The sequence below is a fragment of the Thunnus thynnus genome, chromosome 21, assembly GCF_963924715.1.
Source record: "Thunnus thynnus chromosome 21, fThuThy2.1, whole genome shotgun sequence".
Taxonomy (NCBI): Eukaryota; Metazoa; Chordata; class Actinopteri; order Scombriformes; family Scombridae; genus Thunnus; species Thunnus thynnus.
The window spans coordinates 16,368,097-16,511,883 of NC_089537.1; the positions used below are offsets into that span (position 1 = coordinate 16,368,097).

The window sequence follows — 143,787 nt, forward strand, 5'->3', positions numbered from 1 at the left end:
CTTGTACTTACAGCAGTTGTTTTTCTTTGTCTTAAATGAGACATTAAATTTTGCAATTAATCCACAGTTCACATGGGTGCCGAACCGTGTGGGGCCATCGTACGGATCACGGATCAACTACGATCCGTTACACCACTAGTTAACATTATTCTAGTTACTTTACTCAATACTCAATATACGACTCAGCTTAAAAACGAACTGATAAAAATTGTCTCAACAAGGAGCCAGACCTCTTGCACACTCATTCACGAATCACACAACACCAACAGGTGACTGAACAACCACTCAATTAAAAACTGGATCAATTCCAAATGAATGAGTGAGTCCAGACAGCTCACTGTAACTTCAACAAGCAAACTACCCACAACACATTATATATATACATATACATATATATATATATATATATATATATATATATATATATATATATATATATATATACTGCATTCTTGTTAAGGAGATAAATTCACACAATTCGCCACAGAGACATTTAGCCATCAGAGATGAAATTAGCGACCAAAGGGACACACAGAGAGAAGCTGTATCTGACTCACGTAATCTGACGTCTTCTTCTTTCTGTCATGGAGATTAAGTAACCATGTCATAACGTCCATTTGTAGCTGTTGGTCATCTTGTTTGTTAGTTAACAGAACTTTATGGCTGCTGCTTAACCAGTCTGATATCATTAGCAACAACGACAAACAAGCTAACTCTCCTGGTTGTTTCTCCGGTTGTTTCTCTCTCCAGCCTCCCAGGCGACGTCCTCCCGCTGCTGCGCTGCACAGTCCAAATCCATCCTATTGTTAGCTTAACAACAGTCCTTAACAGTCCTTCCATGGATGTATGAAGAGTCCTTCAGGCTGCTACAACAAACTAACTGTTGTATTGACTAACACAAGGTGCTATCTACTGCTGTTATCTTCTGCTGCTACTCTACCTTACAGTGGAGAGAATTGAAGATGAAATCTGGAAACTATCATTGGACTAACGCGATGTCAATATTACAATCTGGTTGGTGATTGGTTAGGAGTATCTTGGCCAATCATAGATTAGCATGAAAAAAATGAAGTACATTAAATCCATGTAAGAGATCCCGCCCTGCGGAGGACAGCAGGAGCCCATCCTCCTCTGTCCCCCACTCCCACAAACTCCCCCCCTCCACCACTTCACACACACTGCCCTTCCTCCTCCTGCCCTGCAGGTGTCGCTGTTGAAGCAGTTTAAACAGAATTTCAATAATGGATTTTTTCCAAAGAAGAGAGAAAAAATATTTTATAAATAATACTGAGATTTGGTAATGGTTTATTTCAATCAAATATTCTTTTTTATATTTTGATCTCCCTGTTGCCTCTCAAAAAATAGAGGAGGAGCAACCCCCTCTGCCTCTATGGACCAGCCTCCACTGGTTGTCATAATAAGTATATGACATTTACACTTATAAGTCAGCCAATGCACTTGTGCAGAGTATATAATACAATTCTATGTAATAAAGCAATATTTTTATTGTCAGTTCGTTAACTGTCATGTAACAGATTTCAAATCTGCTTCTGAAAATAGAGTACATTTCACTGAACAAAAGACTGATGACTGATCGGGTAGTTATTTGTGATCAATTAGGCCTTAGTCTTAATCCCACACTGTGAGGGAGCATTGGTCACACTCCTGTAGCCACTCCACTTGCTCATGCCACATTCCTTTGGTCTTACATACTCCCTCATGTGATTTAGATTAAGATATGGTTTCTAATTAGATGATTTCTCTTTATCTTTGTTCCACAAAATAAATACTCAAAAGTGCCAAATTAGTACAAAAAAGTCCATGTGGTGCAGTCCATTGCATTCTTCATACTGTTTACCATTCATTAATGAGGCATCCATCTATTAGACCAGTGAATAAAACCTAACATTGCTTTGCATACATAACACAAGTCTCCAAACTCTTTTTTTCTTTTCTTTTCTTTTCTTTTCTTTTTTTTACTTTTGTCACTTTAATGAATTGATCATATGGAGCAAGTCACATTACAATTCAGTCATTTGTTTGGGTGGTACTGGCTAAGACTTTAAGACCCCTATTCTCTAAATATTAATACACTAAGCTTACCTAATCTCTTCACCCTCAAAGGTGAAATGCATCCCATAATCACATGTTACTGCTTCTGGAAATGTCAACCCAAGAACATGGAAAATGGTAACATCACATAAATATACTCAGAATCCACATACTGTATATAGTAACTCTTAAAAGTAACAAAAAAAGCAGAACTTTGCTGTATGATTGATTGTTTACACTATGTACAAATTGTAGACAGTATACAGTGGTGGAAAGTAACTACGTACATTTACTCAAGTACTGTACGTAAGTACATTTTTGAGGTACTTGCAATTTACTAGAGTATTTTCATTTTATGCTGCTTCATATTTCCACACCACTACATTTCAGAGGGAAATACTGTACTCTCTACTCCACTACATTTATCTGACAGCTTCAGTTACTTTTCAAATGAAGATTTGACACAATGGATAATATAACAAGCATTTAAAATACAACACATTGATAAAGATTAAACCCGTGGTTTCCAACCTTTTTGGCATCATCAAACTGTCGTTTTTCCCTCTAAACTTCTCACATGGTTTCATTTAAATAAATATTCAAATGATCCAATATTTCACCAAAATCAAAGATTAGAGAAAAAGTCCAAAAACTGAAAACAGATTTGTGTATCAGAACTTTGTTTTTTCTTCTTTCCTCTCCCATTAATCATCTCATAACCCCTAAGATTTATCTGGTGACCCTTTGGAGGGACCCGACCTCTATGTTAGGAACCACTGGACTAAACTAGCGAACTGTATATAAAGTAGTTCAAACTAGATCTACCTCCAGCAGCTACAACAGTAACATGCTGCTTACAAACTGATACTTCAGTATTAATAACCTCATGATGTCATATGTAATAATATATCAGTCAGAGAGACCAAACCACTACTTTTACTTTAATACTTTAACTATATTTTGCTGCTAATACATATGTACTTTTACTTAAGTGGGATTTTTCTTGCAGGTCTTTTACTTGTAATGGAGTATTTTGACGTTGCTGTGTTGGTACTTTTACCTAAGTAAAGGATCTGAGTACTTCTTCCACCACTGTATATAGAAGATATGTCACATTAACATATTCAGCTGTGCTGAAAACTCCAACATGCTGACACATATCACCTCAATACAGCCACATCATAGAGAATGTTGTTAGTCTGAAGCTTCCTCAGCTGAAACTGCATATTGCATAACACAAAACTGTCCAACAAAAGCACATTAATTCATTCATTTTTAGTAATCAATAAATCTACATTAAGATTTTCTAAGTGCTATTCTAAAAGCAGAAATGTACTCACTTCCTATTACATGTCTCAATTGTCATCACAATACTGCACGTGTGCCATATTGTACAGTATTTCATTCAGTTATTTCTTTGATAAAGTAATTTTGGAGACAGTTTGAAGCCACACTGTTCTCTTCAATGTCAAAAACTATCCCACTGTCACACTTGAGCTAAACTGACTGCAGACATAAAGTGAGCCTATCAAGCTAACATCTTTAAAAGATAGACAATATCTGCACTCAAGATACAAAACCAACTAAACTAAGAATGCCCACTTCAGATAGTGAAAGTCAGTAAAAATACAGTTCAAAATTGTTTAAACATTTTTCAAATTCTGCAAAAAATACTGCCAGTGAATTCTAACAGTTTGTCATGTGGGTCAAAAATCTTTTGGACTATTCTGTACTTAAAGACATAAAATACTGTGCATCCTTTCCACAACAGTAACAGTAACATTAATGTCTCTATAAAAGTGCTTAACAGTGCTGTTTGAATGATGATGTGTATACATACAGTAGCATACAATATGCTTCCCTGTACAGTTCATTTGCAGCTATTCACTGCCAGGTGATGCCAAGCATGTTGCAGCTGATGTCCCACAGTTTCTGAGCCAAATCATCATCAGAAGCAGTTCTTGAGCAGCTTGCGGGAGCACAGTCACTGAACACACATAAGGACAGAGAATGGCCATTACTCACTGTGTGCTCCATTGTGTTTGTTAAATAAGAATAAAATTGTTAACTCTCAACTACATACAGTACAGTGTGACCTTTTGTTTGTCAGCAGGTAGAAATACTAAGCAGCATGAAGCCAGCACACTTAAAGCACTTGTATAACCAATTGTCGGTTAGCTGAAATTCACTTTGTACCTGAAGTACCCTCCACTCTGACTCTCCAGGCCTGGCTGTACGGCACAGTAGATGGTGGTCTGCGCTCCCTCCACTGTTGTCTTGGTGAAAACCCTGAAGATCTTCACTGCCACCTGGATACACTGGTGCTGGTGCCTCCACAGGTCAGACTGCACCACACCCGGGTGCAGAGAGAACACGCTCACCCCTGTACCTGCAACACGCATACAAGTTAAGTATGTGCATAACCACCTACACACATATTCATGTCAACACATGCAAACAAGTTTTAGTTCACATCTGCATATTCTCCTATAATTTTACATACAATTTACACATATTTCTGTGCAAAACATGCCTCTTGTTGAAACAGTAGCTGTTTCAGTGACTGAGCATACACCATTATATTTGTAAATTAAAATAGAATAGCCATATTAACCTTTTTACATTTTACCTTTAATGTCTTCTTCATCTGTTTGTTTCTGAGTTAAAATCATAATGGACTCAGTTTTGGAAATTCCAGGTCTAGAGAATGAACTGACTCACTGCTGAGTTGTCATATTAAAGCAATTTCTTTCATTTCTTGGCCATTAAGCTAAAATAACAAAACAAAAGAACAATGGATTGAACAAAATGGCTCAGTCGTTTCCAGTGAAAATCAGATTCATATGTAATTGTTGTGCAACCTCAGAACAAGAAAAAAAAAACGATTTAACATGCACAAACACTTATGTGTGTTTGTGTGTTAAGTCGTTTATGCCTACATTGTGGCTAGAAGACAAATTAGTGAATCATACTTAAAACAAAAATCTGTAGTTAATTATTTACTTCTTTGTGACATGTACATAAGCGATTATTCCTTGAAAACTTCTCACCTTGCAATTGTTTCGCTAGTGAGCGTGCAAAAAGGACGTTCGCCAGCTTGCTCTGTCCGTAGGCCTTCATGGTATCGTAACTCCTATCACTGTTGATGTCGTCCAGGTGAAGCCCAGTCCAGGTGTGTGCCACCGATGCCACAACAACAATACGGGCCGGGGCTGACCGCTTTATGAGGTCCAGCAGCAGGTAAGTCAACAGGAAGTGACCTTAGGAAAGTCAGGAGATATTTTAAGGTTGTTGTCTCACACTACCCAAACAACTATCACACCAAATACAGTGAGGTGACTACACCACCCTGTGATCAATTTATACACCACAGGAGGTGTGATAATCCAATCTGGAGTATATCTGGAGTACAAAAACATAAACAGATATGACTGGGTGATTCACCCACTGAACACAAAATAATTTGATACATTTCCTGTACTGAGAAGTCGTGCAAAGAGGAAAAGAAGGAGGCTTTTAGTAGTTGATACTTTCACAACCAAATACATCCTCTGTTGGCATTTTTTCCTATTCAAATGTGAGAGGAGACATACACTAGTGTGTCCTACTACCAGCCAATCACCAGAAACTGAAAAAAACACACCACATCATGTAATTTTTCATCAAAAAGACAAAATTACAGAGAGCTCCTATAAAGTGCACATTATGCACAGCTTTAATTTGCTTCTTACAGTTGTTTTGATTGTTATACTGTAGTTGTGTAGCTATTCCTGAAACATGCAGGGTCAAAGTTGTCTGATCTCTCTGTAACAGTTTTTGTAGTGGTCTCCTCTGATCTCTCGCCACGACCAGCGTTCTCACTCTCTATGCAGGGTTAAAGGTATACATCATGATAATATTGCTGTATCTTTAGTTTGTGGTGTACTTTTGACTCCATGTGATTCTATGATGCTGATAAGATGGTCATAATGACCACACACGCACAGTTGGAGTTGGCAAGCTGACTGAAAACAACTATTTGAAATCTAACATAGAGAACATGTCATTCTTATCTTGATGTCCCGCATGTACAATTGGTGCAACTGCTTAATCTCTTTGCCTACTGTTTCTCACAAAACAATTCTCCTGTTTGCCAAACATTCAGCCTCATTATGAGCTCTATGGGTGGAAATTGCCACCCATAGAGCTGGCTAGAATTGTCATCAACAACTCACTCTATCTAACAATTTATTCCTACTGATAGGATAAGTACAGTATCACAGTATGTTATTTCATACACCGACTAACTTGAGATAAAATGAAGCAATGGAAAATATTTGCAAAGACTGACTTTGTGTAGGATTCACAGTGCCACAACCGTCACATACGGAGGGACACTTTAGGGTTTGGTTTAAGTGTTTTTGCTCTCCCCACTATTGTTCTCTGTTTCCTGTTTTACTGTTGACTTAAGCCGAGTTTATCCTCATTGAAGGTACATATATACACGTAAAGGAAGTTCGTGGCTGTACACATATGTATGTGTATGTGTATGTATTTGTGTGTGTGTGTGTGCGCATATGTGTGTGGGTGACCATGCTCAAGCACAGCGTGTTCTTGTCTCTGTCAGCCTGTGACAAAAATACCACCGAGGAAAAGATCATTTGGAAGAATGCCATGGTCCAATACATGGGAAATACTGACAGCTTGAAGAAAACAGTAACTCTGGTTCATTTTCCTAGCTGATATGTTGGTCAGCTTGGTTGTACATGTTCTGTGCAGCTTGTTAATACCACAAAATATGTCAAATAAAAATCATTTTAGCTTCTTTAATGGGACAATCTATTATTATCAAAACACTCAAAGATAGACTGTAAAATAATTTAACTTCCAAAATGACTTACCCAAATGATTGACTCCTAACTGCATTTCAAACCCATCAGCAGTCTTGGAGTAGGGACACATCATGATGCCTGCATTGTTTATCAGGATATTCACTTGTTTCTCCTCTAAAAAGAACATTGCAATATAGTGAAGAGTTAGTCAAAATATTTCCCAGAAACATCAATGTATGTGCAGTACAGTAATGACCATACAAGAGCTGATATCCTTCCTCTCTGAATCTGCCCCGCATGAGTCTAAAAAATACTTTTTGAGTTGTGAAGCAAGCAAATCTGCCAACCAAATACATTAATCATCAAAAAAATAATGATATCAATGGTCTGTTAGCTACCTTTGTTGATGATTTCAGCAAAGGCTCTAATAGACCTGGTGTCAGACAGATCCAGTTTCCTGATAACCACGTTCTCATTTCCTGTGTCTTCCAAAATGTCCGACCTGGCCTCCTCTGCCCTCTCCAGGTCCCTGCACGCCATGATGATACGTGCACCTGAGAAACAAGGGAGAATGGTTGAGATAATATATTTCAAGTTGCATCCATAGTACAGTGCTAGTTGCAAGTGTCCATAATAGACTGGGCATATAAGAATCACTAAGAATAAGCAAGTATACAGAAGATGGACAGCTGGACATGTGAGCTCTGTTATTGTTTTAGTTGAGGCTTTAAATTTGTGCTGCAATTCAATCATGACAAATCACAGTACAAAGATAACAGATATTTTTACAGCTTTTCCGTTATACCATTCATATGAACTCATATATTAAGGTAAATATTCTTTTAATCCTTCACAGCTTATTACCTCAAAAGTACTAAAGCTTTCCTCATTTGCAGGCATCCAGAGCTACACATGTTAATTAAAGTGGAAGTACCTAAATCTCTCAGTGTACTTCTGATCATCCTCTAATGTTTTCTGAACTCACTCAGCATCTCATTTAGCCAACCGCTCCGCTCACATGAGCACAAGTCCCTCTCAACTCTCCCATTCTCATTCGCCTCTGACGCAAATTACGATGCATTCTCCTTAATGAGCCCAGAAAGGGGCCTTTGAGGAGACACACACACACACTCACTCCCTCTCTCACCCACAGACACACAAAAACACGCATGCATACCCACACAAACTCACAAATAGACAGACAACTCCCCCCCCCACCCCACCCCCACCCCCACCACCTCAACACCACACACTCACACACACACACACATACAAAATAGCAGCAGTGCACAGCAATTATGGAGGAGGAGAGCCATTAATCAGTTGGAGCATAGCGTCTGTATCCCATCACAGTGTCTTTGTTTCTCTCCTGCTGTTCCCATGTGGGAAAACCCAATTGTTCCCACATTTCTGCGGTAGCCAAGTTCACTCAGTCAAATAAAACAGTAAACAAACTGCGAGAACGGAGGGTTACACTGAGTCAAGTTAAAGATCATCCATCAGATGATTACACAGTGTCATGCATGTATAAATAATGTCAATATGCAAATAGGGGCAACATGCATATAATGACATGAGTCATGCCTGCACATATTGTGAAAATTCAAACATTTATTAATATGTAATTATGATAGCACCCCCTCATTTCAATAATCAAACATCAACTTTTTTCATGGATGAGTAATATGCATATTTCATTTTCAGTAATATGCATATTTCACTTGGTCAACATGGTAAATGCACCTAAAAAACAAAGGTTGAGATTCAGTTTGATATCCCTGGTAGGATGCTGTGCCCGAGGGCAACCAACTTTTCTCACAAATCTCTAAGCAAATCTAATTATGTTGTCATCAGTGTATTACATAATCCCATTTACTGAAAGGTGATGCCGTAATTTGACAGAGAATTCTCCAGAAACAAGAACCACAGTGTTATTACTTTCCTCTGGCAGTGATCATTCTTTCTGTCATATCTTTGTTTTTTTTTTGTTTTTTTTTTACTTTTCATATCTCTCATGTTGTTCTGTATCAATATTAATTTTATTTCATGTTTTATTTGTTGGTCACATATGACAAAACATGATCCCTGCTTGCCCTCAAAGCAAATTTTTGAACATGTATGTAAAAAAAACACACACACACACACACACACACACACAAATGCATGGTGGTTGTTTTCCAAAAGAGGAGGTAGATGCCATGCTGAGCCTCTCGAGTGCAGCCGAATGAACAAACTGAATCATGTATGCAGAACCAGTTTTCATATCACACACGCTGCATGTGTGTGTGTGTGTGTGTGTGCGTGTGTGCACTGCTGGGTGCACCCTCCCATCTCTCTTTTGTTGCCTGTCTGGCTCGGGAGGGGAGCAGACCCTCACAATGCTCCCTCTGTCCCCTTGATGCCTCGTCTGTCTTCCCTCACTGCTATTTGTCTTTCACTCAGTTGGTGAAGTGTTAAGCAACACGCTGCTCATGCTTTTGGTCAACACAAATTCCTATCTGCCTCTGGTATTAGTTGTGGGATGGATGCATTCTTGAAAATTAATAAAATATATGTAAAAGGTTAAATTAGCTATAATGAAGTAATAAAATCGCTTGACGATAGAGAATAAACAAGAAGACTCATATAGGTTAAGTTAGAAACAGCTTGATTTTCCCACTAAAAGCTGCATATATAATCACATTGAATAAGTGCACAAGTAAGCAGGATTCTATGGTGGAGGTCTGAGGACAGAGGGCCCAGTTAAAGATCATGCTTTATAGCTTTAAACCACTCAAGCATTAGGAGCTCTTAATTCCATGGAAAGGAGTGGAATGTGTAAGTCAGAGTTAGAAAGTTTGTGAAAAAGGAAGAAAAAAAAAGTGGGGAAAAAAAACCCAACAAAGACACAAGAACAAGTCAATAAGACTGAGCCAGAAATAGAGTGAGACAGATGGGAGACAGATAGCCAATTAAACACACAGCTGGACAGACAAGTGTGTGCAGTACCTCTTCCTGCCAGGTCTCTGGCTGTCTCTTTGCCAATACCAGTATTGGCTCCGGTGATGATGACTGTTTTCCCATCTAACCTGTCCTCAGATGACCAGCGGTTACAACAACACACACTCCTGGAAAAACACACACAACTAGTCAAACATCAGAAAATAAAATCCCCCACGTTGTACAGAAAAACACATATTCATAACTGTATCATTTTTGTCCATGTTTCTAATCATTACTGGCACTGCTGCTCATGATTTACTTGCATAAAACGTGTCACAGCACTGTTTTGATCTTTAGTGAGATTTTCCACAAAAGTGAAGAAATTTTTGGAACCACTGTGACAAAAGCATGCTGAAAATTCATCCATAGTTACAGTGACTGTTTCACAAAAACTACTGAAGGAATTCAAAATACATTTTGTGTTTGATTAAAGCACGTATTAGTGTTTGCTATTTCCTGTACATACAATATTCATGTTGCCTGATTATGAACTGGGTGCGTTAAATACCTGGATATTTTCCTGCAAGAATATAAGGATCAATCACACATGCAGTAGAGTGGTTACAGCTTTTTAATTAGTTCGCATAACAATGTTTTATCAGCACAGAAAAAAAAAACCTGGTTCGACTAATAGTAAGATTTTTACACACATCTAATCTAGTGCCAAATCTGGTGGCACGGTGTGGTGTAATCTACTTAAAATTCCTGTTATTAATAGAGCAAACCACCCAACCTTTGCTTTTTGTTACCGCTCCTATTTTTTTTTCCTTTTCCTACCTGCAGTACATCCTTCCTCAAAGAGCAACAACAAATTTCCACCTCAGGACCAGTGAGACACTTCAGCAGAGAGAAATGCACAATGTGGCTCTTTCAGTCTTCACAACAGTTCATCAATTGGTGTCGTGCTTGTCATCTCTCTCCCCCGCCCCGCCGCGTTTGTCATTACAATATCGTTGCTGAGCCAATCAGAAGCGAGCTGCAACTTCCAGGCTGGGGAAACAGGAGGCTCTCCTGCTGCCTCCTGCTGTCGGAGAAACACAAGTTATGAGCTGAGCTGCCCCAAGAGAGTAGTACAAAATCTCAAGCATGCCAAACATATCTGCATGTTTGGAAAGTATAGATATAAAAACATTACAAAAACCATAAGATGATATAAATAAATGCTTAATTTACTATTACTAGAAGAATATATCGAAATCCAGCAACAGTAGTAGCAGTTGACTATGGTGTATTGCAATATTGCTTTATGGCCACTTGAGGTCCTCCCAGGTCAGATGGACCATGCTACTAAATGCCTAATCCAGTCATGAGGATTTCCAAAATTAGCTGTGCTGTAAAAATAAATAAATAAATAAATGAAAAATAATTATAATATGTTGCAAATATACCGAATGACTCATTTAGACATCTGACAGACATCTGAGTTAAAGAATAAAACATGAGAATAATCATCAGTTTGGGATATCAGTGGTATTTTTTTATTATTAGAATCAGCATTCATTTCCATTACTCATCTATTAGCATCTCAGCCTTTTCCGACTTTTACCGTTTCAGCTCCAAATAAGGTCTGTTTTTGATATTCTGTGTGCCTGCTTACACAGTTCATGTCCATCACATACATAACATTCTCAGCATTGAGTAAAACTTAGAAGCATGCGTTTTATAATTTGTAGTATTAAGGGTATCACTGTACACACACATGCACATGCATATATTGCTTCATAACATGCAGAGGAGCGTATTTAAGTCTGTGAGTTCATCTCCAGCGGATGCCGAGCAGGTGGCAGCTCACAGCCCACAGTTTTAAGGCAGTGCCGTCATCCTGAGCTGCCCTGGAGCTTTCTGTAATGGCACAGTCCCTGAAAGGAAAAAGGAAAGGAAAGGAAAGATTGAGTCATTACCTCATATGCATGGTATAAATTTGAGTTTAAAGTGCTTCTCTTTATCTAATCCTTCTCCATTGTGATTGGTACAGAATAAATAAGGGAGATCAATGATGAAGAATCCTACTAAGTGCCAACAAAACACTTTTTGCATCTGACATCTTTTCAAGAAGGCTATTATTGTCATTACTTAAAGTACACTGGCATTATTGTTCCAATGTGTGTTGCGATGCTGCTTCTTCTGTTTTCACATCCTAAGTGGCTTTGGGCAGCTGATTTGACTCATCTGAGAATTTGCTGCTTGTGTAATAACACCACAGACTCACTTGTAGTATCCTCCTGTGAGCAGCTGGTTCTCAGGAGTTACGGTGCAGTAGATGATGCTGTAGGCTCCCTCTGCCGAAGTCTTTAGCAGAAAACCGAAGGTTTTGAATATGTCGACAAGGGGCTGCCTTATGTGCCTTGTTATTTCAGTGTTCACCATGCCAGGGTCCACCGAGTAAGCCATCACACCTACAACTGGAAGCAATGGGATGAACTGAGCACAGAGCTGAGACCACGAACTGAATTTCTTTCAGATGGGTCGATGTGGACGCCAACTTCTCAGAACCTTGAATGCTTTTCTATCTTATTATATTGTTAATATTGTTTTGTTCAAAAGAAAACCCCAGACAACAACCTAACAATTATCAAACACTGATTACATAATGCAGCAAATTTAAACAACAAAATGATTTAGCTTATTATCAGAACCCCTGATACAATAATTACATATGAATAAAATCCACACGTTGGTAAGTTGATGATAACAAATGACAATAAAACAAAATAATTTACTCGTACTGTTATTACCTCTGTGGAAATTGATAGTAAGATTAATAGTGAGACACACAGACAAGGTGTGATAAGTAGAGCAATAATTATTTCTTTAAAGACTGTTTTTTTTTTCTATAAACATGTTGTTCCTTGCTCTGTTTCTTGCTCACAGCGGTTGTGGTTGAGGCATGAGACTCTCACACGGGCTTAAGATGCAGATCCATTTTTTTATGTACAGCGAGAGAGACAGAGAGGCATAGAAAGAGACATAAAGACAAGCATACATAGTGCATAATCTCACTCTCTCTCTCTCTCACACACACACACACCCTATGTACCCTCAGTCCTTTTGGCCAGCTCTCTGGTAAACAGTACGTTGGCCAGCTTGCTCTGTGCATAGGCCCTGACAGGGTGGTAGTCCTTCTCACCGCTCAGGTCATCGAACTGGATCTTGCCCATGAAGTGAGCTGATGACGACACGTTGATGACCCGGGATGGGGCAGAGTGCTTGAGCAAGTCAAGTAGCAGGAAAGTCAGGAAGAAATGACCTGGAGAGGGTGAGAGTGTGTGAGAAGATTAGAAAAATATGATCATTTGTTCTAGTGCTGCAGGGTAAAAAGTAATGAGGGCAGTTGGCAGAGACCCAAAAAAACTCTGTAGTTATTTTAATCAAAAACAGGCCCCAAATTTCCTTGCCAAACCTGCTGTATTTCTTCAACATTTTCATCTCGTACCCAAGTGATTGACTCCAAACTGCATCTCATATCCATCCACTGTCATGGCGTGAGGACAAATCGCCACTCCTGCATTGTTAATCAGGTAGTGAAGAGCCTTCTCAGCTGGAAAACAAAATCCATGTTTTTTAATCTTTAAAAGATGGATTACAATCATGTATTTGTGTGTGTGTGTGTGTGTGTGTGTGTGTGTGTGCATGTGCCACCCACTGTTGTAAATATTCTCAGCAAACAGGCAGATCGATTTGGTGTCAGACAGATCCAGTTGCCTGGCGACAACCTTGGCTCCCTTCACCTCCCTCATGATGTCTCGAGCCGCTTGCTCTCCTTTTGCCATGTCTCTGCATGCCAAAATCACCCGTGCCCCTAGAGAGATTATTACCTCTTAATAGGGGAAGTGTGTGTTTGCATGTACATGCATGCTGAAATTTGAACTAGGTAAGGTGGTGATCTTACTTTTTAAACATTTATCTTCATCTCAGTGTTTATAAGTGGCGGTATTCTCTGGTCTCATATGTATTTAACTATCTTTTATTAAAACCAGCAATGGTTATGCTTCTGAACATTATTCATTTCAATACATTCAACAGTTTATTGCTTAAGCCACTTCATCATATGTGTTATCCTTGCAGGAATTAGGCTTAAAATATTTCCACACAGGTAATCTGAGTCACACTGAAAGAAGAATTTGTCAGAAATAATAAGAGCCTCAGCATTCATTTTTTTCTGTCTTTCTTGCCTCTGCTAGCCAGGTCTTTAGCTGTTTCTTTGCCTATTCCTGTGTTGGCACCCGTTACTATAGCTGTCTTCCCCTCCAGATGCACATCTGAAGACCACTTGGGGATAATCAGAGACCTGAGGGGTTAGAAGCGATTAGAAGAGAGTTAAGGGGAATGTTGACACCAAACACAATGTTGAAACCCAATTTTACCTACTAAAAAAGTAAGTAAGCATCACTGTTTATGCAACATGTTGGTATAAACATACAGCAACGAAATTACAAGGTGGGTGAGGTTTACCACATAATACAAAACTGTGAATGTCAGAATCCACAGTCATCATATTATAAGACCTTAAAGGTCATAGGTTTTGAATTGACTTGGCAACTTAAGTTATATTTCAGTTTCTGTCTGAACTGACTTGAAGTAGCAATTTCCTTCAGCTAGTACTCAAAGCGGCATGAATAAAAGGCTTTTGCTTGTTTGTTTTTCCAGATTCTTTTTGGTTTATATGTGGCATTTAGTTCTAAAACAACATTGTATTCCTAAAACACTTCAACAAATCTTTAAAATTCAAAGTTCTGTTAGAGGTAGAATGTTACTAATTATCTTCTTTATTTCTGGTGGTGATGTCTTAAATGAGAAGACTCTTACCTGACTGCTTGCATTTCGGTAGTTGATGACACAAAATGATCCTCCACAAATTTGTGAGGCCTCTTATTTCCTAAATGTTGCTTCAAGACCAAGGTCTGGAGATGTGGCAGAGAGGAAGACACAGAAATCAAAGAGAGAAGAACGACAGCCTCACTGTATTGGACCTTATAATGGTTATATGTCAGGAAGTCAGTATTAGACACAAATCCTCCTCTGTTAAAAGTCTGTAATTGTAACTAATCAGTTAAGGCAGAATTTCAAAAAGGGCTCTTAGTAAATAACAGAGAACTATTCATGTTTTTACTGCCAACTTTTTGAAGCTGACTCTGACTGAGTAGAATAATTGTTATGCAAAAGATTCATGTGATTGCATGTATCGTTGTCTCTCATCTGTATTCTGCCTCAAAAGTTGCAAGTTTCCATGGTGTCTGCAAGTGGCAAAGGTATGTGTATATGAGGTATATAACAGGTTTTGCTCATTCTAATAATTTCTCCTGTTCATACTGACCATTACAAGACCCCCTCCAAATGTGCTTACAATGGAAGTGATGGGGGGACAAGACATCCTCATTTTGAGCAAAACTGTGTTGACAATATGAGGCTTTATCCATCTGAGTTAGTCAAATAAAGTGGATATTTTCCACAGTAACAGTCTTTTCAGTATAAAAATCCCCTCTTTGTTTTCTGCTCAGTTGCAGTTGACTAATTTGGACGGCTGAAGCCTCATTTTAGCTTCAAATAAACTTTTAAATGCATGTTTGCACAGAATGAGAACTGCAGATTTTGTCCGCCATCACTCACATTGAAAGCACATTATGAAAGGCTCTCCTCATGGTCAGTATGAACAGGAGGAATGATTACAGCAAAAACAAAATCATGTGTCAATGGTCATTTGGCCACCGGACTATTGTTTTAGGACAGACTTGACTGTCCTTTAACCTATAAACAGTATTATAAGATTGCAACTGCTGATCAAGGTGTTGCTAAGTCAAATTACTTCATATACCTTTTTGTAGCTTGATCTAAAGCAATTAATCAGATTTATTAACTCATCATATATCTTACTTGCAAGATTTGCAGAAGGAGGAATCACCGTTAGTGAAAACTACCTAATCATATTTAACCGTCTGTGTAGGCGAAATTCAAAACCCGGATCCACAGGTGAGACGACTGTAATTTCAGAATTTCGCCATCGTGGATTTTCTGGTGCTTTCCACAGGAGGGTTTAAGTGATCGCATAGCTATGTTGTGAGACTAATTGGTGATTGGGATGACACTGGCAGTTTATTTGATCCTGTAAAGTGCTGCAATAGAAAAGCTGAACTTGGATCATTACTCAAGAGTGGGGTTCCCCTTCTTTGAGGATCTTTATTCCTTTTATTTGTATAATTTATTTGTGTAATTATGATTCGTTTTTGCATGTGTATGTTTTAAAGAGACCATAAACTAAATTTGGTCAACTTAGGATAGAAAACGTGACCAGCAGTGCCTCACCTGGTCTTGCACTCGTTTTTAAAGAATTTTCCACTTGAAATGTTTCTTATCCTAACATGCAGTTACCACTAGGGTGGACTGTAGCACCACACTGTGGTTTAGGACTTTCTACATGTCTACCGTCAAATGAGAAAATGTTTTCTCACATGAGGAGGCTGAAATCATTTCAATCTACAGTAAGGTCCTGTGTTGGCCAGCTCGCCAGGTCTCATGTAAACCATGTGAAAGCCAGTCATAACTTCCTGTTTTCACAAACAACTTACACACCAATGCGCACACATACACACATTTATAAACATACTGCTGCTGACCCAAACCAGGCCTAAATGAGTGCTGCCAGCTCCTCTCATGTGGTCTCTCTGTGACGCTAGCTCGTCTGACTGCTAGATTCGTTTCTCCTCACAGCTGCTCGCCATCCCTAAGCCTGATGAAAGGCTGCCTGTCTGTCAACGCTGGGACAAAGACAGAGAGGGCTGGCCACATGTGTAATTAGCTCGGCTTCACAAAGATTATAGATCATCTTGAGAAGATAAACGGCTCTTTCATTGTAATTTGTCGATCCCAGAATAGCAAAGTTGACAAGAGAGAAACCACAGAATGCACAATGGCGACCATCTTTGAAAGGATTAGATGCAAAACATTTTTAATTTCAATCAAAATATTCTTTCAGTCATTCATCGCGATAGATTTGATTGATATGTACATAATCATTGTAAGGCTGCATACATTTGGTGAGGTTGTAAATGAACAGTCCCTTTAAACTCCTACAGTGTGCATTTTGCCTGCTGTCAATGGCTCCATTTAACATATCCACACCTCAAATCAAATGAAAGGAAGCACAAAAGGAATATTCATTCTCGCTTCACAAATACATTATGCTTTCTTGTCTTTTGAAATATACTGTATACAAACATTGATCACATATGCAAATTCTGAAATAATACATAAAAAATCTACTATGTAAAATTATTTAAAACAAATTATTATAAACAGTCGGACATTTTACTTTTCTTCATTAAGGCTTGCATGTTAAAACATACTGAAATAAGATCAAACCAGTAACAAAATAGCTTATCAAATGCATAGCATTTTTCTTAGACACAAACTGCACACATGGTGCAGTAGGAAGAGAATTTTTAAAAAGTCTACATACACATAAGCATCGTACCAAAACTGGATGTGTCACTTTGTTGTAACAAAGCTTTCTTTAGACCCTGCACACCAAAAAAAAAGGGAAAATTCACTCAGAGAAATGCCAGATATTCATCATTATTTTTGAATAAACTTTGATTCTGCCTCACAAGATTAGCTAGATTAGATAGATTACATTTTCTACCATAAAAATATTTACTTTAATGATATGATTTTTGTGAGGGGAAGCACATTATTTCCACATGGTGGATATTTAGTTTTGTGAGGAAACTCTTCAAATCATCCAAATGTCAAACTCAGAAAGGCAAAAAAAACTGGTTGGCCGGGTGTTTTCATACAGGGGAGTGTACAAGTTTTAACCTATCCTATTTAATGATAAAATGTGGGAATGAAAAATGTAGTAACTTCTTTGTATGAGAACCCAGCTGCAATTTCCATGCAAACAGTAAAAACATGACGTTCCTCCAGTCTGAACTCTAGTTCCACATCCAGCTCCCAACAAAATTCCCCATCATTGTCTGGAAAGGAGGGAGTTTCCATTAAAAAATGCCTGCAGCTTTCCACTGGAAAATGAAAAAAGGCACATAGAGATGCTAGAGGCAAGGATCAGTGACTTATGTGGGAAATGGGATGTCTTTGAAGATAAATCAATAATTTCATAAAGAGCTACCAGGTACAGTATAGGGCAACAGAAATCATCAAAGGCCAGTTTTTCAGTGTCTAACTGATGGTTGGGGACTATGGAGATGATCGCTGTACTGACATAAAACACAGCCACTGGTTTCACTTTCCATGTGGCCGTTCCTCCATCACTTCTCGGACCAGCAGTGTCTCTTCTTGCAAGGTTCTGTGGGTAATGGAGTCCCCTGGTGACCTCAGGCTACTCTCGAAAAACTGAGCTGTCTCACTGGCTTCTTCCTGGACAGGGCTGCCAAAGGCATCGTCCAGCTCTGCCCCATCGCTGCCGAAAGATGTCTGGCTGACATAGACAACGATAACATCGCTGCTGAAGTTCATCACCTGGCCACTGGAGATGAAGGTGGTGTTGTGGTTCCCAGACACCTGACCTGAACAGAAAGATGTGGGAGGGAGAATGAGAAGAAGATCGTGAGAAATAGGAGAGAAAAAAAAAACAAGATGGAGGCACAAGTGAAGCAGCAAGATTTATGGACAATGTGCGATAAATGTGGTAGCGTGACAAAACCATTGGTTTGTAGGGGTAATTTATGACAAATTAATGAATATTTCCCTTTGTAGATGCTGTAAGAAATGGCAGTGCAATGACACCTTATTGGGTAATGTATAGAAATATGTATGTATATATATGTATATAGTATGGTTGTGTAAGACACCTTCACATACATAGGCAGATAGAGCTTCCCCTATTCATGACGCAAGTGAAGAAGGGGCTAAATCTTGGCTAACCTCGGATGACAAATGGACAGTGGGTGTAATGACCATGCAGGATGACCACAGAGAGGCCATGGCGACATGGACCGCCATATCATATCCTTTTTGCCCTTGTTTCAGAGTGCCTAGCACTTTTTAGCGTGAGAAAATCAAGACTTCTGAAAACAAGCCATTTGTTAAAGGTTCAGGGTTTACACACATGGCAGAATAAATGCAGACAAAGTGCTGTTCAACTCTTTATAACTCTGTCCAACAACATGTTTATCCAAAGAGAATTTTCCATGACTTATTTCAACTTCATTTATACCTCTACATTGTGAACCTGCATTCAAAAAACATTTGTATTGATTGACTCATTGTTTTCTTACTGTTCACATAAGGATCAAAGCGAACCAGGTGAGTTAGGAAATCAGTTGTGTGTATCTGTTTATAACCCATCTTTCACCATATTAAGCCTCTGGTTCCTTTTTTATCCAGCCTCCTGTCTGACTTTCCAGCCTACAGAATGAGCAGACCCTCCGTGACTCACAGCTCATGCCTCATCTGTTCACACATACATGCGCACACAAACACACACAGCAGTGAAATGTAAGTAAACACACTCTAGCAGACACTTTTACACATGCACACACACACACACACACACTAACATAGCCCCATAAAGCTGCAGAAACAGACTCACACATTCACACACTCAGAGAGTGTGTCTCTGTGTTCCCCATCTGAGAGCCTTTCCCGGAATACCAGTCTGAGAGGTCTGGCTTGAAAATATGTCATTTCACCACAACTTTGAAAACAAAGCTCTATGGAATCTGCTTGGGTTCCTCTGTTTATCCTTTCTTAATACCAAGCTGATTTTTCTGGATGCCCAACAACAGCAGCAATATCATCTACTGACAGGGGTTTTAAACCAAGGACTAAAATTGAACTCTTGTGGAACATCTCTCCTGTTTAATCTCAAAGACAAACCACACATTTATACAGATCTGCCTAAAATCTTGCTTATTTTATCTGGATGACTGCCAGAACTTGAATACCAGAATAGGTCTGGGTAATTAGCACTCTTTAGGTGCCCCTGACCAAAGGCAGTTAACCCTAAAAACTGCTCTAGCGAGTGACCAACAGGTAAGACTTATGTTTTATCATGTTTTAATTTCCAGGTGGAAAGGAAGCGTTTAAAAACTATGTACACAGGTGAGACCTCTGACCTTTAAATATCATGTGTGGGAAATCCATTTAATCATCTGTCATTACTGCATGATGGGAAATGGTGTTCATTTCATGCCAGCAAGCGTGTAATTAAAGTACCCAGTCATCAGTGAGAGTCCAAAAAAGTCTTCACAAGTTTGTGTGTGTGTGTGTTTTTGTTGGGTGGGCAGGGTTATAAAAGTATTACTCAAGCTGCACACATCTTGCTTCAATTAAAGCTGTGGTCACTTTGCGCAACCCTATGGAACTCTGGGTAAACAGGAGCATTGTACATGGCATAGTTCACACTGACACACACACAACAGTGTATGTTAGAGTGTGGTTCTAGTGGTTCACTAACTCATCAAACACACACATATCCTATTCCTGCTCTCTGTGTGGTCCCACCCAAATTTGGGGTCCAACTATCAATACTGGCGTTCATAAAACATATTTCTTGGTACACTGGCGTTGATAAAACATATTTCCTGGAAACAATCACACAAACCTCTTATTCTTATGCTGAAACCAATCCTCTTGTCTTGTCTTCAGTATGTTCACCTAATAATACCCCAGACTGAGCTAACCACTGTCCTGCGCAGACTGCTCTAATAATACAGCTTTTAAACTAACCATAACCACTCGGTGTTTGAGGCACAATGCATAAATATGTTTCTCTGAGATTTTTCTCTTTGGCAGCATTGTAAAGGCCTCAGTGAGAACAATACAAGTTCAACCATGTGACAGTAAAACTTTCCATTAAAACCGACTAAAATTTCATTCTGTTATTCTTGGTGGATTGTTCCACTTATTCTGCGGGAGCAGAACACTGCTAGTGTATCAAATCATGTATGGGTATGATTCTGTGGCAATAAAGTGGTGACTGCCTACTCAAACACAGAATAAAGAATCCACCTGGCAAACACAACTGTGGTCTCACAGTCTTTGTAATGAGCTATTATCCCCAAAGCACACAACCACTGTGCATACAGTTTTCATTGACAATAAAATGAGTAGTCATAGCAAAAATATCCAGCTCCATAGCATCTTTGTACTGCCCCAGGAGAGCTAAAAATAGCTTGTGTTTCTGGGAAGCTACGAGATGTATGGAAGCCCATTTCTGCCATGGAAAAAATGGATAAGAAGTTTGGTAATAATAAAAGTAAAAACATGAATGGTAATAGTCAGTGAAAATGAGATACAAAGTCAGAATAACAAGGTTGACTATCCAATTCAAAAATATGTATTTATAAGTAAAACTTGATTTTTAAGTGAAAATAATTAAATAGTAAGTCATTTAGACTTTGTAAGTCACAATTACTAACTTAGAATTATTAGAAAATAAATAAAAACGGACTTTTAAGTCCAAATTATGACATATGAAGTCATGATTTTGAGATGGTAAGTAAGAATTATAAGATACTAAGTTAAAAGTATTACTTACTAAAATTATAAGAAAGTAAGTCATAATTGTTAGATTACAAGTCAAGTATTAACTCACTTATTTTGACCCGCTAACTCAGAATTTTGACTTACTCTAATAATTCTAGTGAAAGATTTTTACAAAGAATCTCTGTCTTTTGATGTAACAAGTCATAATTTTAAATTAGTATATATAATTTTGACTTGAGTAATCACGAGTATTTCTATTTTTGTCATTCCTAATATATCATTAATATTTGTCCTTTTTTGGCAGAAATGGGCTTCCATACTGGGCTACATGGGTTTTGAAGTTTTTACATTTTCACCTACCTGAGGTAAGAGGTGGTTCTGCCAGCTGGCTCTGGAGGCTCTCAGGTGAGCACTCCAGCTCTGAGTCCCCTGATGAGAGCTTGTTTCCTCTGCTGTCTCCCAAGGAAAGTCCCTGGCCTTGCTCCTGGCTGGAGGCCTCAGGGGGCTTGTCCAGGTAGAGATCTCCGACAGATGAGGATGTCATCAAAGGGCTAACTGAGGTCATCGCGGAGGCTGCACTGGGGCTGCTATTCTCTGTGGAGGTGGAGTCTGTGCTTGCCAGTCTATATAATTCCTCCTGTTTTACCAGTGACCTGTCTTTCGGGTGAGGTTTGAACTCTGGCCTCGCCTGAGCTTGGGACAACGGCAGGCAGAGTTCAGGATGTGGGCTGGCTGGTGGGATTACAGAGGTGGTGTGGAGGAAAGGAGGAGACAGAGAGACCAGAGATGCAGCGCTTGTCTCACTCTTGAACAGAATAACCTTTTCTTGGTCCCTGCCACGCGTTTTTCCACTGTTGTCTGCCCTTTCACTCTCACTTTTTTCCTCTTTCCCCCTCTCATCTCCATCCAGCCCTCCACAGAAGCAGATTCTGGGAGTCCCATGGCTGACAGCCTGACTACAGTCCTCATTCTCTCCTACTTCCAGTGGCTCACGTACCGGAATGACACACAGACAAGAACCTGCCAACAGCGGAGACACACTCACAACTTCCTCTTCTTCAGACACCTCCTCAGGTTCCCCAGACCCTTCGCTCTGTTCCTCCATCACTGTCTTTCCTTTTGTCCCTTCTTCTTTCACTGTTAGGGGCAGTGACACCTTCACATCGGTAACAGTGGTGGGGTAGGTGCATGGGGGCTCATCAGCAGGGTTTTGGGGGGCTTGACAGATGAGTTTGGTTGTCTCACATGGTGTGCATTTGGTATTTCCTGGGCCTCCTCCTATTCCTCCTGCCACTCCGCTGTGGTAAAGAGGGGCCAAGGTCTCCTAAAGCATTAAAAAAGCATTGTAAGCAGGTGTTACTTGCATGAATGCATGAATAGTAAAAAATATATGATTATTACAATCCATGTAGTAAGAGACACAAGTGCTTTATTTGTTTCTAATTCTTCCATTTGGTCATATATTTCATAAACAATCTAATATGTAGGTGAGATTATGTGCAATATTTCTGAGTGTGTCCATGGCTTTTCAACTGAAATTTCATCTTACCTGCTGTATCCTTGTCCTCTTCAGATTCTGAACACAGGAGCGCAGATTTACTGGACAAAAAAACAACATTTTGTACCTTAATACTGGTTAAAATGCAGGAGCAGCAATCTTAATCAGAACAATAATGAAAGCTAAGGGAGAACTTTAAGATTAGTACAGGGCTGTAACCTACCAGAGAGTAACTTCAGTTTATCCTTGTAGCAGAAGAGGAGCAGGATGAGGAGGCAGAGAACAGTGATGACTGACAGCAATGAAACTAGAACCCAGGAGGGTGCTGCACCTGAAAGACAGACAAGTTCAGAGCTTGCTTTTCTATTCTGCATCTACTGTCAGTCATAAAAGTCTGCCAAAGATATACTACATCTGTCAGGTATTCTCATGTAGTTGTTATATACAGTATGCATTAAATTGGCATGATCATGATATTCTGTAATAAATGCATCCATGTCTTACCAGAGACAGGTGGTCCACACACTGCATCAGCCTGAGCGCTGCCTGGCTGTGTCTCACTCCTGCCCTCAGCCTTACAACTGGGAGAGAAGATGAAATACACACAAAATTAGGTAATCCTAATTAATATAAAAAGAAAGAATTTACAATATGCTACAGGTTTAAATTTCAAATAGAAAAGAATGAAATGAGATGTACAAAATATTAACCAGGAGTAGAACAGTATATGCAGTGTGCAATAATAATAATAATAATAATAATAATAATAATAATAATAATAATAATAATAATAATAATAATAATAATAATAATAATAATAATAATAATAATACAAGTTGCATTAATGTAACGTGCCATATTAGATCAGAGGTTAGAGATGTGAAAGTATAAGATTATGGGGTTTTTACATCAACATAACATGTAATGTCAATGGGTGGGATAGAGTCTGTGTCAGTGGGGGTCCCGGGCCTTGTTGATGACGCTGGCTGCAGATGGGAAGAAACTGTTCTCTTGGCATAAGGTTTTGGTCTTGACAGACCTCAGCTTCTTGTTTGTTTGATTGTTTCAACAAGTTTATGTCCAGGGTGGGAGGGGTCGGCCATGATCTTTCCTGCTTGCCTCCATGTCCTGGAGGCGTGCAGGTCTTGGAGGGATGGCAGATTGCAACTGATCACCTTTTCGGCTGAGCGAATGATATACTGCAGTCTACCCTTGTCCTTGGCAGTTGCAGCAGCGTACCAGATGGTGATGGAGGAGGTGAGGATGGACTCAATGAAGGTGGTGTAGAAGTGCACCATCATTGACTTTAGCAGGTTGAACTTTTTCAGCTGCCGCAGGAAGTTCATCAACCACTGAGTCTTCTTGGTGAGGCCGCTGATGTTCTGCTCCCACTTTAGGTCCTGGCTGATGATGGTTCCCAGGAAGCGGAAGGACTCCATGGTGTCAACTGGGGAGTCACACAGGGTGATGGAGGGCGGGTGGGGCTGTGGTCCTTCTGATATTCACAACCACCTCCACTGTCTTTAGAGTGTTGAGTTCCAAGTTTTGTCCGCAACAAGTCACCGGATGGTCAGTTTCCCACCTGAAGGCGGTTTCATCACCACCAGAGATGAGCCCAATGAGGCCAGTAAAGAGGAATACTTGTACATGTGGGTTTTTTTTCCCTCTATATTTTACCAGCCAGTGTACCAGCCTTTACAGCTGGCCACATGTGTGGTAATGGTGGAGAGAAAGAGAAGGACAGATGGGGAAGAAAACAAAATCCTCCCTCTGTCTCTCCACCGTCATTCGTCATTACAGACCCAGCCAGCAGTGAAAGCTGGTGTCTGGTCCAGGGTTCCAGGGAAGTGGTGTGCACATTACTCATAACAGCTGGCAGGTGGTGAGTACACCTACCCCACTGCATTTTCCCCTCACAATGTCAAAATATTCCAGGCGAAAAAGTGTGTGTATGAGCATGTGTGTGCACTTACTTAGTCCACTGTTTGCATTGTTCAGCACTGCTGTCAGCAGAGAAGAAGCCTTTCTTACATGGAACACAAATCTTCCTTCCGTTAGTTGACTCTGGAATTAAAAAGATAGATTGTGTCATGTCTCTGTAATTGCTTGATTTATGTCTGTTATTAGAGATACAGATTAATGTCTTACCAGGGTCCAACTCAAGTCCAAATCCAGCACTGCAGGAGGGTATCTCCTCACAGTACTCGCAGTTGATGGGATGGCACTGTAAGGTAGTTTTGCAGCGACATGGCTCCTCTGCCTCAAGGTTTTCAGGCCTTGGCATGAAGCCCTTACCTGGAGGGCAAATAAGGTAGTATTTTAGTGAAAATTATGACAGGCTTCTTTTTTGGCTGTACTGGCCACAGACCAGCCCCATAACCCCCACCAGCCCTAGCCTGTCACTGACTGACTCATTGAGTGATGAGGTTACACCATTGGTCGGCCGGCCCAGTGTTGAAAATGAATTGGCACAAACAGTTTTAATTACATCCTCAGGGGCCATTTACAGTGGAGCCCCAACCGCAACCCAGAAATAAGTTTTAAAAACACACATTTACTGACCAAAGTGTTACAGTACAGCCCCATTGTACGTGACACATCCACGACACATACAGAGGCTCCGACACTGACAGGAGCACCAATCCACTGATATCAATTTTACCAATCTGCACGGCGGCTAGCAGCTAGTTAGCATGGCTAGCATTGTTAACATAGCCATGTCGTGCTGTGTGTAGCCCATAGACTGTATATTAATAAGGTGTTTCTGATTTAATAGCTGTGCTCAGATATAAAGTCACAAAGCTGACTGATAACCTAGCATGCTAATGCATATGGATGAGACCATATGTTTACATGCATCCACAGATAGAAACAGATGAAAGAGCATGGGGAGTTAACAGATAATTAGAATAGTTATAATTAAATAAGCTCTCTTTCAAATCAAACATCCCGGGATATGAGTGGAAAGTATTGTTATTGCAACTGCATTCATAACCTTTTTTTTGTCAATGTCAGCCATTCATAACATTGCTTAACCATGTCATGTGATATGCTACTTCAGTACACTTTAACAACAAATATTACTGGGACCACTACAAAAAATTACAGATGAACATTTAATATCCAGGATTTCGCATTATAGACACTACCAATGACTATCCCCATGACAAACTGGCCACAATTTTGCACATTGACCATACACAGTCCAGCCATATACAAGGTTTTGACCAAGTCTTGTATTATGTCACAGTTTGTGGGATTGACTTTGTTACAAGGATTTAGAGATAACTGATAATAACACACATTGATGCAATTTCACTTTCACAAGTCCATTCAGAGGACACTTTCCTAGGTAAAAATTGATTTTGAGCTCACCTCATCAAAATCATTTACAGAAACAACTGCATTTTTCCTGCAGATCAATACAAAAAGTGAACATTATAGCCATTTCTGAGGTTGTAGTTTATTGCTGTACTGGTATTTAATGGGTGTACTGGGACATTTGTATAGTAAAGGCATATGTAGCAAAGCCCTTTAATGGTCTTTCAAGATTTTGACATCCTTGTGCCAGCTGCAGATACTAACCTGGATCACAGAACTTCTGCTGAAGACAGCGCATCTCTTGAGTCCAGCCAGGCTGGTATTCACCAGGGAGACATTTAATACACCGAGTGTGGTTGGAACCATTGCAGTCAGAATACACACGGAAGCCTAAGAAAAAAACAAAAAAAGACACAGAGGGAGGGTAGAGAATAAAGATGGATTTAACAACCCGTATATCACAGTAGCCACTAAAAACCTAACTGAAGAAGAGAAAAGAGGAAGGAAATAGAGGCTTTTTACTCTTTCAAAGTGGTGGCTCATTCTAGTGGGTCAAATGTTACTGCAGATTGTGTGTGCAGAAAATGTTCCATTTATGAACATCCTTCCTCTTTTAATTAAGGATCTTTGTGAATGGAAATCTATTTCTATGCTATGCTGAATCCATATTGAGTAAACTAGACATTCAATATTCTCACACTACTTTCTTGTGTCATATTTAAATTCCTGTGTATGTATGTGTGTGTGTTATTACCTGGTTTACACCTATTGCAGCATCTGGAGCCTTTTAAGTACTGTTTCTCGTCACATTGGACAGATCTGGAGACTCCGTTCTAAAAGATATTAAGACACAACATTAGTTAAGCTTTGTATATGACAGGGAAACAGGAAGAATTTTTTTCTTATATCCTTATACAACATATATACAACATATATATATATATATATAACAACATATATTTAAAGAAAATATGAGTTAAAAAACAAGATCTGTCATATTTTCTAAAGTTGATGAAATCATCATGATTTGCTTAATCAGAAACATCAATTTTCCTGTCAGTGCTTCATGGTTTCCTCAGTGTAGGCCATACTTTACGGTGCCCATCTTTCTCCTTCTTCAGATCATCTTTTAAATCTACACATGATATTTTGAGATGGTGGTGAGTAATGAGAGGAAGAGGATGGTTAAAACATTTCCAAGACATGCCCAGGAATTCTTTCCACACTCTCAGAAGCACCTGACCACAGCGCTGTGCACCCTCCAAACCAGCAAACCAAACTCTAATAGTATCCAGTTACATAAGGAGAACCAACTGGAATTAAATGCAATCAAATCCAGTTGGCTTCGACTTAACAAACACGTCTTGGCTGCAAATGGTCTCCTGATCCCCACTCTTGTGCCATTTAAAGATAATTACTAGCTTTTGGAAAGATGACCTGTTGGTTAACCTGCCCATTAAACTAAGTGATGAGAAAAAAAGTCCTGTGGCAGCCGTTAAGCTAAATAGTAATGTTATTCTTAAAAGGTCAGGCTTAACTATATGTTTCCTATTGTCATTCAACAGTGTGTGCTATTGCATTAGCAGGGAGGGAGCTCTTGTTACAAGAGACAGGGAAGTGAACAGTGTTAGATCAATCCACGTTTTAAACAATAAATGGAAATTCAAGAAAGGGGCCACAAAGGTAAAACATGTGGACAGACACATACTGTACACACCCTCCAGCCACCCTAACTTAGGGGCTTGCCACATTGCTGAATTAGAGAATCTGGCTGTTATGACAAAAACGATGCCAAAGCCACAGCATCTATATATAAATGTAAAAAAATACAACCTATAGGCCTGACTGCACTCTGACCTTGGACCAACCTCCTTCTTTTACTTCTTCAGCCCTTCTGCAAGCTTCTTCTTCCAATGAGTTTACACACTTAATCACTCATATCCTATAATTTGTATTGTATAGAAATACTGGCTCTGGAGAGTTCTAGTCCTGTACAAAGCCAGTCAAGTGAAGACTGACAAATCCATCCTCCTGCCTTGCCCACAGGCAACAGTAAGAAATAAATTCTGTATAGAGTTCAGAGCTTCCAAATTGAGTACAGTCTCTTCATCTTGCAGTTCAATATCATTTACTTTGGGCATTATACCCATGCAGTCCATTGTTGTAAATATGATATGTTACATAATTGATTCCTCATTTAAAGACTTATGTATCCCCAGGTTTTCCTGCCACTGAATGGGCTTCACTGTCATATAAAGCTGCCAACCCTGTTAAAACAATTGCTTCTTGATCACAGCTGAGCAAACTGTGCTTTGGAAGACCGTGAGATACCACTGAAAGCACTGGAACAAGCTTGTGTTCATCAAATTCCATTCTTACCATAGTTGAAGTTTTAGTTTAGTTAAAACCTCGATACATAATTGCTTCCAGGAGGCACTTGTTTTTCATAGCACCAAATTGAACATTTAAAAATACACCAATATTATCAATTTCGATCAAAAATAATGGTGGTAAAGAACATTGGCTTTACATAACAACATCTCCTCCTCTCCCTCTTGTTATTTCTCTACCTCTCTTTCTTATACCTCCGCTTTAAACTCTGTTTAGTCTCAGTGTCTGTCCCGCCTCAGGCAACAACAGCACAACATGAACACTGGCGTGTTTAATTACCTCGACTCAACTTCTCACACATCAGCCAGTCTTTGTTTTATAATCTAACCGAAGGGATAATGATGCACAGTGCTCATAGCTCGCACCGCAGCACTAATGAGGACCATGTGCTGCAGGAGACAGAAGTGACAGAAGTAGGAAAGGTTCCCATGCTAAGAGGCCCGTGTCTTTAGATAGATAGATAGATAGATACATACATACATACATACATACATACATACATACAGATGTGGAGGCACAGCTATAAGAGTGGTGGTCAATCTCCACAAGTAGGACAGAGGGCACAGGAAGCCAAAAGAATGCTGGGAATTGTATTTTTGTTACCGCCACATCTAAACATTGGCTTTGAGTTATGCGAGGTAGTACGTTTTGACTCACTAAATATATATGTAAGACGAAAAGAGCTGATCCACCCTATATGATTATAGGTTATCATAAAGTTCAAGATAGAACATCCAACCTCAAAGCTAACTAAGCTAAGTTATGTATATGAATATGTGTGTGTGTATGTGGGTGTGTCATTTTGTGGGGACTCTCCTCCCTTATGGGGACAAAAAGTAAGTCCCCTTAACGTAAATCATTAATTTTAGGGTGAAGACTTGGTTTGAAGTTAATGTAGGTTTAGGGTTATGTTAAGGTTAGGGTTAGGGTTAGGCATGCGGCGGTCATGGTTAAGGTTAGGGTTAGGGTTAGGTTTAGTCTCCAGGAAATGAATGTGAGTCAACGTAACATCCTCTGAAGTGATGGAAACAACTCTGTGTGTGTGTGTGTGTGTGTGTGTGTGTGTGTATGTGTGTGTGTGTGTGTATGTGTGTGTGTGTGTGTATGTGTGTGTGTGTGTGTGTGTGTGTGTGTATGTGTGCCCAACAGAAACTGTAAAAATATATTTTGGCTCTTTTGTTTATCTTTTTAAAAACCTTTAGCAGTTATGTGATCCTATCAAACAGGAGTGAGACGCAGTGCATTCCATCTACTGTCAGGGTACCAGAGAATTTGCATAACGGTAATTGGCTCCAAGCCAAGAGAAGCACAGTGTGGCTTTTTGGCCTCTAGGGGTTTCAGGGATCCATGATAAGGTGCTGTAAAAGCATATTGCACAACAATTGAATCTTTGTATAATGTTTGCACCTGTGATTGTTTTTTTTTTGAAAGCCATAAAAACAAATCCTTTGAAGTGCTACCTGCACAAATCATGGTTTTTACTTGTGTTAAATGATTTTTTTTTTCCCATAATCTCATACCCCTGATAAATAATTTCAGAACCTTTGAACAATATGAGCCTCAAAAACACTGCTTTTGTTTGCAGTTTCTTACAAACTGGCTGTAATTCCTTGCTACCTTGTTAATAAAAATGAGTATCAAGTAACTGTTACTGTAGTTTTTCCTGGGAAAAATCCTCTGGTGCACAAGAACTAGAATATTTCGTAATTGCATTAGGAAGGTGACTTCCTTGGAATATAAAAAAAGAGCTGGACAGTTACACAGAACAATGATACTGACCAGGAGAGATCACACACTCTGAATAAAAAGTTCAAGTCAACCATAATCAGTGTTAATAGTCTCAATGGAACTAGACAGAGCTTAATCTGATGATGTTAGAGGCATATTAAAAGTATTAAGGCAATTATAAATTATCCTCCTTTCCGAACACAAAGCTCTATTGTCATTACAAGGGATGCAACATCTATCAAGTGAATGTCTGTTGTCTGCACCATTAAATCAAGTTTGGATCTGCAGGCCTGAGGCAATACAGTGTTATTGCTCAAGCTGAGTTAGACATAACACTGATTACCGATGCTGTGGTGGGTGGATGGACTGACGGATGGATGGAGCTACAGGAGGAAGAGCATGAAGAAGATGATGGATGTGAAGGAGGCTAATTGGTTCAGATGAATAGTCGGGAAAGAGGTAGTATGCTTTATAGTTGAATGAGTGTGTACATACGGGGATGAATACATGGATGGATAAAGAAGCTGGTTGATAAAAACAGGAGGCACATGGATAAGCAAGTAAATTAATCCAACAAAGCTCAGCTCACACATGATATATTGACTTTTAAATCTCTCAACATCTTGAAGTAATCTTGTGTTGCTCAATTTCAAACAGACAGTTTGAAATAAATTTCGAATGATTTGGACGAAGTGGTTGAAAACCAAGAAAATGAAGGGGAATTCTTCAGGGATACTGTGAGTCAGTAATGGCAAGAGCATGGTGAGAACAAACCAAAGCCAAAGGTTTGCAGTGTCACCTTAAAACGTAGATGAAAAATATCTCTTCATCTCCACACACTGACTAGTTTTCCGGGCATCGTTTCTTTGTTTGCTCACTCTTGTTGCCACTATTTGGAAAAAAAAGTAACTTGTTGGACAGCATGGGCAAGATGCAGTGCCCTCCCAAGCATTATCTCTTGCAACACTATTTTGGTGAAGCAGAGAAAGAAAAACAAAGAGAGCGTCTGTTCCAGTCAAGTCATAACGATGCTGTCTTACAGTAATGCAGGCAAACAGGCAGTGATAGATCACTGGTGCCCAGAAGTCCCACCACTACAACCACATCTTATAAACTACTCCACCTGGACAGAGTTAGCTCCTTGGACTAAACAACAACATGGACAACAACATATCATGGGCCATTCACTTATTTCTCCCTCAAATTTAACTGTGGCAGAGGATCAGCTGAGACATTACATAGAATCAGGACTAAATGGGAACCCTAAAAATCACAAGCATAACAAAATCACAGAGCTATAACATTAAAAAAAAAAAAAAAAATTAAATGATAGAGCTCTGTATGCTACATACAACATGATTAATACACCCATACAATCAAATACCTGCAGCATTTAAAGGTATAAAACCTTTACACCCTGCCCCCTTTCTTTTTAGTGGCCCCTGCACTTCATTTTGAAAACCTCTCCTCTGGCAGAGTTAATGAGGTTCCTGATGAGCCATTTGGCCCGCGCCGATCCCCTCTGGACCGGGAGAGAATGTTTGGTGGAGGGAGAAGAACATCCAGCCGCCAGCGGCGTTTTTGCGGTCAGAACAGGAGAGGTGGACTTGATCCAAACACAACTGTTTCCAGTCAGTGTCCGTGCGTAAAAATCCAACCCCTCCTCCCCCCCGCTTCTCACTCTATCCAGTTTATACAAATAATCAGATCTGATGACACATATTCTGGTTTGTTGTTACATATCTCCTTGCCCATCATCTCAAGAAAAACAAATCGTCATCTGTATTTTTGCGTTGCCTCTCTCATTCTAACTAAATATGACAGCGTTGTAAAAGTAGCGCAGAGGAGACAGAGCATACAATAAAGTAATTATCAATTCTTTTGGTTGTTATATACACTCAATAATTGTGTTATTAGTGCAAAACTCTTAACTTTAACAGCAGAAACATCTTTTTTTACCTGTGCGTAAAAGGTGACAAGGACGCATGTTATCCAGCCTCGGAATATCCAACTCGTGGAAAAGTTCAGTCTCATCTTTGCTGATTAATGAAGACCACCTCTTCGACAAAGTTTTCTTTCACGGTCAAAAAAGCAAATATCCGATTTCCCAGATTCCACTTGAAACGTCCTCACAGTGAATCACTTCTTTTTCTTGTGTGCGTAAATGTGGCCGAGCCTCCACATCGATTCACAGGGCATTCTTGCGCCTTTATACCCGGTAAGGCAGCTGCGGTTTCCACCTCTCCTCTCCTCTCCTCTCTTCCTTCTGCTGTCCCCCACGCTTTGTGGAAGGTGCTGCGTGCAACAGCTTGTAAAAACTGACTGACTGGCTTAAGGGAGGGAGGGAACTCCTCCCACATTGTCATATGTAAAGACAAAAGTTCATCCCTTTCTCTCCCTCCTGGTTCTATGCACTAATCTGCTATGATGCACAGTAAGATTATACCGGTAATATGAGCTATATACACTGGAATTATAAATGTGCTGTCATTACATGTTTCTGTGATAGTCTGCTCAAAACACAGATGTGCCTGCACATCCATTCTGATTTCAGTTTGCCAACAAGATATGTGACCTCATACTCAATTTATAATAAAATTCAGGTATTACCCTATAAACTGTATGCAAAACATGTGGTCACTTTCATAGATTTCACTTCCTACATTTGCCATTCATCATGGGAGTGAGTAGGCCAGTTCCAGCATAGTTCCTGGAGCGTGGGTTCTGCTGGAACAGCCATGACCATATCTACAGTCTACAGAAGTCATTTATCTAAAAGCATTAGTGACTGCCTCCAGGAAATAGTTGTTCTCTGCTCTTAGGGAAGGGTGTGAGAAAAAAAAAACAAAACACTGGTTATATGTCCCTCTGAATTTGCATGAAAGATTGGGCCCAGCCTACTCTGGCGAGCCAAGAGAGGGAAGGTTTGACAGAGTGGAGAATATGTTCTCTTCAAGGTGACAGTTATGCAAATATTAAATTGCATGGGAATGGATAAGGCTAAGGGGTGTTTCGGCACAAGAGAGGCGAAGAGGGAAAAAAAGATGCAAAGAAATTTGATCCTTGAAAAGAGATAAACACATCTACTTTAAAACAATTATTCAGATATTTGTTTTAGTGGTGAGCACACATTGTTACAGTTTCTGAAGTAATGACATTCCAGATGTTTTCAGAAACATGAGCATACAAATTATCCTGCAAATGCATAACAATGTATGACCGAGATTCAACTCATCCTCTGATCATCACCACAATGAATGGAAGTGGATAAATACAAGACTCTTAATAAGCTGTTTAACAGAGGGGAAAGAGGAAGTAAAACAAGGATTTTAAGCTGAGCCAGTGAAGGTAATGGGTTTTGTCCTCCCTCTCCCCTTCTTCCCGTAAAAACATGCTGAGAGAAGCTGTTTTGTGGTGGGGCCTCTGCTGCTTGCACAGTAGCAATTAAAGAGTCAGATTGGACTCTTTTACTGTAGCAATCAGAAACCTCAGCTTGACTCTGAATATTCACACCAAGGTCACTCCCTAACAACCAAACTAAAGTGCACACATAAAGACATCCCTGTTAGACCCCCACTTCAAACACAGAAGTTATGATGCAGCTTGTTTTGATGTATAAAAATGTAAATCTACTGCAGGCGGACACCACGCTGGTTTACAAGCATCACACTTCAAATAACCTGGTTCCGAGCAAAGACCGCGTACCTCTGTAATCATGTGGGTCGTGCTGCTTAGCATCACTTACAAGTCAAAGTTCACGAAGGAAGAATACTCCAAACAGCTCATATACACAAAAATGCACACATACACAGGATATAGGCCTGCTGAATGGTTCCCATTAATGTAAGACACACTCATTCCACAGAAGAAAACAGCCACAGTCTGTTGTGGTACTATAATTTTGGAAGGAAGCTTCGAGGGTTAGGCACCGTCTCTCTTGAACACACTGAAAAAGACACAGGGTAGAAAAACATGCACTTGGCCCTCGCATACACGCAGAACGGAGTGGAATAATAACATTAAATCTTAGCCACCATGTTCCGGTGGTTTTAGGATTGGATCTGCATTGCTTCTGCTTTCTTTGGAAACAGATGTGATCTGTGAGTCACCCAAGTCCCTCTTGTGAGTAAGAGCTGCCGGCTGACGCCATTTCTACACTAATAAAAAGCCAAACGAGCGTTCTCGAACACACACATGCAAATAAACACACAGAAAATACTGGATCACACATGCAGATGTGCATGCAGGTACACATATTTGCATGGCCACACACAGGCTTGGATAGCAGAGGGCTGTTTGGACACAAAGAACGAGTATCCACTACGTACGAGGCATGTGGCTCTGCACACATATCTACACACACACGGACCCACGCAGGCACACCCACAAAGAAACAAGACACAAACACACACACACAATGCTGCCATGCCACCCAGTTACGCCCCTGCTGCGTATCAATTGTTTGTCCACCTGCAGAGTTATCAGTGATGATGGTTGAATATTAGCCTGAATATGCAAATTATGTTCTTTATCAAGGGTGTTAGTTAACTCATGTAATGTTCAACCATAAAATGAGCATGACTCCATAGGCCTGCTTAACCTATTTCTATTTTAAACACAAATCAATGTACTAGATTCCACTACAGGTCAATCAGAACTGTGCAAAATGTGATAATACTGAAGTTTTAACCACATTTTCTGTTTATTTACTTGCTTTTTCTTGTCACTAAAAGATAGATTGTGCTGTTAAAATCTAACTTCTTTGGCAGAGAATCCTTGTCTCGTTTTGATGATTTAAATCGATTGAGAGACAGTGTAATGTTGATGACACATCTGAGCTTTTATTTCTAGATTTATTTGGGGTAAGTTGTTGGGAATGTCCCATACCATGGACTTTGGTTTGTTGTGTTAAGCAGACAATAGCTCACATCAAAGACTTGGACGTGAGGGGCAGGGACAGCAGAGGCATGTGTTTGTCTGTGAAATGACTTTGTTTTACTACCTTCAACACCTGTCGACACTTAACCATAATCAGAACACTGGATGCTTTCCATTCATCGCATACACATACACCAAGAAACGTTCAATGAGGCGTCCAGAGAAGTACATTTAATTACACAACTGATCTCCATCTTTTATTACACCATGACACCAAATTCAAATATACATAATGAGTACCATCCTCTTCAGTTCAGTGTATGATACAGTTATTTACTGTTTGTCTTAGAGCATATCCAAAAAAAACAAAAAAAACAAAACGAGAACCAAATACCCACTTTAGAAATTAAAAAAACAGTACAATTATCAGAGACACTGCAACACAGAGAGACAAGATGCAACGGACAAGAGAGGGAATAATTATGATCAGTGTTCTCTTCAACTTCACATTGCCAAAATGAATAAACAAAAAAGAAATTCATAAACAGTAGTGATAATGTTCAATGTGTATAAGACTGAATTAAAACAAAAACAAACAAATAGTAAAGTGAAGTGCAAATTTCTTTGGAAGTTGGAATAAAGTATGTTTCTTCTTCATTAAGACATAAATAAGTTATAAAATAGAAGCTATCAAAACAGAAACCAGACAGACCTTGAAGAAATAAAGGCAAGACATTTTTTTTTTTTATAGCTTCAAGTAGGCGATACTTCTGAGCCATACAGACACACTGTACAGAGGCATTCTGAGAGCTGTTTTGTGGTTCAAACCTTCAGTATAATTTCACTCAGACATGCAAGTTAATGCAAACTTTCCTAGAACCCTTTGCTCCAAAATGACGCCCATTAAAAATCCTAAATGAAATCCAGCAGGCCGTGCTCAGAGTTTTCTTTCCAAGACACGAGTGAAGCTCTTCTCTCAAACGTGTTTTGCACTTAAAATTAAATGAAATTCGGTGAAACTTTGAAGTCCAGAAATGTCCAGGAAACGCGTCCCTTTTAAATCACTTTGGGTGAATCTCAATACTGTTCGGTTTCTTCCTCTTGCTCTCTCTCCTCTTTCTGAAATGAAACGTTAACGACACTGATTCATAAAAGCAAATCCCTAGTCCTCGACGAGGCTTTCGTCACGATTAAGAATTAAGGAGAGGATATGAGCAGAGTGGAAAACCTCAGCTTTCACTGCAAAAAACATTGCTGCTCTTTAAATAGCAGGTGGTCCCGCTGTATTGGATGTTTGATATCAAGTCATGACAAAACTGTCAGCAAACCTTCATCTCTTTAACATGAATTAACAATACACTCGATTTTCATCTATGTTAAGCTGAATCAATGCTTTTTCCAGTAAAAATGAAATGCTCCCAAAGGCGGCGCGGGGTCGTCAGTTACTGTAGATGTACAGCGGTCGATCAAGTCAGTGTGTTGCAGCATCACTTCTTTCTCTGGAAGACGTTGGCCAGCATGGCGCCCGAGGTGGTTAGCTGACCCATCTTGCTCAGGAACTTGGTCTTGGCATCCTCACCCACCAAACTGGATGCAATGGACATGGATCTATAGAAAAAAAAAAAACACGACAAAAACAGGCTGAATTTAAAGAAGCAACAAGGTTAACATCTACGGAGTGAAGGACAGCCATAAATAAAAGCACCATAGTATGAAAAAAGATCCTAAATAAGGGGGAATATATTAAGATTTAGGTTATTTTAGCCAACAATCTCTCTGTCGCCCACTTCTTATCACCCATTATCTGTTGACAAGCTTCAGACAGCCTTTACTCCACTTCAGAAGGGAAATGCTGTTTGCCCTCCTGATTTTTACAGTCTAACGGCTCCATCAGTTCCTCTTTTGAGATAGCGAGGAGTCAGACTGAGACAACGGAGCCGTTACTGCCTTCTGCCAAGCTGCTGTATTGCTCAACAGAAGGACAAACAACATGTCTCAGCGCAGGCGGCAATCTAAAATCAATGAATTTTCGGGAGTTCAGACTCCGTGTGCATGATCACATGTCTCCTAGATCATTTCTAGCGTGCGAGAGCCGCTGAGGAATTTGTTAGAAGAATGTTTAATGGCACGAAGGAGACGGAAGGGAGGGAGGAAACCGTTCTGAAGAGATGTGAATGAGCATTAAAAAGTGAGATTTAAAAGACTGGAGCACAAGTTATGTGACGCAAGTTCAAAAGGTCGTTAAGTTGATGTTGAGCAAAAAATATCAGGGTTTGGGTAATATTTCATTAACCAATTAAATGAGGCTTGAAACTTTGGGGGGAAAAAAAATCTACATTCCTCAAGGTCAAAACTTCTTAAAAGATACACGCTATAAAAATAAAGATCCAACTCATCCATTATAGTGAGAGAAGCTGAGGAAAGACTTGACAGACCAAAATGAAAGAGGAACAAAAAAATCTCTCGGCACAAACACAGAGATTTTAACCTCGAGAGTTTAATGGAGGGTTTTGGGGAACACACCCACAATCTGAGCTTATGTGCACACACAAATGCGGAAACACACACACACACACACATACACACACACACTTACATCTCTTTTTTAATGAACCCCAAACACATGTTAACAAGATGAGAGAAACATCTTCTAAAAAGACACCCACAGTGTGGCTGGTGTTCCAGCTCTCTTAGCTTTACCAAAACAACTCCTCTCATTTTTCTGCTCTCTCTTTTTCTGTGAAGATACCCACATAATGAGCGCGGTTACAATACTCCTACATTCTCCTCTCCTCCGGGGAATAAAGCCACAATATAGGCCCACTCCCAGTACTGTTAAAATGACCCCTCTCCTCACAGTAGGACAACTTCTTCCCCCCATCTTGATTCTTTTTTTCTTCTTAACTACCACTTTCAAGCCATCACTTGTTCCTGTCACTGCCTCCCATGCAATAAAAAAAAACAACAAAAAACAATGCTTTGCAAATCATTTCAGAAGCTGTGATGGTGGGAATGGGACCGTGTGTTTGTTCTCACCCTTGTGCATCTGCGATTCCTCTGTTTTCCACCTTGATCTCGCACTCTTTGATCATAGAACTCAGAATCACCTGCAGAGGGAAAGAAAGAGACAGATTTAGCTGAAACATTAGCCTCACAAAGCACAAAATTCAATGCTGTTTGTATGACACTTATATGACTGTCTTTAACTACAGGATTGGTACAAAGCACGTGAGGTTAGCCTAGCTCAGTCCCGACATGACAAAATAAGGGCAGTATTTGTATGTGTTAATGCATGTCAACTCCTGAATGAGACGGTTCACTCAGTTTGGAAAAAGAATTCTCGTATTTGAATGAAGTATGTTGACTTAACAGACAGAATGGATTTGCAGAGAGGAAAACAGTCAGCTGATCGTTAGTCACCTCGGGAAACTGCTCACATGAAATAGATTCTGAGACGCAAATAAATCAAGTAGAGGTGTGTGTATGAGTGTGTCTGAGAATGAGGTAAAGAGTCAGACTGTCTGTCTTTGCTATTACTATGTGAGATCCCCTAGGAGTTAGAGACGCAAAAAAGGAGACAGTCTGGCCGAAGAACGCTGGTGAGATACTGTACTATGTGAGTGAGTGAGTGAGTGAGTGAGTTTGCCCGTCTGTTGATATCATCAGCGTCTGAATATATGCATGAAATTCCCCCTGTGTACGCGTCGAGCGTGGACGCATGTCTGCGTCTGCTGACCTCATGCTCCGGTGAGAGTTGCTCCATGTCGGCCCGGAGACACCTGAGGCCAGGTAGGAAGTGGTTGACCATCACCTCCTCGGAAATGACTGTGCAGGAAGTCAAGGTTGGATGAAAACCTCTCGAACTAAAGCACCTTGCAGCATCACAAATGAACACATTACTGAATGCACGCAGCGAGAAAAGACGTTTACTCGTCACCATCCAGGCTAGCATGCAGGTTTCAGAAAGTGAAATGTGGAGTTAATTTTAAAAACTTATTTTATGATTCCTGACATGTATTCATTTTCATTTTAAAATCATTAAAGTCCCTGTATTGCTATATGGCAAACTCCACCATAGGAGGTTGACACAAACTTTCCAGCTCAACGCTCTTCCTTCAACTAGGACTGCATGTGTTCTGCCACCTGTCACAGCCAGTGAAGCTGTACGGGACACAGAGCGAACGCATCTATATTTTTAGATATGGGAATGTACAATTTCAGAGCTTGTCGCACTGATTACAAGAGAAAAGAGTGCACTGGGAGGTAAAGCCTCTGAGGTTAGGGCTATACCTCCTGGATACTGCTGCACTGTGAAATCACAGCCTGACAAAGATCCACAGAAATGAACCTCAGACCAGCTGTCCTCCGTGTGTGTGTGTGTGTGTGTGTGTGTGCGTGTGTGTGTGTTGGAAGTGGGTGGGGTAGCAGATGAGAGATGGAGTAGAGAGAGGAAAAAGTGTGAGAAAGGAGAAATAGTAAGAGGAGAAAGAAGGCAGAGGTAATGTAAACGTGAGATCCATCCTGGGAACTGTAACCAAGGATTGACGTTGATGTTCAGTTCCTTTCCTCCGCTCTCTCTCTTTCTTTCTCATCCTTTCCTTTGCTTAACCAACCCTGTAATTACTTCTAGCCCCGAAATGGAGGCAGCTTATTTTCCCTTTCTCCTCCTGCCAAATGACAGACAAACTCTGCCAACACACACACTGAACCACACACACTCAGGCACCGGGGCCACGCTGATACACACCATACAGATACACAGGCATGATCAGGAGCACATCTGACCCGTGCAGCTAGCGTCTGAACAGTTATTTTAACAGCCTTCCCTTTGACTCACAGTTATGACAGCTAACCATGAACCCTAGCCAACCCTTGATGTTGATTTCTGGTAAATCATTTGGAAATACATGCAGCAGATACAAAAAGCATGAGTGAGCTGACCTCTCCATAAGGTCAAACTGCTACCAGTATATGGACAACAAATAACAGTCCTCCCATTAAAAGGAAATCCAGGCTGATTAATATCCTGTATGCTAATTCCTATGGACCTTATTAATCATAACCTATAGAAGGATACAGCAGCAGGAGAGGGCGCTGTAGGCCTCGAACAGCTGGGTGGCGATATCAATCCTCTTACTCTCCGTCGCCTGGCTGTTGTTAGCCAGAGCCAGCTTGTGAAGATGTGGCAGCACGACTGGAGAAAAAATTAAAGAGTTTAGACATGGTTTTATTGCGGAGATTAAAAAAAAAATAAATGTCTGTCTTCTACATACACTCATCTCTAAAGCGGGGCTCAGCATTAGGTCCGACCCTTCCAAACGTCCTGATGATCTCCATGTGTAAGGAGTGCTGATCTTGATACTGAGGGTCTTCCAGGAAGGATGCCAGCTGCATTTTGACACGCTCCAGCAGCTACACACACACACATGCACAGACATTTGACAGTAGTTAAAAACGTATTTTTAGATTATTTGATTAAAACACATGAGTCATGTGAACGGTCTGACATGTAGTTTCCTACCTCTTTTTGTGTGACAGTCTCCATGATGGTACCGAAGGCAGGAATAGTGGATATCCTCACAGAGCTAAAAACAGCAGGAAAGCAAGATAATGGTTTCACCATTCATAGCCACTGTGTCTTTTTTTGTTGTTTTTTTTACTAGTTTCTCCATGAGTGCGTCTTTGGCAAAGAATCCGAATGAGTCAAATATTCTCTGTAAAAATTTATCAGGTTCATTTCTACATGTTTGAATCACCAGATGGCCTCATGTTAAGACATCGTTAGGGAGGTACTCATCAGGTTTTCTGATATCATTTTCAGATGTTTTTTTTTTAATAATGCTGGTAACTGTTTTAAATATTGATTGAAGCTATGCATTTTACGCAAACTCTCGATTATAATGGCACATCAAGTTCCCAGTAAGCAGTTATACCGAAACCGCAATGAAATAGGTCTACTTAGGTTAACACATTGTTCAAGGTTTTGTCCAAACAGTGATTACATAGTGATGACATGGCAGTAACCACAGTAATGACTGAAACACGTGTATTGTGCTGCCAAGTTTAAGCTCTGACTTGCTTAAATTATTCCATAAATTTACAATACAAAGAGAGCACCTACACACTGCAGACACAGCTCCTTTTGATTTTATTAAAGACATTTCGACCAACTACAGGTCTTGGTCAGGCCAAACTAACATTATTACATGACCAGAGGCTGTGAAATTCAAAGAAAATATAGATGCCAGCTGCATAAAATGACAAGTTCAATTATATTTGCCAACAGCCGCAAGTTGGGAAGACTGTGAGAGTTGACTTTGCTTTTTAACTGGTAGGCTCGGTATTTATTGTCCTAGTATCTGATTCCATGATGACAAGCAAAAATAGCAAAAATTTGCAATAGATATTTGACCAAGATATATATCTGTCTGCCTTTTTTTCTACTTTATAACTTCATTAACAGTTGAGTACTGTATAACTCTTGACAATCCCCCAAAATAAAAGAGATTACTTACTCTTCAAAGGGATCATTTACTTTTCAAATTCATGATCGTCAAGGCACAGCAAATCAAAAAATAATGCAAAACACGATGATGCGTATTAGAAATATCTGACTGGTATGAACTGCGGTAAGCAAGGTTAATGGGTGATGTTAGATAATCATTCCACTGTCAGTAGGAGCAGGAAAGATCGAAAGATACACATGGGCCATCTTGGAATTTGGAGATTAAAAATCAATTTCTCATTCTAACTCTAAGCATTCATTCTTACTCCACAGATTGTGGTCCTCATGCTAAAATTAATCAAGGCAACCCCCCCCCCCCCCTCCTCTTCCCCCCAGAACACATGTTAAGATTTAAAAATCAATATAAGTTGAGTCTACAAGTGTGTGCCCATTAGCATGTGTATTTCAATACAGAGACTGATGAGGTGAAAAGGGCTGCATTCCAACAGTGTTGCTGCTACTTTCATCATCTTGTCTTACAACAGACATGAGGGCTGGATATACACTAGCAGATCAAAGAGGTTTTCTCTGAATAACTGTCAAAGCATGGCTACAAGTCTGTCCCCTGTTCACACTGCAATGAAAAGCATAAAATGTGTGACACGAGGAAAGATTTAAGTACTCATCCAATTTCAAATGTTTAGCCAATCATTATGGCTCACTAGCTCCAGATGAGTGGATATTGAAGACAGGATACAGGAAGAGACACGAATGACTACAGGCTCTTACTTCCCCTTCCACTGGATTTTTGTGGTTGTTGAGGAAGCTGCCACATCAGCTAGATATTCACACAGGATTTTTTTAATACCCATTCTAGCTCAGTGAGGTAGATTTTTAAAAAGACGCTGCTGGACACTGTAAGGATGCAGCCCACAAAATGACAATGTTCACAGAAAAGGTTTTCTTGTGTTGATTGACTCACAATTCAGGCCCACTGCACAGAGTTATAAGGGCCGGAGCCGCCCGGCGATCTACTAATGCTTCACTCATGCCTCGGAGAACCAACTGCAAACCCACCACACAGCAGGATGAGAGAGAGGGAGAGGCAGGGTGGGAGGAGGTATAGACAGACAAGAGACAGGAGGAGAGCGGGAAAGAGAGAGGAGAAAGATCGAGGAAAAGACAGAAAGATAGAGAGAGGGGGGGATGATGTAGAAGAGAGAGAGAGAGAGGAAAAAAATAGAGTGACAGGAAAAACGGAGAAAGTCGGGGTGAAAACCAACCGCTGGTTGACGGGTTGGTGAGGAGGAGGAGGAGGAGGAGGAGGGGCCCTGCTTCAACGGAGTGGGGTGGGGAGGAAGAGGAGGAGGGGGACGGGTTACGGATGAGCATGCTGGGGGTTGTGTTATTGCCGCATGCAGGCAATGTGCACGCACAGATTTGGCAGAAGACGCAACATGAGTGAATAACGGTTAGTGTTGCAGACTGATGATGAGGCGACGAGAGCTGGCATGAATTATTGTTGCAGATTGATGATGCAGACATGCATATTGTTAGTGTTAACAGTGGTTACGCTGATGAACCACCTCACGGCCAAGCCAGATCCTATACAGGAGCAACTTCCACACAACCACTGACGACTAAGCCTTTTGGTTATGACTGTAATAAAGGCAGAGAACAAAATGAAGCATAAAGCAATCTTAGAAATTTAGCCGGAGAACCTGAAGAACATAAAATTGTAAAATTAAATCATTATCACGATATTATTATACATTATTTTAGAGTTACGTTGAATTTGCTCCTGGCAGTCACAGACTTGTTCCAGTGTGATAGTTCTCAGGCGGCAAAGAGAAGGGGGGAGAGAGACGCGGCGCAGTTTATTGTTGGTGTTCCACTTACATTTCGGGGTCGGAAGACAGTGTGATGAGAGCCGGCACCACTCTCTGAGCTACCAGCGTCTCATTCACCCCCTTCACCAGCAGCTGATCGGATTGGACAGAGCCAGCCGTGATGTCACAGAGGTGGGCGGGGCATTGGGACAAGAGCGAGCAACACCGCCAATAGATAGAGAGAAAAGAAAGAAAGAAAGAAAGAAAGGAAAAAAAAAAAAAGCAAAACAGAAAGGGGAGGGAAAAAGAAAAAAAACAAACACAAAAAAAGATAGGAAGAAAGTGATATACAATGACAAGAACTATAGCTGCAAGGCACGGAACGGCACTGCATGTATCAAGCGTGTGTACACACACATTCACGCACACACATAACACACATACACACACACACGCACACACACACACACACATGCACACGCAGGTATGCAGAAGAAATGGCAAAGCCAACAATGCTAAAAACTGCACAAATACCGTTACAGTAAGGTGAGCATAAAGCTGTGGGCTCTTTCCACAGACTCCAGGTCAGATTATGATTTCATCCACTTTAAAAATCAATAAAATAACTGATAGTATGCTAATCTGATCTGGGAACTGTGGTAGAAGACCACATTTAAACCCACAGTTTTGACAATGGTGGACAGCTAAACACTATGGAATGGTGACAGTGAGGTGTGTGGGGAAAGTACTTCACAGTAAAGGAACAGGGGGGAAACATGGATACAGCCTACCACTCCTCCTCCCCCAAAGTTTAGGTCATTCATAGGCCTGGTTCCACTGTTACACATATATTCTCATCTCAACGTTTGACTTGAACGTGTTCACAGATCTCAAAGGACAGGGAGGTGTGATTTATTGTGGTTGTTTCCCATGGCTTAGGCCAGGAATTTTACCTTGGGAAACTGGTTTAAAAGGGGATGCAATCAGTGGAACAAAATAGGGAGAAAACAGGGAAATGGCAGTCTCCCTTTAAAAACACTGTTAGTATTATATTTCCACAAGACCTGAAAAACTGAAAAAACGAAAAAAAAAACGTTCATGAGAAAACATTTCTGATTCAATTACACTTTCCAACAACACTGAAAAGGATCAGACCTTGAACTCTTTTGACTACACTTTCAGGTTGCTGACTTTGGCCTTTCTCTGACATGCTGCAGATATTTATGTAGTCGGTTTTGAGACCAGCGCACAGTGAAATGTCTGGTGTAAACACTAGGAGGGTCTAGTCGTACAGTTGGAACCAGGGCGCTGATTAGTGCTACAGGGGTTCTAGGAGTCTTTACTCACACTTGTAGAACAGAGCAGCTAAACATTAAATGCATGTTAAACAGCAGCAATAGCAAGCAGAGCTGGCACATGTACAGCAAAAAGGTTAATATGATGAATCTATAATATACTGCAAAATTATGTATGATTGCACAAGACAAGTTTAACTCATAATAAGGCCATGATTAAATAATTACAAATAATCAAAATATAGAAAAAATTAATTACTATTTCATCTATATTTGTGCAGCCATGTTATATTCTACTGGTAAACAATTTGCAGTAAAGTAACATTTCTTTTTGTCATTTATTCTTATGTCTTAACACAATTTTTAAAAAGAACAATTTTGTCAACAATGGCACATTTTAGGTAGCATTAATGTAAATTATGTCTGATCAAAAAATCTAAGAATCTGTGATTAGGTCAACACAGTGTCTGAGTGAGTGTGTGTGTGTGTGTGTTTTTTTTGTACCTCAAACATCCTTGCTGCAGTACACCGCACCAGCGCAGAGGTATGAACTACACCGTACCACAGAACAGTCAGCAACAATTCGTGGTACACTGGGTTGGCACTGAAAAGAGAGAGAGGAAAAAAAAAAAAAAAAAAGTCAAAAAAAAAAAAAAGTCTGCATTTTGGGGACTGATAGCTGATTTTCTAATCGTGATTCAATTTTGTGATCGACAAACCTGTCAACATACAGTGAGTCATATTTTTAAAAGAGGTGATTTTTTTGTGTCACAAGCCATAAGGGGGTCAATTTGTGTGTGTGTGTGTGTGTGTGTGTGTGTCTCACCCGAGCTCCACAAAGGAGGCCTTTAGGCTGTCCAAAGGTGCATGAGACAGGGACAGCGTTGTCATAACATCCTCCAGGAAACCCACTAACAACTTTCGATCCTCCTCCTGCAACAGACGGATGTGTACATCAGTAACATCATGCGGACATGAATATATAGTGAAAAGGTTAAAAATTAAATCTGGCATTTGAATATGTAAACATGTGTGTTATTTTCTACAAATCAGTCGGGCTGCAGTTGAAACAAGTGAGTAATCAGGCTGTCCTAAATATCTTATATTGACATTTTGCGTTGAAGGTTAACACAGCGCTCCTGCGCTCCACTTTGTTTTGCAAGTGTCACATCATTTTGTGAACCTACATTAAAAACAAAAACATGTGGCTGCTTGGTGTGTTTTGTGTTTCACACTTGACTAAACTCTGTAACCACTGACTTCACAGTTTATCTCATGATCTTGCTTTCAATTTGACAAGCATACATTAGCTGAATGTGTCGCATTGTATTTTCTATTATGTGTCCTTTGTGGGTTTTTTTTTTTGCTTTGTACTGTTTGTTATTGTGCTGTTATATGTTTTAATTGTGACCTGCTGAGCTATAAGCTAACTCTGGTACAGTACATCAAATGGTAACATTTATGTTTAACACTGTTCATGGTTCCAATAAGTAAATAAATAAATACTATAACACAAGAGAGAACAAGGGTAATTTCTAAGTATATAAAAAAAACAATCAACTATACAGAGGAAATAACTTAAATGACTTATCGATATAGATCTTATCATACAAGGCACTTGACTAGTTACCTGGTTATAACATGTCAGCACTCCAGTCGCATAGATGGGGACTGTGGCTTTGGTGAGAATACCGTTCCCTGCTGAGGCATCTGACACGGATGAAAACAACACCAAGTAGGTCAAAAGAAATGTTACATCGAAAATCCAGCTGCAAACATTAACATGTTGCTGTGTCAAGCCATGACCTTTCTTTCTTGCGGTTGCATTGTATTATAGTCTTTCGATGCTGCTGATTAATTGCAGCAACACATATTGTCATCTTCACCTTTTCTGAGATTGACATTTTCCTCTATGCACAACTATGAGTCAAGATGCTACACTCACACTCTTCTCACTCTGTGTTTATCCTATTAATATCATGTGAATTATCATCAGTTTTCATCAATAATTAAAATATGACAAGATACAATAGAACATAACAGGATACAGTTTATCAAACTGTGCTCAGCATTTGATAACATGACTCTGTCTGCAACAATGTGTCAACCGCATTCATTAAATCATTGCGGTTTTACAAAAACCTACTGGATAGGACGATTGCATTGTAAGGTCACAATGACCTAAACACAGACTGGACCTCAACACTAAACACATTTCATAAATGACCACAATACCAAAGCTAAATCACTTGGCAGCCAGCTGAGACCAAGCATGTCCTATAACTACAGAAACATGTCCGGAATGAAAAGAAAAAAGAGGGGAACACCCATAACTGACTCCAAATAACTTGTTTACATCAACAGCGTCTTTGTCTGAATTCCACCTTCCAACACTCTCTTCAGAGAGCTGAGAAAATCTTGCAACACATGCACATATTTGTGTAGTTTTGATCTGCACTCACCAACATTCTCTTCAGATAGTCTGAGAATCTCTTGGAACTGTGGTTTAACCTGAAAGGTCAAGAGGATAAACAAAATTATTTATAAATGCCTTTGACATTCACTGTAAGGTGCTATTTTAAGCATCTAATACTTCAGATGGGTTTTTGATGAGAGCCTTAACAAGGTCACAGAGAGAAAATGTGGTTACAACCACTGCTCTTGGACTCAACAATTAACGCCTGATAAACACAAAGTCCACTCTGTGTTCTACTGTTGAGAATAAAGTAGCAACAGCTGTGTGGGGGCGTAGTATCGCAAAACTTAATTTACATATTTGTCATCTCAGGAGCAAAAGGTCGAGCAATGCTTTGTGAGACTTTTGGTGATATTTTTTGTTCTATTGTGGGACTTTTTCAGGGCACTACATAATGTATACATTTAACATAAATTTCAAAGGCTGAAATTGGAGCAAAAGGAATATGGTGCACTTGTAAACAGGGATTAAATGTTTGGATATTCGGGTGGAGGGGTGGGGCTGAGATTAACTGAAGTGAGAGAGACTACTCCAACTCTAAGAACACATGTCTATCTAAGAACCAAAGTTGCTGGTTTTGGCTTTACCTTAGTGTTGGTGAAGATCTTGCCAAAGGTGCGACAGAACCTCCAGAAGAAGCGAGAGAACTCATGGACGCAGGTTGATGATGTCACGTTGATGCGACCTACGATCTCTATGAGCTGCGGAAGCCTGGAGACAGATTATACATGTCGAAATCAGCTTATGTGCATGTTTGTTTACATTTTTTTTACTATGTACAAAGCTTTTTGTTTGAATTGTGTATACATGTGTGCATCTTTTTCCATGCATATTGTAACTGTTTATTTATGGGTGTGTGTTTTCTCACAGTTGGTTGACAACCCATAACAGGCTCTCCCAGCCGGTGGTTCCTTCATGCTCTAGCTGGTGGTCGTAGAGTAGCAGGAGGGCACTCAGCATCTCCCTGCTGCCTATGATGGTCGCCACATCCTGGAGGGGAGAAGCTGGCCTGGGGAACCGGGTCACTGCGGGGACAAAGACACATCATCAGAATGAGTGAATCTCTTCTAATGGTGACTTTTGTGTGTATGTACTTGTCCTACCTTCTATTGCCGGTATGTCTCCATGGAGTTTGGCTCTGCTGGTGAAGGGTGCGTTCTGCAGCACCACAGCAAATAGAGGAGGGATGAGAGACTGCAGGGCTGACAGGAACACGTGAAGCTTGTGTTCATCCAGACCATGTTCTCCTTGCTACAAAAAGGTAGGAACAGAGGAGAAAGCGATGATGACAGCGGAAGTGAAGTACTCCAAGATACGGGCCCGGAAATGACGGGCATGCGCACGTACATGTATGTAAAGAGAACGAACACTTACCAGAAGTAGCTTCTCTATGCGTGCCAAAAGAGAAGGGATTAGTGCAGTGTGCAGGGTGCCCAATTCTGTGGTCCAGGCAGCAAAGGCAGGGATGAAGACCTGATGGACTGCGCTGACCACCCGCTCTGATGGGTCCCCAAGTGACAACAGCATCAGCTCAAAACCCTGACACACACATGCACAAAAGAAAGGTGTAAAAACTTACCCGCTAGCTTGTAGAGAAACAGCGATATTAAACCCACGGTTATTTAACTGTAATTTCCACATGGTTGTTGCAACACGGTTTCACAAGCGAGAACGATTCTTGCAAAATGCTGCAGCAATAATAACACCTACATGCAAGCTGGTAGCTGTTTGTGGCACATTTACTTGAAAAGTAAGAGTGAAAGTAGTGTTTGCGTTAGCAAATTCTGACACATTTTCTACTCTAAAAATACATACCTGGGAGTATTTGTCAGGGTCATCTATGTAACCCATAATAATACCCAGACTCTTGACCACAGCCTCTCTGACCATGTCAGCCTTATCCTCAGCGAGCATCTGCTGCAACATGGACAAAACCAGGGAGCTACGAATCTCCTTCTGTAGAGACAGAATGGAAGAAATAGAGGCAGAGACTTAATCTAGATTGCATTCATCTATACACACACATGCACAGCCCTTTTTAATTCTGTATAACAATCCTCTTACAGGCAGGTATGGTGCTAAGGCTCCACAGGATTCCGCCACCAACAATCTCCTCTCTGGATATTTGTGGTTAATCTGCAGAGAAATACAACACAATTTAAGAGGAAGAAATGTTGAAAGAAAGAGAGGAACATAAATTGAAAGGAGGACAGAGACAGACAGGAGGGCAGCCACCATGGAATGGAAACAACTCGAGTATCATCAACATGCTGACCCTGTGGAAACCGCTATTTGTCTTTCTAGACAGATTCTCAGCCTCTAAACTGCTGGCAGCTGTTGTTGCCATGGCAGCGGATTTTGTTTATCAAAAAATGTGTTGCATAAGGTGACACAGGTGGCAATGAAAACAAAACCGCTATCACATAAGTCAGGGACACAGTGAAAGTGTCGACAGTGATTTTCAGAATCAGAACATGTGATTACAACAACACTCAATGGTACGCTCACTAAAAGAAAGAGGCACCTGCATTTCTAATATCATGCACCATAAAGTAGAAATACAGTGTCACAGAAAGATTTGGTAAGTGACATAATGTCACATCGTATCTTTCTTGCCATGAAAATTACTGCAATCAGAGATTGCATTTGAATTGTACTCATTAAATCTGAATTTGTCATGCTGATACTTAAATAAAAGAGCATGAATTAATAAATGCACAAGCTGAATTTGTAATTATGTGATTAAATATTAATATACAGCACTGTCTTGTTCTCTTGTGATACACTATCTACTGATTGATAATGTGTCTCAATTGAAAAGCAATCATTAACTTTTGTCTGAGATGTCGGAGATAGTCGGCAGCACAAATCTGTTGTAGCACATAGGTTGGTCAACGACTGATTTTCATTTTGGAGCAGGTGTGGGTGAAGTAATGCAGAAATATTCAATAACTCAGGCCATCTGCGGTGTATGTACTGTACCTGTTCCCAGCACTGAGGAAGAAGTTCAGCCTCGACACGTGTGGGACCCACATGCCTCGCAAACGCAACACACCCCGTCAAGATCATTTGTCTTTGGAAACACACACACAGAAACATATGAGAACAAAGTGCTGCATAAACTCATAGTTTCACTCTGTATCTTTGATGTCTCAGTTAAAAGGTCGACCAGTCAGCATAGTTAATTATATGCATGTTAAACGGTCTACACACACCTCTGCTCATCATCTGGTCTCTTGATTAGGTTAAAGAGGATGTGGAGGAGCTGGTCTCTTTCTTTAGGCTCTGGGTGAAGGCAGGCAGTACACAGGATGAGAGGAATCAACTCCTGACCGAGAAAAAGAGACAGATAGACAAGTTGCATCAGTTCAGATGATTTTGCAAAAGTAGCGTGAGGTTACAACACACAGGGAAAGGATGGTCGTAGCAGTCAAGCAGGCCAGGAAGTCTATGGAGTAGCGGGGACGGCAGTGGGGGGAGAGGGCTTTTATTAAAAAGAGGAGAGAAAATGGGAAAAAAAACACAGCGGGTCAACACTGAAACCAACAGGAGTCCGTCAACACCGGTGAAAACATGCTTACCTTTTAATACCTTGTTGGTGTTATTCCTTGACTTATTTGGTTCTAGTCACATACACACAATTAGAGCCACATACTTAAATTAAAATAGAAATTAAAATCATGCATGTGCACGCCCAGACACACCAGGGCACAGCTGCATATAGACAGACACACATGTACATAATGCACTAGTCCCCTTGCAAAAACACAGCTCTATCCCAGAGTTCAGACAGAGTTCATGGACCTTCCAGCCAGAGGGGAGAGCTCTCAGCTGCCCTTGATACAGGGCTTCCATGGCCAAATTGTGGTCAGCCCTACATTCCCGCCACACACACCCAAATTAGAGAGTGCATACAGAGTTAAAAATATGTTTTTTTTTTCCAAACTCTATTTTTTTCCAGGAAGATATGATATTTTCCTGTCAAGTGCTGGACGAACAAGCAAAACCCCAACACTGGATGGACAGATGGACCTGACAGAGAGACTTTGGGTAAAGATAGGCTGTAATGAGTCACTCGCTCAACACTGGCCCAATCCTCTGAAGTAAGTGCCATGGTTATTTTTTAAAAAGTAAAAATATCACATTTAAGTATCAGATGGTCATTTTAAGTGGTTACATGAGTAGTTCACTTTGGGTGAAGTCAGTTCAAGCGTCAAAAAAGCTGCAAAAACCTGAAAATTAACTAAGCTCAGCCAAATGTAACTGTCACATTCAATAATCATCTACCCTGACCTCTGAAAATGCTAAACATCTTCAAAAGAGACATTTCTGGAAACTCAACAGTACTGGCCTGATAAAACAAATAAATGAATTCATAGAGAGCACACATCTAAAAGGCCAGAACCCACGCTGACCGTGTTCTATTTCTGTGTGAACTTCTGATGTGAAGACTTCTTCAGGAGGTTAAGCATCTGACCAGTGCTGGGTAAACATTGTGGGCAGGTAGAGTGGACAGCTCGACGCCAGGACCCAGAGGCCCGGGGTCCTGATGCTTTATTTCAAAGAGCAGAGCTCCTGCACTTTTCTGCACAAGGGTCACCATGTGAAAGTGTCTGCATCCATATCAAGAACTATTTTGTTGATTTTGATGTCCTACATTGCAATTCCACCATATGAATATTTAATAATTAATTTATTATGAACATTTTGTTTGTTAGTAAAAGTTATAAAACTTTGTTTTCTGTTTTGACACACAGATAATCAAATGGAATGCATAAGTCCCCCGTGGGTGTCTATTTTTTCAGTCTTTTTCCTAGTATTTGTTATCCACACTGACTCTCTATTGCATTGTTAGAGAAACCAGAGACCAAGTACAAAACATTCACAACAGAATATAAAGCTATGTGGACATTTTGTTTTTTTCTTCTTCAAATTACCAGGGAGAAACAAATGTGTTACATTCAAGGATCTGGGCTTTTATAATACCTTAAAGCATAAAGTCTTCTTATTATTTATCTCTGAAAGGTTTGTGTCTAATTGCTTCATTCAAATTTAAACTTTTCAAAACATAAAAAAAAAAAGTTTATCTGACCAGTAGAAAAAGGAAGTCAGTCATTACGGCTTATATTTACTCTCTTTATAGTTATACCACTTCCAAAGCCTTAACACCCCCCACCCCTCTTTACTGTATATTGACTGTAATTAAGAACAAAATTATGTATGAAATGACCACAAATAAAGCTTTTTTCACCAAAAGAAAAGAAAAATACAAACAAAGCAGAGCTATACAAACAATACACTTCACATTGAGCAACAGTGCAGCAGGGTACTGAAGGAATAGTCTAATGATTTACAGTGTCTGATAATACAGCCAGGTGGCAGGCAGAGCTTCAATACATCATTCCGCCGTTTCAAGTCAAACACCTTTTGTTCTTAAGTGGGTGGCACAATCAAACAACTGAAGGTGTGTCTCCAGGCTTGCGGGGGTTAGAGAACTTGCAAGATGAAAATGGGAGCAGCTGCGCGTATTTATGTACTGTATGTCATGGCTAGTGGATATAACGGACATTGTACAAAGTCCACACCACTCAAGTAGGACCCCGAGGGCTCAATACTCTGCTGTTTTTTTCTTATTTTTTTTTTGCCACTCTTGCCTTCAGTTTGTTTTTCTTGATTTTGCAAAGAGATTAAGTTCTCCATAACTGTTTGTGGTTGATCAGAACACCATAACCATGGCGATATGCAAAGCAGCCAGGCTGAGAACTACCCCAACCAGACTAACCTCTTTCAATACACTTTTTTTCTTGATTTCTTATCAAGTTTAAACACTGGGTGCAAAATTCAAGTGCACAGTATTTGTATACACACGGACACACATAGACACAAATTGCATGCGGTCAGTTATGTGTAAACAGAGCACCAGGTGTCTCTGCATAATAGCTGGTAATATTTTGTTATTGCCTAATATACTCTCTAATCTGCTTCCTTCATTCCTAAGAAGAAATTTACATTCAACTTACATTAAAACATACACAAACATCCCCCACATATCAAATACTTAAAATACAAATTTGTTTGGTTTAATTATTAAAATACATCATGAAGCTACTTGTAAATACGTTGCTAAAAATGTTATCAGATTAATTAAAATCACTCCAAACTTGCAGCCATTAAGGCAATGATTAGAGCTGCAGCCACTGAAACAGATGGGGAACCAATTAGAAAAAGGATAGAGTAAGGATACACTGGGTTTAAGAGACATACAGTACATAACCCACCTAAGGCTAAAACTGCATATCTTAGGTCTTTGTTTCTCAGTGCTTCGTTAGCTAGGAATGAATTTCCATATTTTCTTTCATGACAATGCTAGATAACATAACAATAGTTAGACGGAGCTATTGCTCTTTAAAAAAATTAATAACTCTGGTAAGTCAGTGCCTAAGTTACAGCAGTTGTAACCAACAGGAGCTGGGCATTAGTTACATATCATTGGTCTGGTTACGTGAGAACCATGCAGATGAGTGCGTGAAAGACTCACCTGGCAAAGATGCGCAACCATTCTCTAGAGGAGAGGCATGCATGAGAGTGAGAGAATGAGTGAGACTAAAAGAGAAGAATAAAAATAAAACCAGTGAAGGCAAAAGGACAGCAAACGTGAGTGTGGGGGGGGGGGGCAAAACACTAGAGGAGATGATGACACCGGTGGAAACAAACGCCATCATGAAAGAAGGTGAAATTTTCAATCAATAGATAGACACAAGTCAGCTGGGTATTTGCAGGTTACAAAAGCCCCATGTTTACTCTTGTTAGCGCTGCAAATCTCTTAATCAGCTCTCAGCTGGCAGAAGATGCAGTCAAATCTGCAAAGGGCCACAAGATAAAGGTGATAAGTGTTGCATTAGCAATTGAAGTTTGAGGCATTAGCATGATTATCATAAACAAATCAGCGATCACACACATTAGGGCGCTGCCGAGAATACTGACAGCCTCTACAATGTGTGGAACACTACATTGCAATTTAGTTGAATTTTGGGAATGTCTTGTGGCACAAACCAAGATGAGGGTGGCGTTCTTTCAAAGCAAACAGAACCAAATCTTTCTCACAATAGTAGATGGTGTGAATCATCAGCAGAAAAATTACTTCAATATGTTTATGCTGCTCAGAAAAGCTACTAAGAAAACTTCTGCCTGAAGCTACAGCATCCAATGTTTTATGAGATTTGTGAAAAATGAAGAATCTGGCACTAAACTGAAACATGAATGACATAATATATCTTAACCATTACCTAATTTTTAAGGCGTCACTGATAAAAATGCTACACATAACACCTTAAGAATTTCCGCCCTGCTTAGCCTTGCTGCTGTGTGTGTATCTATTGGACAGTAAGAGGAACCTGTGATAATGACAATAATGAAAGGGGGTACATAGAGGAGAAGAAGATGAGCAAGAGAAGCAGCTGAACAGGATTTACCTCTCGTTTAGCGAGGAGGACATTGGGGACGATGTGAGGGAGGCAGCGGCCCAGCATTAACATCACGCTCTCCTCGCTGTCTGCTATACGAGACACCTGAAAACGAGAGGGGCGTTACACTGTTTATGTTGTCATAAGTGTTTGTTTGTATGTCTGCATTAAAGTGTGTAAAGTGTGTTTGTGTGTGTGTGCTGACCTCTGCTCCCAGGCGGCTATCAGAGCACATTCTGCAGAAGGACAGCAGGGCTTGCTGGAAGGCTGGGGATAACTTCCTGGGATAGGGCAAATAACCAAAAACAGTTAGTGGAGTCTGCACCACTTGATCTGTGCTCCGCAAGAACTCTGGAGATTTCACTGACCACTGAATGATTTGAGGATTGGACTGGACCACCCTTCCAGAGAGCTTAGTGCTACCACTCTCCCATGTCAAGACTGTGTATGTCAGTGGGAAAAAAAAAAAAAATCTATAGATAGATAAAGTTTAGCCACAAGACATTACAGCGGCACTTAAATCTGAGTGATATATGTGAGGATATGAATGAAACACAGTATTCCTTTGACCAGATGATTCACCAGTTGATGCACTACAGCATGGTGGGATAGTGGTAAAAAAATGTTTATTCATGACCAAAAGTCCAAAGTTCAATTCCCACTAGAACTGCTGTGTGCTCTGGGGAAATAAAGCCAGTGCCAAATCCTACATTTTTACTCAAGAGGACATGTCTTAGACTTGTCTAACATGTGCCGTTGCATACTGTGGTTCATTGTGGCTATGTAGACTGATAACTGCCTCCATCTTGTGGATAAATTTTGTAACTACACTGGACAGCATAGAGGTGGTTTGCCCACAGGAAATAAATATACTGAATGTAATTTTCTGTACCACACAGCAAAATCTGTGAGAACAGATATTAAGGTATAAGGGAAGCATTGCTATTTTCAAGTGTATATTTCTTATTTATAGAATGTTCAGGATAGTTAGACATCATAAATGTTTCTGAATATTTACATTGGTTTTTCAGTATCATTTTTCATTTCCCATTTTCAAAGTTTTTCCTGTGTGTGAATGTCTACTCACCTGTTTGGTTGGTCAAACTGGACGGGGGGCCGACTCTTAAGCTTGCTGTGGGACTGTGGGTGGGTCTGTGATGTGTTCTGAGTGGAGGGAGGGTTTGGGTCAGTTTCAGGCTCTGAAACACCCCGGATGTCCAGATACTGGCCGTTATCTGTAGGGGGCTGAGGGTTGGACTAGATCTAGTTAGTGAAACTACATCAAGAAATGTGCATACATACTGTTTATTACTGGCATAAATTAGCTCTGGGCATTTCACATTCAAATCTGACCACATACCCCAGAGAGAGGATCAGTGGAGGGGGGGATGGTGGAAGAGCAGGAGGGGTTGGATGTATTCTGGGAGCCCAGATCCAGAGTGGCCGGAGGTGAGGAGGAGACAGTCCGCTTCAGTGTCTGAATCTCACTGTGGGGTAGATGGAAGGAGACAGCCTGTCAGAAAACACTGGATGACTCCTATTCATAAAATAGTTGGCCAGGAACAACTTTGGATTGTGGTAGAGCAAATTTGTCTGAATCTTGATGGTGGCATTTCAAGATTCCACATGGAAGAAGAATAAACCTAATGCTTGAACTCTTCAAGTTCCTCTCATGTATCAGAGCAGGGCTTCTTTTGTAATTTCATGCAGCAGTGGCGCTTCGGGGATATTTCCATACTGGCTCCACCTCATGACTTCTTTTGGTCACAGTTATGGTAATAATGTGGACTGCAGTGCTGAAAACATTTTTAGATTTGTATGGATGCTTCTCATTTTATCCTAGCAACAGTGGTGAAAGCTTTTTTTGTAATGGAATGCAACTGTTGCATAATTGGAGGAAATCATAGCAGCATCAGAGAATACTGACATATAGTATATGACACATAGAACAACTTTAGGCACTGTCACACCAAGTCATATATAGTGACTGATTGACTTATATATATATATATATATATATAGATATATATATATAGATATAGATATATATATACACAAACACTTGTATAACACACACCTCTGCAGTTTCTTGATCTGCTCAGCTAGGCTCTGCTTCTCATTGTTGAGGAGGCTGATCTGGTACTCCAACTCTTGGACGACTTCTGTCTGTTGCTATAGAGGAGAAAAAAATAAAAAATAAAATCACAGACACTTGACAACCTCGGTTCAAGAGCAGGTGCTATAGTAGCTCAAAACGCTTTGTGTGCTGGTGATATTAAAAGAAACAGCTACTTTTTCATGCAGTTCCAGTCTTTTTACTGAAACAATGTGAATTCAGAAGTGGCAATTAATTTTTTCAATATCACCATTGTGGTTCTGTGGACAACCTTCGTTATTCTACTGTGATGCGTCAAAGCAGTTGACCTTCTGAGCAAACTGGCACTGCCTCTGTGTGTAAATGTACTGGTTTCAGCCAGATTCTGCCAGCTGCATAACTTTAAATCATGCAAATACAAAAAGTCAAGAGTGGGAGAAAAATAGCGGCGTGATAGAGGTTACCCATCTCTACTTTGAGCCCAAACATGGCTAAAAGTTTCAGCTGATGAACAACAGTACATTGATAAATTAAATTACACCCACACATGCACACACGCACACCTGTTGTGAAAGGTCAGGCTTCTTTGGGAGATCTTGGGAAATGCAGTTTCCTGGAAGATCACCCAAATCCACCCCCACTGCCACATCAGCTGTGTCCCGAGGTGAAGGGAGGGGAGTGCCACAGTTCCTGTAAAGCTGCAGTAGGTCAGGGGGTTTGGGGATGTTGAGGCCCACGTCGTCCCACAACTCAAAGTCCTGGAAACAAATAAAAAAAACTAAATGAGTAAGTTAAGTTGTGTGCATAGAAAAAGGAGGAGACGATTAAAGCTCAAAACAGGATAGCTGATCCAAGTTGCTGAACTTATTTATGGTCACATGACCCTCACACAAACAAGTCTGATACCTTCTATTTTGCTTTATTAACTTAATTACTGTGTATTTAAAAGCAGGCAGAAATAAATGATAAAAAATGTCACTCCCTTCAGACATTTGACGTTCTGTCTTTAGAACAAGTGGCAGCCGGAAAAAGCTTTACCTGATCATCATTTTCATCAGAGAAGGTGATGGATGAGAGTTTGTATTCGTTTTTTAATAAATATTCATTCACAAGGAAGTTTAAGGCTCTTTTCTCCAGTGGGCGTACAGGCTCCTGAGGTAGAGAGGAAAGCAGCTGTAAAATGATTCACTCAGCATAGCAGTGATACCCTCACAGGGTTTAAAGTAACACATTTTTATCTCTTGATTCATTTGAACAGAGGAGGTAAATTCAATAATCTTTCTAACACTTAAAAGACTCCCCACCTGAATTTCGGGACTTGACTTGAAGTTCTTTCTCTCCTGAGAGGGCACTTCGCTCTCTGAGAAAACGGAGAAGATATTAGATGAGTTCGAAAAGGATGTTGACCGTTATTCATCAAGAGGAATTCTCTTAGAAAAAAAAAAAAAAAAAAAAAAAAAAAGAGAGAAAGCTGTAACAAAAGAGGGTTCAGGTGGAGAAGAAGTTAAAAGTACGCCACACCTGCTGCCTGAGTCAAGTTGGCGCGCAGAGCCTGAATGGTCTCCTTTGCTTTCCGTAGCTCAAACTCCAGCACTGGACAGGAAGTGACGACACACACACACAGGAAGTGCATCCAACCAAAGACAGGGAACAAACAAATAAAACAAAGATGGGCATGAAAAACAAAACTAACTACACAAAAGATCGTAAGAGTCATAAAACAACAAAACAAAAAAAAGGATGCATGCAAATCATGGGGTCTAAGGAACGCATGCAGCAGAGGATCATGGTAAAGCCAGCTGGATGACAATCTGTTTGACGAGTGTGTGTAATGCATCGAGACACATCTTAATAGTAGGATTTCCTGCCCTTGTTTTCCTCCCATTAATAGCACTGACTTAATTTGGAATCCAGTTATCTCAGTTGTTTTATTAGCATAACAAATGCAATGTAGCTGAGGTGAGAAAATCTATTAAAGCTACTGAATTGTAGCCTTGATTATCTAGGAGCTGTCTGACAAAGGATTTTTCCAGGCAAATGCCTTACTAAAAAGCAATTAAATAATTTGGGTTCAAGCCACTCAAAGGACAGTACTGCTCAGGTTTTGTACTTCTTATTAGACTAGACCATCATACTATGAACAACGCAATCTAAACTATGAAGCTATGAGGAGTCAAAATGTTATTTAGGCGAAAACATGAATCACAATAATGTGAGCAAGCGGTTTCTGATGTCTTACACAATCAGAAGCAGCAAACATGTAGATGAAAATTGTTAATTTGTTCGTTGTGACTAATTCACGTTAGTTTTTCAAATTTGAGAGTCTAAGCTAACACTGAATAAAGAAAAAGAACACACAAGATCTTAGACACCTTAGATAAAAAAATAAATAAATAAAAAAACACACGCAAAAAGTAAGAAGCGATGGAGCAGGAAAACTATGTTGCATAGCTGTGCACTGAGAATCTGCCATATGTTGTGACCCTGTATATCAGCCCAGAGGTGTAATCTAGTGTCTATGATTGTGGTTTAACGGGTGCTGTGGTAGGTCTCATTTCTATTTAAGGATTCAACACACCAAGGCTGTATTTTACAATTTCCTCTAAAGTCACTATTAAGTTTCAGTTTCCACAGCTTAAGATTACTGCAAGAAGAAATGTCATCAACATGCTAGTTGGACTTTTCTGACAAAAATCCACCCACTCTGACTCCATCATCCCTATCCTTACTCGCAGATCAATAGTGCACAGGATGCAAGCGTAAACAAAATGGAAAAACAAAAACTCAATAACTGGGAGAGGAAAAATAAAAAAAAATAAAAAAGAAAGAAGCAAAAAAGCTAGTCTGGATGGAGTGACTTGTCCAGTATTGTTCACTGGGGTTTGATCAACGTCAGGAGAAAGCCAGAAAACCCAGAGTCAGACAGCTGGGGGCAGGCAATCTTGGCAAGAGGAAGAGGTCGGGGTGGGGTGGGGTGGGGTGGGGGGGTGAGAGTGGAGGGGGTGGGTGAAGAGGGAAGAAAGGAGGGGGAAGGTGCCAATTTGGGAAAGTGGGCAGTGTTTGAATGACAGTCATTTTAAAAAAGATGCAGAATTTGTAGTTGGGAGCGTGGAACCAAAATCTCTGCTGCATGGTTTTAACTGCGCCCTTAAAATATTAATGTATAGTTTTCACCAACTGATAAAAGCCCCAAACCACCAGCAAGCTGTTGTTACTTACAACTACTTAAGTATTACTCTTTCCACTTTCATAATGCAATACACATTAAATCTAATGACATTTACAATTCATAAAAATGTAAACAATCAATGTAGGAAGAACTCTAATTCTCTCAAATGATTTACTGTCAAAGAAAGAAAAAACATAGAACACAAAATATGCTATCATTTTAAAAACGTCTGTGCACAATTCCATAAATCTATATTGCAGTTATGGATTGGGGCTTTTCAGGATTTAATGACTAACACTTACCGACCAAATGGGTGGATGACTACAGAAAGGTGGTGATGGATAATGTTAACTGTTCTATGTCATAGTGTGCAGAGCTCAAAAGTAATGCTTATATGTTAGCAATCATAAAATAGAGATAAAAACAAGAGGCAGACAACTTAACATATTATAGCTCCTGCATGGCTGTAAAGTATATTCTGCATAGATGTTAAAGAAAAAGGCTTATTAATGTGTTTATTTTCCTTTAGTCAACAGCATAAAAAAAAAACATAATCATTACACAACATCTGCAACCCAGTGAGCTGCTTGTAACTGAGCAGCTGCTCTTAAAACCGGTGTTCTGTGATGAGGTGACATCAGCGCCAGACTCAACCGTTAATGTTTTTTGGCTAAAACCGTCTACTGGTGTGTCACGACGGAACCACAGGGGAAAAGGAGTGTGATTTCAAACAATGCTGAGACAGGTCCTGTACTAAAAATACCACAGACTGACTCAACAGTGTGACAACTGACAGGAGGAGGCGAGGACACCTCTACCGAGTTAAAGAAAGAAATGTCTGAAGCGGGAATATGTTGACAAAGACAGTATTGATTCATTATGATATAAAACATTATGATACTGGTGAAAACACAAATGAGGTTGATAACCGCTATGACATTAGTGTAGGCACCGAATACTAAAGCATCTGTTACATAGCAGTGTCACCGTGACAACATCAGGATATAATTCATCTTTTTTGACATCTTAGATTAAACTAACATGAATATTGCATCAATTGATGCGTCTGTCAGGTGTTTCTTTCTTTCCATGCCACCCTCTCACGCTCTGCTTCGTTCCTGATTTTTGTCCATCTTTTAATCCCCCCCCCCCCCCCCGAGGCAAGCCGGGTCTCTTGCTTCAAGCCATGACAGTATGGTTCATCTTACCTGCCACCCGCTCGTCTGACTCTCGGTTGCCGTCATCTGAGTAACGGGCAAAGTCCAGAGAGTCCAAGGTGCTGATGCTGCCTGCGCGATCTGAATAAAAGACAGTGAGAGACAGCATTTAGTTAGATGAGTCCACTGTCAAGGAGATATCAGATCCTAGTAATGTGACAATGTACTGATGTTGCTTTATATGTGCTTCCCTCTGAAGGGAGGTCAGAGGTCAGGGTCACCTACACACTGCGGTAGGGATTCAAAATGTTTTGGTAAAGGACACTTAACCAGGCTGGAAGCTTGAGTCAAAAGAATGGTGACTAACAATTTATCACCTTTCCACAAAACACATGGAAACTCTATGAAATGTAGTTAAAAGCTGAGCCCAGAGAAAAACTGTGTGGGAAGGTTATGCTTTAGCCAAGAAACATCTGAGTCACTGCGCTTGGGGGAAAACAAATCCATCATAACATGTTAAGACTTTGCTGAGACCTTTTCTCCAAGCTAACACCTCTAACACCGACCTTACATTTGAGTGTGTGAACGCTGAGAGTATTGTTCACTCAAACAACACACAATGCTGATACGTAAGTTAACTCCTATTTCACTGTGCTAGGCTGTCCTGGTAGTTTAGCCGATGGTGTTAGCTTTCCTTCCACTGCAATGCAAGTGCAAGATTGGCCTATTTGTTCTCTGATATCAAGATACAGTAGAAGGTCAAGCCAAATGTAGCATGTAGTTTAGTTAGCCTTAAAAACAATGGCTTGTCTGCCTAGTTTAGCAAGGCTTTGAAGCAGTGACTGAAGATCAGGCAAAAAAAAAAAACCTCACAGTTCAAGACCTGTGGCTTTTAGATCACATTAAAGGAAAATCAAACAAAAACAGAACCACTGTGTCTATCCTAATTAGATGACACCTATTACTGATCTCAGTTCTTTCTGGGTTTGACCTGAAAAAATACTGCATTTTGTCTCAAAGAAATCCTGTATAAGAGTTTTATGATGTTTCTAATCACCTTTTGCTGGCCTCAGAAGCAGATACTATCTATATGTTCCCCTCTTTTTTGAAAGTATCCTTTTAGTAGATTACTTTTTTTTTCAAATGACCAAGACCTTTCACACAGGCAAAAATGTAATGCTTGACAGACAAAAATATATTCCCTTTGCTAAACATTAGATTTTAGCAACCACAAACTTGAGATTTATGGTTTCTTTTCTTGATTATTTAGGATATTCTCCAACCTTCTAACTGATTATATCTTTGAAGTTGCAGCGTGTGCGTCACATGTTCAAACATATGGCCATGCAGCCTCACACATACACACACACACACACACACACACACACTCAGTCCTGTGACTGTAAAGTGAGTGTTTCTAAACTGGCTGTCAGTGTGTATGGCATTGTTCTGTCCTGCTGACGTCAATTTAACCCATTTTCCTGTGGAGAACACTTACAACTGTCCTCACTCCCTGATGATGTGTGAGGATATTGTCTATAAGTGGTTACAATCCATTTGCTGAATCAGTGGATAATAGTGTGTTTGTATGTTTGCACATGATGTGAGAGAAAAACAACCTGTAATTCCACATTGTGCTGGAGCTTGCACAGATTTCTTTTGTTGACGTGTGTGTGTGTGTGTGTCTGATTTACAAAAAAACAAGTATTTCTTCCCGGCTGACCTTTCAGTTGTGTGCCTGTAGCGTGTATTGTCTGGACTGTGATAAATCTGACACTTCAGACTGTCATCTCTTCACTGCACTCCTGCAATCCATGCACAGTCACTCCCTGTGCTTTTGAATACATGAGTGTCGCCATTTCACATTCAGTCACTCGTTACAAATAAACCTTTATTAATAAGCTAAATGAAGGAAGCCTCTTCAACTTTATACTAGTTTGTGATTTAAAAAAAAAAACCTCACAATAACAATTAGGTGGTCAATGAGATGATTTTAGAGAAAGCACAAACATGCCAAAGGATATTTTTTCTGTTTTAGCAAGTAGAAAAACAAAGCAGATAAACTCGATACAGAGAAAGTGCAAGAGTTTAGACTGAGGACAAAGAGATCTACATTTAAAAAGAGCTGATACAAATACAGACAGGGGGACAAAAGAGGATGAATGGTCAGCAGACAGCCAACAAGCTTTTTTTTTCATTTGAGGCAAAACTATTAGCTACAGACGAATGACAAATTAAAGGAAAAACCAACATAAGGTGTCTAAGTAAGGTGTTGGGCCACCACGTGCTGCCAGAACAGCTTCCACGTGCCTTGGCATTGATTTCTACAAGTCTCTGGAACTTTATTGGAGGCATGAACACCATTCATCCAAGAGTTATTCCGTCATTTGGTGTTTTGATGATGGTTGTGGAGAGTGCTGTCAAAATCTCACATTAGGTGTTCAATTGGGTTGAGATGGTGACTGCGAAGGCCATAGCATATGATTCACATCATTTTCATACTCATCAAACCGTTCAGTGACCCCTCGTGCCCTATGGATGGGGGCATTATCATCCTAGAAGAGACCATTCACATCAGGATAGAAATGTCTCATCATAGGATAAAGGTCAGTGTTTCGCCAGGCCAAAAAAAAAAAAATTTTTTTTTAATGCCAAAAAAATGGCAAATACCCATTCATTCAGAAATCAATGGCATTTCAGAGAGCCTCTGAGCAGTGCTGTTTCGAAACATGAGTCAACATGTGTCGTTGCCTGGGAAACTAGCGTATCTCCTTTTAAGGAACAGGGCAGTGTGTAAGCAAGTGAGTGGTTAAGTGAGAGAGCAAGTGGCAGAAAAGTGACAGTGAATGCAAGCGGGGCAGAGGAAAAGGTTAGCAGTAAGTTCTCAGTCTGGCAGTGAATGTACAGTACAGGCTACAGTGTGTCAGTTAATAAATGCCGCGGCTTCTCAAGACCAAGAAAAGTCTCATCTGTTGTTTCCCCAACTGCTGGAAAAGTGAAGGGGGTTAGCCAAAAAGTTAGCAACAATAGGTTAGCCTAACCTGATGACGCTAAACAGACGAATAGAGAACAGAGAAATGTGTGGCTGCTGAGCCAAACGTTTCTGCTGACACAGTCTGATCACATCCTGCACTGACATTCTCAGTCACCTGAGGATAAGTTGCTCTTCTGTTTTTCCTTAGATATTGCTCCAGTGCACGACTATCACGGTCATCAAATGTGCACTGTTGACAACAATTTCCGACCCTTTTTACTGATGTCTTTCCCACAGATCTAAATGCAAATGTCACTTGAGTCACTGCTCTTATTGAAACAGCGGCCGGTTGAGCAGTCTTTGTGACTGAAGCTCCTGCTTTCAAAGTCACTTAGATCTTTTCCTCTTGCCATCTTGATATAAAATTAGAATCAACTGGGCCTGCTGAGCATTTTTATATACTACAGAGCATGATTGGATGTTAATTGCTAAACTGTACCACGCAGTGCACCTGTGTGGAAGCATCTGCATTTGTTATGTTTCTCCACTCATTTATTCAGGTTTTTCCTTTAACAGAACAGTGTGCAGAATTAAGTGGCATCTAGCACTAATGTTGCAGATTGCAACCAAATGAATACCCCTGCCCTTGCAAGCATGTAGGCAAACCTACGATGGCTGCAAAACTTGTGAAAAACACAAAAGGCCCTCTCTAGAGCCAGTGTTCGGTTTGTCTGTTCTGGGCTACTGTAGATACTTGGCAGCCTCTGTGGAAGGAGACCTGCTCCCTATGTAGATATAAAGGGCTCGTTCTAAGGTAACAAAAACACAACAATTCTGATTTTCATGGAATTATACACTAATTAAAACATACTTATATTATATTCCATTTCTGCCAAGTCCATTCCACTAGATGCCACAAAATTCTATTCACTGCACCTTTAATTTGTCACCCGTCTGAATATATTCCATGAAATGTAACAACAAACAAGCCTATGTATAAACAATTTCATGCATGTAGATAATAGCAAAATTGGTGTGACTACACAGTAACATAACACTATGGAAAATATTTAGTATAATGCTAATTGTGAAACATTACCACTATTACTGCATTTAATAGTACCAGTCAAACACTAACACACAAAAACAAACCTGTGTTGTGACTTGCTACACCGGCAAGAAACATGCACTTCCACATAAAACACACACATGCACAGAACCACCTGCATGTATTCACAGACACACACACACATGCAGCTGAGCGAAAGGCAGAGAATTACGAACAGGCAGCCAGTCGGAGGAGGTCCAGAGCTACATGGAGCGTGGCCAGCAGCACTTCAACAATATCATTAATCACCTTCTCGCACAGTACCAACAGAGGAAGGGATGGAAAGACATTATAAAGTGACCAAAAATTGAGAAAAAAGAGAGGGAGCAAGTAAGAGAGGTTGGCCTTATGTAAGTAGTGCTACTAGGGTCTACAAGGGTCTTTGATTGAACACATTTTAGCAGTGTTACAAACCTTGCAGAGTGTGGGTGCTCTGTGGTTGACCTGGATTGCTGTTGTGCTACTGATTTGTAACAGCTGAGAACATTAACACTGGTTACAAACAACCTAACCTAGAACATATTATCTGAAGCTACTATTTGGCCGACTTGAACTAGAAGATGAGAGATGACGGTAACTACAAATTAACTTTTAAATTATTGTCCTGGGATTATATTGTATGGACACTTTCTGGTATCTCATATTATGTCTTGCATGGCAGACACATACTTCTTAAATGTAGCAGTTTACTGTCAACTTTTCAGTAACTTGCATGCTAATATTAAAGCTCTTCACATCATTCGGTATGAGCAAACAACTGCCTGACTAGCCAATGAGGAGTGGAGAGGGTATCATTCATGCTTCCTTGCTGGTAATTAGCAAGGTGGTGAGAGAAGGCTTGATGTGTCACGTGGTGTATGTAGAGCAACAGCTGCAGATATGATGCAGCCTGTAACACGGTCATTATCAACACACATGGACGGTGCAATTCAACCGCTTACAGCTGACTGTCAGTGGTTATCATGATACGATCAATGACAACTATGGTTGGTCAGCTGAATGCTGTATGCTATATTTTGCAGCAATTGTAAAAGGTGCAGAAATAGATGACGGACGGATACTTGAAGATTATCAGAAGCAGAACTCAACCATCTGAATTAAAGTGCTCTTTACAGTAGAGCTGCAACAATTAGTTGATTAATAGATCAGTTGCCAACTACTAAATCAAACGCCAACTATTTTGATAATCGATTTCTACTTTGGAGTAATTTTTTAGGACAAAAAAGTCCAAATTCCTTAATTTCAGCTTCTCAAATGTGAATATTTTCCGATTTCTATGTATCTTTGGGTTGTGCACTGCTGTTTGGGACAAAACAAGACATTTGAGAACGTCATCTTGGGCTTTGGGGAAAAGTGGTCGACATGTTTCAACATTTTCTGACACTTTATAGACCTAATAAGTAACTGAGTAATCAAGAAAATAGTTGACAGATTAATCAATAATGAAAATAATGGTTAGTTGCAGAGCCAGTTTATAGTACAAGACAGGCTAAGCACAGACAAGCCAAGCAAACTATGATCACACCCACCTGACGTATCATTTCTTGTATCATGCTTTTTAACTAGCTGGACTAACTGTTGGGTTATCATGCTGTGCCATGTTCATATAATCATACACACCTTGCACCCTTCCAAACCCCTGTAAGGCCATAACATTCTGCAAACCAAATTTATTCCCACACAATAAGTAAATTAAAAGTTAGAGATGTTTCTTTTGTAGGGCTATAATACCGTACAATCCTTAGAAATCACACAGTCAAAGGCAAGGTACTAAATGTGTTGCTAATGTGAAAAATCACATGGGAAACTGGCTGCCTAAACCTGTCCTTCAAACATGAGGAAAAACATCATTCCAATGATCACATGAGGTCCTGGCTATCAGATTATGGTAGAAAGAAGAGTGACCTAGTCTTGGGCTGAGTCTAGTGCTTTTCCCCTCCTCAACTCCCATCAGCTGCTTCGTTTGTTCTTTCTGCATATGGTAGATTTGACGTTTGAGCTTCCTCAAGGATTTCAGGTTTATATGAACCTTTGCTCTCATCAATAGCTAAGACTGAGATTACAATTTTTCCACGACCTTCCTGTCAGTTTCAGAACAGGGGAGCTGTCAAGTCCTGTCATGCTTTTGGAAGACACCATCATAAAACATTTATTCTGTTACAGTGCTCTGAGCCTTTTGGGGGTTTGTATGATAATGCAACCACCAGACCTTAGCAACCACAACACGCAACTCACAGTCCTTTGCTGCTGTGGTCTCCAAAACGTATATGGTATATGGAAAGTCAGTCTACCTAAGTATTTCATTCTACAGGGTGGTGTCATGCTGACAGACAATGGATGCTGCAGTGAATCTGACTTGGCTGCCATCTGCTATATACCGGTGCTAGCCTCAGGCCAGTTGCCAAGAGCCACACTCAAGAATATATTGCAGTCTCCTGAGATATCAGGTCATTGTCCATTCTACTGCATCTAAATTAAGGAAAATAAATCTTCCTCCGGTTATAAAACCACTCAACTTTTTTCTTCCGTGTGTGTTTATACGCTGTGTTTCCCACAACTAGAAAATTGCCGAATGTAAATAAATACAATGAAAATTCATCATCTGGCCTTGTTGCTAAGCTTGCACCAAAAAAGTAAAAATTACTAGTGTGGTACCATACTGTAAATACCCATTCTTAAACTGAACACCTATTTGAATCCTGGAATTGCTGGGGAGGAAAGCTTCAAATGAATAACCAAAATTATCACATGCACATCTACTATATTATCTACTGTAAACACTGCATTTCCTCTTCACTCTGCTTTGATTCTGTCAGAAATTTACTGCAGCCAATTTTGACAGAGAGTGAAAGAAATATTTACTTTGTTTACTTGAAGCTACTTCTGATTGGTGTGATATCCCACTTGGATAAACCAACAAAATGCAAAGAGTATCTACTTTTGCTGAAACTTATTAATACAAATAAATAATAGATACCCTATTTTTTAGTGGTAGGGTAAGGGCGGAAGCCCCTGAAAACATCTGTTCCTTTGTGCTGAATCAGGGTGCTGGACAAGGAAGGTAGGTTTAAGTCCTTTCACAGCCTACAGTCCTTCCTGCTTATGTGTATTAGATCGTTTAAAAGATAGGGTGGGTGTGTAACCACTCATGTGGGTCAGTGACATCATGAGTATCCTTTCTCTCCTGGATCTAAGATAAATATACTCTGACAAGCCAAGTCCAATCACCACTGAGAAGAATATCAAGCTCAGTCATTTCCATGAAAAGCTAATGCTCATTAAGAGGATCCCCTTTAAAAATATGCAGACAAGGGCATTTTATATCACTCTCAATTCACAATTCCCTAACTCTTCATTCACTTATACAAGGCTTTCAGAAGCCCAGTCCTCCATGGTAAGCCAAGACCACTGAGAGCTCAAATGTATTAACACTGAACGTTTGGTGTGAATACATTTGCTCCACTCATCACAGTGAAATGGGACTACAAGAGATGGTTTTGTCACTCACTCTGTTTCCTTTTAAATGTCCAGCTCCCTGTCACGCTTTGCCACAGTTGAGTTAAAGTTTATGGTAATACTACTCCTGCTCCACTGTGGCGGGCTTTATTTGTGACCGCCACCATCGTTACCATTTGCATGGCATGTTTGCTTATGGGCCCGGACTCTTTTCGGCTAGACTACAGGTTACACAATGCTGCAGGTTATTCCATAAAGGAAGTACTGTAAATGGATGAGAGTCCTTAAGGTATATGCCCATGTCTTGAGCTGTAAAACGTTACAGTATTTTATCTCCCTGGTCTGGAAAAAACAAGTGACACAAGCAACAAAAGCACTGAAGGCAGATGATGTAAGTTCAAACCCAGTTGATGATGTATAATTCCCAGTTGAGTCCTCTTTAGCAACACACTAAATTTCCTAAAGTTTTTCATTAATGGCAAGACCATAGTTAAATACAGTAATGTCTGACCTCTGACCTTCCTGTAGCCTGAGGAAAAAGATAAGCGTGTATTTTCCTACAGGGCTCAATTAGGCTACATATTACATCAGGGTGGTCACTCACTGTAGAGCTTCCACACTTCATCTTTTTCCCAGCAACTAAACAGTGAGGAACAGCCTAATTACATTTCTGTGATGCTCTTTCATCTGTATGTCAGCCAACACAATTGACCCACAAAAAAAACCCGGCTTGTTGGCTGTGGGCCCTGGTCCGGGAGAGCAGGTGCAAGCAAGCGGATACCTCATGATATGCAGATAGCTAGTGGGTTAACTTTGTATAATGCAATATTAAACGCAGAGCTAGCTGGCAGCTACGTGACTAGCACCGGGGTGCAGCTAGCTACTTACTCAGCGGTCCGCCAGGTCCGAGTACCTGGTCTTTTGCGGGTGGAGTGCCGCTCTGTCGCTCGAAGTTGCCCGGGTTGGAGAAATAATCCCTCAGCCTCGGAAGCTCTCTGCCTGCTTCCAACAGCTCGGTGTGAAACTCCAGGGCCGTGAGGACGTACTGGTCCCGTAATAGCTGAGCAGCAATGACATCCACTGATACCCGTATATCGGCGCTGCCTGCCATAGCTGAGGTGGCCGCGGCCGACACCGAGATGCCCTCGCCACTGGGGCTTGTCCGGTTGCTAGACAGCAGCAGCGTCGGAGGCTCGGCGTCCGCGGGCGGGGAGAAAGGATTGCCTGGCGGCGGCCCTGGAGCCCCGTCACTCGGGCTTCGCTCTGTGTCAACTGTTTCATTTGGGCGCCGTTCTGCCTCTTCTTCAGAATCACTTAGATTAAACGGGTTGACCGACGCCATTTTTTGCACTATAAAGATTTTTTGTAGCAATCTTAAGCTAGGCTGCTGCTGCTTCCTGAATGGATATTAAGCTAGCAAAGGTTTGGTAGGTGGCTTTGACAAGGAGAAAGAATACAAGGCTGTGATTGGTCACAGTTATCCTAAAGACCGCCTCTTTAATAGAATACTACAAAACGATTGGATACTGGACAGACATTTGACAGCTGTGTTGTGAAAGAACCGTAATCTATGAAAATAACAATCTCCAGTGAAACCGTACTGTAATACAAGTAAATTTGTAATGAAATACAACGCCATTTCTTTTTTTAATCAACAAACGTATTTAAGAGGGATGCATTGTTGGAAAGAAAGCTTGCTGGGAAACAAACATCTGAACTACAGTACCCACAATTCAGTTGCACAGCACAAACGTCAACGTCAAACGTCAAAGTCACAACAAGGAAGTGGATGCTCAGCGCCTGAATTTCTTGTACTAATCTTCTTAGAAAGAGGGACCGCTGTTTTTTATAAAAGCACGCTTTTAAAGATTAGGTCAATCTTGTTTCGTGTAAGAAAGCCTTGATCTGTCGGGTTGTCTGGATGTATGTTTGGTAATCTCCGAAGATAAAACGTAAACTAAATCAGTGTATCTGAACAGGTGAATGGGTGAAGTGGTAGTTGATAGTTTTGCTCGCCCATTCATTCATTTTTATGGTCGGGTTCCGTTGACGTTACATACAGGTAAGACTTTTGGAAGGGCTCAAAAATGCAACAACTCCTTTTCTTTGTCACTCTCGTGTAAACAAACGTGAAACAGAAATGCTTACCATTGAAATATAACTAACTATGAAAGCCATTATTTCAGCTCATTTGCAATGACATATGGTGACAGAGGGATAACTCCTAAGCGGTCTTTACATGGTCTGTGCTTTGGCTTAGCCAGACTGTATTATACTGGACCTGTCCCTATTTGAACTAACCCTTTAACACTGAATGCAAGGTTAGACTGACTGTATACGTGTTTGTCCAGTGTTTCCTCAATCATACTTATTCTGTCTTTGTGTCTCTCTTCTTGTTTCCAACCTGTTTTCTACTCACTTGAAATCCCTCTTTTCTCCCTCCTGCTTGTGTTGCAGACCCAGCGTGGTGTTGACACTCATCGCTCAAAATGAGGATGATCACTTTTTTCCTGGTTGGACTGACAGTCCATGTGGTCTTCTTCCTCTCCATCTTTGACATCTATTTCACCTCTCCCCTGGTCCATGGCATGACACCCCAGACAACGCCACTGACACCCCCTGCCTCCAGACTGGTGTTAGTGGTGGCCGATGGACTTCGAGCAGACAGCTTCTTCACCCTGTTCCCCAATGGCTCATCCAGGGCCCCATACTTGAGGTTGGGAAACTGATACAGAGCACTGATGTGGCTTGTACGTGTATATGTGGCTATTAATTTAGTACAGAAAAGAGTATATATGGCTGAGATTAGGTTGTTTTTGTATGTTGTTTTTTCTCATGGTATGTTTAGAATTGCAAAGTAATAGGTCTTTATATACAGTGTAAGACCTGTGTGTTTATGTGTGTGTTTCCCAATACCAGGAGCATCATAGAAGAGACAGGTACCTGGGGTGTGTCACACACACGCGTCCCCACTGAGTCTCGCCCCGGTCATGTTGCTCTCATCGCTGGCTTCTATGAGGATGTTAGTGCTGTTGCTAAAGGTAGGTGTGTGTGTGTGTACGGTTGTGTTGACAAGCTGAACACAGAAAATAACAATGCAAAAAAATTAATGTATTGGATACGTTTGCGTTTGTGTCATTGTGAAAGTGTATGTTGATGACTACTTTCATGTTTGTGTATTTGTGACTGCAAGTGTATTGACCTCTTGTGTGTATGTTTGTGTGTGTGTGTGTGTGTGTGTGTGTGTGTGTGTGTGTGTGTGTGTGTGTGTGTGTGCGCGCTCAGGATGGAAGGAGAATCCTGTAGAGTTTGACTCTGTGTTTAATGAGAGCAGACACACCTGGTGCTGGGGCAGCCCTGATATTCTGCCTATGTTTGCCAAAGGTACACAAGCACACATATACACCTACACAAGTCAAATCAATATAAGGAAATTCCCAGAGAAAGTCTGTGTCTGAATCAGACTTCACACTAAGTGATACATTTATGTACTTAAAGGACGAGTGTGTAAGATTTAGTGGCATCTAGCGGAACAGTTATAGTAGAAATGGAATATAATATTCATAATTATGTTTTAATTAGTGTATAATCACATGAAAATAAGAATCACTGTGCTTTTGTTACCTTAGAATGAGCCCTTTATATCTACATAGGGAGCAGGTCCTCCTCCACGGAGCCCGCCATTTTGCACCGCCGTTTCTACAGTAGTACAGAATGGACAAACCAAACACTGGCTCTAGAGAGGGCCTTCTGTGTTTTTCACGAGTTTTGCAGCCACAGTAGGTTCTCCTACACGCTTGGAAGGAGAGGTGGAGGGGAGGGGTATTCAGTTGGTTGCAATCTGCAACCTCACCACTAGATGCCACTAAATCTTACACTCTGGTCCTTTGTCTGGCTGTCTGGTCCTAATGTGAGCATGAACACAATGCACTTTAATCATGACACTTTATTTTACACTATTGCTGAGATATTTTAATAACCTTTAAAACTTAAAAAAATAATTTAAATAAAGGTAATTTCCTGCTGTGTTACCTCCAGGTGCTACTGGAGACCATGTGTACACCCACACATATCCAGCTGTGGAGGAGGACTTTGCCTCCACAGATGCATCCAGGCTGGACAGCTGGGTGTTCACTCAAGTCAAAGTATGATAGTGGAAATGCTAAAGATAACCATGAATTTTGCAGTTATAATGTTATAATGAATTGATTAAATCATAACTGATTTTTGTACATTGTGTGTTTATAAATCATATTTAGAAGGCTTGCGTTGGTAGTGGACTAGACATTTTTGTCTTTAAGAAAAATGTTTTGAAAAATAATTCCAGGAGCTTTTAACAATAGCTCGCATTTCCCACTTTTTGTTACAATGTAATGTGTGTTTTATTTATGATCAAATAATGCATTTTCTGGCAGAACGGTAGATTATAGTATAACTGCTACAAGTTTTATCAGGAAATAGAGGGTTAATATACAATATTACCAGACTCTATTGTTACTATCATTTCCACATTTCTTTCTTGATTAAATCCAACTATGTTTCATTTTCTCTGTTTAGTCATTCTTTCAAGCAGCAAAGTCAAACTCTACTCTGAGGGCCAGTCTACTCGAGGACAAGAATGTTCTCTTCTTGCATCTGCTGGGCATCGATACGAACGGACATGCTCACAGACCAATGTCACAGTGAGTAGAATTTCTTGTTTTGCCGTTGATATTATATGTGATCATTGTGTGATACACTCTACATAATATACTATAGTTCTTAAAATAAAATGATCATATTCTTCCAAAGCAGCATTGACTGCAATAGTGGTGTCTTTATCTACAAAAAACGAATGTGATATCTGAATCTCAAATACTCTTAGTTTTGAGGCTCTTTTAAGATGTTGCTATTTGTCTTTTGTCCAGGGAGTACCTAGACAATATTGGTCTAGTAGATACTGGTGTATCTGAGCTGGTGTCTATGGTAGAAGACTTCTTTGGCTATGATGGCAGAACGGCCTATGTGTTTACCTCTGATCATGGCATGACCGATTGGGGTAAGACTCTTGTTTATGTGTTTATTTGTACCGTCTGATGGTTAAACATTTAAAAAAATGATCTGTTCATTAGCATATGAATTCAGTTTGTGCATGTTTGTGTGTATGTGTCTCCAGGCTCCCACGGTGCAGGCCATCCCTCTGAGACTCTTACCCCTTTAGTGGTCTGGGGAGCCGGTGTTCATAATGCTCAGAGAGTCACTGAACCTCAACTGTACAAGGATAGGTACTTACAAGGTACTAAACTCATGTACTGTTCTCACGGCTGTTTACTTAAATGTCCCTCAACAAGATGCTTTAGCTTGAGCCCAAGTTTACCTACAACCACAAAAGGCTATTATTTTTCAGCAGTATATTAGGCAGAGTGAAATTTTGTATTTTATTTAAAAAATAGTTTTTGAATTTTTACACTTTACAGGTTCATTGCTTCCCTGATCTGTATTTCTTTTGTTTCGCTCAGATTGGAAACTGGAGCACCTCCAAAGGGTTGATGTTAATCAGGTAAGACCTATTCGCTTGGCGCTTTTTAATGCTGTTACAATCATCAATTCCTGCCCCTAAATTTACTGTGTATGAAACCATTAATATACAGTAGCTAAAAGACCAACAGGCATTTGTAGTTCAATAAAATATAATTTATTGTTCTATTTTTGTTTTCCGCAGGCTGATATTGCTCCCCTCATGGCATCTCTCATTGGTGTACCCATTCCTGTCAACTCTGTTGTAAGTTAAGACACTCAGTTAAAGGAGAAAGAATTAATACAGAATACTGTAGTCAAATGTCTTGCAAACTGTATAATCCACTATATGCATGTAAGTGTTCAGTGTATTACCAAGTTACCAAAAATGGATTCTGCAAGTACAGCATAACTCTTCAATGGTTGTGAAAATCAGTAAACGAACAGAAAAATGTTTTTGAACATGTTCACTGTACAGAGTTTTCTGTAAGTATTATGATACCATTTTTACTATTTTATAATCATCACTGTGTGTATTTATGTCTCTACAGGGTGTGTTACCTCTTCTCTACCTCAACAACAGTGACCAGTTCAAGGCAGAGAGCATGTACACTAATGCTATTCAAGTACTGGAGCAGTTCAAGGTGTGACAGCATGCAGCTCTGCTATTATTGACATGCTTTTGTCATTCGTATGTTATGAAACCAGTAAAACCAGCATGCATAAAGAAAAAGAACACTGTTGTTGGAAGTGACAAATGTGTAATTATTAATTGTAATAGATGAGTGACAGTATTAGCTGATTTATAGCTTTCAATGCCAAGCGATTTTTAAGTTCTAACTTGTTGAAAGCATATTACTGCACATGTTGTGTAATTCAGTTATATAAATCTATGATAACTGAACTATCTATTTTTCTTAGATGAAAATGACCCAAAAAAAGGAGACAACTTTGTCTTTTCTGTTTACCCCATACCAGTAAGTACAATAAGTCAGTTAATGAGTCATAATAACCTTGAGTTTGTGTGAGTTTTTCTTTTTATCACTACCTATCACTTTTGAGAAAACATGCTTATTAAGGAACCATATTGTGCTCAATTCATGTCATCTACAAAGTTTGAAAGTGTTGGAGATACATTTTATTAAGAACATTAAACAGGCAATAAATGCTGAGAAACATAGGAAAAATATCATATTACAAAGTTACCTATTGCTGGCCTATGAAAATTTAAGCAAGCAATGCATTGTTTATATTAGCTTTTGTGGTTTTGAAAGTGTGAAGGCAAACAAAGCATCCGTTAACCTATTTAAAACCACATTTAAATACAATTTTACACACTCTGTATTTATTGCTTTGTCTCTCTGTCCTCTCAGACTACTTACTGAGTCAAAACAAGCAGAATTCATTCACAAGGCCAGAATACTGATGCGTCTGGAGAAATATGAGGATGCTGTGAGTATCGTGTTAGAATAATCTGCAGTCTGTAGGTGAATTAACAGCTATCCAAGTGATTTTAAGTCAAGTTTTAGAATTATTTTTGGGTACTTTGATGCATTAAGCTGGTGCTCAAACCTTTGTTTCCAAGTAAAACATGTATCATTGAGACCTGTGATGATGCAGCAAACTGGAGCATAATAATACTACTCAGCTGATGTTGCAGTAAAAAGTTAGCCCCAACTAGCTTAACTGTGGTAAATGCTCTCTACAGCAAACCTGTGTTCTTTGTTAGGATTTAAATTTACACTTTCCTCCCAAGTTTCTTTTTGTGTCCCCTTACATTCATTACTTATTAATCCTCTTTCCATTTTATCTATGCCAAACCCTCTTGCCGAAGCACTCCCTTTGATTTCCCCTTGTCTGCCTCTGTCTAGATCTCTCTGTGCCAGTCTCTGATCTCCCATGCTCTGGAGGGCCTGGTTTACTACCACACCTACGACAGGTTTTTCTTGGGTTGCAGTGTAGTGCTGGGATTTGTAGGCTGGACCTCATACGTTATCCTTATCATACTGAAGACTCATGCCAGCCTCAACAGACATCCCAGTGTCCTCAAACAGGTCAGATCATGTAGTGTGATCCCTCTTTGTCTTTGCCTCTAAAGATTCCTGCTACCAGAACAAGTTTATGAAACTTGATTGTCTCGCTAAGTTACATTTTTGGTATTACCTCGGTGTGTGCAGATTCCCAGCCGTTCCCTGGTGAGGCTGTGTATGTGTGTCACAATGGTGATCAGCATATTCCTGCTTATCCAAAGAAGTCCCATCACCTACTATATTTACTGCCTGCTGCCTGTACCTGTATGGTACTCTGTTCTTAAAGAGTGAGTATCACACAGAGTCAAGGAAATTTTGAATAGATTAATACATGAAATACATATCTGGACATATACAGTTCAGTCTAATCAAACAAATGTGTATAGTTCCTCTTTGTGGAGTGGAGTGAACACCACACAGGAGTAAATACCAAACCAGATCAATGGGAGATCACTCATTCAGAGAATGTAGCTGTTTTTCAGCAGATCAAATTCACCTCACATAATTGTTGATGCATGTCTGACAAAGCCCCACTGAGGCTTTAATTAGATCATTTTGAAGTGGTATTGTACACACTCATGTTTCTCATTGATAAAAGGGTGATGTATGCAATTTTTGTTCTTTTTTCCCTTTCATTGCAACAAAGAATAATCTCATTAATTATCTATTTTAGATCTGGAACTTTAACAGATTTGATTCGCTCAGCTCCCTCTCTGCCACTGTGGAAATGTTTTGGCTATTTTGTGCTGGTGGCGTTTGGGATTGAGTTACTGGTAGGTGTCTTTAAGTCAGTAATGTATTCTAATTTACAGCTAGAGGCATATTTGTGCTTCAGTACACTCATAAGTCTTTAGCTGACCTCCACATACATGCTACACATTTTTCTCAATGTTTAGGTCCCCTCATGTACACTATGGGGTTACTGTACTGTGGATGACGCATTACCTTTGCTGCCCCCAGGTGGTGAGTTTCTTCCATCGTGCCATGCTGACTGTGGGTCTGGTGGTCCTCTCTCTCTGGCCCATGCTGTCTGGACTTTTTGGCAAGGCTAAGGTAAACATGTTACAGATTATGGCTTCTACAGTCACAGTGCACCAGGAAAAATCATTGATATTTGTATTTGTATATTCATATCCCACACTAAAAATGATGTGTGTCCAGAAAGTTATGAGGATTTTCCTTTAATGGAAAATAGCAAAATTTCCATATAACAGAAGTCTTGAATGATTTTTAGCTACTCCATGGATGGTTTGTTAAGAAATAAAACTCATTTATATTGGAATTTGACACAATCTGACTACATATTACACAAATGTGTAATAGCCTTAATTAATCTTAATGAATAGAAAATGGAATAAAAAAATTAAATAGATTATTTTTTTGTTATTTCTATATTTCTTTATTATTGCCTTTTAGATTTTTTAACATCTTGCTCTTCTTAGATGATCTGACATAAAACAAATAGCCATAAACAGTCCTTTGCTGTGGTAGTTTTTGAGCCCTAAAATTGTTTTTCTTGTTCCATTTGTCTTTTGTAACATTTAAGGTGTATCAGGAGTTTTGCTGGAACTTTTGTTAACATCGAGAAACATGGCACAAAAGACAGATCACTAAAATAATATAAAGAAAATTATTCAACTGAACATTGATGCACAAAAATGAATTAAACAAAGTGGTTTGTGGTGGAACAAGTACATTTCACCTAGGTGGCAGTTAATTGCCCTTAAATGTAGGACATTTTGCAAAATTTAGTTCATGCTTGTGTTTTGACCTCGCTTGCACTTTATCATCAGCCTACTGTCAGACAAACACCTGGTTTGTTAAGTTATGAACTCAAATACAATATCTTAACTAAATGAACTCATTGACCCTGTACCTGTCTAGTTCCGTTCATTGAGCTGGTTTCTGAGCTGTCTGTGTTTGGCCGCTTTCCCCCTGATGCCGGTTGTGGGACGAGAGCCTAATATACATCTGGTGTGAGTGCTTCCTCTATTTGCCTTCATTTATCAGAAAGTTTACCACAGTCACGTCACAAAAAAAAAAAAACTCAGATTCAGGTCAGTCATTTTCAAAGAAGTAATTTGTTTCTCTATACTTAGGAAATAATTAACTTCGTCATGGAGTGGAGTGGAAAATTAGTTTTCTAGTTATCAGGTAGGGTTCCCATTTCTACAGCATGTGATACAAAATCAATTTCAATATTAAGATTTTTTTCCCATATCAACATAAAGTACATGTATGAAAATATAGCAAATGTATGCAAAATCAGCTTTAAGTACAATGGAATTCTTCTGTGTTGGACTGTTTTGCAATACATTATAAAACAAGGCTCACACAGCTAAATCAAAAACTTAAATCATTCATTTTGTTAGTTTTAAATTATAGTGTGCTTGGAATCATTCTACATTTTGTAAAGCTTTCTGGTACAGCCACTACTTGGGAACATCGGCACTTTGAGTTAAATGCTAACACCACCATGGTAACAGACACTAACATGCTGATGTTTAGCAGGTGTATTGTTTACCATATTCACTGTCTTATTTTTGCGTGTTACTGTAGCTTGCTAAAAGTTTCTAATGAGCACAAACCAAAAAGTACAGCTGAGGCTGATGGGTGTCATTAGCTATGCAGGTATAAGTATTGGACAAATTGAAAATTTGACCTGATGATTGCACTTTATGTGAAGTCAGTTGAACACCAGTGTGTTTACGATTCATCCTTAGGGGAAAACATGAATATCTTCTATGCAGTCTTTTATGGCAATCCATCAAATAGTTGTTGAAACCATAAATGTCAACCTCACAGGGACCATGAATTTCTGTACAAAATTGCATGTTAATCCATCCAGTGATTGATGAGCTATTTCAGTCAACTAACTGGTCAAAAACTTCATGATACTGTATAAAAATTGATCAGTGGAGGAATCTGAGAATCAAACTGAAATAAACTGTTAATTAACATCAGTATCTTTAATCAACATGAATGTGCAAAATGTATCTGTACACTATGGACATGTCTAAAATAATATGGTAATATAACATGATGTTTGTTTGCTCAGGACCTGTGCAGGTCTCCTCACTCTCTTCACCTCAGCCTGTTACCTCTGGTCATCACGACACAGAACACCACTGCACCTTAGTGACAGGCAACAATTTGTCACCCAGGTAACTGCAGTACATGCCATGTTGTGTGTGTATGTGATTGTGTTTGTGTTATTGCATTTTCTAAAATTAAATTATTACGGGTCAAACTCAACAGATGCTCCATGTGGCAGTGTGTGCGTATGTGCCTTCCCTCACTCACTCCAGCCTGCAGCAGAAACAGGGCCTGCCACTTCTTAATCAGATCATCAGTTGGATCACATTAGGTAGGTGGGTGTGAGAGAGCACGAGCTCTTTGGGCATTTCCAGGGGAGATTACAATCACATTTATCCCTCATTAATGTTAAGTTTCAAGATTAAAGATTTAATTATTTTGGGCCCTGTCTAAAATGACACATCTTGGACTAGATTCCCTTCAAGCTCTAAGACCCAAAAAACTTTTCTTGTCTCTGCTCTTTCCTCAGCATCTTCTATGCTGGTTCCATTGTTGAGCTCTACACGTCTTTTCCATCGACTTCTCAGCATATTTCTGTCTCTCACAGCCACATACCTACTGCTCAGCACTGGGTAAGACATGATATATGACCATACTATGTCTCACGTGGAGCTTTATCATCAAGGCAAAACTGCACCCTTATCAAATGTGTGTTTTCTCCTGCCCAGGTCAGAGGCCTTGTTCCCCCCTGTGTTATCTTGGTTGATGTTTGTGTGGATCAACATTGAACAGGAAGCTATGATCGCTCAGGGTGTCTCTGGAAGGCAAGAGGTACAACTATTGTGTCTCTATTCCCAGACTTGGTAGAGCAGTATAAACTACATGAGAAAACATTTTGTCGATTTATTATAAGCTAGTATGAAATTTAGATGGCATCTGTTGCTTTTTTGAACACCAACTGGCTTCTCGTCTCTACAACAGCTAATGATTCTGGTTGGTCACATAGAGGCATATTAAGATTGTATCTAAATATATATTTCTGGAGTCTATTTATCTGGTCTGAAGTGTTCTGGTTAAATTCTATTTACCATCCATCCCTTTAATACCAAATGATTTTATTAAACAAATAAGGAAATCCCCTCTCATGCTCTACATAATGAACATCACACCTCAGTATTGACTGATCATTATTATGTGTATGCACTTTGCGTGTGTCTTTGCATGTGTGTGGATGGGCGTGCGTGTGTGTGTGTGTGTGTGTTTTTTTTTTTGTTTGTTTTTTCTTATCTTCCAGCTCTCCACTATCGATTTCTCCGCAAACATCGACATCACCAAGATCCGACAGCTGAAGTTGGATGACATCAGAAGATCTTATTTTTTTGTATCCTCGTTGATGTTGTTAACTCGATGTTGTGTTTAACTGCCACCTAAGAGGGCAGAAAGACAATGTGAATAGTATCTGCATCAGTAGGTGTTGCTTACGCACTCAACCGTGTGCAAGTGTCGCTTCAGACCTTTCCTTGACTATATATTTCCTTTAGGTATTCTTTATAATAACAGCTTTCTTCGGTACAGGGAACATAGCTTCCATTAACAGGTGTGTATGTCTTTATATATATATATATATATATATATATATATATATATATATATATATATATTTGTGTCTGTTTGTATATGTATGTATATATATATATATATATATATATATATATATATATATATATATACAAACAGACACAAATATGTCTGTTTGGGGGGGGGGGGGGGGGGTATGGCCATGTGTAAAGTGTGGGTAAAGTCAGTGTGGGTTAAGTCAGTGAGGGTAAAGTCAGTGTCTGGTATGAGACTCGTTGAGGTTGGTTTCATTATTAGCAATGCATCATTTGAACACAGGAAGGAAATATGTCCTGTGTAAAACAGTACTGACTCATTTATGTCTGCATTATTTGCATTGTTTGGACCAGCATATCTATTGTGTAGTCTGCAGACTGAGCCTCTCTCCTGGATGTGAGGCTGTTTACATTGCACCACATACAGTATGTCAGTCTGCACTATAAAACACTTGGAGGTTGTCAAGAAATTTACACACAAGTATCCCCAAGCTAGATTTTTACACTGAATAACCAAATATTTAGTCCATTTTTCCCTCTGTCTACAGTCACTTTGTCCTCCTCTTTCTCCTTTTCTCTAGCTTTGACCCAGCGTCTGTTTATTGTTTCCTCACTGTCTTCAACCCCTTCATCATGGGAGCACTGATGATGTGGAAGGTACTGTATTTTCAACTTTTTCTTTCTATGGTGTACACTGCGTATCTGTATACCTTCCCCATTAAGCAAAGTTTCCAGAAAAGGGAAGTAGTCTTGCACTTTTGCACACTTGAACATTTTTGAAATATTCTGAAATGTTCCCCTTCTCTTATATTGCTTCTCTGTAGCCACCAACTTTCACCTTGCTGACCTACTCAGTGGCCTGTTTAGCACAAATTAGCAACATTAGCAGCAGCATTGTCAACAAATTATATTTCTCTGGACTTATTCATGAAATATTCAATGTCTTGTCCTTTGTTCTTCCAGGTTATCATCCCGTTCATAATAGTAATGTGTACGTTTGAGGCCATCCAAGTTGCAACACAGCTCTCATCAAGAAGGTAACTCCTCACTGCAGCCTTTGAAAAAAAAAGATAACAGAGCAAATCTCAGACTTATCTACTGTGAGATCGGTTCAGTCACAAACCTTGTGTCCTCCTTTTATCAATATGATTTGCTCTGGTGGTTGTTGGGCTCATGCACTTTAAGTTCAGTGCATGTAAACACAGTAATCTGCTCTTGGTGGCAGATCTGTGATTGCCTCATAGAGGAGGAGGATGTTTTTTTGGTTTTCGTCACACTATTCAGTTTTATACAGTCATATGCTTTTTAGAGTGAATTTGTGTCAGACATGAATCTAAATAATAATTATCCAGTATCAACATGTGTCTCTTTTCTGCACTATTTCTGATTCGTTGTGTATGAAGAGTGTGTAAATCTACAGTCCGTGCTGCACATGAAGTAAATGTGTTGTTGTGGATGTTTCAATATTAAAGATCTTTTTTGTAATGCTTTCTTTCCTTTGTTTTTTTGTCTTTTAATCTTCTTTTCCAGTTTGTTCCTCATTGTCCTGGTCATCTCTGATGTGATGGCTCTGGTAAGACATTTCCTATCAGGTTGAAAACTTGGATTAAAGGTGCATTGCGATATACTTCCTGAAAATAATTTGCTCTTCTGTCTTTTCCTGTTACAGCAAGTAGATCTGATGTGTACCTCACACAATATTTTTTTTTGTTTTACTCATTCTTCCTCTCCTCAGCACTTCTTCTTCCTGGTGCAAGACTACGGCAGCTGGTTGGACATTGGTACAAGGTAATGTAACAAGGATATAGTATCTGTGATGCATAAACTCACACATAAATTTGTATTAAACATGTTTCTTTCTATCTTGCAGCATTAGCCACTATGTGATAGTCATGTCAATGACCATCTTCCTGATGCTGCTCAGTGTGGTCACACACATCCTCACCTCACGAAGATTCACTCTGTGGAGGAGACCCAAGATGCACTTTCCCTAAATAAACACCTGCACACACATATATACTGGTTAAACCAAATGTTTAGTATTTATTTTACTCTTTTAGATACTTTTCATTTAGAATATGCCTTATGAAACCAGAGTTTGTTATATAAAATTTGAGATATTGTTTTAGGATCCAATATAGTACTTTGCAGAAGTCTTACACTGCTTGGCTGAAGTTATAATTAAGTATAGTACAGTTAATAGACAAAGTAAATATTAAGGCGTTAAGGAACTCTCCCTTCACTTATCAGTCAAATGCTTTAAATTCTTTTCTCAGGACAGCTTAAAGACTTTACCACGAAAATGGACAAGTACTTCTCATTATAAAATACCGCATTCTTCTTGTTAACACTTGTGTTCCTCATATGGTTTGTGTTAACCTCAATTTTACAATGTAACGAAGACTTCCTTTGTTACTTATGCTAATGGTTTTAATAAGAAATTTTAAAAGTGGCGCAAGACTTTTGCACGGAACTGTTTGCACTGTATTGTTTTGTGCAAGAACATTGGCACTCTGAGGCACATTGTTTTTGTATTAATAATTGATCAGTTGACTAATGCTACTTGAATGTTTGACTGTGAATTATGCCTTTGCCAAGGGTGCTGATTTATGATCCACCAAAGAAGGGTAACTTTATAACTTTTTGAATATGTAACATTATTTCCAGTAAAGCAGCCTAAAATGTATCTTTGTTCAGAAGGAAAAGGGATGTAAATGATTGTGACTAGGTGTGTACCACTAAAACAGAAAGACTGGAATGGAAACAGGAAATGGTCATAAAGGGTTAGTTGTACTTATGCCAAATTAAAGTAGGTGCTAGTGTAGTTGTGCTCTGTGTTTGTACATCAGAGTAACTGCAGCCATGGACTGGATTTAGAAAAACAAAAAGCTGGCGATTAGTATGTTTTCTTTGAACAGAGAATAAAGAAACTGTTGCTCTAACGTGTGACAATTCTTTTTCCAAAAGATCAACCCATAGGACATCACTACGGATAATATAGTGGTCTAATGTTTGTTGAATTTACTGACCAGCCTGATATACAAATTTCAAACCTATTACTCACAGATTTAAATAAATATTGTCACCTTGCTCTGTAGTCAAGGTGTTTCCTAAGACAATGAATCCTCTCATATGAGCATGAACTGGAGTTGCAGTATGTCCACATAAGTTCATGCTTGCTGAGATGTTCATAGGAGCTTAACATAGCCTCTCTGTCAACATCACAGCTAGCAACACCACATCCTTTCTCACTTCTTCTCTTTTGAGTTAGCCAATACTTTGACTAGATAGTGTGACTATTGTCTATTGGCTGTCTACTTTTATGTGTCAGTTTCAAAATTGTGAAGCTAGTGAGAGACGTTTCTAACAACTCCAAAAAAAAGGTGACAAAATAGATTTTGAAATTAACCTGAAGGTAATAGGCTAAACTTCGTATTTAGATTCCAAGCTAAAATGCGAAAGAAGCTGCTGGCCTTGGCAATGCATCTGCATCTATCAAGTCTGTATTTTATTTTCTTGTGATGTAAATGATGTGATGGTATAAAGTGTACTGAACTTAAATAAAATGTGCTTCTTCTATTTAAACAGTATACTGCATATTTGAGTCCTTATCATGGGTGAGATGTATTGGTAAGAGTTCGCCTCATGAGCTTAGAGACTCATTCTCTCTTAAGTATTTTACCACATTGCATTCCATTGTTTTTTGAGAGTTTGGATTTTAGTGTACATGTATATTTTAGATGTTTTTTTTTAGATGTCTGAGACTAAGCAAATCAACAAAATAATGGGTGTATGCAGAGAGAGGTGACAAGAAGAAGGAAGCAACCAGCTCTGTGGTTGTGTTGTGTGTGCAATCACCTCCTGTTTCTGACAGAACACAGACACACACACACAGGGCACACACAATATGCAAAACTGGACTGTGGTTTTTCACAACACAGTCACAGTTTACTTTCTTAACCTTAACTTCTCGAAAGTTGGCACACATTCGCACTTGAGGACACACACACAAGCACATGCATACATTTATCCAAGCAGCAACGGAGGCACACACACGCAAAGATTCTCGGTCTCTCCGTAAACTTAACTAGAGCCTAACCATTGTTGTGTTGGAGTTAATGTGATGTAATGTAGAGGACGTTCACAACGTTTAAAGCTTTATTTACACACACAAGAAAACTCGGCAACCAGCTGTTCTTTGACCAAAAGGTACGTACAGTAAATCTACTAGTAAACCCTCTGGCTTTGACTTGTTCAGTCATATTTCAACTTCTATTGCTGCATTGCTCTCTTGGTAATGATTAAACTGTGAACAATATCTCTTTTTTTAAAACTTCAAAATATTTAAATGCTGTATTGAGTATTTAATGCTGTATTTTTCATTTTTAGTTAGAGTAACTGAGGTGTTTGGTCTTATGTAGCTGTTTTAGTCCTGTTTCCTGTTAAACTGATAATATGTAAATTTGAAGCTATTTGAAAATATGCAAAACATTGTGTCAGATTAAGATTACACTCTGATTTAAGGTTTCTCGCTGTAATCATTCCTCCTGTTCATACTGACCATAAGAAAATCCCCTCCAAATGTGCTTACAATGTTAGTGAAGGGGGAGGAAATCCACAGTTTTGAGCAAAAAAGTGTTCAAAAGTTTATCTGAAGATAATATGAGGTTTCAGCCATCTGAGTTCATCAGATAAAGTGGATATCATTCTCAGTTACAGTCTCACTCTTTACGTCTCGATAGACAGTGCTCTGTTCAGTTTCAGTTGAAGGATTGTAACAAAAAGAGGGAATATGGTGCCAAAAAAGACAGTAACTTAGAAGGATATTCATCCTCAGATAAACTTTTGAATATAGTTTTGCGTGGAAGGAGGGCTGTGGATTTTGTCCCCCATCACTTACATTGAAAACACATTATGAAGGGAACCGCCCCGGAACCGACAGCTCATGAAACTCAGATCAAGATTGCATCTTTAATGGCTGGTATACAAAGGAGAAATGATTACAGCAAGAAAAGCAGGTGTCAATGTCTATTTGGTCACCTGACTATTGTTTTAGGACAGATTTGTAAAACTGTGAACCTAGTATCAGTAAAGTATGTCTATAATGTAGTGTTGTGTTAGAGTAAAAAATAAGCCAGTTTTTACTGACATGTATTACTTTTTTTTATGTTTTTCTACATTTCTTTTCCTTTTATTTCTGTTACTCACATGTTTACTATACAATTTCTTGATCTACTTCTATTTCTTAACTTTTTTCTGTCCATTACTCAATTACTCACATTAATTCACATGTTCCTCTCTCTCACCCACCCCCCCCCCCCCCCCCCCCCTTTTTTTTTAGTTAAGATGAATTCCACGACAACCCTGTGCACGACCACGGCCAATTCCACAACAACCAACTCCTCCAATAACAGTACCATCCACGAACAGTACCACCCAGTCCTCCTATCTATCTACTCTGTGGTTCTGCTCATCGGTACCATTAGCCTGAGCCTTATGATGCACATCATGAAGTCCAGCACGACTTCCTTCACCTCCATCGCTGTGCTCAACCTCATTTTCACCCACTTCATCTTCCTTCTCACTGTGCCCTTCAGGATTTACTATTATGCATCCCATTGCTGGGGGCTGAACTATGATTTGTGTAAATTTATCAGTGCTATGATCCACATCCACATGTACATGTCCTTTATCTTCTATGTGATCATCCTCATCACGCGCCTGATGACGTTCTACTGCAAAGCAGAGCAGGTGGCCTCCATCCAGAAGGTTCATGCACTACTTGGCAGTGCTGTGCTGTGGACGGTGGTGCTGGTCATAACCCCTTGCGTAATATTTCTTTCCTACGGCAATGATACGAAAAGTTACGACAAAGAAACTTGCTTCCAATTTGGCAAATACTTGGAAAGTACTCCCGTCCAGGTGTTAAACCACATCATAAGCACATTGATAATAGTAGTGGCCATTGTGTTGACAGCCCTCCAAGCCAATGTCCTGCGGGTTTTATACCGGAAGCATCGCAAGGGATGCACCTCACAGCAGGACTTTGGGGCTCAGCTGAAGAGCCTGTGCTTTGCCCTCATCATGGTGATCTGCTTCATTCCCTACCACGTGTTCCGGTATTATTACGTAGCAAACGTAGAGTACACTCCGGAATTGCAGAATCTCAATGAGGTGTTTCTGAGTCTGACCACTTTTAACTGCTTGGACATGCTGACCTTCTTGGGGAGGAGAACTTGCTCCAGGTGCTTCCCAGGAAAGATTGTTTGAAAATCATGGGTGGGAGTTTGTGTTAGGGGGTCAGAGACTTAATTTGCTTTAGTTTTTAAGCCTTACTTTACAGTTCCTTATTGCCTTGTCAGAGTTTATGGTAGGAAAATTGCTTTGGTGCAGCTCCATAAAAGCAGACAGGTTATAACAGCAACAATTAAAAAGTTCAAATGAACAATCATTCAGAAAAAGACATAAAAGGATATAATGAAAAAATGATTGTTGAAACATGCAGAGTAAAATGCACAGATGAGCCTACAGAGCTTAGTTCAACCGCATCAGGATTCAGGATTCATTCAGCTTTCAGTTTCCAAAATCAACCACTATTTCTTTGAAAGTTTATCTGAGAGTGTGAAGGTCATTCTTGACCTAAGGAAGAGTAGTGAAACAAAATAATCTTTAATCACTGGCTACTTAGTAGCCATTGTTGGAGCTGTTGTCATCATCATTTATTTTTGTTTGTTATCTTCAAAACCAGGTAGACAAGCCAAAGCTCCCATCTAAACTCTGTCAGATCCCATGCTCTGCTTTATCAATCCTATAACTGTTAAGTCAACTGAAATTTATGTATGCTCTGAATGATAAAACCGTATTGTACTCTATGAAAATATTGAAAGATTTTGACTTGAGGAAACTGTTATTTGTTTTTGACTCAAAATGAATGAACTATTGCCATCTGCTGGTCCTTGTGTAAACTACACAGGATTCAAGTTTGCTATTTGTAATATTATATGGTGGAATTGGCTTGAAAGTTAAGACTCATTTTTCAATTGTATGTGGCTGAAAATGAAAATATATATATATTTATTTCACTGTATTTGCTAACACTTAACCTCTGTGTACATAGCTGAAGTGTTCAGCTCCAAAGCTGAGAAGAGAAATAAATGTCTAAAATTGTTACTTTTCTACCATTATTTTGTGAAACATTACCTCAAACCTCTTGGATCTCTTACCTTCTGCCCTCTGAAGCAGAGGCCCTAGCTGACTTACACACACGCACACAAACACCCACACCTGGTGATCCTTTTCCTTTTGGTTTTTATGGCACTGGGTTACTGTTTAACATCCCCACCCTACTTTGAGTTTGTTTAGTAAATCGATCTAATGACAGGGCTATGGTGGCGCCATCCAATGTGTCGCTCCATGAATTATAGGCCGCTCAGCTCTCCAACCTTCGCTTTTAATGTTGTCGAACACCTTTACCTTTTTAACATTCTCAGTGTCACCTAGACTAATGTCACACTGAGGTCTGCTCACTGCCGGAATACAACGGTACACCTGGATAAATGCACATCCCACACCGAAACAGAAACACAGGTAAGTCAAACTTCTGTGAATTATATTGTCATTGAAATGCAAAATATTAACAGTGGCTGTAAGAATTTGTGGAGGAAATGAAGCTTACCTTAAGTAGTTCCTCAAGGAAGTTTAGCATAGTGATATGTTCTGCTAAATCACGTGGTTTTGTATTTTGGTGGTAATATAGTGGTACTCCCCATTCACATACAATTCGATTGCTGCTAAATGTCCTGTAACCAGAGGTGGTGTACTTTTGATTGGCAGGATACAGTATGTGGTATTTGCATTTTGTCGAGTGTGTTTAATAAGATAGTGTTCTCACCTCTGTCCGCAGACATTTTGTGAAAGCAGATAAGATAGACTCACTTTGTCACGCATGCTGCGCCGTAAAGATCATGTGATAACCCATTTCATATTCTGTACAAGGACTTCTGTAACAAGAGCGCTGTTTCGGAGCAACAAATCGCTAAGCAGGAAGATGGTGTAGACCTTTTTCACAGCAGACATTTTGACATGTCACAGCAGAAACAGCTCAATCAATGACATTAATAACAACAGTATTCCATTTAGATTAGCCACTTTAAGGGCCCTGCTGTTGTGCATGCTGGCACACTGGAGTTGCTCACTGGGACACTTAATGGAAGAGATCCATTGTTAATGTTCCACCTGCACTTTCCTACTATGACAAGTCAAAATGTCTGCTGTGAAAAAGATCCATTACAGTTGCATTGTTTTTCTCCCCTGATGCACTACCACTGCTACCACTGAATGCACATTAAAATAACTTAACCAGTCATACAATTAATGTCACTTCTCTGATTAGTGTAATTGGCAATTAACACCCCCACTTTGTGACAGTGAAACATGAGTTTTGATATTGTATACTACAGACTGTGTAAAAAAAAAAAACATTGGATATACAAGCTGTGGACATAACACCTGTCCCATACAATGCAATCCAAAACAATGGCCCTACAATAAACTCTACATTTGTGAAAATTGCAATGGTGAAGTTTTGTTGAGTGTGCCAGAGAGTTGATTTTTGAGGCTTAAGTGTGAGTTGATGTATACAGTCTAATTCAGCTGGACAAATCATTTGTAAAACATAAGCTCTGTTATCAAAGATGAACGTCATTAACCAAACTTCAGACTTTGCAATAGATGGAAAATGAAAATTTGGAAAAATAAATGAGTATGACACACATTAAAATACTAGTAATGCCAGTAGGGATTATGGATTTATAGAAAAGATGTTTTTTTTTTTTGTTTTTTTTTTTGCCAGGTCTGCATGTAACTCAAAAATTTAAGGAAACTTCCTTCTGTTGAGTGTTGTAGAAGTTAAACTGATGATGAATTTCACATATTTCTATTCATTTGCACCAAATCAATATGCAAGTAATGATGATCTTTGACTAGTTAAAATGAAGATAAACTTTTGGAGTTTTAGGAGTGAATAATATTCTGCTAAACTGTATATTTTTTAACAGTTGCTCAGGTTTTAGGAAGTGACGGTTTACTAGAGTCAGTTGGGTGGCTGATCATCATCTTGTGACTATTAAAAACTCAAGTCTAAATAGTGGTGACAGTATTATGGCCAGTTCACACAGAGATAGCCTCTTAACTCTGGGTTTTATGACTGCAGAGCTTTTGGTTGCTAGGCGGAAGCAAGGTTTCTCAGTCATGTCCTGCTTAGCTTTCAATTGAATAAGTCATAACACCTTTTACACTAAATTTTTGTGTTTCTATGAATGTGTAATTCATATGGATTTTTTTAAAATATATTTTTATGTTTAACTGTAAAAGCAGTGGTCTTCTACAGTATGTGTTTGCCAGTAGATGCAATGAAATAGGAGCTGGAGTTTCCTTATACCCAGCTGGTGAACTTACCTGAATGCAGGTTTACATCATTGCACCAAAGCATGGTTGAAAGATGTGTTTTCAATGTATTAGTGAGGTGAACAAAGTAAACAAACCAAGTGAACATGGGCTTGCTTTCTAAACATCTTATCAGCTTCAGTGTTTGGAATATTGTGTCACTATCCAAATAAATCAAGAGGAGGGTATGATTTGTCAAGTATTCAAAAATGTAGAAAGAAAATGATCAATGCAGACTTAAATTACTCAGCTTGTTGTCCTTGCACTTAAAAGGGGGATTCATTGCACTTTTCAATGAATACTGGATTTTTCTGCAATTGTGCATGCCTAGACCAAAAGCACCAACACATACAGTTTTGCTTTCTTTTTGTATGTTAAACCAAACAGTATCTCTCATGAGTAGCCTCTCATAAAATGACCTACTTACATACAATATTATATACAAGCACTACCCCAGCTATCTTTAATTAACCTTTATCTATTTGTCTTTATAATCTTCTCTACAATGTTCTGCATCAGTCATTTTGTGTTTAAGTGTTTGTGAACATGAGAGTCATTTCTTCTTCACTCTATACAAACCTGATGAGTCAGGAGGCCTGACCTCACGGCATGGTTAAAATATAATCTCTCTATCACTTCTCTCTTTCCCTTCCTCCCTCTCCTTTATATCTTTCAACCCCTTTATCTCAGCCTCCTGAATTAACTATCTATGGCTGGAAATGAATAGTCTAGTAGGTAATTAGAAATAATCTGCATTCTGATATACTGTACCTACAGTGACGATATATAACCCACATGCCTGCTCATACTCTGTAGGTGCTTTTCTCATTGGCTCTCTCGTTACTGATGTAGGGCATCTCCCATATTACTGCCTCTTATCATTTACAACCTTCTCCAACACAATGCCCCAAACTGATTGCCTTTAAGCCACACAATAAGATTTAGTGCAATGAAACCCCTGATGTAAAATGGGTGGGTTGGGACATTTTAACTGGTTTATGGTTAGAGTGTGTTCACAGCATTCTTGCCTCGAAGGAGGAGGCAGCTCGGGGATGAACTTGTATTTTTGACTTCCACTTTTGATGTCCTAATTTCTAAAGAAATCTATTTGGGTGTTTGTACAGTGACAGAAAAGTGTGAGAAGTATAAAAATGTGTTATCTTGACATGAGCTGCTTCTTAGGCGGCGTTAGTATCTCTCGTATTTTTACACAGCAGACTGTCTCATTATTCAACAAAGACTAAAATAAATATATCACCCTGTCTGAGAATTCTCATTCATCATAAGCCATAGCACTAATCGCAATCAATGAAAATGTAATACATTTCTTAGTTTGATGGATTAAAAAAATGACACTCTGCGCAATTTAAACATTCCAAAAATACAAGCAAAAACACAAGATGTGAGGCTTCAACTGGACTGCAGTCAGTGAGGTTAATCTCCTTTGATATATTTACAGTATAAGGTTAAAATTAGAAATAGAGTTAAGTTTTATGAACAGAGGGTTGGATGTAAACCCAAGGAGTGTGTTTGTGGAAGAGTTATTGGTGTTTTCCACTTCACTTTATGTCTTTATAGATTATATCTGCTGAGTTGGTGGTGCTATTACTCCTCTATTGATTAGATTAGGAGGCCTGGGAAGGACACACACACACAAATACACACACACACACACACACACACACACACACACACACACACACACACACACACACACATTCATAAATGTGTGTGTCTCACCATGCCTGCAGAGTCTGTCTCAGGTAAAAAAAAAAAAAAAAAAGTAGAGAGAGGGAGAAGGGAAATATCTCCTTCACCTCTATCTATCCATCCTGTGATAAGTGTGAGGGAGAAGGACAGATAAGTAATGTACAATAAGGTGAGAAGTCTTAGTCACAGCTCCTCCCCTCTCCTTGTTTTCCTGGCCCAATCAGATGGGATTATATATCTTTTATGCCAGGGATCTCCCATGTCATGTCTGTAAGAATTAGATGAAGCAGAGACTAGCAGATAAAGAAAAAGAGAGAAAGAGAGACTTTAGAGCAAAGAGACTGAAAGAGAAGACACGAGAAGACAAGAGAAGACAAGACAAGAGGAGAAGAGAGAAGAGAAGATTGGGTTAAAAGAGGAATGAAGTATCCTCCTGCTCTTCAGAGTAAATCTCTCTTAGATATGGAAGTAGCCAATTACTGTGAAGGCCTGGACCCCTCATACAATACGCTGGGCTTTGAGAATGCAGAGGTACTCTATGGAGGAGGAGGTAAGCGTGTGTGCATACAGACACATAAACATGTGCAAATAGACACCCATATGCAAACACATACAAGACATGTTCAACAGACATGAACTGAAGTACAAAATGTCTGTTTTTCAGAATGAATGTTAAATTGGATATGCTCTCATGCATGTTATAAGGACTCCTATCTTTTAAACCCATTGTCACCTTTATCTTCATATTAACCTACTGCACATAGCAGGACCTATTCTATTTAACAAATAACTTTTAAACAATTAACAATTAACTTTTAAACAATTAACAATTAACTTTTAAACAATTAAAATTGTTGAGCGAATACAAACATTTTCCACAATCAAAATGGCATAAATGGACAGAGAAATGAGAGGAGTCTGTAACCTTACTGATTAATATGTAATCTTTTTGGGAGAAGGTGGTGCGGTTATCTGCCTCAGAACTGTGTGAGAAGGTATATAGTTAAGTTTGTAAGACAGAGGTTTGCTGATGAAGAGAAGTGAGACCAGCTGAAAGCAAATGAGTTGCTATTTAAAGAACGGGAAAGCAGTAAGGCCTAGTTTTTACATAACACACTCCACATGTCTAAATTAAATGCTGGGGAAACTTCTGACATTTTGATGTTGGCCAATAGTGCGTGTATTCAGTTCTCTGTTAACACTGATTGTGGAAAATTATTTCCACTTGTCTATTTCCTATACTGTATGCAAGAGGATACCTGTAGCTGTGGTTAGAGAAAAGAAAAGGGTAAGGCGGAGGTTGTAAAAATTCAAAATGTTATAAACCTATTTAGGCAGGAATTGCTGGTATGTGTCATAAAGAAGTTTTATTGAGGGGCAAGCACGCATCTTACTGATATACTGATGTCACCTCAGCATGTGAACAGAAAGTTAGTCGAACACTGACTCATCTTCCCGTGGCACTACCTGGTGTGGGGGCTGAGAGAGAAGTGTGTGTGTGTGTGTGTGTGTGTGCGCGTGTGGAGGGATGTGTTGATGTCTCTTGAATTTTTACATGTTATGATGTCATGTTCATGTTGTGTTCTATTTGGTAGGCTGTAATAGAGCAGTAAATATGCAGACAATGATGATGATTATAGTTTTGATTATGGTGATGAAGCTTCTGCTGATGATCATGATAATGATTATGATGATTATGATGATGAAAGACATCAGCAATAATATTTAATATGGTTGGTGAGCGATCGAACTGCCATGTTTTTTCTTCCCGATTTAGGTTTTGCAGATGCATATACTATAATGTTCAAATCCAACATCACACAAGTGATTTTGCAGTTATACAAACCCCAACAAACCTCTGTAGTTATAGTATGGACTATACATAGAATACATAGAATGCTATTATTAGAAATAGTGTTCTTTCTACTAAACTTTTCCCTCGATAATGATTATAATGGTCAACTCATTAAACAACATTTACTTCATAAAAGAGGCAATTGCTAGAATTAGTTTACTTTTTTATGTTCTGAGCAACTCTGACCTGGTATGGCAGCAACTGTATGGCAATAGGTACAACTTTTGGAAAAAAATCAATGGTAAAAATTGTGACAGAACGCAATGCAGCACTCTACAGATCTGACCCATATAGACTGAGATGAATAGGCTGAAGGCAACACACTTTCCACAAAAAAAAACGTTTTTGTGAAAAGAGGGACGCATTCAAAAATATACCTTTCACTTGATGTGAATGTTCATCTGTCACAGAACGTCACAGTGTGCGACATACACCAGGTGGTTAGAGCGCAAACAGAATTAGCACAAAAAACCTTTTACCATCAGAATAATTTTAAAGATGCTATCATCACATAGAAATTCTACAAAAGTGTCTGCAATTAGATAAAACAGTGCAGTGAACAGTTTGCATTGTGGTTCCAGGCTAGCAAATAATTGAATTATTATAGTGGACGATTTTTGGATGTATACTGCAACGCATTGCTTCCATTTTGTTTTTGTATTTGTGTCTATTCCAGTCTATGTATTACATAGATGTATGAGTATGCACTTGAGTGTGTGAACATACAGGTACTGTATATTTACCTGGGTGAGTGTTTTTGTATGTTTCAGACAACATGCCAACAGAGCCGAGCCTACCTGGTGCAGACGGGGTCAGCAGTAACTGTGCCATCTGTGGAGACAAAGCCACCGGGAAACACTATGGAGCCTCCAGCTGTGATGGCTGTAAAGGTTTCTTCAGACGCTCCATACGCAAGAGCCATGTCTACACTTGCAGGTACAGAGAACAAGAACATACTACGTGAGCACCCATAAACACATGGAAAAAAAGCACACCTAAAAACATGCAAAGACATCACACCTACAGACATCTATAGACACTTCATGCACTTAAATACAAAATAATGCCCAAGTGTTCATTATTGATGAACATAAATAGAGAGATGCTGTACTCATGGCATAAAATTACATTACTAACATATGAAAGTTGTAAGACACATACATACATGATGTGCAAGCACATAAACGTCCTCTTGTACATATACTCCCTAAATACTCTTAAACGACTGATAAGTACCTTTTCAGTCCAGTCATCATGATATAGAATGTCACATTACATTATGTTACATTACAGTACACTGTATTGTTATATGTCTTGCTCTGTAAAACTATCAAATTGTATGTTCTTCATATGCAGGTTTAACAGACAGTGCATTGTAGATAAAGATAAGAGGAACCAGTGTCGTTTCTGCAGACTCAACAAATGTTTCAGAGCTGGCATGAAAAAAGAAGGTAGGGAACCCTCCCTCCTGTCACCCAGGAAAAACTGTTACACGACATGACAAACTGACCATATTGAAGCTGCACTAAAATGTAGAGACTAGAGCTGCAACATGTAGTCAATTAATTAATCTACAGAAAATGAATTGCCAACTATTTTCATAACAGATTCATTGTTTTGAGTCATTTCTTAAGAAAAAATGCCCAAATTCTCTTGTTCCAGCTTCCTGGATGTGAATATTTTCTGTTTTTTTTAGTCCTATATGATAGTAAACTAAATATATTTGGGTTGTGGACTTTTTAGGTTGCAGCTTGGGCTTTGAGAAACAATGATCGTTATTTTTTACCATTTTCTGACATTTTAAAGACCAAAAGACTGTCGATAAATCTAGAAAATGATCAACAGATTAATCAATAATGAAAATAATTGTTAGTTTACGTTGTGTTAGTTTTATGTGCAAAAAAGAAAAAAAATAGAAAGAAAAAAATATTGTCAGTAAACTTTACATTTATATATTTTAGAGATAACATTATACAGGTATGAGCCTAAAACTAGTGACATTGAAGGAAAGGCTGTCATCAGAGAATCTGAAAGCTGCTTCAAAATGGTTGAAATTGGCTCGGCCATAAAGTAGCTGATTACTTAGTGTGCCTGTGTGTGTGTGTGTATTTATGAGGGGTATAACCTTGGCACAGAGTTTTATGACACGTAATCATGTGTTATTCAAACATGTTGTTCTGGATTGGAACTGGTTAACGTTTGACTCCGCTTGCTGATGCCAGCCTGTATGACTATTTTCCTAAATATTAACTGCCCTGGTATCCGCTGTCATAGTTTGCATGCAGGATTTCCCCTCCAACACTTACCACTCATAAATAACAACTTGGGGTAATTTCTTTAAAATGCTGAACCAGGAAATTGATTTTAATATTATTAGGATTAATGGACCCACAACTATTTGAAAATTAGTTGATTTTTAAGAAGGAGGTGCTGTCATCTCCCTCTTCTTTTTTTAAATTTCTCTTTTTGTTTCACACACAGTTACTTTAGCTGTCTGTTATATTTTAGCTGTACAGAATGAGAGAGATCGGATCAGCTCAAGAAGAAGTATTCCTGACTCCCAAGACGTGCCACCCATCACTATTTTGGCCCAAGCAGAATCATTGTCCCAACAGGTGACAATCCTCCTTGTGAATTTCCTATTTTCCTACTGTTTGTATATGTGAGCTGGTTAAATTAACAAATGGTGAGCCAGGAAGTCATTATATTCTGTCTCCCTCCAGATCACTGCTACAGTTGGAATAGCAGATGTAACGGAGCAGAAATCAGCCACTGTTGGAGATGTATGCGATTCTATGAGACAACAGTTACTGGTGTTGGTGGAATGGGCCAAATACATTCCTGCCTTCGGAGAACTACCACTGGATGATCAGGTAATAGAGCTGCGGTGCATTATGGGTGATCTCTGATTATGTTATTGCTTGCATACAGTCATTCTCTTGCATATTTTGATTTCATGCTTGCTAAAAGCATCTCTCCGACTCAAGCACTTCTGTTTAATACAGTTTTGAAGTGCTGTCTTTCCATATTGGTTGTGTTTAGCTTATATGGGTCTGAGTGTGTTTGGTGCTCTAACAAAGCATTTGTTTGGTCAAGTTGGGATGGAAGAAAGTACCTTCTTAATTAACCAAAAGCAGACAGGTCATAGAATATTTGAAGCAATGATTAACTTGAGTTTTAGAGATGTTGTTTCAAATTAGCATACAGAGACTGCTTAATATACTATAATACACTCTAAACATGGCCGCTGTGTGATGTATGTAAGGGCAAAAGGGATGCATTGTTGCATTGTTTGTGTTCTTTGTTTAACTGTGTGTGCGTGCATGCCTGCGTGTGTTTGTCTCCAGGTGAGCTTGCTCAGGGCTCATGCAGGTGAACACCTTTTGCTTGGGGTTGCCAAAAGGTCAATGCCATTCAAGGACTTCCTGCTTTTAGGTATGAACTGACCAGTGGAATGGCATCTTATTTATATGTGGTGCAATAAGGTGGTTCAGCACTCAAGTGTGAAGACTGATCAAATGTTGTATTAGCTGAGAATGATTAACTAAAGGTTTCTTTTTCTTTGTGACTTCAAAAGTGTCTCTAATAAATTGCATTACTCATTACTGGGGTATGTCCCAACATTGTACTGTAGGCAGATCTGTCATCTACTCACACCCGAGTACACAGAAACACACATTTTGCAGGGACCTTCCTCACGTGCCTTTACCTTAACCTTGACTGAAATCCTTAAATAGGCCTAACAAAAGTCCACAACATTCAACTTATATTCTCTCAAGGCTAAAAGTACTATTCCTGACACCCTTCTACACAAGCATACTCCCACACTCCACCCCATACACACTCACATACCTTTTCCTCCTTGTCGACTCCCTTCAACACAGCCACTCATTGATACTCTCTTTGTCTGCAGGTAATGGCTGTGTGATCCACAAGAACAGTACTGAATCAGAGATCTGCCGGGTAGCCAACCGAGTGTTGGATGAGCTGGTCCAGCCCTTCCAGGATATTCAAATAGATGACAACGAGTATGCAGCGCTCAAAGCCATCATCTTCTTTGACCCGGGTAACAATTAAACATAATATTTAGTAGTAGTTTATTACCCTACCAGCCCTAAGGGGATTTGTGACTTGTATACTTGAAAACTAACCTTATTGGTGTTAAGTAGTCACTAATTTACTCTTCTTGGGCATGTGTGGTTACCCTGTTTTCTGGCTCACTCTTGCCTCTCTATTCAGGGATTATAATCTGTATGTGTAATTAGAAATTTTATCTGGTTCTCTGGTTGGTGTAGTACGTGAGTAAGCTTAGGTAAGGTATTTTTAGGCACGTGTGAGGAAATTACATCTACTTCTTGGTACTTCTTAGAACAGGATTTTGGAAATTAGTATCAGTGATAACCTTGGCTCAGAGTTTTATGACCTAATTGCGTGTTATGATATGCTGATTGGGGTTGGTGTTGCATAATGGCACACACATTTATCAAAGTTATCAGTTCAAAAAATGTTCAATTAATTGAATAAATAATTGCAACTAAATAAATGACATACGTGTGACCATGTTATATTTAAAAATAGAGCATAAAAACAAAAACAAAGAGACTTAAAACTTATAAAAAGGTAAAAGATTGATCAGGAAAAAGACAAACAATGTGAACATTTCAGCAATTGATTGTAAAAGATTAAAAATTGCAAACAAAACACTTCTGCTAACACTACCTTGTCCGAAACCCCTCACAATTTCTGCCCAGGTCCCTTTTTCCAACATATCCTGCATCTGGTTACACTTCAAGTTAAATCACAAACCTTCCATCCTTCCTTAGCCCAGTGTAACCAGAATCCCAGCTTCCATTTCCTTTTACCTGCCCCCCTTTTTCTCTCCCCTTCACTAAATCCCCTCATTTTGCCTTCATGCCCCAGTTTGACCATAATCATTCCATCAATTCCACTCATATCCTCAATTCCATCCTTGATCTTTCTGTTTTTTTCCTCACCCTCTTGCCCTTCAATCCCTCCCCCAATTCCACACTTGGCCTCCCAATCTGCAGATGCAAAATCTTTGCGGGACCCTTCGAAGATCAAGGCCATGCGTCTGCAGGTAGGTAGAACATTTGACCCTTGTAACTTCTTTTCTAGTCTGGTCATTTATACTGTCATTGGTTATTATACTTAACAGTATATTATGTATTTTACACATTTTTCACTGATATATCAGTCAATGTACAAGGACAACTGTGCAGTTTGCTTACACTAATGGAGACTTGGCCTTGTGTGTGGTGTGTGTGTGTGTGTGTGTAGGTCCAGATGAGTCTGGAAGACTACATTAATGACCGTCAGTATGACTCCAGGGGTCGTTTTGGAGAGTTGTTACTCCTGCTGCCCACCCTGCAGAGCATCACCTGGCAGATGATCGAACAGCTCCAGTTCATTAAGCTCTGTGGCCTGGCCAAGATAGACAACCTGCTGCATGAAATGCTGCTGGGAGGTAAGACTGGGCCCATGTCTGCGCTTATAAACCTGAAAGATGAAAAATAGGATGACCTTCAACTAGGTTGCCAATGCAACAGTGGAGCTCGTTAGTGGTGAATGTGGGAACCGTATGTGCATAAAGCAATGCCGAAAAACAAAAGTATACATACTCTGGAAAGTTTTCCAGGATATGTGCAGAGGGGAGAAAGCTAGATTTTACAAAGACATGGAATACATTTGTAAAATCAACCTATATATTAGGAAAAGCCAAAATAGACAACTTGCTACATGAGATGCCGCTAGAAAACATCTGAAACATAACGTCTGCAATAATATCTATGAATAGGGAAGTCTAAAGTTAAAGCAAGTATGCATAAAATATTCTAAGAATGGCCATGATAGAACTAAACTAAACTAAACAACTAAAGCATAAGATGAGGTGTGGAAATAAGTTATCTCCAAAAATGTCTTCCATTTATTCACTGTGCACTAAAAACAACTCCTGAATATGATAACCTGACTTGAGGGAAAAGAGAGAGTTGCATTTGTCTTATTTTTCAACACTCTATAGAGATGTGGAACTAACACAACAACAGTCTTGCTGTTCTATTTACAAATGTGCATGTGCAACTGATAAAGTACAAAAATGCAACATACAGTAATGTCAAATATACTTATAAACTTACGATACGATATGATACGATACACTTTATTTTCCCCATAGAGACATTTCTCTTGAACTCAAATTCTGCACATATGACATATTCTCTTATCATATAACTTCCTCCATAGAAGTAAAAATAAAAAAAATTAACAACATATAAGCAAAGTAACGCATACTGTAGCACATCACAATCATAGATTGCACATATTACACAACCAGTGATAAGAACAAGCAACACATTGCACAACCCCTTGCATTATATCAAATATCTATTACACAACCCCTCGCATCATACCATGAAGCTACTGAACAACCCTACAGCCTCAAGCAACATTATTTAAAAAATTAATTGATGTAGGCACAAATGAGTTTTTAAAATGGCTGAGTTTGCAATGGGGTACGCTATATCATCTTCCTGAAGGTAAGAGCTCATACTCAGCATGGTGAATATGAGATGGATTAGACTCTATTCTCTGTGCTTGCCTGAGAACCGACTGCTCATATATTGACTGGGGGGACTGGTGTTCTTTCCTCCCCATAACCTTAACCAGATGAGCAAGCTTAGATTTTGACTGTACAGAGAGATTGCCATAACATGCTGACATCCCATACGTGACTATACTCTCTAATACAGCCTGATAGAATAAAAACACAATACTCTGATCTATCCCATGCACTCTGAGTCTGCGTAAAAAGTATAATCTCTGCTGTAAACAAGAACACAAACTTTCAACATGGGCCTTCCAGCTGAAGGTGTTGTCCAAGTGAATGCCAAGGTAGTTGTAGGAGCGGACCTGATTGGTTCATCATGTAATGCCACTGGACTATGATCTCCCACTGACCTACGGTCTAGATGGATGGCATCACACCATTGCACAAAACTCTGTTTCAGTGCAATAGGCTGAAGGACTTATGTCTTGTGCAGTAGGCTGAGGATAGCAGTGTCATCTGAAAATTTTAGAATGTGATTCATAGGGTGGCTGCTTGTACACTCATTTGTGTATAATGTACCTGATCTGGGTTCTGAAAGGGTATTGTTGACCCTGTCATGCTGGATTCAATTGGTCAAAAAGGAAAAATACCACTTGGTTATAAAAGGATTGATACTCATCTGTTTCAGTTTCGGGATTAGCAGATTAGCAGGGCCGAAGCGTATTAAAAGCAGAGCTAAAATCAACAAATAGCAGGTGTGCATAGGCCTCGGGGTCTTCCAAGTGCTTAATAGTCAAAAGGGTGATACTGTTAACATCATCATCCTTGCCCAGCCTCGCCTGTAAGCTAATTGGAATGGATCTAGTACAGAATTGACCTCTGCTTTGAGTACAGACACCATGTATTTTTTAAAGCATTTCATCACAATCAAAGTTGGAGACACAGGTCTATAATCATTATTTTCAATTGGACAAGGTTTTTTTGGAGCTGGAATAATCATGGATTTTTTCCAGCGGGCAGGGACAGTGTGTGAGTACACAGACTGCTAGAAGACAGCTGGGGTGAGTTCTTCGGCACAGGTCTTTAAGAGAAGAGCAGAGATGCCATCTGGGCCTGTGGATTTCTTTGTGCATACATGTCTAAAAAGTGACTGAATCTTGTGTGGGTCAACCACTAGCCTGAAGCTCAAATCATTAGTTGAGGTGGTCTCAAGTACATTATTACATTCCAAAGAAAAGTCCTGCATTTTGAACCTAATATAAAAATCATTCAGTTCATTGGCTTTTTGCAGATCATTATTAGTGATGATCTAGTGAAAAAAATATGCAAAGTGAACTACAATAGTTCTCTTTGGTCTGATAAGGGCTTGTTAGGTGAGATGCTACCATGTGCAAGGTGAAATCTGTGTTTTGGAAAATTTTATTGTGTGTGAGTCCTTAAATGTCACCTGATCAAATAACAGATTTATTGTTGAGATACAGGAAAACATCTTACTGTGTAAAAACAACTTGCACAATCTGTTGAAGTTCACAGTTCAATTAACGTGAGGCTGTGTTTTGTGTCCAGGCTTAACATCAGAGCCCTCACACCTGCACCATCCAGCACACACCCAGCTGGCCCAGGACCCTGTGACTGGACACACACTGGTCATCAGCACCATGCCTATTGCACACACTCCACAGATAGGTAAGACCCACATACTCAACAACCTGAGAAACAACAACACACATACATACTAGTTTGTGTCTAACCTTCTGACACACACAAGAAATATTAAAGTTCATGTACAATTCGTCTCTTTTCATGAAATGTCACATTAGTGTGTGCTAGTTGCATTTCAAGATGGAGAGAAAGATGCATTTCCATTAACTTGAAACTAATAAATAGGCATCCTGTATGTGAAAAATCCATTAAAAAGTAACATTTACAAGAATTGATAAGTATTGGCCATATTGTACACTTTCATTTGAAAATAAAAAATGCACTCGGCAATATTACACCACCTAATGGACACATAAGATTGATGGGAATTGTATGTATATGACCAACTTCAGATCCTGATAACATTACTAGAGGGTCATGTTGGAAACATTTTACAGACAAATGATTATATTGCTTTTTTTTTAAACAAAATTTGCAAAAACTAATATAAAACGTCTCTCTGTCCCTGCCTCTTTTCCTTCAGCCTCTCCAGACACTCCCATCCCATCGCCCCCGCAAGGTCCTGCTCCAGAGATGTACAAACACTTTTCCCAGCCTCTCTGTCCTCCAGCAAGCCCCTCTTCCTCCACACAGACAGACCCCTGACTGCTCCCTGTACTAAAAAAGCAGCTTTCGTGGGATCAGCTTCCTCAGCCCCATATTCATCATCATGGTCACGACATAAAAATTATGAAAGCTGTTCAGTGTCTGTGGTTAGACTTTACCCTGCTTCTTTCCCCTGTGACTCCTGGTGGTGTTGCAACAGTAACTTAGACATAATTAAAGTGGCTACATGCAGCAATTCCAAACTTCAGAATGTCGTTTTCAAATTAAGTGGACAAATGAAACACCACACAAGGGTTTAAAAAAACATGCTGAACATTTTTGCGGTCACCTAAAACTAATAGATTGGTTTTCAACTTTGTATCCTTTCACTCTCAGTTTTTTTTTTTTTAAAAAACATCCCAAACCTTTGCCTTGTAATGAATTGTATATTTTATTCTAATGCTGTTAGAAAGCTGTTAGCAGTTAGGGCCCCCAGTCCTTATGGATCATTGTGTACAGTTTATAAGTGGTGCATATCAAGTGAGTAGTTGTGATAGTGTGTAAATATATAAAGTACTATTTAATCATATGAGTAAGCTGCAGAAGCAACAGCGATGGAAAACTTTGAGGCTCACTATCAAAACATCACGGCTGGCCATCAAATTAAAATTCAAGTGTCTGTTTATTTATATACTGTAGTATGCATTACAAGAACTAAATGTATATGCAAACTGGTCTGAGATAACATGGTATATATATATTCTTAATATAGGCTACATGAAGTTAAACTTTAACAGAATAGGGGTACAGTAGTTGGTGACCAAGATCAACATGATAATAATAATAATAATAATAATAATATAATTTATAAGTAGTTTATACAGTGTAAATACTTCATGTTAAATGCTAATGTGGATAATTTGTAATATTTTAAAAGTTTCTGTATATAGTTAAATGGATCATTCAGGTTTGGATCATCAATTAAGATGATCTTGCTTTATGGAATTTCTTGAATCAGCTTTGCATTTTTATTTTGGTTTGTGTTGATAGTAAATGTTTCTTCAGAACCAATGTTTTTAAAAAAATTTATATACTGATTAAAATGCAATTTTGAATATCTTTTGCGTATTTTATTTAAAAGAATTGATTACTGTGAATGAATTTAAGTCTCAGTATGGTGTGGTACATTAGCACCCTCTTGCAGTCAAGAGAGAAAATACAACATGGTACCAAATATAAATGAACTACTTACTGTATATGTTGTATATGCATCACTACACTGAATGAAATGAGTATTCATTCATTTTCCTGTGTTTATAAAATAGGGAAAAGTAAACAAAGTGTGAGATGGAAAAAGAGAAATTCCTTTCCAATCAAGCATTTATCTGTTGCTACACAGCCACAACAAATCATTTCTGTTGATATTGCTAAAAAGAATGGAAATTGACTTTTTTTTCATATTTGATCCTGAAAGGAACACAATATAGACAGGCAGATAATGATAAATTGACAAAAAATGTATTTCAATATGGTTTCTCCACATGCAATAACACTGAGTAGTTTGTCCATTACTTCCTTCATGGAAGTCATCATGCTCCCACACAGTTCCATTGGTCAGGGATATACAGTTTCTATCCAAAGCTTTATTGGCAAGCTATTGAGACCGCACTGCCGGATGCTGCTGCTCATCTAAAATCAAACTAGTTTTCCTTCACCATCCATCTGAGAAAACACACTTTGAGACAAACACTAAAGCCAAGCAGGAATGTAAAACGGTAATTTAAGCTGAAACTGAGGTGTACTGGGGCAAACTGTACTTTTAAATTTTTTTTTTTTATGTCCATCCACACACAATCATTTTGTTGGGGTTTGTGTGTGTGTTTGTGTGTGTGTGTGTGTGTGTGTGTGTGAGCATTTATGTGCAGCGGATGAGACCAGGGGATAAAGCTGAGAGCTCTTATTCTCTGTATATTGTTGTGTGACTCAGAGAAAACACTCAGGTTATTTATGGCAGAGGAGATGATGCTGTCTAGAATCAACATGGCCAAATCCTCCTATCAACTCCATAATGGACAAGCTACCTGGCTTAGGTCAAAACAACACCACCCACAACGGGGGGATGTGTGTGTGTGTGTACTGTATGTGTGTGTATGCTCCTACCTGCAATTTATTTATAACGTGTGCCGGTGCATGTGTGTACACTTCTATATATGTGTTTTTGGAAGTGTGTGTGTGTGTGTGTACCCAGGGAGCTTTAATCAAAGGCCTATAGAGAGGAGACGTGGGGGCCCTGTCTCTCTCTTTTTCCTCAGATAAAACTGTGTGTTAGCATGCCAGTCACATATCTCATCTGAGACGCACCGTTCTCCTCCCCGCACCTCGCCGCGGCCCACACTGACAGCACGCTATTACACACCAGTGTGACGCTCGCTCCACCTGAGGAGGACGACGAGGGGGAGAAATAGAGGGATGAAGAGATAGAGGGATGGAGGGGCAAAGGATGGACAAGCATATGAAATTGTTTTTTTTGTGCCTTTGTTTTACTTGTAAATTAAAGCTGTATTTTCCAATAATATACAATTTTCTACTGAAGCTGTGTGGTGCTTTTGTGTATTGTTTTCTCACATTTTGGTTAATTTTGAAACTGGTGCAAATGAGTTGAAAGTAATATAATGATGAATAAATTCTCAGGATATCATGAGGCTTTAATGTACTCTCAACTAATCTGCTTAATGAAATTACATTGTTGAAGACATTCACTCACTTCCTAAAGTAAGTTTACTCATATTATCGAGCTATCAGGGTATTGATTAACTTCCATTTTGCATGAATTATTTACTCATGATAAAAAGTGAGCAAAATGTGCAAAATTGGACCTGGATAGTAAAAATGTATTTCAACCTTTGGGGTCATTCTCCACCTGTTTTAAAGTAACTGATCAATCCATCCATCCATCCATCCATCCATCCATCCATCCATCCATTCATTCATTCATCCATCCATCCGCACATCCTCTTTCTCTCATATCATAATTATGATAACCACTAGATGGCAGTACAAGTCTGTGGATTCACAATAGACAAATTGCCCTTTAATGGCTGTTATCAATGTACTTTGCCCTTCCTCTGCCATTCTAAGTCATTTTTTAAAAAAATTAAATATAACTAAAACACCTTTAATCATATTTGGATGCCTTGAGCATCTCCTAAGTGCTTACTTGCAACATTTACGGTAAGATGTCAGTGTGTATCTTTTCTTTTTTCTTCAAATCTTTTCAGCATAAGTAAGAAACATTCTGACGTACAGTTAATGGTTCATGTTTTTAAGATATAGAATATGACTACATGCATGTGCAGTTTATCGCACATATTAAGGAAGTTGCACTGAGATTAGCCAAACAACAAAGAGGATTATAATGGTAATGAGCGTGTTTCAGACATTTTTAATCTAAGTTTACATTTTCGCTTCCAGTCATTTTGGGTAAAGTGTTTGGATAGATTTTTGGGTCAAAAATAGGCAGAAAGATTGCAAAGTCACACATATAGACTCTGCACCATGCGGGGGAATATTGGTACAGTCTGAAATGAATGGCATGTGTCAGCGATCCCATATTAGAGCCGGACATTGCAGACTATCATTCCTCACCAGTGCATTTACTCATAATTCCCCTCTGTCTCCAACATATCCGATGATTCCTCCTCTAGGAGACAAGGTGAGGTTGTATGAATCTCTGCCTCCAACTCTGGAATGAATTTAAAACCTCTCCTGAGTGATTTTCTTTGTCTCCGTCCTGTGACTGTGTGTGTGTGTGTGTGTGTGTGTGTGTGAGTGAGTGTGTGTGTGCGTGTCGCATGCGTGTGCGGTTTCTGATTATACCACAGCATGGGTGAAGGGAAGGAAAATACAGTGACAGCTTCATTTCCAAAGCTGAGTTCACATAAATGAGGGATTAAAGCAAGCAAGAGGGTTAGGGCTCACCTCGGCCTTCAATGACAGCTTTCCCTCCTCAAAATCACTCTCTTCCTCTCTCTGTCTGTCGGCGTGGCTCTTTCTGTCTCCATCTTTATTTTTGCCTCACTCATTCATTTTGCCCTTTTTTTTTCTCATTCTCTGTTTAGGTTATCTGCTCCTCTTTATACTGATTTTGCCTGCAGAGATATACACACACAGATAGCACATTTTAAAAGGCATAGAGGAGTATACACACATACACACACAGTGGCTTACACAGTTGCAGGGAGCCAGGGTGTGTGCTCTACATTATGATGATGGGGACCAGGTTAGGGGAATGAAATTAGGGGTTAGGGCCAGGCAAGGGTGCGTGTGTTGATGTGTGTGTGCGCGTATTTGGTGGGGTACATTAGGGAAATGAAAAGGGGTGGTCCACTGATGGCTTCTGAGATGCAGACTTGTTAGGAATAGGAATATAAAAAAGACAGGAGACAGAGGAGATGACAGGTTGGATGATCAGATGAGTAGTGCCGTAATGAAAACGGTCCTGTGTACCCCGAGATTACACGGGGAAGGAGATTGGAGGGAGAGAGAAAGAGAGAGGGAGAGAGAGAGAGAGAAAGGGGCATACTGTAGAGGGGGAAATGGGGGACATGGGAGTATGAAAGGGAGTGAAACACTGGAGAAAGATGGGGACTCATGTATGATGAAGAGAGAAGAGAAGAGAAGAGAAGAGAAGAGAAGAGAAGAGAAGAGAAGAGAAGAGAAGAGAAGAGAAGAGAAGAGAAGAGAAGAGGTATTACAACTCAGGACGAAGCAGCCCCACTCTGAATGATAAGTGTCTCACGCGCTGCGGGTTATGGGAAGTTCACACAAACAAATGACTCCCATTTGCCAGAGGCGAGGGACACAATTGAGAAAGAAGGGGCGAGAGAGAAAAGGAGAAGAAGAGGAGAGATGGAGGAAGAAGAAGGAGAAGGGGAGGGAGAAGGACTGAATACTAGAGCCATGATTTCAGATAACGCCATCTGCATTGAGGAAATGCTTACCATTTAACCCCTCTAATGTTTTTGCTGGTTTGCAGTGTAAACTAAAGCACCTTTCAATCCAAAGGATATTAGGAACCCTGTAGTGAAGCGCAGTAAAAGTCCGTGCTTGGTATTTTAAATTATAGGGCGCCTATGGACCTTGGTCAATAACAGTAAATGTATTGCAAATTGTTGCGTGTAGGTGGGCTGTGTTTTGCACCATACGAGGTGATATTAAACAGTAATAAGGGTGCATGAATACTGCCCTTATTTATACACTAAGCAGCATGGAATCAAAGCAAAGTATGCCCAAATACCTCTCTCTGAAAATGCCTTCGCTACAGTTGTTTTTCACCATGTGACATGCAGGCCAAAGAGTCTGCAGGCTTTCAGTCTAACCAAACAAGCAGCTGATTTTGCTTCTTACTCCCAATTTTTCGGTCAAAGTTGTGTTTTTCAGTCAAATAAGATGGTGTAATGTTTCATTCAGACAACCTTCACACTCAAAGTGACCCACTGCTTATGAGCATTTAGTAGCAGACCCAACAGCCTGTATTTAACAGGATTGGACAAACTGGATAATGCAGGAGTCCATCCTGTGACCTTCAGTTAGCATTTCATGTTTTAGTTAAGCTCTGTGAGTTAGAAAAATGCTAACGTCAGCATGCTAATATGCTCATGGTGACAATACTAACATGTCAATGTTTAGCAGGTATAATGTTTACATCATGTTCACAATCATAGTTAAGCATGTTAGCATGCTAACATTTGCAAATTAGTAAAGCTGAGGCTGTTAGGAAAACCATAAATTTTGCAGGTATTTAGTCATACAGCAAAGTAATAGATAACTGATATTTTGACATGATGGTGCCAGATTTAGGAGGGAAACACAAATGTCTGTGCCAAGTATCATAATAGTTGTCATGATGTCTCACACAAAACCTAATGGTGGATTACCAAAGTCATTAATGTGTGTACCAAATTTCACAGCAATCCGTTCCATAGTTGGTGAGATATTTCAGTCTTGACCAAGATGGTGGACTGACTGACTGACAAACCAACATTGCCACCCACAGAGCTAGCATGGCAAAAAAAGACATATCATCTATCAATGTGGGAATTAAACAGAACCCTATATCTTTCATTGGTCTATGGGTGAAGTTTGATTAGTGCTATGTAATTTATTCTTGCAGATAAAAAACAAACAACATGATAACATGTTTCCAGCACAGATACAATGGAGTTAAAAAACTGAAAATATTCAAATATTAGATATCTGTTGTCAGGCCCTGAGAATCAAAGAGGAAGGGCTTCTCTCCAGATTGAGCGTTCTCATGTTCAGCAATCAGAGAGAAATCCATCACAGAAGAGGCAGAGGTGGCAATTTCTCCTGTGACAGTCGCATCAATAGTCCATAATGTGATAATGCAGTCACAAGACATGTTGTGTCTTGAGTAATTGGTGACCCTCACTTTTTCTCAACTGGAAAAGCTTGTTCTCTTGCTCTTTCCATCTTCATTGCTCCCTCCACCCACACACAAGACCCAGCAGCTAGATGCAACAAATCCAAGCACATTCTCTGTTGGTTTTTAAATGGCATTTTGGGAAATGTACAAAGTCGATAAAAGACATTGGTTAAGCAGGTTATAAAAAAGAAAATGTATAAATGTATAAAAATGCTTTAGATTATCTTGGGGTGAACTTTTTGCTTCAGCAGAGGCAGCTACTGATAAACATTAGGATGTTGTGGAACTATCAGGGTGAATAAGGGATTTTCTGAGTAAATGAAGTTTAATCAAGTGAAGAAAAAAAGATGTAAATGCACCTGAGGAAGATCAGTAGAATTAGACAATAGCCACTTTTATCTCCAGTTCACACAACTGTTGGGTCTCCCATTTTGAAATTTATCATCAGAAACAAACCAAGTGTAAATAATTTGCCTTTCATAGCGGAGGCAAGGCGTTTCATTTCCAAAACAGCTCCGGATCTAATTATTTTACCCCGAAATTAGAACTGAGCTCACTTTAAAAGGTACAAAGGAATTCACTGTAAGCGTGTAATTAATTTTATATTACTATTTACCTTTACGTCAGTTAATTATGATCTCTATAGACGTGTGCGCTACATACAGACACACACACTGCCTACACTATGTATAGAGAGACAGCAGTGGTTAAAAAAAAGTGTGAATTTTACACACATGACTTCCTGTCCTAATCAAGGGCTTTCTCAACTCCTATCTGAAAGACACACATGACTGACTCCTTCAGCAGGATACCTACACACCGTGGATGTGTGTGATGAAACAGTGAGTGCATGTGTGTATGTGTGCTCGCAGAAGCTCACCAACCCAGCAGTGGAGTGGTAAAGGATATTAGGCCGCAATTGCAAAAAGATTGCAAAAAGTGACATCCTTAATAGAGAAAGATTACTGTGTGCAACATCACTTTGATTTGAGCTGCATACATTTTCCTCACACAGACAGCCTTCTGGACAGTTCTGCACTGTGAGCTCTCCAGAGTGGCCTTTTTGTATGTGTGTGTGCAAATGCAAATGCACGTTAACATAAATGGATATATTTTTGAAAGCATGAGAGTGAGACACAAATGTCCTTTTTCAGCAATCATTTTTGACTGAGGCATTTGTTACACCTGTCAGCTTTTAGACAATCCACTCAAATTATTTTGTTTTTTCATGTTAGGTTAGAAAAAGCTAATATAAACTAATCTGCTAATCTACACTCACTGAACATGTAAATAAGTGAGATGAGTTGATTAAAAAGAAAGGACAAAATGAAAAGAGTAATAGTGAGACCTGGCTGATGTTTTAACCACTGTTGGTTCAGCCGTAAACATGTCAACCATGTTATTATTCATATAATGCATGAAATGATACTTAAGTAGCTGTTTTGGCAATTATGAAACTTTTTTACTCCTTGCAGACCTTGCTGCAAGGTGGAAAAACTATATGTGCTATAAATATGTCCACTTTCAGGTGAGGTATATTTGGAAATATTTTGATACCAAAAGAATTTCTGATCATGTAAAAATAATAAATAAACGATTCCCCATAGTCTATTATATCAAATCAAACCATGTTGAAATGATATTCTCATTAAGAGTAAGTCAAAAGTTTGAGCTACTCTCGTAAAGAACCCAATGATTTCAGATTTTCTTTGATGCCCTAAGATAAATACTGTTATCAGTCTTGTGCAGTACACAATGTATAATTTGTCAGTAGCCAGTCCTGTAGGCCAAATCATTTGGTTAATTAGAAAACACTTCCAAAAAGGTTTACCTCTCATTTCCACCTCATTAAAATAACAATCCCCATCATAACAGCTTTCAGTACAGCTGGTGTCAAGTAGACTATCAAATCTGAGATTTTGCCAGGGGAGGAGATGTCAAAATGAAAGTCCCCCGCCTCAGGTCAAAATATTCTCAAATCCCTGTGGTGGACTATCAGTATCAATCAGAAATAAAGTTTGTTAGTGCAGAGCCTGGAATCTGAGCAGGACAAAAGCACCAGGGAGGTCCTTTATTTAGCTAATTCTCCTCTATTTGAGATGTACATATTTCTACAGTGCTTTGATAAGGCCTTGGGGACATGCATGTTTTAATTAGACCTGAGCAGCCTGAGCAGCCTGGTTGAACAGTTCATAGGAAACTTTGAACATTTTTGCTGAAAGCCTCTCTCTCTTTGTGACAGGCAATGTGTAATTAGCGGCATATGTGCATTTGCATATATGCACTCTGTGACATGTTGCATCTTATTTGAATAAGTAGACATGTCTCAATGTGATATCCCTGAAGTGAATACATGAATATGAGCCGCTAATTATACCAGTCTTGCAAATGATCTATTTAAATATTAATTTCTTTTCACTTTGCATTGTTTGCTGGGAGCTTTTTTAGTCAGTGAGCTGTGCGTGTTTGTTTGTGTCAGTTTCACCTAGGCTGCGGTGGGTATTATCCTCTTTGCGTAGTGAGTGTACGTGCATATGTCGTTTTATGTGTGGATGCATGTACTGTGTGGATGCATGTACATGGTCTCCAGCGGAGACAGACAATGTGTGAATTGTCATTTTTACACACGCAATAAAAGCCAATCATTGAGGCCCCTGTGTATGACAAGTTATGGAACAGGAAAATGATCATTTTGCGATTCAAGCTCAAACCATGGACATGCAGCTTTCACCTGACAAACAAGCTGCCATGTTTTCTTGTGGAAACTAAATTATTGTCATGATTATGAGATGTTGCCTTGCTTCTCAAGCTTTTCTCATTATTTTACATTCCTTTTTCCTCCACTTAGCATAAATGAAAATGCACATTTTTGGCATGGTGCAAAAAATGAATTAAGCATTCCCATTGAAAAATTTCAGCATATTTAACATGGTTAGGGATGCTCAACATTCACTGCTATTCAGAATGAATAGCAGTTGATTAGGATTGCCAGTTTGGTCTGATTGACAATGTAAACAGCGTCTAACTTGAGCATTTCAGTAAGTTCAATCACAGTACCTGGTCAGCCAATTATATTTTCACTGCACATCACCAAACTACAAAAATGCAGCACTGTGAGGAATTAACTTCAGCTTATATTCACAAATAAGAGACCGCAAAGAGGAATCATGGTCCTTTTTAAGTAAAAAAGAAAAAACAGATCACATAATTCAAAGAAAATTCTTAAATATTATAAAAAATGTTCTCATTCCCATTTGAATCATGGATCTGTACCTGCAGTATATTTCTATATCAAACACAGAAAAAGACACTATCTATAAACAGTACGTTTTTAACATACATATCAGGACAAGTGATTATCAAATGTAATTTTTTTTATAATAACTTCACAGAGGTGACAATAGTTATGACTCAACAGTGCAACAGTACAACACTGGGGCATGTAACTGTCTGAAGCATCACTTTTGGGCACAAGCATGAGTGGTGAGATTCTCTATGAAATTATTGAGTTTGTGACTCATTTTCAAAACTTCAAAACAAAATAATGTAGTGTCTCTGTGATTGAATGTTTGGATGTAGTTTATGCTGAACATTGGTTTTTAACAGTTAGCCACAGTGATGATTCAATTACAGTAATACACCTCCATTGCATTCAACTGTTCAAACCAATTCAGTCATATTATAAACACAGTTTTATTATATCATAGAAGTTTATTTTTTGTAGTAGCTCACATTGATATTTTTTCTCATGTTTCATGTCTTTAAGGTCAAGCCAATAGTGACAAAAACATGGCAAAATGTATGTCAAAGTCTTTTTTTAATCAGGAGTTAAAGGTTGCTTCTTTTTTTTTACAGGACACTGACAATATGTAATTGCACTCATCTTTTGATTCTCTACAGTGATGTTTGCTGCTAAGTGTGCTGGACAATGAAAAGCCTCTGGACAAAGCAAAGCAAGGCTGATGAACACTACTCAGCCTTAATTGCATGCTAGTTTTGATGTAAGGCAATCATGAGGTCATCTGTTTGAAGTGGATAGATTTGTTTGATCCATCTTTGTGTGGCTTCTGTGCATGTGGGTGTTTGAATGTCTTATCATCAGCTACCTGATGCGATTAAGTCAGGCATAAGGAATCAGGGAGAGCAGAATGTGTTCTTGTGTGTGCATGTGTAAACAGGCGTAAGTGTGTACGCCTACATACACATACTGAGGTTTAATAGAGGTCTGTCTAAGCCTGCTCTGTATGGCTGCGGCAGTCAATCAATCAGCAGCACCAACTACAGGACACTACTGCCTTCAAACTCATTAAAATGAGCATGGTGTAACAGAGAAACATACCCTTCGCAAATTAAGTTGTGTGTCCTAATTGTTTTCGTGTTTGTGGGCCTTTCGACAACTTCAGAAGGCATTTGTTGTTGCTTGATGTATGCTTGCTGCGCCTCAGGCAATGTTTTTTATGACCATTATTATTCAAATGAGCTAGAAATGTGTTTTGAAAGTCCTAAATCACTGAGCATGAATGGCTACCCTTGGCGTTTATAAATGACTTTCCACACAAGCAAACCTCCGCCTGCATGGCTTACTCCACTGAGCTCATTTGGGTATTTGAGTTCTGTCAACAGAATTTGTGTCAGTTGTCCATTGGCATGACAAGTTGCATTAGAAAGTTTGACAAGATTTTTCACTAAGGTTTTGGACTTTTTGAGTGATAAACAGTGTTGTACTGGTAAATAGAAAAACGAGTGAAAAATGGGTTCCAGTTGATGATCAGCAGATGAAAAACTGAATAACATCTAGAAATTTAGATGAAATTTTACTAATGCAGTGGCTTTGTGTGAGTGTAGAATCTATAGAAAAACACTTAGGTATACAATATAACTGCAAATTACCTGATATGCACAAGGTTATAACAACTTGAAACAACTATAACATATGTAATATATATATATATATATATATTTACTTTTATTTTGTACATGCAAGGTTTCGGGCATTCACATTTTTGTACTATACATCAGTTCAATAGAGAACTGCAATGTATATGGTGAATGTACAATTGTACATATACTGCTACAACCATTAAACTCACATTACACAGATTAAAAAGCAGCTTGACTAGAATACAGCTCCAGTGGCAGTAAAAGTCAAAACATTTTTTAAAGATTATAACCCTCCTCCATCACAGAAGCTAAAACAGAACTAACTTCTATCTCTGTTGATAAGATTTAGTTTGTAGATATTTTTTCATATCAGCGTAACTGCCCAGAATCAATGTAAAACATTCTGCTTGTACTAAGACAGAAGCTACACACAGAAACGCACACACGCACACAGACAAATGCATATGTACAAGCTCGCACTCCATGTCCAGACACACTCATACACATCCACATACACACACTCACACAGACGCAGACCACATCTTGATTAGGTTTTCATAAAGTCTGGGACTATGCTGAGTCTGTAATTGACTTTGACAGCAGAAGCCTCCATGTCCTATGGCTATGTTAAACGAACAATTTACATCTTCATTTCAAATTCTACATGGATAAAAAGCTATTAATTACATTAGTCTGCGGAAGAGTCATTCCAGCTGTGTAGAATATGTGTGTGTATCTCCGTCTGTGTGTCTCCCATCCTTACAAATATACACTTTTGCTCATTTGTATATTAATTCTGTCTTGCGGCCAAACAATGCCCAGTAAGTGCTTCTCGGGAGATGAGTTTATGAGTGTGGAAAGGAGTTTTACTCACGTGTATTGCTTTGCAAAGCAAACACACCGACTACTCCTATACGAATATTTTATGGATGGGGAACATTTATTGCAGTAAATCTTGGCGCTGGTTGTTGAGGCGTTGACCCTTACACTATGTCCTATTCATTGCTTGTAATGCTATTGGTTAGGAGTTTTTAGAATATTTTACTGTGGCTTGTAAAATACAAACGTCATATAAAGTCATTTCAACCGCAACTAGTTTAGAGGCTCAAAGAAACATTTGGAGGAAAAAGACAGACAAGCAGACAGACAGACAGACAGACAGACAGACAGACAGACAGACAGACAGACAGACAGATAGATAGATAGATAGATAGATAGATAGATAGATAGATAGATAGATAGATAGATAGATAGATAGATAGATAGACAAAGATCAGCTCAATCAAAGAGGGATAAAAACACTCATAACTAGAAAGCAGGGAGGAAAGTGTTTTGCATGACGATCAAGCAACTTTTCTCTCTTAGAGTGCTTCCTGTCAGCTTCAAAGAGCGCTTTAAGAGGCCGGGAAAGTGGCTCTCTGAACAGCAGCGAGAACAGAAGCATCTCAGCCATCATCTCCGAGCCATCTGCGTGATGGGGGGAACAACACAGACCCCTGTGTTTGCTTTGGAGATAGAACGATCAAAGAACAACACTAACCATATAATGAAGGGACAGATGGACCTTACATGAAGTGGAGAGAGAGAGTGAGAGAGAAATACAGTGAAATGGAGAGAGAGAGAGGTGTAGACAAAATCAAACTGTAAATGCAACAATCTTTTTTGAAGAGAGGGAGAGAGAGAGAGAGAGAGAGAGAGAGAGAGAGGTGTGTGCAGGGGGGATATGATGTGGTGAAAAAGTGCGAGCCATCTCGTCGCATGCAGACTGCCTGCGCTGAATGAGAAAGCTAAAAGGTAATTTCACGGATAAAGAGGAGGCCTAATGCATAGAGGTAATGTAGCAGGGGATGGAACAAAGGCAAACTTTCATCTCTTTAAGCTTGGATGGAGAGAGAGTGAGAGAAAGCGAGAGAGAAAGCTTTGATGCTTTGAAAATGATAATAACAATCTCAAAGTCAGCCTCAGAAGAGAATGTGCCCCCCTCACTGTGCCCCATCCCCTTCTCTTCTGCCCCCTACCACTTAATACAACTGCACAATGACTGTCTAGGACAAGGTGGGCTGCGTGTGTGTGTGTGTGTGTGGAGGTGGGGTGGGGGGGTTGCAAATTGTGACACTTAGGGCCCCCCAAATTACTCATGGAACAAACACAAAGATGATAAGAATAAAGAGACTCATTATAACTGAGATTAGAGGACTTTTGTGGACACATTAAGGGATGCATTTACGTAAAGATGATATTTCACATAGGTGGTATATAATGCTATATTGAAATATAAATGTTGATAACAGATTCATGGATTGCAGCTTCTCATTCTCTTTCAATCTGTCCCTGCTCTATATTAAAATGAAGAACTGAAGCTGTTTTAGTCACAAAGGTTTTTTTTTCTCCTTTTTTTCAGCTCTGTTGTCTCTACAGAAAAAGAAAGCCCATATTGTTTTCAGAGCTCATATCTCTCTCTTCCTTAATGCACATTGCCAGCGAAAATGATGGGCATTACATCCCATCTGCCTTCAAAATGATGTAGGTGCATGAAATGCGGAGCTATCACTGAAGTGGGAGTACCTATTGTCTTTCAAGTCAAAGAAAGTACAGTGTATAATGGTGCTTAGGCAATTGAAATGGCATGTTCACAATGCACAACAACAATTTACTATAGGTTAATTAAATAAAATCATGCCAGCCTAAAAGAACAATGCAAATCATATGGTTGAAGGTGTATTTTTGAAGTATAAGTAGATACATATTTTTTTGGTATTTTCAGCTCTCCCTGACAGGCTGAATGGGGTTTTTTTTCAAACAAATAACAGGATGGTTTTCTTATTTAGGATCTATAAATCAAGCTGTATATTCTGAAAAATTCTGATTGTCTTTTATTGTCTTTAAATTGAACAGATGATGCATTTAACTGCGTCAAACCGCCTGAGTGCTTGAGCTCATGATCTTTGACCCTCTGGTGCTGGGGGATAACCCATTAGCTGACTATGTCCAGCCTTTGTGTGTGTGTGTGTGTGTGTGTGTGTGTGTGTGTGTGTGTGTGTGTGTGCGTGCGTCCATCAACTGGATCACCTCCCCCACTTTTCTTTCATGGACAACACAATTTAACACTCAATCTTCAATTATTCAAACCATTTGCTTCGAATGCAATCTGACCCACAAATGTTATCACTTCATCTAATGTGAAGATCTTAAGTTTAACTTGCTAAAGGTAGAATATTTATACACTATCATTTACTTAATAAGTGCATGATGTACTTTTTAATTGAACAAACGCACATGATTTTTAAGATTGTGAGCAGCCATCACTTGATCATACTGCAATTGAATTGTCCATATCATTTCTGCTTTGTTCCATGGTGCGGCTTCCTCCTGTTGATGGAGAGAATTTGAGCTCTGATCACAGAATGATTTCCAGCATGAAATGTCCTTGTGTCTTACCTCATTGGTTATTCTGTCCTGGTTAGCGCCAATTGCACACAGAGAAAAGACCTTTTTTATCCTTCCTCCCTCATTTCGTTTTTCTCTCCTGACCCCTCAGAGTATCACCAGACCTCAAAATTGCATTGAATATATAAATGCTAATGCTAATAACTGCTAGCAGGAGCAGATAATGTCCTTGACTGGTACAAGAAAAGATCCTTTTCTCTTACATGACTCACTGCCTCTGAATAACATTAGGAGAGTTCACATCCCAAGCTCTTATTTCTCTCCTATTCTTTCTCATTCTCTTTTCTTTTTTCTTAATTTACTTGACTCCCCCCTCAACTCTAGCCTTCTTGTAGCAGAAAAAAAAATCCAGCTGAAGTGTAAAATATTAATTCATTTATCTGCACGATAAGATCTTGCTGCCTCGCTCGAAATTCGAATGACATCCATTTGCCATTAAGTCAACGCAACACACAAGCAATGAGGCCTCTGGAGCTTGTCTGTCTTTGCTCACCCCCTCCATATCGTGGCTCCGTTTTTATGCCTCTGGAAGCTTTTCATGGTAGGAATTAAACTATAATACTTGTTTCAGTGGCAGGCATGTTAATGGCTGCAGCAAAGCTGTCATTTAAGAGACACGAGGAAACAGCTGCAGTGAACAAAATGGCCTCTCGTGGAAACACCCAGGATGTCTTTGGGACTTTTTATTGTCTCTCTAAAGATGGAGATCATCCCGATACCAAAATCCCTGCAGTTCTGGAATGAGTGTTCAACTTGTTATTGTGCATTCTGATTGGTCTATGTTTAAGGGTGTCCAGTGGGGTCCAAAAAGCCTCTTAGGCCTTCCCAGTAGGGCCTGTCAGTAACAATAGAGGAATTAAAGGACCCTGCACTGGCAAAAAGCCCCACGACATGAATAAGAAGCCAAATATTCCATTGTTTCATATAGGAACTTGGTTCTCTTTGAAGATGGATGTGAAGAGAGCTGCTTGGCAGAATTTGCCCTTGCCTCAGTTTCTTAAAAATGAATTATATCTCGTCTGGCAGGCAGCTCTCCGGAGGTGAGAGGCTGCCTCTTAACATGAGCAGGTATCAGTCTTAAAACCGCTCAAAGTAATTGTAGCTTTGAAGTCACACACATCACAGATGGCACAGTCAATATTGCACCAACTTGTCGGGGTACTTTCCTTCCAACTCTGCTATACTTTTGCTCCTTTTTCTTGTGACGAAAAATACATTATTTGTCACAAACTTTTTTATTAAAAGAGGCCAACCATCAATCAATCCTGCAATCACTCATGCAATCACATTAATCATTCCTCTCTGCCTTATTTGCATCATTTGGTATAAGAATGTTCAGACCCCCCAAGTGAAATGTACTTCACAGCTACATCTGGTTCAACATATTCTTTTGACAGCATACTATTCAAATCATGTCAGTAATATTCAGTAAGAGCAATAGTCACTGATAACTGCCATTAGATTTCTCAAAGTTTCAAACAAAGTGACTTTTCAAAGCTATTTTTCTCTTTATTCCATCTATTTTACTGAGGCTGACGATGAGGTTTCTTTGTGAATAAAAGCGAGGAAAAGTAGATGGGGTCTTGCATTGAGCTTAAGCCCAAAGGTTTTCTGTCTGATATTTTAATATATATAAATTATAACCAAATTAATTTTAAAACATTCCTATAATCAGCATGTACAAATGAAACTACTGATGAGAGGAGTGACAGTCTCCAGCAGCCTTTAGTCTGAATCTATGTGTCACTGGTAAGATTTTGTAGAAAATCTACTAGAAACATCCTTTTAACATCAGTGTTGGCACTGATCACCTTCTTTTAAGTAAAAATAGTAACATAACAGACACAAAGCAATGAAAGGATAGGGGAGTTGTTAAAGTAGTTCATTGTTTAAGTAAGCAAGGGTTTATGGAAAACATGATTTTTTCCACATACAACCAGCATTACACAAACGACCACAACTGATTGTAAAATACCACAAAAAAAAAGAAGCTTGATAAGCACCAAATAGTAAAATAGCCACAGGTAGCCACAAATGCTTAATCAAAACCAACCACAAAATACTGCAAATGAGCACAACTTAGCTCAGAATACCACAAACAACAAGGTTTTAAGGGAAGAGGAATAGGGCATCAATCCATCTGTGGCCATGTAATGAGACGATGAAACAGATGAATCATGGAGACACAGGAGTTCTTGAGTCTCCGCAGGTATAATGTTGTAAATCATTACCACCTTTCAGGGTCCTTGCTTGAAGAGGTATTGTTTTGAAATGCCTACACTGCTATCTGATCTTCTCAGAGATAAAATTTATCAGCAGAGCATGCGAGAGAGAGACAGTAAGTTTGGCATTGCCAGCACAATGAGAGAAACGAGGGAAAAAGGCAGACAACACAAACAGAGAAAGAGCATTGAGACGGGGAAGCAGACATCACAGGGAAGACAGCAAGCAAAGTCTTTAGGCCAAGCTTGAGAGGTTACACACGTTTCCTGCCTTGATTAATAAAGTCTGGCTGGGGCTCAGGTCAGCTCACTGCTCATCTAGCACAGCTCAAGTCTCACACAAACTCTCAAAAACACACTCACACACGTTCGCTGCTGTCTGCCAGCATTCTTGTGTAGACTGACATGGCCTAACCCCTTTTAATTGTCCTTGAGCAGAAGCTGTTCCAAAGGCCGAATCAGTTAAAAATACAGAATCAGTAGTTATACATCTGTAAATGTGTCTGCATATACGTGCACTGCCGAATTTTATACATTTGATTTGCTTGCGTGAGGCATTTTTCTGTTAGTCGGCGGGTGAAAGTGTGTGTGCCTGTGTGTGTCTGCTAGCCATGAAGCCCAACCAATGATAATACAATAATGAGGTCATATCAGTATTCATCTCACAGGCCGGAACAGGGTGCAGTGTTGATAGAAATTATATTAGGCCATCCAAGATTAAGCACATTTACTCAAATACATACTCAGGTACTTTAAGCCTAACCCTTCATAATGGGTCCATTCCCCAACTGCATAATAGGGCTCCTGTTACAAACTGCATTTAAAAGAATCAAATAAAACATGTAATTTTTATCAAAAAGTAAGAAACACTCACCAAAATGCATCATTAGGGCAGCCCTTGCCCACAGTTTAAGACATTAAGGGCGTTTAGCCATAAGGAGTGGTGAACATAATGGGCTGGGTGTGGGTTCATCGGGTTGTCTGCTAACATTTTTATTGCCTTTTTGCTCCATACTTTACCCATTAAAGAGTTGGAAATGTACAAAAATTGTGTGCCAATTTGTCAGTTATTTGCCCGCTAAATGTCGAAGCACTTTGCTGTCATTTGGGGTGATCAATGCTTAATGAATTAGTCTGTTTTTCACCTCCGTTAAAGGCAGATGTGCTTAGCACCTTCCCAATCCCTTTGAGACCCTGTCTGATGGAAGCCTTCCACCCCTAATTCATAAAAAGTGAGGAGCTAAGCAGTTCATATGTCTAGAAGTGCTAGCTTTTTGGTAAATTGCTTTTTGTGAATTCACTTGAGTCCAAAACGGAACTCAACCTCAACTTTCATTAAACGGCGGATGAAAGAATGTCTTGAGAAGTGGTGGAAATAAAGGGGAAACAGAGACAGAGAGACCAGAAGATAAATGGCAAGAGCTCAAAAGCAATGTTTACATGATGGGAATGAGCGTCCTAATGCAGTGATGATTGCAGAGTGTTTCCAGTGATTCCATTTAGCCTATTGAATTAGCCAGAGCTGGAGTCAGCGCGCTGGCCCCGGCGCTCCAGAAACAGACACCCAGGCATCAAAATCCAATTAAATACATTTGTTAAATAATGTAATGATTGCCTAAGCATACTTTTCAGTTGGACTCCATTCATTTTGAGCCATAAAAATGCCATTGTTTTCTGAGCTTTGGGAAAGGTTATGCAGATTGATAGAATTAATTGTCTGGCAGGCGAAAAATGTCATTAGAACACTTAGATGGCCATGATGGCCCATTTATATCCCCAGCCTGTTAGCGGCCGGGCATTTTAATTTGTAACTTGACATGATAATGTGGCTGGTCCCCAGCTCACAGACGCAAATATTACTCACATTGATTAAAAGGGACCATTCCTTCCTCCTCCCCAATAGCTGGACATGCAGAATCCATACACTGTTAACTTTATCTGGCTAACATTTAGTTTGCCCTGACTTTAATTGCTCCCATCTTAATGTAGAAGGTAATATGAATCTGCAATATGTAGATTTAAAGTCATGCAGCTATGTGTAATAGGACATTAGTGTTAATAATCAAATTATTTGTCTTCTCAAATACATTAATCAAACTTGAGAGAAACCATTTTTGAACAATGTGTTTATCACATTTAAGCCGATGTTTCAGCAGTGACACAGTATGCCAACACATTGACTTGAAATGCTCAGTTTTAGAATTTTCCAGAGTCGCTGGTTATGCCCTAAAATAATTAACCTTTAAATATTCAAGTGGGTAAAACAAAAATAACATAACAGACATAAAAAAAAAACAGTTATTTTGAAGATGTTTTTTAATCATATAATAAATGCTTTGAAAGTCTTTTCAGCTTCAACCTTATGGGAGAACATTGTTTTGCATGGGGTATCTTTGCAGAGGTCCCTGACGATTATATTAACTGCAGTATTTAACCTGAAGAAATCCTAACATCAGCTTCTGGAAGACAAACAGTACATCTGTGGATATACTGATCAGAATGCAAACATCTCTTCAGAGGTCACCGACTTGGCTTGAGACTGAATTAGACACTGATGGAGAACTCTCCTGCATTATGAGTGGGGGAAAAGGCTATGTTTCCACAGTAACATATTCCTGGGTGTGAGAGGATTGGATCATTAAACCTGACTGGAGATTTCAAGGTCAAAGGTCAGAGGCGCAGCAGTCCAGCGGGAGCAGCTTGTGAATCTATCATTACACTGTGCTCATAAACATACAGCACACAACACACATGTGTGATGGAGTATATGGAGATATAGGTGCAGATGCAGACACACGCACGCACACACACACACACGCACACACACCTCTTGATTCCTGACAATTAAAGAAAAGATTGACATCCTGCCCCCCTCTCTGTCCACTGCTCTCCATCCATTCTGTCATCACGGGTGAAATTTTCTCCACCAACCACTCCCCCCCATTCACGCTCATTCGTGGAGACTAAATTGTGAGGAACATTATGAGAAAATCAGCGGCGATTTTTTGCTTTCAAGGCATTAAGGTGTCTGATATCATGGAAAAAATATTGTTGATATGGACATGTCTGATAATTTTTGTGTATTTTTTTTGGTTTTAGCCTGCACAGCACAGAAAATACAGAAAGCCTTGTTAAAAAATGTTGTCTTGCCCTTGAGGTTGCTGCAAATTTCATGATCTGTTTAGAAAGCATAACAGCAGTTACCCTCCTCGTGTGATGATCTGGTAAATCACCTAACTACCAAACTTTTCAACTATTCAGCTATTCAACTATTGTCAACTATTGACACTGTTGCCCCTGTCAAACAAAAAAAAGGCCAACCCCAAACAGAGAGTCCCCTGGAAAAATGACAAAATTACTAAATTAAAGAGAAATTCTTGTGCAGCAGAAAGAAAATTGAGAAAGTCTAAATTACATGTCCACCATGACGTTTTCCAGGAGCATCTTGATGTGTACAATCAGAAATGCTAGACAAGCTCATTTCTCCAAACTGATCAGTGATAATCAGAATAATCCAGAAATCCTCTTCTCAACAACTGACCGTCTGATTAACCCTATCCCCTTAGACTCTGGTGATCTTTCATCCACATCCAGATGTGAAGAATTTGCAGCATACTTCAGGGATAAGATAACCACTATCAGGTCTGGTATTACTCAGCTAAGGAATGATACCCCAGAATCCCATACCTCACTATGTGAGATAACCCTAGAGTCTTTTGCCCAGGTTGACGCTGAAATGCTCCTGAAGGTAGTATCACAGCTTAAGCCTTCCACTTGCCCTCTTGATCCCATCCCCAACACCTTTTTTAAAACAATTTTTAACTGTTTGTCAGATGAGATCCAAGCTATTATTAACTATTCTTTACAGACAGGTGTTTTTCCATCCACACTTAGGACTGCTATGGTGAAACCCCTCCAGAAGAAAAATAACCTTGACTCATCTTTTGTTAGCAGTTTTAGACCAATTTCTAATGTTCTGTTTAGTCAAAATTTTTAAGAGAAATTAGTTTTTAAGCAGCTAAATGATTTTCTTACCTTGAAATACATTTTTGAAAAATTTCAATCAAGTTTTCAGGCCCATCACAGCACAGAAACAGCCTTTGTAAAGATTGTGAATGACCTTAGAATTAACCTAGACGCAAAAAAACTCTCCGTCCATGTTCTCCTTGACCTGAGTGCAGCATTTGATACAGTCGACCACAATATTCTCATAGACAGACTTAATAAATGTGTAGGCCTCTCTGGCACTGTTCTTAAGTGGTTTACATCTTACATAATTTGATGAACACTCCTCTAAGAAAGGTGTTATCAACTGTAGCATATCATAAGGCTTGATCCTAGGTCTGGTCCTTTTCAGTCTTTATAAGCTGCCCCTTGGCAGTGTCATCAGGAGACATGGCATCAATTTTCCCAGTTATGCCGATGATACTCAACTCTATATTGCTGTGTCTCCTGATGACACAAGCCCTATAGATGCTCTCCACAAGTGTATTTTAGACATTAATGCTTGGATGGCTCAGAGCTTCCTTCAACTCAGCCGGGATAAAACAGAGTACCTCTAAACTGAAGTCACTGGCACTTAGTCCCGGGCACCAGACTAAAAAGTTAAGTGTCATCCTAGACTTCAATTTGACCTTCGATGTCCACATCTGGAATGTGACCAAATCTCCCTTTTATCGCTTGAAAAATATTGCCAGATTGCATCCGTTTCTCTCCCAGGCCAATACTGAGAAACTAGTGCATGCTTTTATCACTAGTAGACTGGATTATTGTAATGCTCTCCTTTCTGGTCCACCAAAAAAGACCATACATGCCATAGATCAACTTCAACTTATACAAACCAGGACCAGAAGGAGAGCACATTACACCTGTTTTAAAATAGCTGCACTGGCTACCTTTTAGTTTTAGAATTGATTTTAAGATTCTTTTATTGATCTAAAAATCCCTAAATAGTCTCACTCCTGACTACTTGTTTGACATTGTTTTAAGATATGTACCCACTAGATCCCTCAGGTCCTCTGGTAGTTGTCTCTTGGTTTTTCCTATGGTGCGGTCAAAGATCCATGGCGAGGCCGCTTTTAGCCACCATGGCCCCAGCCTTTGGAGACCTGCCAGAAGACCTGAGGGGGGAAGAGAGTGTGTTTACTGTACTCTTATCTCTTATTTTTTATTGTTTATTACATTATACTTTATTAATTCAAATGTTTTTATTTAAATTAATGTTCTTTTTAACTCTTTTTATGTTCAGCACTTAGAGTTGCATTTGATGTATGAATTGCATATATACAAATAATATAAAATAATATAAAATATAAATAAAGTTTGATTGATTGATTGATCACCATTTTTCTCCTCTTGAGCATCTCAGTTTGGTCTCTCTCTGAACATGATTTCCTCTCCTCATTTCCATCTCTCACAAATCAACCTATAATGAACACATTACAGTTAAGCACATTATGGAACATTTGCCCAGCCAATGGCTGTGCATCAGTTTAAGTGACAGTCGTAATGTGAAATGATGAGGACTTGGGTTGTAGTGGTCACATATTCTTTTCTCATAATGTCACAGACCAATTGGAGTATTCTTGAGCAGCGATTTTGTGTCCCTCCTGCAAGCAGTTTGCTTTCATTCTGATAATAGAATTTAATAATTTGATAGAACATAAGTATGTGGTTTATATTAATGTACATGTACATTGTAAGAGAACACTAAAACTGTCAATATGTCACATACAGAGTCAACAAATGCAAGATTTCTTGTGTTACACTTCCTTCAATAATTTATGGAAGATAAAAATATATATATTGTTGAGGTTTAAATCTGCATAGCTGAAGCTCAAAGACATCTTTCTTACTCTGTGAAAGCACACAAAACTTACCTGACAGAAGTCAACATTTACAAATTGTATTCACCTACTTAAAGCATTGGACCAGCTGGAATAAACCACCAGCAAAGCATAGACTGAGAACACAAACAGACAGACAAACAACATTGAACACCTTCATCAGAGCTCTATCTTTTCTCTCCCAGGTGTCACAATTGCCTAGCTCCTGTGACACGTTTTTGCAATATTGTCTTTGAAACTGATAAAGCTGAATGATCAAAATGCTTGGAGACAAATGGAGAGCCTCTGGTTTGGAGTTTGTGAGACTGGAAGCTGCTACACAAAGAACAAATGATGACAGTTTCTACTGTAGTTCTCTATATCATCATCAACCCATATCAACTTTTTTTTCAAAGCAACCAGATGTGTTACATGTCCCCACTTTGTACTGGGTATCTTACACCAAAAGGAAAAGAGATCTTGTGTCTTGTAATATGATGTATGCATGAAGACAGTTAAAATTGGGACCTCAGCTTCACTAATAAACACTGAGTGTACAAAATATTAGGAATGGCATTTTAATAATGACTTCCATACGGTTTTTCACAATCCATGTGTCAATTTGCAAATCCTTTTTTAACCCGTGTCTTTCTCATAATCAGAATCTCATCCCCAAGAGAGAAGCAGTTTAAAAAGGTGAAATCAATAAAGAATCGAAGCTTTCAAGTGGAATCCCTTGATCAGTCTGTCTCTGGGAAAAAGCACACATTCCCAATATTTTGCACACTTGGTTTCGACTGAATTTTGGCAGGGCAGAGAGCAAAAAGCCTGTTTTAAAGACTATCTTGATACATGACTATCAATGACACAAAAATCAGTACATCTAATACACTATTAAATATGCTCAGGCCTAGATCAACTGTATCATGTGTCATAAACAACTATGCATCAGCTACTTCTGGATTCTTTTTGACCTCTACACAAGTCTGCGCAAAACAAAATCTACAAATAATGATTTTGGAGGTGCAAAACAGGGTTTTGAGCAGTAATGGAGCACAAAATTATTTTATTTCTACTTGTAAAGCCAAAGCAGGCCAAAATACAAACAGCCTGCACAGCAAATTTTCATGTATCAACTGGAATGTGTTGATTTGTATTAGTCTTGTAACACCAGACAACTGCTTTGCTTCTCACACAGTGATTCAAGATTCAAGAGATTTTATTGGTCACATATGCATACAAGTACGTGTAATGAAATGTGATGATGTGATGATATATTTTTGTTGAGCAACCTGGGAGTTAGTACCCCTCAGGGTTCACATGGGTATTGATATCATGAAGAAATAGCAAACTTGTAATATTTAAAGAAAAAAAGAAAAAAGTAATTATATTATAAGAAAAAAAAATCATAATGTAACTAGATTTTCATTCTCCATTGCAGTAGGGGGAACCAGAGGTGACATAGCAGCACTGCAGTCCAACCACAAGTTTTTTACAAGTAAAAATAATAATGGTATGCTACAGTATGGACTCTCAGGAAAAGCTAAAACATGCACATGTGATCCATTCAAACTATTTAAGCATAACATAAGACCATTTTGCTCTGAAAGCAATCTACTTGATTCTATTATGACTTTTTTTCTAGAAAATTTGTGACTTTATTCCAACAAAATGATGCTGTTATTATTGAAATATTATGACTTCCCAAAAAAAATCACTTTTTTTCCCTTAACAGCCCTTACAACCATTAAAATATAACACATCATATTTAGAATTATCCTGTTATTCAGCAAACTTCCTCTTCTATCACTTCCTCTGTTCAATACTCTCATCATCTCACCATCAACATCCTCCAAAAAGCAGTACCTCATACCTCACAGTTTGTACTTGTTTATTGTGGCGCTACCACAGAATGACATGTATGAAATAAAGAGACCAAACCTATGAGAACTGATCAATGTTATAATGAATCATGATGTGGTTGTGTTTATTCCCATAACTAACAGGTGCAATATTTTGGTTGTAATTGATTCTCATGGGGAGAGTGACACTGAGGTGTGTAAGAGTGGGAACTCTTCCAAGTGTGAAATTGTGACTCTAGCTGAACATGAGAACTTTATCTGGTTATAGTTAGAATGTGTTGCCAAGAATGTTTCTCATATTCATCATTTTATTTATTTTTTTCCATGTTATGATAATCTACTCTGAGATAAAATTTATATGAATATTTTCTAACATACAGTAACTGCTAAGAATGTCTATACTATTTGTTTTATATAGATTATAAAAATCTAACAAGCAGTGTATTGATGCAAGACACCAGCTCCTGTCTCATCAGTGTTTTAAATGCACCAGTGCTAAAATCAATTGTACAGTAGGTTTCTTATTCACAGTTATTACTCATCTGGAGTTGCTATTGAATGCAAAATATCTCAAGTCGTAGTGAAAAATATAACACTCTCACCACTGCCAGAAATGGAAAGCTGTGGAAAGTAAACTGAACAAACTGAGACAAATTTCAAAGACTGATTGGAGTTTTACCTATGTGGTTGGTGCTAAATCAGTTGTCAGACTTATAAATTTACACGTTTGTAGCAATGCGTGAACAGCCAAATCCAACAAGCAAAACCTGGCATTTTCTTTCGTAGAGGTTGTTGCCAAGAGGGGGTTTTATTTGACTGTCTTAAAAGTGGAATAAAAGGGTGCCACAAACACTTTGGCAAGCAACTGTGTTATTCCTAAGCAGCTGAGACAAGGACTCCAACATGTTTCTATCAAAATTAAAAATGTGGAAATATATTAATAAAGCCTTTTTTTCACTCAAACTACATTAAAACTCAAACTACATCTCTCAGGTACCATATTAAACTTACAATGGAAAGATATTGTAATTTATAATGATTATATGTTTCCCGAGCAGGCAAATTGGTCTTTAATGTAGCGCTATAGCAAAGATTGCTAAATAGGTGGTAAAATCCACAAGATCAAATCTGATTATACAACTGCTTACAGTAATGAACGTGCCACTAGCCTGTCCTGTTGAGATTAAGACATTAAAAGTTGAGCATCCTTACAAATGTGACTGAAACAGACAATCTATGATTAACAGTTCACTCTTACATGCTGCCGTCATTGTTGTTAAACAATCTAACATGTTGGTCATGGATCAATGGTCATTGATCAATGGCACTATATTGTATACCTCTGGTAGCAGTAGTGCAGCCTGGTGGTCAGAGAGATTACAGTAGAATATTCTTCATATAGCGAGACATTGACCGTCTAATGTGTACCATGCAAACAAAGGATGATCACAAGCTGGCAATCGGCCGCTTTATTTGAAGTTTGTATGAGAAATCTATGTCAGAATGAAAGTAAGTTGAGCAAAAAGTAATTCCAGCTCCCTGTTCCTTACTTACATTTCTGGTGGCACCTGCATATGGCTGTGCTGAACCTCAGACACAGAAAGGGGTGTAGAATGAACCCCCGTCACAGCTGAGGGTGACTGGATAACAAGTGTGAGGTAGTGAGGGAGAGGTGGAGAAAATAACCTCAATTTACACTCATTTTCACTTTTCTTTGACAAATGTTGCAACATATTGGGTTTTTGCCGTGGCGGAGCCTGCTTTCTGTCCGGCGTGTGCGTACGTGTGTTTGTGTGTGGCATGTGTGGACAATGGGCAGACTCTCCTGGTCTCCTAGTTGTCCTAACCCCCTGTGGTGAGAATGAATAACACACCTCATCCTGGGCTTCTTTTCTCTCGCTCACTCATTTTCACACTCCCCTTTTCTCTACTACCAAAAGGCTGAGACAAAAGCAGGCCTGTGTTATTGCCGTTTTGTTTGTGTGTGTGTGTGTGTGCGTGTGTATGTAGAAGTCCTGTCTCGCTCCTTCAGGAAATGGTGCATCAATGGGCATTATGTAGATGTTTGAATAGCTGCCACCCAGGGTCTGTCTATATATCTAGGTCTCTATAATTCTGTCTGCATCTCAATCATCTTAACGACTAAAAATAAAAAAAACAATGATTGATCTATATGTTGTTTTTACAGGGTTTAAAGGAGCACTATGTAATTTTAAAATGTATTTCCCTTGATCGTTCTTTCTCCCACTTAAAGAAAGAGAGAGAAATTCCTTTTTTTGGCTATACTGTCCCCTATCAGATTACTTAAATGATACATTTGTCAATTATGAATGATTCATTTATTTATTTAACTTGTTGAACAGAAAATAGCCAAGTTCATTGTCACTCAAAAGTCCTTTGTCCATCCTCAGAACCCACAAAGCCAACACATACCACATGTTCACCCTCATTTTCCTTCACTGGTGTATCTTTTCTCTTTTTTTGGCCTAATTGTTTCTCCCGTTGCGTCTGCCAGTAAAGTATAATGATGATGGTCCATACTTGACTCCCTAGCCAGCCAAAACTGCATTGAACACACAAGAGACCATTGTAAACAGTAGCAGTTTTATCCTGTAAGGACAAAGATCCTCATCCTCTGCAAGTTAACTAGTGGAGAATGTGGCAGCTTTCACCACAGAATGACCTGCAATGTGCTGCATACAAGAACCTACAAATAATGTTCATTCTTAATCACTGAATGTGTGGGGGGTTTTTTTTTACATTTCAGTGAATAAATATATTTTTTCCATAAATGTATCCTTAGTTGGTTTAACAAATCGCTTATCTTTTAACATGGATGATCAAAGCCAACTCATGATCTACATAACTGCACGTCAGTCTGTCTTTCTGTCACATTACCTCACAGATTTTATATCTATATACACTTATTACTTATGATTACTTGCCAATAAGAGGCGAATCATCATGGAATTTTTGATCTAAATTTGCCTCTGCATGCTACTATTAATCCTTCACTTCCACCAATCTTTCCAATCTTGATGCCTGTCTCCCAGTGCCATTTTATGTCCGTTTCAATATTCCACAGGACTTTGTGATGAACTACAATATTAAACCAGGTAGAATGCTCATTTTCTACTCATCAACAGGCTCAGCGTGTGAGTGTGAGTTTCCTGTGGAGTAGTAGAGGGAAACGGATCACTGAGCCTCCCTAAGGTCCTGCAGAGTGATTAGGTTTTAGATAGGAGATCATCAATTCATACTGGGATCCATACCCACCATAATGATGGGGGAGTGTGTGTGTGTGTGTGTGTATGTGTGTGTGTATGTACAGTACATGTGTGTGTTTGTGTACGTGGGGAGAGCGCGTGGGATAGAGTCAATTAAAATGTGAGGCAGGCTAAAGAGAGTGATTATGTGCTGACCTTTCCAGCAGTTTTAGACACCCTAACCGTGAAAGGGTTATAAGGGAGTCCAAATGGAAACAGACACACACAAACACATACACGCATATGTAAAAGCAGACTTTCCATACACGGCATTGCCCTATGGATTGAAATTAATTAAACTTCTAGTTGATATAGTGCAGGCTGATTGGAAGCTAATGTCCCTCTGACTGTTTACCTGCCCAGAGCTGAAACAACATACACCATATCTAATGGGTTGAGGAGGAGGAGGAAGAAAGTGCAGCCATACACACACACACAGCAAATCTCCCACACACTACTGGGCAATTAAAGTTCTATTTCCTTGGCTGATATTGTGGATGTTGTAACAGCTTGCTAATTCTGTGTGAGTGAGCAACAGAGTGAGTGGTGTAAAAAGCTTTAAGCATGGTTATGTGTGTAGTTTGATGTGCATACAGTATAACCAAAACAACTATTTGTCCAACATTTTGACAAAGTCTTCATTCTGGACCATTGGGCCGTTTAAGAGAAACTGAATTTCCAGGGGGACTATAATACTTTTCTGTAAGAGGGTTGCCAGAGGCATTTAATAATGTTCACAAAAAGATTTTTAAATACATTTGAGTGAAACTTAAAAGTGGGTCATTGCAACAGCTAATAGGATACACTACTGTTAAAGCAGAAGCAAATTGTATTACAAGTAAGCTAAAATCCAGTACAGTAAGTGGACCTTGAGTGGTGATTGTTTTGTCAAATGCTGTTTTCAAAGTCAAAATGAACAGTCAAAATCAGTGAGCAAATATGTAAAAAAAATTACAATAAAATCAAACATAGTAGCAAACATAGCAACATTAAGTTGACTAATTGATAAATGGCCTAACAGCATTCTCTGATTCCAGTTCTATGTCTGAAGGTCAATCCCATTTTATGTGTTCAAGTACTGGTATAAAGCTCAGACAGCCAAAAAGTCATTCTAATCACAAGCTTGTTTTTATGGATGGATAATCAAATCCAGAAAATAAACAAAAAGCACACACTGGGTTTCAGAAAAACAACACTGTGAAGTTAGCAAGCTTTTCTAATAAAGAAACAGCTGTTCAGCTGACTGTCAAGCTTTGGAAGGTGCTTCCCACCACAAGGTAATGTCCTGCTGTACAACAGCAATGTCAGGTATGCAGTCTTTTAGAAAACACAGACAATGCCTCCACTGACAATGTCAAAAGATCATAAACACATATAACCTACTGCTATGTGAGTGATGGGTGGAGACACCAAACAAAGGTGGGAAAGTATGCCAACAATGTAACAGAATTCACTGAACCGGAAAATGAGTCAATTAATGAAGAAGTTCATGAGCAAAAATTAGTCGACAGCAGTTTTGATAGTCGATTAATCCTTTAAGCTTTTTATTGAGCACAAATGCCAAACATTTCCTGATTCCAGCCTCTAAAATGTGAGGATTGCATTTCTCTGTTTTACATAATTGTAAATGTAATATATTTGTATTTTGAAGTGTTGGTTGTGTCAAAACGAGCAATCTGATGATGTCACCTTGGGCTCTGGGAGGTTGCGATGGGAATTTTCCACTATTTTCTGACATTTTAAATGATTGCGAAATAAATTGCCAAACTAATCAATAACATAAACCATTGGCTTCAGCCCTACATCAAACATCTTAAAGGAATATCTAACAGTTAAAGAGTATCTGGCTGGATTTTTCTTTAAAACACCTCCTGTTCCCGAATATGCCATGATGACAAGTCAGCTCGCCTGATCTCAGCCAATACGCCAATGTTCATTTCCACAAATGACATTATCACAAGTCCTACAGCAGCCACCTTAAGTCATGACCATTCGAGAAAGTTGATTTGAAAGTACTCTGCAGTCTCTCTAATTCTGCCAGGGACACGTTACATCAGGCATAGACAAAGATAGAAAAAGACACAAGATAGCGATAAATAGAAGAACAGAGAGACGGGGGACAGCGATAAAGGGAAGAATAGCCGCCGACAGTGAAGGTGGACTTCCTGTATGGGAGACAATCAGCGTGCAGGTTGGCTGTCCTTTACGACTCTCAGGGCTCATAATAACCCGGCTAAACGTTTATATTAACACAGCATATCAGCCTTGCCATCAGAGCAAGTCAATGATAGAGAAAAAAAAGCACACATAATTATACCCGGGCCTCGAAATGAACTGTCGTTAGTTTCATACACATACAGAGGAGGGAGGGATGGGAAACGTGAGAGAAAGAAAGAGAGAGAAGCAAAATCTAATTTACCCCTTCAAATCACATTCATAGGCTGGGACTGTCAGGTACCTCCTGAGAGTAAAAGATGACAGAGAGAGAGAGAGAGAGAGAGAGAGAGAGAGAGAGAGAGAGAGAGAGAGAGAGAGAGAGAGAGAGAGAGAGAGAGAGAGAGGGAGAGAGACTTAGGAGGCTGAAAAGGTCAAGGGACCTCAGCTTAGAGGAGATAGCCAAATATTATGTTAATATGGACTCCATTTTACATACAGAGCTAATCAGCGTGGCCCAGAATTAAAGGGGCAGATAATTAATTCTAGAGTAAGGGGTTATCCTGCTCGCCTATTGTCTTGGCAGGATAGAGGAGGGAAAGGAGAGAGGGAGGACAGAGAAAGGGAGAGGAGTCCCACAGTCTGTGTTCAACATGCAGTGATAAGGGACGAGCCGGGACACGGAGGGAAGCGAGAAGTGACAGAAAAGAAGAACAGAGGAGGGACTGAAAGGAGAAAGTGCAAAAGTATGTTGGATGGAAGTCACACACAAAGGCAAATCATAAAAAAAGGTTTCAGTGTGGGAATGATGTCTGCGCTGTAATTTTTTTTTACACCCTCTTCCCATCTGCTTTCTCATTTCTATCAGTGAAAAAAAAAAACATCTGCTGTGGTGATGTGGTGAGGGATGAATTGGCTGGTTTGGGCAAGTTAGGTAACCATCAATGCATCCGAAGGTGTGATAATGGTATTTTATAAGTCCACTTGATATATATCCTGTCTGCAACATTGGGAAGTAGGGTAGAGGTGTTGGACTCGGAGGTTGTGTGTCTTAACTTATAATCTAAGTCAGTGAATCATATAGAGCCTTTGTGTCACATTTTCTCACACAAAAAAGTGAAAATAAATTGAATCAACTCAAATGAAAATAAACGACAGAGGGATGAGATCATATGATTTGTTTCTGATCCGGTTACTCAGATTACTTCTCTTGATCCAGGATTGTGTTTCTTGTTGACTTGATCTGTGATGGTACTACATTGGACAGATTAGCTGTATCTTGCCATATTTTGTCCCCTAAAAACTACATTCATATACAATTAACTTTCACTTTTTTAAATGCGCTTTGTAAGAAACATGCTGTTTCTATTTACATTTTTTTTATCACCATAATGAGCAAACATTTATATGTATCTCCAAAATGTTTCATTCAAAATGGTCATATGGAACATATCTGCAAAACATTCACTATAATTTCATTTGTTTTCCCTACAATATCTTCAACTGAGGCATAATTAGTTTTTTGTGGTTATGACTAAGGTTAATGAAAGATTGTGGTATTGTTTAAATATTGAAAAAATCATCCTGAAGAGTGACATGGCTTTTTCAATATTCTATCTAACCACTCTCCTTCCTAACCTCAAGTACTAGGTTTTTTAAAGCCAAAAAAAAAAAAAAAAAAACCCCGGAAATGAAGCACTTTCTCCGAGTCAAAGTCCTGTGGTTTGTACACCAAACCATCTTAATGGACCTCCTTCCTTTACAGTATATCCAGTTTGAGTTGTTGTTTTTATTTGTTGTTGTGTTGTTTTTATGCCCCATGTACTCCAACACAGGCTATAAACAGTCTGTAAAAAGAATCCATGCAAAGATATAAAAATGCATCTTTTTTTACCACAGGGTTTTCCTCGCAGTAAAATGTGGTAAACTGTTCCGCAGTTGAAGGCTCAGTCCCTCTGTGTTTCTGTGCCTCCAGAAACTAAACTGATTCTCTCTCTCTCTCTGTCTCCATCTCTCCATACTCATGTTTAAACCATAAGGGAGAGAGCCTCATTACATTTGACTCCCTCACCTGCCATCGCGGAGGCAATATGACATGCAAACACACACTCACGCATACAGCACTCGTACATACACACAAAACGTCCACCGCAGCATGACATAATTTTACAACTGCACACACTGACATAAACCTACACCACACAACAGTTTATAATTACATTAATATGCCATTGCACATACACACAAACAAGATATATGTGCCAACACACACACATCACACTACACACCCAGCTTAGGTAGAGTATGCCCTGTTTACATGGACTAATGTCTGTTAGCAGGTACTTACTTTGAAGTATCATCCCACCATGCCTGTAGTGCAAGCCCAGATTATGTTGAAGCTGTCACTAAAGGGTATAAACACAGGCCTACACATACACACACACATGCACAGTCAAAACCACACACTTGCACGCATACACACAGAGAGCTTACATTGTATCAGTCTCTCTAAGCAGTCTAAACACATCGTCTAGCCGGCCTCGGAAGGTGTGCATCACTGTTCTGATTTACATACATGAAGTGCAGCAAATGCAGCCTGATGTTTTCACCTCTGCAAAAAAGATTACACCGGCTGGTGCTTTGCAACATGAAACGTTCCAGCTAAAATGTAATTTTCACCCCCATTGTTGGGGGATGAAACCAGGCAAACGACAAAAGATGGGATATGACAGAAAAGATATGGTGGAGGGGGAGAAGAATAAAGGGCTGGAAGGAGAGAGGGAAGGAAGGATGAAAGAGGGAAGATCCAAGGCTTTGATACTCCTGGAAGAGAGTCTCACCAGGGGAGAAAACATACTAGTTGGGAAAGTGAGATTATGCAAACCTGACCTGTGATAGGAAAACAACAAAAAAAAACAAAGGCTTCTCAAGTTTCATCTGCGCCCCCCTCCTCGCTTTCCCTCTGTGTTCTCTTTATTCAAACTTTAACATTTAGCACTGTTAATCAATTGACCTCCATTGTGGGCTAATCCTTAACTGTGCCTAATTCATTGAGCTGAAAGTGTCATTCGACTTAGCTCCGTTCACTATCTTTTCAATGACACTTACCCAAATGGGACTAATATGGCCTCAATAGATTCACTTAATTTCCATCTGCTCATTTTGGCGAAGGATGAGTATTAATATGGGGCAAGAGAGACTCGATTCAACCTTGTTTCTCTTGTCTTTGAAACTGCCAGCTGGAGATTTGTGTCTTAGAAATGCATATTAAAGCAGTCACTGCAGCAGAGAAGTTGAAGACACGAACATGTGTGGTTTGTTTAAATGAGAAGAGAGGTTTTGAGTTTTTAGGATCTTGAAGTGTAAGAAAAGTGAAGTCCAGCACTCCTAAAGTAGTTAAAACAAGAGAAAATATTTTCAAAAATATTGATTTACTTTGCTCAGGTCTGGAGTGTTAGTGTCTTTATGAATTTCAGCCAACGTATTTCATGGAAGCAGTGTTTTGCTGGTCGAATCTGAGCCTCGTTCAATGGTAATGCAATCATCCAAGTTTTACTCCATTTTCTGTCTCTTCTAGCTGAAAGACCAGCTCAGACGGGAGCACGTGCATGTCAGATTACTCTCATACACACATATACTGAACGTGCACACATGTGTTTTCATATATATATATACTGCAGTAAAGCCTTCCTTTGTCTCACTATCAATCCTTCCTTTCCCTGTCTTATTGAAACATGTTTCTTATCCTGTCAACCCTCGCTCCAGAGGAGGGGAGGTGTTTGAGAGGCAGAGATAGAAAGAGGAAGGAAGAGAAAGAGGGAACGGAGTAGAAGAAAGAGAGTTAGAGGAAGAGGAAAAGAAAGGGGAAAAAAAAGAAGGAGAGGTGAGAAAGAGGGAGACATGCAGACTCAAGGGGGAAAAGGACAGAAAAAGGACAGAGATAAAGAAGGAGAAAGAGTGACAGGCAGCCATAACACGTTGTCATTATCATCAGTGCCAGCAGAAAACACCTATATGGATACTTCATCTGATTTTATGGTTACTCTGGAATCTAATGAACATAATACAGTTCGATCATGGCACCAAACATTACATGATGCCTTTACTTGCTTTTACCCTTTTTGGGAATTACATCATTATAATTAAATCTAAATAACAGCAAATGATACTCAGATAGAACATTTTGCCTGCTGAACTAGTCTAAAGATCATTTGTGCATTTGGAATTATCATGCTATCATTAGTGTGTTAGTTTGATGTCATTAGGATGGCATGTTAGCAGTATAAACAATACACTACGGTGTATAGTGTTGTTTGTCAGGGGAATATTATCTGCAATTTGCCTTTGTATTGCATATCTCTTCATCTCAACTAGGTACTGTAGGTTCATTGGTTCTGATGAATCAGGATTGGAGAAACATTTACTAGGAAACATAGCTTTGGTTGTTGGCAATAACAAAGTTCTGGCTCAAATGAATTCCAACTATGTAATTGTAAGGGATTTTTTGTTGTTATTGAGAAGCGTTTTTGTACTATTATTCCCATTTCCACTGTCAGATATATAAGCCATTGGAAGGAGCAGACTGTGCGATGGTTATCATAACCCAGAAATGCATTAAAAAATAACTACGCTGCAGCTGTCAAAGACAATTGCGTTCACACACACGCACATATTCACACATGAGCGAGCACCTCGGCGCGCATACACACAGATGCAAACGCGCTCAGGCATACATGCGCGTAAATTTAAGTGCACACACACGGGGAGAGAAGGTGTTCCCACAGATAGTGGAGTCGATGTTCTTAATCCGAAGCAGACCCCATCTGTCTCCCATTATAAAGACTCTGCCTTAGCCCCAAGAATGTCTACATTTCATAAATATTATCTGGGCCTGGCAAAGCCGGCCGGACAAAAGCCAGAGCACAGAGCATTTCTCAGGGCCGCATCAGAGCATAATTAGCAATCATAACATCATCCCTACATGCCATACTGCCTTATTTTCTGGAAGCCACTTAATTGCCTTGAGGTACAAAAGAAGAAGAAAAAAAAGAAATACATACTTCCTTACCCTAGAAAACATAATTAGATAGAAGTAATAACAGCTTAAAAGTGGGTCAAGTAATCCTCAATAAACAAAAAAAAAAAAGTTTAATGAAGTTACTGCACTGGACATGAGGGCAAGTTCTATTTCTCTGCTTGAAATCCCTGTTGTTGCACACACTGTAAGAGCCCCTCAGGGAAATAAGGTCTTGGGTCAAATATGTTCCACTGTATATAAATGTTGACCTTAAAAACCAGACAATATAAGGAAACAGATAAACTGTTCACCTTTCTTTTTTTTTTTTTTTTTAATTTCTACAGCTTGGGTTTTTGAAACATCCCATAATACCTGCAGGAGAGAGGAAACAGCAGATGACATACTGTATATGGTAGGGAGCAGAAAAAAAAAGATGTAAGCTCATTACTGAGACAAGTTTAAAAACCAGAGAGTGAGAAAGAAGAAAAGTAAAAGTTAAGCATTTCCTGAAACTTCGGATTCCTTTCTATCTATCTTTCTTGAAGAGTTTACCCCCTCCCTGCCATCATCACCACCACTACCACCTGCACCCCATCTCCCCCCCCTCTCTCTCTCTCTTACTCATTCTCTCTCTTCACTCTCTTTGAGTTAAGGAGGGTAAGGTAATCGTAATGAAATGACCCCGCGAGGCACGATGGCAGCCCTCGCCTGATAAGTTATTCCTGACTGGCTTTTAAGCTGCTGTCAAGCAATTTCCCTTGAAACCTCGCTTTGTTTTTTAGAGATGGTGTGTGTGTGTAGTTGTGGTGGTGGTGTTGGTGGTGTGTGTGTGGTGGTGATGGTGGTGGTGAGGGAGAGGGGGGGGGGTTGCTTTGACACCCCTGCTTCTCTCCCATGAGGGGTACAGATGACAACCTCAAGGTATAGGTATGTGTGGTATGTGTGTGTATGTGTGTGTGTGTGTGTATGTGCGCACACGTGGGTGTGTCTATGTGTGGGTGCAGCGGGAGACATCTCATAGATGACAATCCTGCTAATTGAAATGACAGATTATTCTAATGTGCAGAAAGTCATTAAAAACCCAGCCGCCGTTTTTCTTCCTTTTTTTCTGTTTCCCCTCACTGAGAGTATTTCTGCCTCTAAGTCTGAGATGGAGGATCTGCACTTAAAGGAGATGTTAGCTTTCCTTCCTTCAAGCTCATGATTATTATCAGGATCACCTGCCACATAGTTAACATCCATGAGATACTTTTCTAACTTCCACTCATATGAATACTGCTGCTAAGTGATAAAGTTTGAGGGGATGGACACTAGATTTTTCAGTTTTCATGTGGCTAATGTTCAGTAAATACTCAGAATGGATTGATAATTCACAGTATTAGTGATTATCCAGGATAACTACTGTATGTAGAGCAGGATTATTTCAGCTTACCAGTTCTCTGAAAGCTAAGACACATACCCAGCACTGCTTGTGTTATCTTACTAAAATATAACACACATTGTGTATTGCATTCTTATCAGTTCTCTACATGTGACAGCACTGAAGAAAGCCAGAGAGTCCAGCTAAAACAAGCCATAAACTAAGACAAATCTGAGATTGGTGACATCAAACATGCCTGTCAGAACCTTGGAAGTTAAGGTCAAGTGTCAAATGTCTATTTGTGTCACTCCTCCCTGCAGTTTTTTTTTTTACTGTGGTTTCAAGACTATCCTTAGCAGCTGCAAACAAAATACAGCTCTGCAGATGTGGGATGTAAAAATAAAAAACACAAACTATGTAGAAAACCTATGGTTAGCAGTGAAATCATGCAATACATGGCTTATTCCCAACCCACAACAGTCATGCTTGCTTAGTGTTGATAACTTTTGCCCAGGATCTCTGCAGGGGACCTACAGCACTGTTCATTTCTGAGTCAGAGACTTGTCAGTACACTGAAGTCTGACACAATACACAAGGTTTGAAGATCATGAACACAAGGCAGACAGGCACAGTAAATATCTACGCATCCAAATATTTTCTCTTTCTTGTCTCACTCACAAATACTCAACTATTTTTCAATTTCCAATTCTCACCATCTTTTTTTTTTTCCCACTCAAGCAAGCAGACTACATTGATATGGCATCACGATATCCTAAAACATTCCGCTGGCTGATATGGAATTTCTCCCAGACTGCCTTGCAACAGATCCAGACAGCTAAAACACCAACCGGGGACACATTTTTCCATTTCTCTCCACTCCTCCTCTCCACCTACTCCTCCTCCATTGACATTCAGCAGAGGTAAATATTTAACAGCATGCTATTGAGTGCCGTGTGCAGTGTGGCACAGGCCAGGCTGTGGTAGAGATATGTATATAGACAAGACTGTTTTATTAAGAGTCGCTGCAGACATATTAAGGTAAAGTATGCCTGACACCTAGGGAGGAAATTGCCAGTATATGACACTATTCCTCAATACTGTGGCAGCTCGCCTCAGTGCAATTTTGCACAAGGCGAGTGACAGAGAGTGACATGCAGAGAGGGAGGGAGAGGGAATGAGAGAGAGATGAAATAGTGAGAAAGAGTGCGGGGTGGTTCAAGACTAAGGGGTGTGTCTCTGAGTGTGTGCATAGATGTGTGTGTGTGTGTGTGTGTGTAAGTGGCATGGTGGGGTGACATGCAGAGTTTGTAATTGCCTTACCCCATGTGAGGGATTGGCCTCGAGATAGCTGTTTACCTGTGGCCTGCTATGTTTGCTGTTTGTGGGTGTGATGGAGGTAGAGAGGCTGCACTGAATGATTAAGTTGGTAGCAGATGTGTGTAAGTTGTAAGCAAACCCACAAAGGTATACAGACAGACAGATGAAGGTAAGGAAAAACGCCCACACATGAATAGACACAAAACGTGTGAGGACCTTCGGTTGAACACATACTGTATGTTACTCTTAAACCCCAATCTTTACCTTACAAACATGCCTACATGATAGGAATTGTGAGATTCTTTTTAGAAAGACTGGGTATTTCAAAACAAATCATAAAATGTCACTTTTTATTAATTCATTTAAGGCTACTCATGTCAAGTTTTAACCATTTATTGCAACAATATGTAAGTACAGAGAGAATCTGCGGAGGTGGAGGGAGTTCTGCGTTTGAAAGAGGACAGTAGTGTGGCAGCGAGGACGCAGAGCTCAGCGCTGTTGTGTACAGCTTGAATGAGCACAAAATGTTTATGTCAACTGCCTATTGTGAGAGATAGATCATGGACATACATGATTGGAGGGTGTATGGAACATCTGTGCCTGCCTGAACTACCACAAGGCTCCATTTTTTTCTCATTTTTGTCTCTTTACATTATGGTCTAAATGTTGTTTTAAAGTGTTTTCTACACTGCCTGATGTTTACACTTAAAATATTAGAATCAGTCATAAAAGAATAACGTGTAATATGGGTGTGATCATAGATAGTGAGAAGAAGTCGAAATCCTGTGATTAAATCCACCAGTCCCAAACACATTACCAAGGTGTTCTCAATAGCAGTTGCAAACCTGCCTAAACTTAACCTAAATTGAATTCTTAGTTTAACTTTAACCCTAAAATCAAATACTGATGATCAACTAACCCTAATATTTCCAAGACCTAATTTGACCCTTAAGCTTAAACCCTGAAACCTCATCTTACCTGCCATCCCTTCTCTCTCTCTCTCTCTCTCTCTCACATGCACGCACGCACACACGCATGCATGCACACACATACACACACACGCGCGCGCTGGCTGAATTCAACTTCCATCAAACAAATCCAGAATAGTTCTAAGATGGATTTAAGACGGTGCAAGAGCCAAACTATTTCTAAAGCAAAATGGAAATTTTGTCTTTTTGGTTCTGTGGGAAGACCGCTCTGCAAACACAAGCACACTTTACACAAAGGTTATTGTCATTACAAAACATCCAACATCAATTTTTAGCGGAGAAAATTCTGTTCCCTCACATTTTAAGTATATCCAAGTAAAATGCCTTGAAAATAGATTTTCTTATTATTATGAGTGTTGTGATTCACTGTTCAATGATTTTGTTAGATCTTTTTTTCATATTGACACAAAAAAAACACGCTTTATTAAAGGACACGAACACCCACATGCTCACAAAACCATCTTACCAACACTAAAAAAGGCCAGTTTCAGCACACAGTAACATTAATGTGGTTCCCTTTTTAACATCTAGAGGGCACTGTTGCCTACAGTCTAAGCCACATTAAAAGTCTGCACCGCCTATACTGCCTGCATTTCCCCTTGAAAAGACACCAATTCACACAATTACATTCTAATTAAAAAGAACAACCTAATTAACCTAGGGAATGTATTCCATAATTCGGTAATATTAACATGATCATCCTTGTGCTTGTAAATGATTGGTGATAAAAGCAAAAGCAGAAATTAATGCCACTTACTAATTAAAATGGGGAGATAAACATGGGCTTATGAAAATGGGGGAATTGGGAGAGACTTTATAGTTTTAAGTAGTTTTATTATTACCATGTCAAATATGAATTTGAGTCATCGTATTTTCTTTGAAGACTCAAAGCTGTGATTGGGATGAGCAGAGCATCACACAGCATGCTTTGCTCCCTGCCAACTCCCCAAAGAGACAGATACTCAAGTGCTGCACTATATCTTAAACATGCAGAACAAGAGCCGAGCTGAAAGTGATACACCAGATCAAATTGCTATCATAAATTCTTCATAATTCAATAAAAACACAGCACAGACTTTGTGTAACTAATACATTTTCACTGTCTTCTATTAGTATTCTGAGACACGCCGTTGTGCGGCGGAATGGCAGCACTTGACTGCTCCTGACTTGTGATTTGAAAATTGAACCAAAGGACAAAGAGGTGAAGTGACGATGAGGTGGAGAGACACAAGGAGAGAATGAAAGCTTGGAATAGTAGTACACTTCTGTGGCTCATCATCACCACCTATTCCCGCTTGGCAATATATCTGTCAAAACCCTCATCACCATCACAAGGTAGAGTCTTCTACTGATAATGACCCATTTAAAGTAAATAGCTCTGATCATCAGCATAGTAACCATTATCATAGATATATAGCCACGCATGTGACTACTGAGGTGTCACCAGCATACTAAATGTTTGCAATATGTCTGTGCGTGTGTGTGTGTGTGTGCTACTAAACATTCAGTTAAGCAGTATTAAATAGCATATAGGTATAGCATTTGACTTGATAAACTGATACTGATACTTTCAAAGTTGTTGCTCCTGTTCAGATATAGATTCCTGTTATTTGCATCTATTTAAATGATTGATTCAAATGCAGCAATATAAATATGGCTAAATATCATTGCTAAAAAAAAAAATCTTGCTGGAGGTGATTGAAGCCATGAAATATTAAAGATCACTACACATGAAAAAATTGCATATTGAAATGCTTGATTGATTTGAACCGCAAGGAATCATCCACAAAAAACTTGAAATCTCTCTGTGCAGTGCAAGAAGTTTAAAGGGTTCCAATAATTCTTGAGTATATTTTTGCATCGCTGCATATTCTGATAAAATGGTTCCTTCTTAAACCACAGAATTCACTTGGACAGTTCACTGAATTTGGATTGATGAAGTTCTTCTGTATATGTGTTACTTTTTACACTAGTCCTTCATTTTAATATGTTTTCAATCTCGCTGATGAAAAGTAATCAGGAAGGTGCTGAGTCTGCTTTTATTGTGAATCTTTCGATATCAGTCTACACCAATAATAAAAATACACATATATGCCCATATGCAGATATATATGAATGCAAGTGTTGTGCATTAGCATAATTCCATGCATATTGCATACTCAAGTATTGCATCTTTTAGTGCTGGTCACATTCAATTGAGGGACAGCATAAAATGGAGCATTTGTTTTGATAAATTATTCTGTTGCAACACCACCAGAGAGCTGTTTCAAATGTGTAATAGCTGAATGTAATGTCCAGGAATTAGCTGGAACATGATGTGTGGAGTGTGCATATTTCCCTGTCCTTCATTAGAAATGTAATAAATTATACCGATGTAGCATTTGAATGATTACTATTTAATAAAGCAGCATAATTAAAATTCAAGCTTTGGAGATG

The 143,787-nt window shown here is 39.3% G+C and overlaps 7 protein-coding genes across 13 annotated transcripts; 3 read left to right on the top strand and 4 right to left on the bottom strand.

Annotated features, from left to right (window-relative positions):
* Window positions 1-1,428: 1,428 nt before the first annotated feature.
* On the bottom strand, window positions 1,429-10,758 carry zgc:112332 (uncharacterized protein LOC553712 homolog). The gene is made up of 7 exons (XM_067577964.1): window positions 10,623-10,758; window positions 9,852-9,970; window positions 7,262-7,417; window positions 6,933-7,037; window positions 5,103-5,312; window positions 4,249-4,441; window positions 1,429-4,039 (listed from the first exon to the last, which is right to left on the bottom strand). The coding sequence occupies exons 1-7, from the start codon at window positions 10,631-10,633 to the stop codon at window positions 3,937-3,939; spliced, it is 897 nt and encodes a 298-aa protein (XP_067434065.1). The 5' UTR covers window positions 10,634-10,758; the 3' UTR covers window positions 1,429-3,936.
* Window positions 10,759-11,361: 603 nt separating this feature from the next.
* Window positions 11,362-14,665, bottom strand: si:dkey-73n8.3 (uncharacterized protein LOC100150965 homolog). The gene is made up of 7 exons (XM_067577965.1): window positions 14,652-14,665; window positions 14,018-14,133; window positions 13,489-13,644; window positions 13,279-13,383; window positions 12,883-13,092; window positions 12,055-12,247; window positions 11,362-11,704 (listed from the first exon to the last, which is right to left on the bottom strand). Exons 1-7 carry the CDS (start codon window positions 14,663-14,665, stop codon window positions 11,602-11,604), a joined length of 897 nt encoding a protein of 298 aa, XP_067434066.1. The 3' UTR covers window positions 11,362-11,601.
* A 2,105-nt stretch (window positions 14,666-16,770) lies between these two features.
* Window positions 16,771-32,553, bottom strand: tnfrsf11a (tumor necrosis factor receptor superfamily, member 11a, NFKB activator). The gene is made up of 10 exons (XM_067577963.1): window positions 32,185-32,553; window positions 26,861-26,939; window positions 26,371-26,496; window positions 24,934-25,080; window positions 24,759-24,849; window positions 23,290-23,366; window positions 23,009-23,116; window positions 22,837-22,886; window positions 21,648-22,611; window positions 16,771-18,364 (listed from the first exon to the last, which is right to left on the bottom strand). The coding sequence occupies exons 1-10, from the start codon at window positions 32,257-32,259 to the stop codon at window positions 18,081-18,083; spliced, it is 2,001 nt and encodes a 666-aa protein (XP_067434064.1). The 5' UTR covers window positions 32,260-32,553; the 3' UTR covers window positions 16,771-18,080.
* A 2,766-nt stretch (window positions 32,554-35,319) lies between these two features.
* On the bottom strand, window positions 35,320-70,002 carry relch (RAB11 binding and LisH domain, coiled-coil and HEAT repeat containing). Of its 5 annotated transcripts, none has more exons than XM_067578749.1 (31): window positions 69,459-70,002; window positions 61,084-61,173; window positions 58,228-58,299; window positions 58,011-58,066; window positions 57,745-57,858; window positions 57,270-57,464; window positions 56,689-56,783; window positions 55,972-56,098; window positions 55,699-55,856; window positions 54,817-54,892; window positions 54,621-54,716; window positions 53,687-53,710; window positions 50,364-50,476; window positions 50,131-50,221; window positions 49,213-49,284; window positions 48,964-49,104; window positions 48,523-48,687; window positions 48,252-48,399; window positions 48,017-48,173; window positions 47,736-47,859; window positions 47,135-47,183; window positions 46,303-46,382; window positions 45,499-45,605; window positions 45,177-45,276; window positions 42,531-42,613; window positions 40,625-40,688; window positions 40,377-40,515; window positions 40,181-40,297; window positions 38,840-38,928; window positions 38,140-38,210; window positions 35,320-36,711 (listed from the first exon to the last, which is right to left on the bottom strand). In XM_067578749.1, exons 1-31 carry the CDS (start codon window positions 69,910-69,912, stop codon window positions 36,591-36,593), a joined length of 3,588 nt encoding a protein of 1,195 aa, XP_067434850.1. In that variant the 5' UTR covers window positions 69,913-70,002; the 3' UTR covers window positions 35,320-36,590. The 5 variants fall into 5 exon arrangements, with proteins under 5 accessions (XP_067434850.1, XP_067434849.1, XP_067434852.1 ...); XM_067578748.1 differs by lacking the exon at window positions 42,531-42,613 and adding an exon at window positions 43,448-43,530; XM_067578751.1 differs by lacking the exon at window positions 53,687-53,710.
* Window positions 69,996-83,687, top strand: pign (phosphatidylinositol glycan anchor biosynthesis, class N). Of its 2 annotated transcripts, XM_067578753.1 has the most exons (29): window positions 69,996-70,632; window positions 71,028-71,286; window positions 71,490-71,611; window positions 71,856-71,954; window positions 72,609-72,715; window positions 73,128-73,252; window positions 73,478-73,608; window positions 73,726-73,845; window positions 74,069-74,109; window positions 74,272-74,331; window positions 74,618-74,710; window positions 74,988-75,043; window positions 75,440-75,518; window positions 75,938-76,120; window positions 76,244-76,383; window positions 76,770-76,869; window positions 77,057-77,149; window positions 77,981-78,072; window positions 79,155-79,260; window positions 79,355-79,463; window positions 79,662-79,764; window positions 79,861-79,963; window positions 80,427-80,513; window positions 80,674-80,729; window positions 81,327-81,402; window positions 81,709-81,782; window positions 82,276-82,318; window positions 82,481-82,533; window positions 82,616-83,687. In XM_067578753.1, exons 2-29 carry the CDS (start codon window positions 71,060-71,062, stop codon window positions 82,737-82,739), a joined length of 2,802 nt encoding a protein of 933 aa, XP_067434854.1. In that variant the 5' UTR covers window positions 69,996-70,632; window positions 71,028-71,059; the 3' UTR covers window positions 82,740-83,687. The 2 variants fall into 2 exon arrangements, with proteins under 2 accessions (XP_067434854.1, XP_067434855.1); XM_067578754.1 differs by lacking the exon at window positions 69,996-70,632 and having other exon boundaries at window positions 70,640-71,286.
* A 939-nt stretch (window positions 83,688-84,626) lies between these two features.
* Window positions 84,627-87,915, top strand: LOC137173372 (probable G-protein coupled receptor 141). Its single transcript, XM_067578176.1, has 2 exons — window positions 84,627-84,954; window positions 86,087-87,915. The coding sequence occupies exon 2, from the start codon at window positions 86,092-86,094 to the stop codon at window positions 87,013-87,015; it is 924 nt and encodes a 307-aa protein (XP_067434277.1). The 5' UTR covers window positions 84,627-84,954; window positions 86,087-86,091; the 3' UTR covers window positions 87,016-87,915.
* Window positions 87,916-88,090: 175 nt separating this feature from the next.
* hnf4g (hepatocyte nuclear factor 4, gamma) lies at window positions 88,091-102,967 on the top strand. Of its 2 annotated transcripts, none has more exons than XM_067578175.1 (11): window positions 88,091-88,332; window positions 94,525-94,690; window positions 95,111-95,205; window positions 96,263-96,369; window positions 96,478-96,627; window positions 97,102-97,189; window positions 97,668-97,820; window positions 98,803-98,852; window positions 99,053-99,239; window positions 101,886-102,005; window positions 102,505-102,967. In XM_067578175.1, the coding sequence occupies exons 1-11, from the start codon at window positions 88,302-88,304 to the stop codon at window positions 102,624-102,626; spliced, it is 1,269 nt and encodes a 422-aa protein (XP_067434276.1). In that variant the 5' UTR covers window positions 88,091-88,301; the 3' UTR covers window positions 102,627-102,967. The 2 variants fall into 2 exon arrangements, with proteins under 2 accessions (XP_067434276.1, XP_067434275.1); XM_067578174.1 differs by lacking the exon at window positions 88,091-88,332 and adding an exon at window positions 91,862-92,449.
* The last annotated feature ends 40,820 nt before the right edge of the window (window positions 102,968-143,787 follow it).

Excerpts from the sequence above, each read along its gene's own strand:
- zgc:112332 (XM_067577964.1), bottom strand. Across the intron at positions 5,313-6,932 it reads GTTAGGAGTCAATCATTTGG|GTCACTTCCTGTTGACTTAC; the intron begins GTAAGTCATTTT and ends GACTTTCCTAAG. Across the intron at positions 4,442-5,102 it reads ACTAGCGAAACAATTGCAAG|GTACAGGGGTGAGCGTGTTC; the intron begins GTGAGAAGTTTT and ends TGCGTGTTGCAG.
- si:dkey-73n8.3 (XM_067577965.1), bottom strand. Across the intron at positions 13,645-14,017 it reads TAAAGACCTGGCTAGCAGAG|GGGCACGGGTGATTTTGGCA; the intron begins GCAAGAAAGACA and ends TAATCTCTCTAG. Across the intron at positions 12,248-12,882 it reads GCTGGCCAAAAGGACTGAGG|TTGTAGGTGTGATGGCTTAC; the intron begins GTACATAGGGTG and ends CATTGCTTCCAG.
- tnfrsf11a (XM_067577963.1), bottom strand. The coding sequence starts at position 32,259 with ATGAGACTGAACTTTTCCACGAGTTGGATATTCCGAGGCTGGATAACA. Across the intron at positions 23,367-24,758 it reads CAATGCAAACAGTGGACTAA|TTGTAAGGCTGAGGGCAGGA; the intron begins GTAAGTGCACAC and ends CTTCTCTCCCAG. Across the intron at positions 22,887-23,008 it reads TAAACTGAAGTTACTCTCTG|TAAATCTGCGCTCCTGTGTT; the intron begins GTAGGTTACAGC and ends TTTTTTGTCCAG.
- relch (XM_067578749.1), bottom strand. The coding sequence starts at position 69,912 with ATGGCGTCGGTCAACCCGTTTAATCTAAGTGATTCTGAAGAAGAGGCA. Across the intron at positions 45,606-46,302 it reads TGCTGACATGTTATAACCAG|GAGGAGGATCGAAAGTTGTT; the intron begins GTAACTAGTCAA and ends CGTCTGTTGCAG. Across the intron at positions 38,211-38,839 it reads AACTCTCACCGGAGCATGAG|GTGATTCTGAGTTCTATGAT; the intron begins GTCAGCAGACGC and ends TTCCCTCTGCAG.
- pign (XM_067578753.1), top strand. The coding sequence starts at position 71,060 with ATGAGGATGATCACTTTTTTCCTGGTTGGACTGACAGTCCATGTGGTC. Across the intron at positions 73,253-73,477 it reads GCTCACAGACCAATGTCACA|GGAGTACCTAGACAATATTG; the intron begins GTGAGTAGAATT and ends TCTTTTGTCCAG. Across the intron at positions 77,150-77,980 it reads GACTTTTTGGCAAGGCTAAG|TTCCGTTCATTGAGCTGGTT; the intron begins GTAAACATGTTA and ends GTACCTGTCTAG.
- LOC137173372 (XM_067578176.1), top strand. The coding sequence starts at position 86,092 with ATGAATTCCACGACAACCCTGTGCACGACCACGGCCAATTCCACAACA.
- hnf4g (XM_067578174.1), top strand. The coding sequence starts at position 92,320 with ATGAAGTATCCTCCTGCTCTTCAGAGTAAATCTCTCTTAGATATGGAA. Across the intron at positions 92,450-94,524 it reads GGTACTCTATGGAGGAGGAG|ACAACATGCCAACAGAGCCG; the intron begins GTAAGCGTGTGT and ends TGTATGTTTCAG. Across the intron at positions 96,628-97,101 it reads AACTACCACTGGATGATCAG|GTGAGCTTGCTCAGGGCTCA; the intron begins GTAATAGAGCTG and ends GTTTGTCTCCAG.